Source organism: Acipenser ruthenus, chromosome 8, assembly GCF_902713425.1.
Source record: "Acipenser ruthenus chromosome 8, fAciRut3.2 maternal haplotype, whole genome shotgun sequence".
NCBI classification, from domain to species: Eukaryota; Metazoa; Chordata; class Actinopteri; order Acipenseriformes; family Acipenseridae; genus Acipenser; species Acipenser ruthenus.
Window position 1 is genome coordinate 15888158 of NC_081196.1, and position 144179 is coordinate 16032336.

Consider the following 144179-nt stretch of genomic DNA (forward strand, 5'->3'; position numbering starts at 1 on the left):
ATGTGTGCTGTAACGTGCGTTTCTTTTAATAGTGCACCTCTGAGAGATATGTAGTTACCGGCAGTGCACAATGCCGGAGATTTATGGAACTGCTTTATCAGCTGCAATTATTTTTACTGATGTGGATCTGTAGATGTAAAAAAGGGTGGATACCCAAGTACTTTTCTGAAAGGAATGTGAAATTTGTATTTCACAAAAATACTAACACTGGCGGTATATGACAAGGTTTGTCAAATGACATTCATAAAAAAAATGACACAAACAAAAATACATTTTGAAACTATAATTATCCAACCTCTTGGCATGGTTTTGTTTGCAAAGCTGATTGTTACAGAAACAGAATTTCACAAACATAAAGCAGCATTTACAGTAGAAAGCAGTAACATATGATATTTACTTTAAATAAATAATTTATAAAGAAATCAAGACATTTATTTATATAACAGTAAATACAAACCCAAGAACCAAGCAAAAATGTTATGTCTCCAGTATAAAGAAATCCCCAATGCTTAAATTACCAGAAATAATAAAATAATGTCATTTTACAGGAAAAGGGTAGTCACATTACTCTGCAACAGCTACACATTCTCTCTTGTTGCTGTGTTTCTCCATTTAATATTTCTTCAGCAAAAAGGTCCTTACAAATACAAAAACAGAAACTTAGGCATTATCTTTCACTTTCCAAAAGAAATTTCAGACCATGAACATGCCTACACCTGTGCAGTGGCATCATTAAACATCTTCAATTGGACAGCTGTGCAGTGGGACACCTGAAGTCATCTCTCCCACTTCAGTTATGCTTGAATGCCTGAATATAAAAAGATAATTGAATAGGTAATTTAACAGAATACTAAAATCAAGCAGCGTGATTCTTTGGAACTGTAAACCTGTTTTTATCCCACACTCCTTACAGTATGTACTGTTGCTGCCTCCTGTAATTTACATTTGCAATGTATTATAAGAACAGTTTTCTCCACATAGCTTCAGATTCTGGTACTTTGCATAACTTTGAATGTAGTAACCAAGTATCATAATTGGATAAGCATTTAAATGATGTAGTGCAACAGGTAACACTTCAGATTAGGTATCCGTTATAAGCAATTATAAACAATAGTAAAAAAAAAAAAAAGTAAATAATGGCAAAAGTGTTTAATAACTGTATTGCAAAAGCAAAGCAGCCCCACAACTGGTGAGACAGATATATAAAGACAGACAGACAGGTATATAAAGACAGACAGACAGGTATAGAAAGACAAACAGACTGACTATATCCATTATAATGGGCAAGAGAATAAAAAAAATTAATTGTGATTATCCTTACGATTAAAAATTGTAATCATCGTTAATCTTCATTTTAATCACATAGTTAATTGATACAATTACTGCGTCCATCTCATTCAAGTTTGTTTGATTACTAATGCTACTATTATTATTATTATTATTATTATTATTATTATTATTAGTTGTTGTTCTTATTATCTATAAGGCCTTACATGGTCTTGGACCTTCTTATCTTCAAGATCTGCTGACCCCATATGTCCCTAGTCGTTCCGAGATCAGAAAATGCTAATTTTTTGACAGTCCCTAAAATTCGTTTGAACGCTGTCGGAACCAGGGCATATATAATGCCCCTCGTCTTTGGAACTTGCTTCCGATTCATATCAGGAATGCCTACACAATTTAATCTTTTAAATCCTGTTTGAAAACATATTTGGGTCTGTTTATTTGTAGCTGGATTATATATTAGACACAGACTTTTTTATATTTCTTTTGTAAAGCGTCCTGAAATGCTTACATGACGAGCGCTATATAAGTGAAATTTGTATTGTATTGTTGAAGTTACATTCTCCTTAATTGTAAATACCATTATAGTATTATACTTTTAGTACTTTGCTCCATAATGCAGCTATGTAACTTTCTATGCAAACACAGACTGCACTCATTGCGTTGCATGCGCTCGAGTATATTATAAAATGGTGCCGCAGGGAATGAATTACGAAATGCTCGAAGTGGGTCAAAACAGATGAGAGCGATTAACGCATGTTAAAAAAATTAATCTCCAAAAAAAGTACGTGTTATAGCATGAGTTAACTGTGATTGACAGCCCTAGTTATAACGCATTATAAAACAATGGCAAGTGTAGAATAGTATTTCTAAGCATATTCTATAACATAATTAATAACATGTTTATAGATTGGTTTTAATCACTTATAACGGATACCTAAACTGAAGTGTTACCTTGTGACATACGTAATAGCACCTCCTTATACCCCCCCAAGTGTCCTGAACAAATTTCAATATCAAAAAATACAAAAAAATAGTACCATTTGAATTCAGTTCCTTGAGCAGACCTTGATAGTTCTGTACAGACTGGGTTGCCGCTATAACACTGCTCAAGTACACAGAAGTGTGTGTTCTCTTCTGGCAGGTGGCAGTTAGAACCAGCAGGAGAGGATCTGCCCGCACAAGACAGAGAGGGTAGCCAGGCCCCACCAAAAAGTGGCTCTTGTGAGTAAAGCATTGGAGGACCACAGGCATGGGAACTTTCCAGACACCCTGTTGGAATGTGTCTGGGCCTGAAGGAAGTGTACTGCAAGCAAGGCCCTGGATTTGGGAGCAATGGGGGATTGAAGGCAGTGTACTGCAAGCAAGGCCCTGGATTTGGGAGCAATGTGGGATTGAAGGCAGTGTACTGCAAGCAAGGCCCTGGATTCGGGAACAATGGGAGATGCTCTTTACCAGGTACAGGTATAGGGACATTTGCAGTGGTACAGAAGCTTTCAAAAGTGACATTTATTCCTTCAGGATACTGCTGTGCTGGGAAATCCTGGAATAGCACTTCAGCAGAGTTTGGGTTGGAATCAGGAATTATGACTGCAGGAGCAGCAGGCTGGCCAGTCGGCCTCAGTTTGGAGCTTCTGTCTACTGCAGGAAGTATGCATCTTCCCAAGGAGTTTGCTGCCAGGTAATCTGAAAAACAAGATTTTTTTGGCATTAAATGGAAAGAATGAGAAACTATTTCCAAGCAAAATGTTTAGAAGATGATGGTGTGTACCGGCTTTGGGTTTCTTTGCTTTAAATCTTCCAGCTTTGGGGTTTTTGTCTTTTTTGCATTTACTTTTCTTTATGTTACGTTCTTTCCTATAAAATAAAAAGGAAATGCAATCAAAATGAACTTAAATGCATCTTTATAGGTGACAAATGTTTGCAGAAGAATAATGACAAAGATTTCAGAAGAGTTTGTACCTTTGATTGATTTGCACGGTTTGAAGAATGTTGCATACAGTACAAAATTTGAATAAAATGTATTTAGTTCAGTATTATTTTCACTGACACCTTTCACCTGATGAAGGGAGATACATGTTCTTGATAGGTTTTTATGTAGTCAAAAAAGTTACATTACACTTCCTTCTAAAAAAAAAGGATAAAAGGGTGCTCTGTATTGCAGCAAAAAATAAAGCTGGGAGCATGTAATAAAATGCATGCCACATCTTGTGCACCATATTGGCTATTCTGGTTTCTGATACTGTCTTTTTACGGACTATAAGGTACTATCATCAAAAATGCTCTAAACAGATGTGTTTTATAAGCAAATAAGATATTGGAAATGTTGCATTGGTTTATTATATTGCAAGCAGGTAACAGTATTACATATCAGTCAATGACAGCAATACATGATATACAGAACTATATTTAACAAAAAAATGTGCATAATTTTTCAATAGCATTGACTAATATGCTGTCTAAGCAGACTAACAATGTCTAGTATATGGCACGAGTACTGTGTAAATGGCAGGTGCAGAAAAATGCTACTGTGGCAGAAATCCGACGTATACCGATGATCCAAACACACAAATAACTGCACAAAACTCAAATCAATTCTTACCCTTTCAGTTGGGGTTTAGTTGGTTGCAATGGGGTTTTAGTTTGTTTCCACCATCGTCCAGTCCGGTTTTCTCCCATTAATTTAGCCACCTGAAAAAGAGGTGCACACTGAATATAGAAATGTCGAGTGCTGTTATTATTTAAGGTGAATCAGCAACTTCATATCACTGTTTTCCAAATGCAGATAACCAGTACCAAAATTAGGTCTGTTTATGCAAAATATGCATTCGAAACATCATATATTCTGAAAAAGTATATATTGATTGCTGCTTGCTCTTGGAAGCCTTTGCAGTTCACTATCCCATGTAACCATCCTAAGCACCCAGGAATTAGAAATATTAAGATAAAAAAAAACAAGCACACCAGCTCCAATATTTTGGAAAGGGTGGCAACGCTGCTATCCTTCAACAAATCCCACAGGATCTCCCCTGGAACAACTGTGAATGAGATGCCCCCCAATTAACAAAAAATAATAAAATAAATGACACCCACAGGGAGAGCATTTGCTCCTTCAAAACGCACATTACCTCTCTTACACAAACACAGTGTGATTGTCTGAGCTTACATTCAGTATAACAGGGATTTAATAAACAATGTAATGTAAATGGATCCAGCAGTACCTGTGACAAAACTTCCTCTGGCACCTTGTTCTGAAGGTACCTCATATACTCCACAGTCATCTCAAGAACAGACGCAGTATCAATCCAGTTGTCCTTTATATTCGGAAGGAGAGCACGCAGGCGGTCACAACACTCTTTAATTTGCAGCCTATTTTAAATTTTAAAAATGTATTAATATAGGCAATAACACTAAAATGCCCTTTTATTATAAAGCTCAAAACTAGAAAATGATCAACAATTCAAATCATTTGCTCCAAGTAGCTACCTAATGTTTCCAATGGATTCTGGATAGGCAGAAAACAAAGACAGTACAGCACAGGAATACAGTCGCACCAGTAATGTTGATGTGAGCATCCCTGCCATAGAAGAGCAAGTTTATAAACCTACAGTCCAATGAGTGCCAAGACAACCTTGGCCTCCACAGGTGAAAGCCCAGTGCATTAACCCGCGCTGTGCCACCAAGACCCCATCTGGATTCCAAATGTATTTCTCTTACCTCCTTGTGTGCTCTTTTCTAGAATGAAGAAGAGCTTCTGACATGCAAGTAATCTCTTCAGAGAACGAAGGCTGACTTCCACAGACCATGCCAGTGTCTGGCCACTCGGAGCTACACATACACATTTCTTTGTTTTAAATTTACAATTTTGGGCCCAAAGAATTTCAATACATTGTGCATATTCGCATTTCTTAACATGACTGTATCATAACAATATGGGCATCGCTGAATAACACTGATAATATTTCTGTGAATATATAAGGGTCAGTCTATTTCAATTGGATGTTCCTGGCAGGGTATGTCGACCCCTGAGGTTACCTGTGTAACAATGTCCTTTATGACCTACAGAGCGAGAGTGAGGAACAGACAGCATCACACATTGTGTTGCAACAACATGTTGAAATAACATTTTACATGTAGACTATTTAAACGTTGATAGATTGTCTAATAGACCAGTCTTTATAGAACGGTAAAGTCCCTTTGTTTGGTATATAACACATTTTAAAATTGCACAGCTGTTTCAAAAAGTTTCTGATACAATTTGGCAGGAGATTTTTATTGATTTTTCTTTTTTTACTACAAATTGCAAGTTTCAGAATGCAAGCAGCTGCTGAAGCATATACCAAGCTAAAAAGTGCTTCACTATCAACTGAAAACAATCAATAGCACCAAACAAAGAAAGCACTGTTCAAATCAATATTTTCAGTCCAGAAGTAACAAATAAACTTGATATACTGGATAAAGACTCCATCGACTTACATTAAAATGATACACAGCTGAGGCGTCTATTTTAAGAACTTGAAATGCTTCTGAGCATAAAAAAGCAAATGGCAACTAGAAATGTGTTTTTGTGTCATTGGTAAGTTAAAGCAAAGAAATTGAGTGATTTGCTGTAACGGTCTGTGTTATTTAGTCACTAGCAAACTAACTTTACAGTTCATGGTCAACTAGTGAGAGAGTACCTAAAGGTGGTAAAAATGCCCATTATCGACTTTTTAACCTATTATTTTTTTCATGTGGGGTACGACCCATATTTTAAGAGCTGTTGGTCCACTAAAGCTGGAAGCACAGGATAGCTGATTCCAGGCTATTATGAAATATATCTAATAAATGGTGTCAGCACAAATACGTACATGTTAATTCATTTAATTTGGTTTATTATGTAGAAAGCAATTATGATTAACTGTAACCTAGCAAACATCAAGGCTTCTCATTGATGGGTGGGAGTGGGGCTAGAAAGTTTCACAGAAGGATCTCGAAAGAAGGAGGAGCAAGTGCTAAAACATTCCAGCCACACAAATCAAAGTTTACATCAACTGCTATTTTTCTTAAATTGGAAAACAGTGTTAAAACAATTCTCATTGTCAGTGTTTTATGACGTGATTCTTTGTCTCTTTTATTAGATATGATTGTTAGCTGGTAAGTTATCAAGCAACATGATATAATGATATGCTAGCAGGTGTCACTTCGTGTACCACTCATATTCATCATTTTTGTTGTACCATCACATTTATTACATTCTAAGGATAGTATATCACTGGCTGTCTCTGCAGACCAGGTAGGAAGAGTTTTAAACACTATTGGAATGTTCCCGTACACAAAAGCCAATAATCATGTAAATGGATTGCTTTTTCTGCAGCAGGCATTGCCAAAAACACAGTTTTCACAAAGTGGGACAGAAAAATAACCAGTAAGCACTGTCTATTGACATTACAATTTCAAAATACATAAAAGGGTCAGCAATTTAATGCAAACAGCACATGGTAGCAGAAAAATTTTAATAGAATGCAACATCTGAAAATGTTCTGCGCCTACAAATATACACTGCCCTCTAGAAGTGGGACAGATGAACGCATGCAGAATGACTGTGGGGAGGGCATTTACTGCCTGGGTTCTGAAACAGTGATCTCCAAAACTGGCACTGTACAATATTAATCATGTACTAGTTTTGGCAACTGTTATTCTTGGGGTTAAGTTGAAGAACACATTTTAAGTAAATAATTAATGCATGCAAAGCAGCTTGTGTGAAAGTTTCTAGCTGCCGCTGCCACCTTTATTATTCACAGAAACATAAGATGTTAATAACTAGAGCTGTTAAACCTTTACAACACCTATATTGCCATACATTTCTCATTTCTTGCCTGTTTAATATTGTGTATAATCTGTATAAATATTTATTGTTGTTCTACTTAGATCTTGACTTACCATGTTCCAACTAAAAATATGAAAAGATTCCCCAAGGCTGATGGAGGGGAAGCATATCAGTGTTGCACAATCCCCAGTCCACAATGCCTTGATATGGGCTTCAGTGCACAGCGCAACACTAATATGCTACCCCCACAGCATTGAGAAGTCTTTTCATAAGAATGTTTTTAATTAGTTAATATGCATGATAAATAATGACATAAGCAAAAACCAATATAAACTCACACAGAACATGCATTATACAGTATTAAATAGGTACACATTTTAATATTAGAACAATTAGAACAATACTTTAAAACAAGAGCTGAATTAACCATCACATAATAGGGGAAAGAAAGTGCAAGGAAACACCTCCAAGAGGTAAAACTAACCTTTTAAAGACAGATGACACAAGACCACCTTGGAAGCTGGGTAGTTCCAAACCTCTCTGCACTGGTTCAGCATAAGAAACCGGAGTTACATCCGAGTCACTTTGGCCTGTCAAAACAGAAAATTTAAATAAGTAATGAATACCTTACTTGGGTTCCCAACTTCTCATATTTGGGGTTTTAACCAAGATAACACATTTTTCTGTTTTATAAACACAGTTTCTACAGAAAGCTACAATAAAAAAAATGTATAGGCTATTACAAGTCAAGTTTGTGTATAAAATGATACTTCTTAATTTCCTGAGAGACAACAGGGAAGTATCAGCTGCACTGTGTCTGGGAGTAACTCCACAGTGTCTGTGGTTATTATAAGTCATTAAACAATATCTGAAAAGTTCATATGACAAAACAGCCCTCAGACAGGCATTAAAAATGTGACCAAAGATTGGCTAGGAAGAGAGACTGAACTACTCCCTCTCTCCCTAACAAGGCTGCTCTTTCTGGACAGGCTTGTGGGGAAACTTAGCTCCTGCCGGAACTAGCACTGTTCTGTAGATTAATATGCTGTCACTCCAGAACCATTTCTGCACATAAAAACGCAACTTTAATACAGGTTACATACCTCTGGTAAGAAACTGGCAGTCAATAAGGACTCTCGCCAGCTTATCCTGAGAGAGTGGCTCCATTAGGATAAACTCTGCTGTGTCGCTTGAGACATCCTCTAAAAGAGAGATCTTCAGTTAAAACCCACTGCCTGTTCGGTAAGTCTAGATAAATCTATGTTTAACACATTTTGCATTACCTACCTGCATACAATTCAGGAATAATAAGTATAGAAATCATTTTGTCAACATTCTGGCTGCTTTTTGTCCTGTGGGATATAACACAGCACTTAAATATGCACCCCCATTTTTGTATGTATTTGAATCATATTCAGCACATAATACTGTATATGGTTTAAACTAAATATCGATGTATTTTAAGCAAATATAGAATTACTCAAATACCATTTTATATCACTTAAAAGGTACTGAGCATAAATGGTGACAATAAGATGGGTTGATTTTTATCAGGAGTTCATCTAAAACCTGGGAAAATAAGCATTCAAATACTGTGGAACTAGTACTAGGCATTCTCAATGCTGCATAGCAACTTACTTACGTGTAAACCTTCTAATCTTAAGTGGCATGAAGTGAGCGTGAAACCAGTTGTATATTGTGATATACAAGTTCGTCCCCATTTACTCCCATTATATTCTGGCTGGGACATTTCAAGTTTTGATAATAAACATAGAGGGACACTAGCAGGGTTGATATTACACATGTTTGATTTGTTAAGGGCTAGTGGATTAACCTACCCAGTGCACCACCTTTCCCCACCTCAAACCTACATCAGATTCCCTCTCTTTCAACATATAGTGATGTTACTTGCATAGTAATAATATTAAACATAAGGTGTCAATGTGGGTGTAATGTTCTGTGAAAAAGGGGCCAAGCCTTTGAAACGGGAGTGTCTGTTCAGTACCAGTACTTGGAATTGCAATGAAGACAATTTTCTGGGCTTGCCAGTTACTGAGCAGAAAACACTTATTTTATAACATGTATACCTAATGAGTTTGAGGGTTTCTGCTTCTGCTGAAGACGGCGTTGAACCCAAGTGGAAAACAACCAAATGAAAACAATAGCTATTGAGATGCGTTGCAGCATGGCTCAAGTCACTTGTCATGATGGTTGCACGGCCGAATTTCAAAAGGCTTTCTTGAAGAATAGGGGCAGCGTCATGAACAGTATCCTCTTCACCAATAAGCAAGGCTGTAATTTCAACCTGAAAGAAATTGTACGTATCATTTCTTATTTAGGGTTGGACAAAAATGTGTAGATGCACACACTTTTGTATAAATGTGTCATCTTCACATTACCAATTAATTTGTTATGCGAATCTCGGGCATGTATTATCAATCAATCAATCGTCTCGTAATGAGAACAGAATTTTCTACAAACTTCCAATCCTACCCCCCAACTTAAACAATTCCCAGGTATTCCCCCTTATCGTGCGGAAAATGTATTTACAAAGTTTCACCACATAGGATAAGGTTCTCTGTCAAGTGCGTGTGATGTAGGTACTTATGGAAAGATGGGACACGCAACACTGCATATTAAATTATGTTGGTGTTAAATGCAAAATTGGGGAATCCTCCGAGATACATATTTTACTACTGCTATGAAAAACGTATGTATCATATGTTTTATAAAACAGCCTAGTTTCTTCCAAATACAAAAGGCATTGTTGAGATGCTTTTCATGCTGCTCATTCTTACAGTAATGGTGAATATTCTGAGAATTGGGTTTTAATAGAGAGAAAATGGTAAACATTAACCTGAACACAAACCCTCGGAAAGAAACAGCAGTGACTAAGAATGAACAGTTCCGATGTACAGAGAACTGGAACTTGCCTAAGCCTATGCACGTTAATATTTGTAAATAAAATGTTACATCACCATGCTTTGTTAAATACACTTCGTAAAGAAGACAAATTGGGTATTTATAAATAAGTCACAAATTAGCACGAAAAAAAAAACACGTGAAAGTTTGAAGTATTTAAAGTTCCTTACCATTTTTGGTGCTGTATTTTGAAACTGGTGGAACGAAGAAACAACGTAGTCCAACAATCCAAGTTGACATGTGTTTGCATGAGAATCCAAATCTCCATAGGAAAACCACGTGGAATTCCAATTAAACAATTTATATGTCAGTTTGAAATGACCTAATTAACGCGTTGCAAACGTAAGTCACCTGAATCGCCGACGCAGAGCAATCCAGAATCCATCAAAAGATGAGCGGCACCCAATTACTGGTGGACATTTTTGAACAGAGGTGTTTTTCAATTTAGCTTTGAACACGGTTAGTTGTTTTTGCAGTATATGTTATTTATGTAAACGTAGGGTAGTATAGTAACCTTATGAAAACTGTATAAACGCCACCACATACCCCCGCCCCCCGCCAAAGTTATTGTAATAATAATCGATCAAGCATACCTAATGACTTGTTGCGAATACACTATCGTTTTGCATGCAAACAATGTTCAGTAAGTATGAAAAGGAAAACGAATTGTAAACTATTTTTGGGACACAATGATGCCTGTCAAAATATGTTTATAAGGGGAGGGGAGATTGGGATACCAAAGTTAATTAATTGTATTTTAGGATAAAAAAAAGTAGGATTTACTAATTTGTTTTATATGACTGAGAATATTTGTTCACCTATGATATTGATTACTAGTATTATTCCAAACCCCCTAAGGCCCACTTGGTATGCATCTAGTTCCTACATGCTTCAACCTCCTTAAACCTGCTTGCACAGTATGCACAGCGCCTTGAAGTAATGATAATCCATACAGGCACTTCTCAATTAACACTGCCCCATTAAGACAGGGAGGCCCTGTCGTAGCTACAGTTTTTAGGAGTAAACTTATAGTTGTTAAGTTACATACTGTATACTTTTCAGTCGTTCAGAACAACCCCCACAAACTCAAAATTAGAAATAATTTTGCTGAATGTGTTATATTTAGCCTCAAACCAGGTTTGCTCGGAGGTTGGCAGTTTGAAAACGACAATTGAGGCCCCCTTTTGTTTTGGAGAATTACAGTTCTCCGAAGGGGTAGCTGCAAGGGCAGAGATAAATATAAATGAAGGCAGTAGCCAACTGTTTATGGGAAGAGTGATGTGTTGTGTGCCTGGGGCTGTGTCATAAAATTAAGAGGGAGTCATAATTATTATGGTGTCCTCTAATGCACATTTTAAATGTACTGTACTTCATTGCACTCTTGGTCACTTCCTGAAAGGTTCACTTGCTTGTGTTTATGTAAAGATTTTCTAGCTTTCTACCATTTTCATCCCTCTCCCAGTCACCCCCCTCCCAGTCATCCCTCTCTCACACCCCTCTCCCAGTCACCCCTCTCCCTGTCATCCCTCTCTCACACCCCTCTCCCAGTCATCCCTCTCTCACACCCCTCTCCCAGTAATCCCTCTCTCACACCCCTCTCCCAGTCATCCCTCTCTCACACCCCTCTCCCAGTCATCCCTCTCTCACACCCCTCTCCCTGTCACCCCTCTCCCAGTCATCCCTCTCTCACACCCCTCTCCCTGTCACCCCTCTCCCAGTAATCCCTCTCTCACACCCCTCTCCGAGTCACCCCTCTCCCAGTTATTGTGTATAACTGCAATATGAATGAGAGAGGATGAAAAACAGTAAATAAAAAAAAAAATCCAATTCAAAACAACACAATTACATCCTTACCTATCCTGTCTACTGAATGCAAGAAGCAAGGTCTGGCACATTTTCAGCAATGTTGTGAGGTTTAAAGCTGCTAGTTACTTCCTTGGTCCAGTCTGGAATCACTAGGTACCAGTAATCTAGCCTAGCCATTTGATAAGTACTTTCAGTTCTGAAACAGGAACACATCAGCCAGTCCAGTCAGTGCCAGTCTTCCTCAAAGAAAGAAAACTGGATGCTTGTTTCATGTTCAGTTTTCCTAATCTACTGTATCTTGGAATCCAAAAAGATTATATATAGAAATATATATATATATATATATATATATATATATATATATATATATATATATATATATATAATATAGTGTGTGTGTATGTTACATAAAACACGCTGTTCTTCCGAACAACCAAAGCATTAGTATGACATTTCCAAATAACAGTATTTTGGGCTGTAGAAATAATTCCTCATTTTGGATACTTACAGATGTATGTGCAGCTGCATATGTCCCTAGATTGAACTACAGTACAGACAGACAAATACACAGACAGACACCTGTAATATATCCCCCCATAATCTGACACTACCAACACTTTGTGATGAATAATGTTAATGCCAATGTTCACCCCAGTTTCATTTTCACATGTTTAGGAACACATGTTGTAATTGTGGCAAGGTCAAAACAAAATCCAAACCTACAAACTATAAAATCATGTGAAATAAAGCGTGTAAACAAAATCACTGTATGTTAACCCAAAATTTCACAAAATATACATTTATTGCATAAGGGTTTGTAAAAACCTGATTACACTCTTAACATTGCAGAAACAGAATTTAGGTGTGTTATAAAAAAACAAAAATCTCATACAATACAGAATTTAACATCCGGTATCCTGTAAATAATTGTATATAGCATATTAATATATATATATATATATGTACATTTATACTATAAGCAAAGAATACTTGGATATTTACCAACTATCAAAAAACATAATTTTCATCACGTAATACATGATCCTGTAATAATATTTAACAATGGTACCAGTTTGTCTTGAATCAACACTTTAACTTGGGAAGTCGTGTCACTGCAGCTGTCTTCTTAATCGGTCCTTTCTTGGGATGTAAAACTCTCCTTTTGTTTGCCACGTTGAAATTCCCTCTAGATAAATAAGTGAGTTAGTAAATACTGTAATAAACCCATATGACCATTTAAACAGCTTGATGCCACACTCCACTACTTCTGTGAATCATTTACACATCAAATAAAAGTACAGAATACGCCTTCTATGTCTTGTATAGAACCTGTGGTGATAATACAATCCCTTTGCTCATAATGTAAAGGTTGGCTTCTCTTGCGTGGTACTGTACTATTACTGAATGGTTAAATATACAAAATTGGATATATTAAAACATGTAGCTTAGTGATACAATAAATATTGTGTACAAAATGACTTAAGTCTCCATGTATTGAAAGTGAGACCAATAATAAAGTCTCTTACCTTGAGTATCACATAGATGATGCAAAAAGCCCTTGTGGAAAAGCATCTTGTAATGGTCTTTAGTGGAGAATATGTAAGCAGTAAGACACAACAGGGTGTATTGTGGGATATACTCCACACAATATCCACACGCCCTGGAGGCTTTAACTGCCCAGGATGTGTATATCCCACACCCTGAAGTGCCTTATTGTGCTTATAAAATGGGTCAACTAACTAAATAAAAAAAATTAAAAAATGTAAAAACATGTTTTAATTAACAAAAAAGTATTTTTTTATGAAATATCCTTCCGCCTAAGTCCCTTAACTTAAAAAAAAATAAAACCAAAAATGCATTAATTAAAATATTATTATTATTATTATTTTAATAAACATTGAACTGATTAAAAACAAGAAGCACCATTTATAGATGTTAAATTGAACACTGCCATTGAAATGGCAGCTTTGAAGACTTACAGGCCCTTTTTTTAGATGTTCATTCTGAACAGTAGGTGGCGCTGCAGCAAGCGATTTCGAGCAACATGGTGTTTGTTGTCCTTGTCGTTGTCTGAGGAAGTGCAGCAGGACAATCACGCGGACCTTCTTTGCCACGTCTGGCCATATTTAGTTGCACATCAAAACAAACATTTCTCACAAGACCTGCAGCAGTGTCAGGTGACAGTGTTGGGGAAGATTATTATTATTTTTTTAATTGTCCTTTGTGATCTGGGAGTAGTGACAGGAGGTATCCATGCCAGATTTGCGGTACCGTTTCACAGTGGCAACAAAGATGTTGTTTGCATTTTGAAATCCTCAGACAGTGGCATAAAAAGGACACCTGATGCCCAGAAAGTGGTGTATTCTGTGTATTTGTGCGTCAGTAAGTTTGATGCCTCGCAGTATTACTTTTTTTTCATCACTTGAATAAGTGTTGGTGTCTGATTCAGACTCATCCAAAATCTCATCTAAAGTTTGGTTTCCCGAAAGATCAAAATTGATATACCTCTTCAGTCATCTGTATTGTGAATTTAAATATGGCTACCGTTTTTTTCAAAATTATATATTAAATGTGGTTAGTCATGTTTAATAATATAAATTAAAATATGGATACCGTTTTTTTTTTTTTTTTTTCAAAATTCTACTGGCGTATGGATATCTACAAGTGATTCACCCCTTTTTGAAAAAAAGTTAGCCCATGGGAATATGCTGCAATATTCACACCCCCATTTGACCTGTTTTGACCAATCAGGATAGAACATTTAAAAGACCTACTTTATAAATCGCTATAAACTTTTTTTAAACAAATTTTGAAGGATGTGATAAAAAACAGAAACACGCAAGAATTGGAAACCAAATGACATGATACAAGGATTACTTAATTTTGTACACCCTATTTATTCTACTTTTAAAGAAAGGGTTTCTATATGTTTGAATGCCAAGAAACAGTATTTTAAAATACCACAATCCTCTCAAATAGTGTTCTGCTATAGCAGCTACATTGAGTTTGATTTAGAAATGTAAATACATACGTCATCATGTGATGTCCTTGTGTCCCTCGTGCCTGAACCACCTGCTGCTTTTTGGTTGCATCCATTACTGTCGATGCCTAAACAAAGACCAAGATTTTAAAATGCCCACTACAGCTGTTTCAAAAGAACACAAAGATCTAACAAGCGTCAATTGAAAAATAATTTGTGCCAAGTTTAAAAGTATGATCAGATTTTTTCAACCGGTTTAAAATGTTTGATTTATATTCCTGAACTCATGGAAAAATTCTCAACGTGGTTATAGCTAATGAAACAATTCCAGAAATGTTACCTCCTGTGTGCTATGTGTATCTCACATGTGCTGTTTTGAAAGAAGCTTTTACACTGACGAAAGTTGAGTGTATGTATGTGGTGTTTGTTTTCAAACTGGCTGTTTTTTTGTTTTTTTTTATCTGCCTGTTAAGACCAATTTAATACAGTTGTAGGCAAAAGAGTACATACCCCCATGGGAATTTATTTGTATAAATTTCTTGAAAACAAATAATTATAGGAAAAATCTTTTGTAAAATGCTTCACTATATCTGAAAGGAATAAGAATGCCACTGCATTATTGATGCCAGCATAATCTTTGAAAGGGGAGATGAAAATTTCAACAGCTAATATTTTTTCACACAATAACGTAATCTTTGCACTTCAGTGATTAAGAATAATAAAGAAAAGAAAAGCGTAAATTGCTATGTGTTAGGAACCGGAGATGTTAAAATATCAGTTTAATTAAGATTACAGAGATGCATACAGTCAGTATGTGCACAAATAAAAGAAGTTCAGAATATTGCACATTAGAAAGGCTGCCAACTCAACTGGAGTGATTTTTATCACTGTTGTAAAACTTCTAAAGTATAGTACTGAGAGCCCATTTACAATTGGGCATTGATACAGTATGTAAACTGTTGGAACATGACTGAAATTATATGCCTACCAGAAGAAGCAATTAATTGCATTAGTTAGTATTCAATATTTATTTATACTGAGAAACAGGCGTACTGAATTTTAATACAAAAGCAGCACAAACAAAACTGCAAAAGTAAAGTTCATGAATAAAAATAAGTAGGGCAGTTCAGCATGTTTTAGTGTGTAGTACCTGGACTCCATGGGGAGCAAATAGAATGGGTTGCCACAGGATGGCACCACCAATGCCTGCTAGGGTCACATGCATTGGTGGTGCCTCTCCTGTACCTGCCTGTAGTACTCTTTTGGTCCACACTTCAAATCATCACAAGGTCCCTCTGGATATACTATGAATAGGAGATTGTTATCCTTCTGGTAACCAAAAAGACAAATTGCCCTTCCACAAGATTGTACAGCTGAATGGGAGGTCAGGTATTTTAATTTCGCACCTGTGATATTTCTGTAAGGTATGCGCGGCGCTCATCATTTGCTTTATGGTATGCCTACAAAAAGAAATGAAACTTGTTAAATGAATAACTTGAAAATGTTACCCTTATTATCAATTAACCACAATATGTGTGACATACAAAGAGGCACCTGGACATACAGATATCCAGCCTCCAAAGATCGCCATATTATAATAAACTCATTACCTTGTTAAAAAGAAGGTCCTTAAACAGTTTTATCAAAATGGACAAACATTTACTTGCAAACTCTCAAGTGTGAACACCCCCTCCGCTTTATCCCATCGTCTTGAGAAATGCATCCCTAGCAGGGGGGGGGGGGGACGGACAACAGACCCCCCCACACACTGTTACAGTAAGGGTACAGAGTAAATAAATGATGACAAACACACACACACTGTCACAGTAAGGGTCCAGAGTAAATAAATGATGACAAACACACACACACTGTCACAGTAAGGGTCCAGAGTAAATAAATGATGACAAACACACACACACACTGTTACAGTAAGGGTACAGAGTAAATAAATGATGACAAACACACACACACTGTCACAGTAAGGGTACAGAGTAAATAAATGATGACAAACACACACACACTGTCACAGTAAGGGTACAGAGTAAATCAATGATGACAAACACACACACACACTGTTACAGTAAGGGTACAGAGTAAATAAATGATGACAAACACACACACACTGTCACAGTAAGGGTACAGAGTAAATAAATGATGACAAACACACACACACTGTCACAGTAAGGGTACAGAGTAAATAAATGATGACAAACACACACACACTCACAGTAAGGGTACAGAGTAAATAAATGATGACAAACACACACACACTGTCACAGTAAGGGTACAGAGTAAATAAATGATGACAAACACACACACACTGTCACAGTAAGGGTACAGAGTAAATAAATGATGACAAACACACACACACACTGTCACAGTAAGGGTACAGAGTAAATAAATGATGACAAACACACACACACTGTTACAGTAAGGGTACAGAGTAAATAAATGGTGACAAACCTTTGCCTCTTGCTCTATTCTCAGTGCATAGTCCTTCAGCTGGTTTTGTAGACTGTTCTTGTCCATTTCTAATTGTTTAAGAATCTGTTTTAGTGCACCCTGTCAAAAAATCAAATGTTAACATAACTTTTACTGTACCTGGTAAGGTCTTTCTAACTGTATACACACCTGGTAAAAGCTTACTTACTGTACTTATTGTAAACTTGCTGTACAGGGATCACACTGGTGTAAAATGTGTATACACTTATATGATACAGGGAACCCAATGCTGGATGAAAACCAAGCAAATATATTACAAATTGCTAAACTGGAGTTGAATACAAGCCTAGAGAAATCCCTTAGAGCTCATTAGGTGGTACATACAGTATGCAATAACGTCAGGGGCAGAGTCTACGAGGAGATAAGTCTTCCGGATGGTAAAAATCCCGGACAGTGTTAAAGTGTATACTAGGGAGATGGGTGTCTCTAAGTACACTGCATGTGCACTGTAGTGTTTGGTCTTTCTTTTTTAAAGGTCCTGGGTTTTTTTTTTTTTTTTAAAAAGGGCAGTTATGCGCTGCTTTTGCTCTGAGTCTGACTTCAACTGAATCAGTCATTCGGCTTGGCTAAGTTTTCAATGGGACCCTTTGTGACACTGTTGAAGAATCATAATGAAAGTGAATGGCAGAGAGATACCACTTGTCATAAAATGAGAGCTGCCCATTCATTCTTGCTCTCAAGAGGTGGTTAAGTGCTGCTAACCCCCCTGGAAATATCACTGCTAACTATTTTTTTAAATATACTGTATCAATACTTTTTATTCAAATCCATTAAAATCTATTGTTCATGCTTTTTCATTTTTCTGCAAAAAAAAAAAAACTTAAATGTGTACACCTTGTGAATGCAAAATATTTAAATTAAATGTATTATTTATTTAGCAGACGCCTTTATGTAAGTCAAACTATGGATCAGCGGCAGAGTCACAACAACGTCTCATCTGAAAAAGACAGAGCACAAAGAGGTGAAGTGACTTGCTCGGGGTCACACAGTGAGTCAGTACCTGAGCTGGGATTTGAACCAGGGACCTACTGGTTAGAAACCTTGTTCGTTAACCACTGGACCATAAGTTTTCATATTGAATTACTGAATCATTTAGCATTACACCAACTAGTTTAATGTGTGTATCTCTATCAGCAGCCATTGACTGCAACATGACCAGACTAACATTCAGAAATGCTGTGATACAAAAGTACTATATAAAGTATATTGGAGGAAGCATGCTTAGTACTGATACTGGTTAAGCACTGTGTGGGAAGAAACAGAATTAATCAAGTCAAGCCCTTTAAGAAAAGCAGTAATCCTGATTAAACACGATACTTAATGAAAAAAGAGGTGCATTACATAACCGGTTTAACAAGCTTTTATATGTAAAAGCTACATTTTAAGTGATTAAAAAAATGAATCAAAATTAATCTTGCGATTAATAAAATGTATCTTTCTATATTATTATTATTATTATTATTATTATTATTATTATTATTATTATTATTATTATTATTACCTATAATGCCTTAAATGGTCTTGGACCTTCTTATCTTCAAGATCTGCTGACCCCATATGTCCCCAGTCGTTCCCTGAGAAAATGCTAATCTTCTGACAGTCCCTAAAACTTGTTTGAACTCTGTCAGAGCCGTGGCATTTAGTTATAATGCGTCTCGTCTTTGGAACTTGCTCCCGCTTCATCTCAGGAACGCTAGCACAATTTAATCTTTTAAATCCTGTTTGAAAACAGAATGCTTGCATGAAGAGCGCTATATAAGTGAAATGTGTACTGTATTGTCATTGTATTATTATTATTATCACCCCCAAAACCACCCATCATAACCTGTTGTCCTATTTCTGGATTAATATTGTTGCCCCTTCTTTATAGTTTTATATTTATTTCCACAGAATTCTACAAAAAAATTCCAGCATTTGCTGTTAAATTGTTTGAACCAACTGCTAAATCACAATGGAGTTAGTTTATTACTCATCTTAATGCATTTCAAATTATTAGTTTTTTTACAATTACATTCAATTTACATAAAAAAAAAAATCCTGCATCAAAATGTTTATAGTCAAAAGTTCCACTTTTCTACAGTACTTTTTATAGCGATGCACATCCCCAGAGTTTAATTTGGTACCAATTGGAAACATTCATCCTCTCTATCGAAGCAATGAAACAAGTGGCATGTATAACTGATATGGTGCTTGATTTAACAGATCCAGTATGCAGTATTGGACTGTTAAAACTTTATTCTGTGGTATTAAGCATATCTGTACAGAAATCATGAACTGAAGTAAACAGCATTAGGCATCTGGTTCAGACTTGATCAGAAATGGTAAATGCATTCATTGGATAATAATCGTTTATTTTTAAACCGTTGTGCTTGAAAAATCTTCTTTGCCTTTTTATTTATTTATTTATTTATTTTACATCATATTAGACCCATTCTTTAAAGAAACTCACAAGTTAAGGCTTTGTGAATCGGGTCCATTATTTATATTAAAGCCTGAGAAAGCTGCAAACATTCTGTCAATATGATGCCACCTTGTGGTGCTTTTTAAAAACAAAACAAAAACATGTTCATGAGACTGGAAAATGTACCAGAGGGAGCTCATACAATAATCAGTCACACAAGCGTGTACATAGCTGTGAACCCACTATAATCCAGACTGCCAGATATAGCCTCCTTTTGTTATTTACACTTCCTTTTGTAAATACAAATTAACACATATCATGTGGGTGATTCCTGTTAAATGTTATCGGCTATAAGAGATTGAATATGTTATTTCGGTTTAGATTTAATAATAAAAAATAAATCTGGAAATATATTTGTGTTTCTAAAAAATAAATTAAAGGTGTGATTTCTGGGACATATTGGGGAACAGATGGAAAATCAGTTCATATGCTTTACTGTGAATGCTAATGCTAGTACATGAGGGGCAGTGTACATTTGGTGAAGCTAATGTGTATCAGCAATGCAGTACACTGAAGAGGCGGACTCTAATAGTACTATGATGACTATTATTTACATCCATATATCTACCAAATGTAAAGGCATGTATTTCTTGTAATAACAGTACAAAAAAAAAACATTTTGGAATGATCTATAGCTATTATTAACCTAGAAATGTTCTCGGTACAAAAACTGAAAATAAGGGACCTTGGTTATTTATTACTACCTATTGTTGCACATTATTATTTGTTTATTTAGCAGATGCCTTTATCCAAGGCGACTTACAGAGACTAGGTAAGGTGTGTGAACTATGCATCAGCTGCAGACTACGTTTCACCCGAAAGACGGAGTAAGTGACTTGCTCAGGGTCACACAATGAGTTAGTGGCTGAGGTGGGATTTGAACTGGGGACGTCCTGGTTACAAGCCCTTTTCTTTAACCACTGGACCACACAGCCTCCTATAAATAGTAGGAGGATTCATAGTTATAGCTTCATGAGAAGCACACAGGAGTTATACTGTCCATCTGATTCATATAAGGGCAACATTTCCCTGAAACAAAAACACTGTAGGTCAGTTTAAATTAAATTACTATAAGATTCGACAGCATATTATATATTTTTAAACTGTGATTTATTTGCTGTTTCTGCTTTCTTCATGCCTTGTGGACCAAATTAAAAGAAATATATTATAAATGTGCTGAGAATGCTGTCTAACTCCCCGCGATGCATCTTTATGGAAAGCTTATTCTTTTCACTTGCAGACACTGTACTCACCACAGGCATCTCATCATATGAACGTATAGAAGACAATCTGTCTGAAAGCAAATAAGAAATGGTAACAGTTTTTATTGCTCTTTGTTAGTGATTGAAAGCTATACTCCCGTAGGCAGCAATTGCATAACTGCATTGTTAAAGTGTAACTTTAGTTCCCTGATCTCTTTGTGCCTCTTAGCTTTGTTATGAATCAACACGGATATCATTCTTGACAAGCATTTTTTTTTTAAGAAGTTAATGAGAGCAGAGATTGATGGGCTTTAACCCCAAGCATAGACATTATAACACAGCAATCTGAAGATAAACATTGACAGTCATGCTGCAAATCATAGCTAAGTGGGGTTTTTTTTCTCAATTTCAACAGAAATAAAAAGATAGGTATTTAAAATAAATAATGATAGGGGTAATTATTATTAAACTCTGTAGATTAAGACACAGGAACTAATCTGTACTTTACCTGCAGGATTACCACAAATGTTTTCCATCTTGTCTTGCAGGAGGTTGACTTGCCTTTCCAGCTGCCTGTTCAGCTCCTGTTGTGTCTCAAACCTTGTTTTCCATTCATTACCTAGAATTTAAATGAAACTGAACATAACACAGCACAATGTTGAGCTGTATGCTCCTCTCTCTGTTAAATGGGTAGTCGGCTTCCCAATGTAAACGTTTCATTGTGATAGTTATTCTTAATTACGGAGTGTGAACTGCTGATATTACAAAAGTAACCCTTGTGTATGCGTCGGTTTAGGGTGATTAACAAATGAAAGACTGCTGCAGACATATAAGAGCTGTTGAGACACAGGGTGGTGGGCTGTGGGAAAAGCTGGTGGTATAAGGTATTCAAGCACTGTTACAAATGTCTGTTCCATTTATTTCTGGTTATTTAACTTTTTTTTTACAGACAAACTATTTTTTTTTTAAAGAAGACTGCAAAACAACACTTTATTTGACAAGGCAATTCAAATTCTAAGGAGTTGTTGTCATGTTTATAATGGCCTGTACTATTGTGTTTTCCAATAAAACCAGTTCATATGGGTTAGAGTTCGACTGTCTGCTGTCGCTATGCTGCAGAGAAATTGATTTTGAAGTTGTGAAAGCAGAGAAAAGAAAGATCTCATACAGTCATGGGAAGCTGTTAATGTGAGAGCCACCTGTTTTCACAGTTGCTCCAGGAACACAGCAAACACTTCTTTGTATTTCAGTTACAGTACTTTAGACATTTAGACATTTTCACTTCCTTTAACATTTGGATGTTAACAATTTGTGTGCACAATAGTACCAAGAGTTTAGACCAATTATGCATACTTTTTCTATCACATTTATATTTCTAAATGTTGGTAGAATTGAAAGGTGTGATATTGGCAGCACTGGAGATCATTGTAAATCAACAGGACAGGAAATGCACAAAAATGCCCAACCATTTTCCAGAGCCTCTATTTTTTAAGACTATCTGCAAGTGGCCACAGCCAAATGTGTCCAAATTGTGTGTAGACAACAGAGTCTATTCTCTTGTGTCCAGGTTAGATTTAAATCTGTGTCCCCAGAGGTTGTATACTGGTGAACTACTGCACTACCTAATGTAGCCTCCTCCCCAATTACCACCATGAAGTATGTTTCCAGTAAGTACCAGTATTAGAGCTGCACAAACTGGTTATTTGATTATTCAGATAAGCTCACCCCAAGCGAGGGTCATTAGTGTTGATTAGGCTAATTTACCATCACAACTACTGAAGAGCTGCTTGGAGTTGTGATGATTGCTGTTCTCCACAAAGTCTAAAGTTCAGCATGCACATGGAAATATGCTTCCTGCAACACGTTTCTTCAAAAACTGTCATAAAAAATATTGTGGGGAAACTTTTTCAAGCAGCACGTGATCATTCCTGCTGCACACTCCAAAAATGGAGGAAATCCTTATTGCACTGAGTGGTGCTGCACTTATAATTCCACTAAAACATTTTTAAAAGAATGGAAAGCACAGGAGCAGTCGTGTGGACAAGGGAGTGGATCCTAATCGTGAGTAGAGACCAACATATTTTAAATACTTAAGTTATCACAATTTTGTTCATATAGACCCAGACACATTTGAAGAACTGCTGAGGCTTGTAGGACCATGAATAACCTGAAATGACACTACAATGTGCCAGCATACTGTACATATCAATAAATAAAACGATTGATTTTAGCAGGATTCCAAACCATGTCATCTTCTGGAGAAGTTTGGCATAGTCACATGATCGATGACTCATGCAAACAGCGTCTCTCCTGATTGGCTAAAGGCAAAATTTTTCTTGAAAAAGTTTCTCAAAGTAGAACCCTGGTCTACGCCGGGAAACATGTTTGCTTGTGTTTGGAAACATTCTAGAAAATAAACACTTTCAAAAACACATAAATGTTGCCCTCAGGAAGACACCTTAAGCAGGGGACTCAGCAGTTATTTGGCTCAAGGAGCAATGCCCACAGTGCCAATACCTCTGTGCAACACAATACAACAGCTATTCCTACAACCATTCCACCTTGAAGGAGCATCCCATTCCTCCTTATATATTGGAACAATACTTTAATTTGTCAATTGACAGTCAATGAGTCAATAACTCCAACTGAAGCATCAAACTCCTAAGGATTTACTTAATTATCCTTCTGCATATTTACAGTGGGGGAGCTGATTCATACTTCACAACATGGACAAACTACACACACCACAGACATGGTAATGTGAGACAGGGAGCCACTGACCCTGTCACAGGGCATTTATGAGATTCAATTATTTCATATCCGTGAAACTTTTCTAGACCTTTGTTAAAGAAAACACCATGATCTAGAAAAGATTCAAGGCTCTGAATTTACAGTCCAATATCTCTAAGCACTACCACAAATAACATATACATTTTTTTATTTAAACTCTTGAATTCAATTTAATTTACCTTCATCTTCAACATTGTTCAATCTCTTTTCTAAGTCAGTCACAGTATTTTTCAGTTCAGAAGCTGACTGTTCTAGCATTTCCCTATAATAAATGTGAAAAAAATGTGAGATGCATAGTTTAAAATGATATCATATTATTTTACAGTGTAACAAGGTTTTTGTTACAGTAATAATAATACGTGTTAAACGACAATAACTGCATTTGCATGGTGGCAGATGTTAGCAGTTATGTATCAACGGGATGTAAATTTACTATAGGCTTTCCTACTGTTTTGTAGTCTGTGTATTTAACACTCACTTCATTTGCTTCTCCTGCTCAAGCTCGATCCTTAGGCGATCTGTATCATAATTTATAAAATCTGCATCCTCCATATTCACAGGCACGCTGTTGGAGCCGAGAACTTTGTTACTACTGTTTCCAAGGAGACAGACGATTCCACACGTGACACGGAAGTGACCAAATTGGACAGAGCGCGCCTGCGCTAACGATTGAGCCGCGGGTTTCTAATCGAGGAGAAAGCTGGAGAAATACAGCAAAGAAACACACAAGGGAAGCCAATTGTACAGAAGTTTCTATCAAACTTGGGGATTGTCTGCCGGCTGCATATGGCGTCCATATCTGCAGATGCGGTGGAGGGATATACAGCGATAACTTCTTTGATAGGTAACTTTATTAAATAGTATTTGGTTACACAAAATCATGCCCATAGATAGACTTAACTCTCATTATCTAAGGCGATACTCTTGTTTTAGTTTTTGTAACATATTGGCTGAATGTAGTGCCATACAGGTTTAAAAAGGTGAGGTAGCCAGTGCCCCCCGACTAAAATTTTAAAATAATTATTTGTTGGAGAGATCTGCTTTGTGGTTACGTAGAGAGCACACAAAGGAATTGTTTCAAAACATCGGAAACAGAAGGTTTCATATTGGCTGTGTAAGCCTGTTGTATATGCTGCAGTACTACAGGCCACATTCAATTAAGTTTTAGCAGGGAAAACGGGTTTTGGGAAAATACTAAATCATGCAGTGAACAACATAGCACATTATTTGTTAATCAAATTTAAATGAGAACAAATAGATATTTTCTGTTTTACATCTCCGTTTCATATCTCCCTAAAGCTACAATCTGTGGTGGACATTTGGGGACCTGTGAATTTCTTTTTTTTTTTTTTTTTTTTTTTTAGTAGCATCTGGAGTATGATTGATTTATATTTGTTTATTTGTTTGTGAGTCATTTTGTTTTTTTAGACTTAGGGGAGGTCGTTTATGCTGACCTGTAGGCTTTATGATCAGATAAATTGCCTTCACCTTAGATAACAATTTTAATAAAGTCTGGAAAATTAAAAAGGGACTTGAAGAATATTATGATAATACAGGATTATATCATCCAATAAAGTAAAACATAAATTAAATCACATTTATATTTTATTAAAAACAAAGGTGTGCCTTTTAGGATAAACATTAACTGTGGCCTCTAGATGGTGCAGTAAGCACCAGTAAAAAAAAAACACTGCTTCATAAATTCTATTGTCTTATTTTTAAATAAAATAAAAAAGGCCCTATTCACAAACCTTTTTGTGGCCTGTTTCCATTAACCAAATTAAGTTTAATATTTGCGAACTGTTCTAGAATGTTATTTAAAAAAAACAGGAACAGTCCAGTGAGTGCAAATGGGCATCCACTGGACATTTGAGTCATGCGAAACAATGCAAACACTACAGATGTGCTGATTACTATAAAATGGCTCTTACCACTGACATAAATATTGATAAAGAGCCACTTTATTATTTAAAAAAAAAATGGATTGTACCTTTTGGATAATGTGGGTTCTTTTTAGAGAGGAATTTCTCCTTCCAAATTACAAATTACAAATTACCTAATTAATATTAAAATACAGGAGGGTATATTTAAATGTTTGTCTGGGTTCCAATTTGGCCTTGCGTGACTAATGATATTGTGCAGTTTTCTTAAACAGGTGCAGCCTGCCAAAAAAATACAATAAAAAACAAAATGCCAGCATTCTATGAGAAAACACTGTATTGTATCAATGTATTATTTGCTAAATATTTTTTTACTGCATATATATTTATTATACAGCTATGGCCAAACGTTTTGCATTAGTCAAATAGCTTCATAAAGTTAAATGAAACCTGCTGAATAATGTTATGTTAATAGATTGAATTACTTATCATTTTGTAGTTTTCCATACTAAAAACTGACAATTTGAAAAAGTGACATGTTGAAATCTACTACTAATGACTTCCGGTAGACTGTTGCAATATAATTTAGTAGTTTCTTTGATTACATGATGTTGAATAAAATATCTCAATTATGTTCATATTTATTATTATTAATTTGAAAAAAGTCTCAATCTTAAAATTCTAGATAATGTAAAACTTTTAGCCATAGCTGTACATTTACATATATGATACATGTTTTCCTGCAGGAGACCACTGGCTTGAATTCCTAGCTATGCTAATTTTAATACATCTTGGAATACAAACGTGACTCTTTTTGTTTTTTTGTTCTTGGAAGGTACTCATGATAGATGCTACTTAAGGCTAGTGTACAATCATTTGCATCTTACTGCTAAGGGACAGAAAAGTCAAGGCTTAAAGCAATCTGATATCTGATGACCAAACACGAGGATAACAAAAGTGTAAAGGGTGAAAAAAAATTATTTCTGTGCTTTGCAAAGGGCTTCTATATGTATTTATTGATTGTAAAAGGCTGCAGTTTAAAAAAAAAAAAAAAAAAAATTACAAAATAAATAGTGAATGAAGAGGTCTTTAAACTCCTCCTATGCTTATTTCTTTCCTATTTGGTCACAGTAGCTTGCCAGGCCTATTTCCAGCAGATCTCAGTTGTTAATAAAGAATTGCTTGGTACAACCTTTAGTTACAGCAAATTGCGCAAGGTTATGTAACAAAGGGAATCTTCACTGCTGAAGTCTAGAGAACATAAGGTACGGCTTTTGGGCTTGTTTTCATGTAAAAAGTCCTGCCATGTTTTGGTCACACACTTCCTCACAATGTAGAGAGAATTTTGAGTTTCTAAGCTGCATGGAAGCCACGCCACAGTTCTAGCATACAATACAGGGGAACAGTGATCTCTTTATAATACAGTAAATATTTCACATTGAGTTTAAGATCTATTTCTGCAGCCTGGCCAACCCCATCCAATTATTTTTAAAGCATAAAAATGTTTTGCTATATTACCTTTTAATTTTCAATTCTACATAATTATATTTGGGATTCACTTCAGTATGGGCAGTATTTTTATTAAAATAAACTAACAATCCTCGTCGTCTAATCTTTTATATAATATATTCACTTTATTCATTTCAAATGCCTTTTTACAAACAATTTAAACTAAAACCCATCTTAACAATTTTTAATTTATTTTTATCCTTAATTGTCAGAACAGCAGTTAACCTTTTTACAAGATTATTCATTTAATGTTTGGAAACTTAAAGGATTCCTAAAACGGGGGTCAGTGATAATGTTTTTCAAGGTGTTGGGTTTTAAAGCCTTCATTAGTATGCCTTTTAAATTACAAACTTTATTATTTTTGTCTGCTTGGGCCGCTGTAGCATTAAAATATGATTTTGGTCAATATATCTAAGAGAAAGACCATATTTAATGATTGTAGACCATATCCATAAATTAAGCACAATACTTCTGGAATAAACCAATTTATCTTTATTAAATATTACAATTAGTAAAATGCTTTATTAGGCAATGCATCACAAAAAGGATATTCAGAATAAAAGGAAAAATTATCTCCCAAAATGTCTTCTCTAATCACTCAAAAGTATATTGGCTATAGTAAGCTTAAGTGTAAAATCAGAGTAACATGTCATTAAAACTAGAGTATGGTTATGTGTTGGTATAGGGGGGGGGAGGGGGAAACTTACAAAGTCTCATATTTGGTGTCTATTGCAAAAACAATGACAAACTTATGTTTCATTTGCAGGCTCAGGCAAGACTGGAGAAAGTAGCAGCAGTGAAATGTGGCAGTGAGCTTTTAAACCAATAATCCTTTGGAATGCAGTGAATACATTTGTATCAGGAATAACCATTCTGACTTCAGTGTAAATGCATATTTTGTTAATAAATTAAGCAATTTCAATGTTTCTCTTTTTCCTTGTCAAATAATGAAATGCTCTATCAGTGGTCCCAAAACATTAGACAAGTGTGGTTATTTTCCTGTGCCACGTATTTTAATTGTGTACTGTACCATTTAAAGGAACACTTGTTCTGAAGTAGTTCTTTTCTACAGAATGCAGGCTTATTTTGGTAAATTATGGTTATGGGCACTGGCTGCTATCTCAACACTACACTTGCAGTGACAGAAGAGAAACTGCATGGTCAAAATATATAAATATATATATTTTTTTGGTAGTTTTATCTTTGTTATAAATTCAGGTCAGCAGTGGTCTAACTTTGGAATAGGATGATAATTCCATTTACCTCAGGAAATCAAATCTGTGTTTTCATTTATACAAGTTATTGCACATCTTTTTCATAAATAACAGGAGTCCAATAACTACTGTCTTTTTGTTTCTTTTACATTGCTATCAAATAATACTGTATCAAACATGTTCTTGTATTGCTAGTATTCACACAAATTACATTTAAATACAATATAAATTACACTTTTACATTTACTGTATATATTAAAGCTCTGGGGGAAAAGAAAGAAGTACAAATTATTTGTCCTCTTTCTTCAATTGCTTCTCTTGCTTTTCCCGAATCTTGTAATCTTCCAGGATGGCGCTGGCAGTTTCCTTTCCTGTTTTTTTCACTACTGCTTTGATGCCCAGGTTGTCAATATTAAATGCTGCCACACCAACGTTGACGGCAGAGTTAACTGCGTTGTCTGTAGCTTGGCCAGCAGCAGCACCGTACCTTAAATCACAAATAATCAAGGAAACTTAGCGAACGTTATAGCAAGAGGGGGAACTGCAACATCTATGCAAACAATATGGGAGAGACAAGGGAGGAGGCGGTTATGGTGAAAGGGTTTCAGGGTTTAATTAATATAAGCAGCTTGCATTAGCTGTTTTAGATACTTGGAAATGTGTTAAGTCATTGAACAGTACAAAGGGTAGGGCTGCAGATGCACTGTTAAAGGGTTTTACATAAAGAAGTACCTAATATATAGTATTATGCCCTATGATTAATGGTATGATTTTCACAGTCATTTTATGTAAATTTCAAAAGGAGAGGTGCGAGTGAAAAACTAAGGAATTCACAGAAAGGTCACCGAATCATGGGGTTTTAGCTACATCAACATACATAAAAGCTTTTAGATAGTACACCAAAATCAATGATATAGAGAAGATTGATTTTGACTACTGACTGACAAGTTTAACTGGTGTGGTCTTTCCTACTGTAGATTCAATGGCTTGTAGCTTCCGTTTATGTAAAGCACTTTCAATATATTTGTCACAGTTGGCTTTTTTTCACTGTACAAACTTCCACTCCACTAACTGACATGCTTGCTCAGCTACAAATTGTATTGGCTTACCTACACAGCTACACCTAAATACTGTGTGCACACACAACCAAACAATTTACAGATACTCGCAGATTAGCATTTTCAGTGCATGACATATACTGTACGTGAGTGGAAATAAAGAAAGCACCTAATCAAATGTGTTTTTACAAGATTTCCCAGACTATTCAAATCCACAATTTCCGTGACAAAATTGTAGCCTTACTTATGATCATTATTTGTTTATTTATTTATTTAATCTGTTATAAAAGGTAGTGTAAAGTGTTATGTTACTAATGCCAGTTTGTTATAATATAATTAAATTTGGTCTATGATGAAACTAGCTTTATCCATTAGTCGTTGTATACAATATTGCTTATGAAGGGGGGGGGGCAATCAGGCCACTTTTACACCAGAGTATCTAGCTAACTATAAACATATTAGACACAAATTATGAAACTACACTAAACTGACAAATGTGTTAAATGTATTTGAATGTTGACTAATTGAGAAATTATTCAACTCCTCACACTGGGTGAATTACAACAAACCGAAGCAAACCTGAAAAAAATAAGTGTTTGCAAGTGAACCACGATTCGAATCACTTGCAAGTGAACTAGGTGTGAAAGTGCCCCAAGAGCTGCTCTAACTTGTTACTCATGAATAGAACCATTTGATTTGTATTTTCAACATAAAACAAAGTGGTTATTTTTTACATTAATAAAGCATTAAGTTAACAATGCTGAACATGTAAATAAGATAGATACAGTCCACTGTAACTGCTGATTAAAAATAATAATAATTATATATAATATATGTTACATGATTAAAAGGTTACACAGGGAGGGGTATAAAAAGATTTCAAAAGGCACTGAATATCCCTTGGAGCACAGTCAAGTCGATCATTAAAAAGGCACCACCCAGAATCTGCTTAGAGCAAGCCGTCCTCCCAAACTGAGCAGCCGGGTAAGAAGGGCGTTTGCCAGAGAAGCCAGCAAGAGGCCAATGACAACTCTGAAAGACCTACAGCATTCCATGGCTGAGATGGAAGAAACTGTCCATGTGTCAACAATAGCTCAGGTACTCCACAAATCTGCCCTGTATGAAAGAGTGGCAAGAAGGAAGCCATTTCTGAAAAATGCCCATGTAAAATCCCACTTGCAATCTGCAAAAAGGCATGTGGGAGACTCTGAAAAGATGTGGCAAAATGTGGTCCGATGAAACAAAAATGTAACTATTTGGCCTAAATGCAAAGCGTTATGTCTGGCGCAAACCCAACACAGCACAACACCCAGGTAACACCATCCCTACTGTGAAGCATGGTGGTGGAAGCATCATGCTATGGGGATGCTTTTCATCGGCAGGGACTGGGAAGCTTGTCAGGGTAGAGGGCAAAATGGATGGAGCTAAATACAGGCAAATCCTTGAGGAAAACCTGCTTCAGTCTGCAAAAGACTAAAGACTGGGACGGAAATTCACCTTTCAGCAGGACAATGACCCCAAGCACACAGCCAAAGCGACACTGGAGTGGCTTAAACAAGAAAGTCAATGTCCTAGAGTGGCCCAGTCAAAGCCCGGACTTGAATCTGATTGAGAATCTGTGGCAAGACTTGAAGATTGCTGTCCACCAAAGACCCCCATCCAACCTGACAGAGCATGAAGAATTTTGCCAAGAAGAATGGCCGAATATTGCACGATCCAGATGTGCAAACCTGGTAGAGACATACCCCAAAAGACTCACAGCTGTAACTGCCAAAGGTGGTTCTACCAAGTATTGACTCAGGGCGGTGAATACTTATCTAACCAGTTTTTTTATTTTTCATTAACTGTTTCACAATAAAAATTAATCTTGCCTCTTCAAAGTGTTGAGTAAGTTGTGTAAATCAAAAGGAAAAAAAATCCCATTTAAATGCATCAAAATTTCAGGTTGTAACACAACAAACTGAAAACGTCCAAGGGAGGTGCATACTTACTATAGGCACTGTATATCTCACCCAGTGCTGAAAGGGTAACTGAATATCATTTTTTTAAATGCTTTATTTGAAGATGTAAAATCTGCCTATTAATTCTCTTGAACTGTATTATAATTACACACAATTGAGAAACTGAAGAAAACACATAAAACAGAGCTTTATAATGATAGTTGAAATCTGCAGTACAAGAATACAGCCCTGCTCTTCCTCTCCTGTCCCCGCCCCACTCACTGTATATCCACACACCAAATAGAAGGGATCAGTTTAACCCAGATGTCTGTACTAATGTCTGTTTCCATTGCAGTTGATACTAAAATAGTGCAGAGCTTGGGGTGATCTGCAGATAGCATTGTACTAGCTAGAAATAAAAACTTAGTTGAGAACCAAGGACTACATTCTCGAGTTCGTTGCAATTGACCAAAGTCCTTTGGCCTGTTAATGCTGTGTTCACATTGGATCAGAAGTACAAAAGGCACAGCATATGCCATCTGAACAGTTTGAGGCAGCACAAGAGGAGAGGCAGCCCATTCTGTTGGTGGAATTTCCAGAACATGTTTTTCTGATGATGCTTTTAATTTTTTTTATTTACGAAATTAAATATTTGTTGAGTGTCTACACTGGCTGTTCGACCCCCTCCTACTTTGCATGTTGGTTTTTAAAATAATAAAACTACAGTAACGAGAAGCTTTGGTTAGTCCTGTAACTACTCGTGCACATGGTTAGTTTGACAGGCAATGAACTACAAGCATGTTTTCCTGAAGTGATTTATTTATTTGCATCCGTGTTGATACTGCCAGCTGGCATAACAACACACATTCAAGTCTGCAGACCCCTGTATCTGGGGGGGACAAAAAAAAAAAAAATTCCATTGAACATTTTATAAATCAGCTGAAATAAGGAATTATGGAGTTAACTCTTTTAAAAAAGTTACTCCTTAAACACATTTTTATTTTTTAAAGTTAAGCCAAAAAGTGAAATGGTTGCAGATATGTCAGTGTTTATATATGCACTGCTCTATTGTCATTTTGATATTTGTAAATACAAGTTACTGCCCCTTTGTTCTAGAGCCATGTTATAGACAGTATTTACAAATCAGTGACCACCACCGAATTCCACTTTAAAACAAAATCTTTGGAAACTGATACATTTCAACAGGAAGAAAAAGCGATGTGTCTTATTTTATATTTGATTTAAAAAAAAAAAAAAAAAGAAATTGTAAAAATTATAGTATAACAAACCTGACTAATTTTCTTTCAATCTTAAAAGGCAATGTTACATAATCCACTGCATATATTCAACATCTTATATTAGGATTATTGTATATAAATAGAAAAACAGTATAAATGCCGTACGAGGTGTTTCACAAATCCAAGAGCATAGAGACATCACTTAACAACATTCTAGGCATCTAGATTAACAACAGCTCTGACCTCAGCATCTATAAAAACTATTTCTAGGTGTTCATTAAAAATATTAATAAGGGCCACTGTGCCACAGTACAAGAGCTCAAGGCCAAGAATGCCAAAAGCCACAGAAATGTTGTATTCTTATTTATTTCTTAGCAGACGCACTTAACACCTCCCCCCCCCACCACTCCCAATGTTCTTGGAAATATGAAACATCCTGCACATGTAATTTAGCAAAGCAGAAGTATTAAAACTAGGGGGGCACCTGAAAAAAAGAAAATAAATCTAGCACCAATGCATGTACAAGCCCTTGTGCATGATTACAAGGCACGTTGAATATCTTGTGATCTAGACTTTTTGGAGCATACTACAGTGAATACTGGAGACATGTAATATACAAGGGATGTAACTCACAGCTTCTCAGCAATGCATGTTATACACAGGGCACTTGTCAAATTCAAAGAATTACAGTACTGTGGTTTTTGACATTTTTTTTGTTCCAATTCACTAGAAAATCAAGGTCATAGAAATGTTTTAATTGCATATAAAATGTAGTGTAGAAATACTAAAGAGACTGCCACTTACTTGTGTTTCACAGTATGTACAGTCTCTGATGCTACACTTTTAGCTATGCTCTTTGCTGCCACCTCCAAGCCTGTCCACACTGTTGCAAACCCTAGACATGAAATAAAAATAATATTTTGTTAATTTTTACAAACATACTTACAGAACTGCCAAACACAACTAAATGTTATGAGTAAACTGAACAGCTGTGAAGACGAACCCTGCATGCCACTGGCTGCCACCACCATGGCTCCACCCATATTCGACTTCCCGTCCTTGTCTCTCTTCATAGACTCTGGAATCAGTTTGCTGCCGTGTTTCTTCACATGAGGGGCCAGTTCCTTTCCCACACAGCTGGCCACAGAGCATACTCCATCAACTAGGAGAGAGTATCCCACCATGAGCCCAGGCCTCCGGGTGAAAACACATGCATTATTGCATTGCCCCGTCTGGAACAGCAAAGATAAAGCTTACCTAGAAACTGGCTGACCTTCACTGCCCCTCCGGTTGCTTGCTTTGCTACATGCAGGCTCTTGGCCATGGTAGGGCTGACATGGGCTGGTTTGTCTTCAGGGCTGATGTGTTCTCTCAGCTTCGAAGCACCTTTGTGGATGGCTTTTCCAGTGAACTCTGCACCTTTAACCAGACCCCAACTAAGCCACGAAGCACCTAAAACAGAAGACACACTATATTTTGATCCCTTTGTTATTCTGAGGTGGGAGGGATTCTAATCATTAAAGAATTGAAGCTATACTGAAATAGGGCTATAAGCTTGTGTTGGATGGTCCCAGCAGTATATCTTGTGGTATAATTTGCAAAGTCAAGGACTGTATATAGCGTACATCTCCATAGTAGGTGCATTTTATGCCAGCATCCATTGATTCACAGGGAGAGGGATTTCCTATATAAACACTACAGGATGATCTGTGATAAGTGGCTCCCAATGAAACAAGCTGAATTAAGATCTATGTTAGGTACAGTGATCATCATTCCTTTTTATACACAATCGGGCCAAAATCATAAAACAAGTTTTAGTCTTAGCCTTGTCTACATTCTGTTTTAAAAACTGAAAAATCTAATACATTTAATTTAATAGCAGGGCTTGTTAAAGTATTGCTTTACCTTCAGTCTCGTGTGACCTGCATTTGTACCTGGAAAATGTGTCCGCCAGTCCCTTTTAGCCAGACAAGCTTAACCTTACGAGTGTGCGATTTATTTTCTTCCCTGCCCCACGAGGAAGCGAAGGGGGACAGTGCTCGAACTGACAGGAGGAACGCAGGCAAATTGTTTGCCAACTGAAGTCACTAAATCTTACATGTTAATTAAAAGTCCAAATCGACACAAAGTCAATCAAAGCTTTTCAATTGAATCTCTCACCAGTGAGAATTCCATGGGCTACTTTTTCACTCCACTCTGGCAAGGCCTCTTTATCCTCAGTTTCCGCCTCAGGACCAGCAAGGGGAATCCTCTGGCTCAGGTTAATTGAGTCCGATGCTGCTTCTGCAGGCTTTTGAATGCAGGATATAGTTTACAAAAAATAAATAAAAAATACAAAATAAAAATGAAGAAATGGCTAGCATGAATACAGCTTTGTTAAGTCTCAATCAACATATTACATTACTTGAAGCGCAAAGGGTTTTCGGAAGGATTCAAATCAGGTTTATTTTAAAATTAGATTTGTCTGTAAAGCCACATATAACCAAAAACTGTTGGTATGCTGTAATCTGAGCTAGGCTTCTAAAGCTGGGTATGTACTGTAGGTAGGAGACAATACATTATTTTTCTTAACTTAATGTATCTGTTAAAACAGCTTGCTGGTAGGAAGAAAATGATTTCGGTTTTGAAAACTGTACCGGGAGAAACTGTCTTAATAGGTTGTAAAAAAAACACCTAGAGTTCATGAAAAAAATATTGGGGTAGGTGTGGATATTACAGTGAGGGAGGATTATAGCAAATTACAGGATATTAATGTATATTTTTTCAAATGGATATCATATGATGCAAAGTTGTTATGGTTTAAAAAAAAGAAAAAACATACTCTGAATACAAATGCAAAGAATTGCCCATGTCAACATAATGCTTCGGTATTGCAATTGAAACCCAGCTTTTGTTAAGATGAAGCAGGTATTTCCTTTCAACTACTGTTACATATTGATAACTGACACTTGGCTGCAGTCACACTGCTTTCTGGGCTGGACACTGGTCAAGTCACCCTTGATTAGCTGACAATGCTCGCCTTGTCTTGGACATTGGCAGCACAATGCTAGACTGTTCAGACAAATAACAAGCATGTCAGTGACAGTCATCTACCGCCATGGCTGTATATTCAAAATTAGAGCCATCAATCACATAAAAAACGAGATCGGCAAGACCCAGAGTATATCCACTGTACATACAAATGTAAGTTTGACAAAATGTACAGATGCCTTCATATACTGCACTTCCACATTCTGATACTCTCCTTAGCTTATGCTTAAGTATGTTCCACCACAATTAAACAAGTGCTGCTCTAGATACATTGGGATTTGAATTCTATCAAAATGTGGCAAAGGTTGTCTCAAAATAAATAAATAAAATAAAATAAATAAATACAAATAAAAAAGCGTGACAAAAAGACTGTCATGTGGTAGTTTAGCACCAATTTTCTAAGCAAGGTACATTCAGCCAAGTGGGGCAATCGGCATACAGGCTGTAAACCCATAGAAAGATATGTAAAAATACTTTATCATGCTAGCTTCAAGTTGATGACACCCAACACCAGTTTAAATTATTAAAGTGCAAAATACACAAATGCAGCACGTTCTGATGTGCCACTTCAGCACGGAGTCACTCATTTGATGTCATGCGATTACCAAGCTCATTAACACTCGGAGACAATGGATAGAACCCCTCCGCGTTTGTTTCGGAACCCTTTAAACATGCCAGAAATAAATGGTACAGAGCACCAGATGAAGTAGTTCTACTGTATTAACAGGAGGCTTTTGGGGGGTTTACTCTGACTTTCACACTGAAAAGGAACCACAATCCAGTTAATCCAATGATTAGGCGATCAATGTTGCCAGTAAATTGTACAACTATAAACTACACTTTTGCTGTATAAGCCCTTTACTAATTCACTGTTTTAAAATTGTGACTATGTGCATGCCAGGAATTACTTTATTGCCTTGTGTAAACAGCACTGGCCTTACTATGGGAAATGCAAACTGTGCATTGTCATCAAGCAGATTAAAAAACAAACAATGAGGTCAAAACAGACAAAAAAAAAATGCATCCAACCCAGTTCACACTTTGCTTAGTAGGCCAACACAAACCGACACCCAGGGGAAATGTTAATTGTTTAAAAATTAGGTCCTCAAAAAGGGCATTTTACCTCCTTCTATATACATTCTCACCAGAAGTTACACAAAGCTCTTTTGCAGGTACACAACACCTGTGCAGGAACCCTTTTCTCCATCACATGTAGTTTATGCATCAACCACAAACGGAGGACACACTTGCGTTAGATCTGGTACGTAGGTGTACTCCTATTCTCACAGTGCCCTCTGCTCTCCATTCTATCTGCTATCAGTTTGCATTCTTCACACGCAAAAAACAATATCTAAACATAATCTCCCCACCTCTGAAATATCAACCAGTATTTTTACTTGTACTTGGTAAGACCATTATCTTCCGATTGTCAGCACCCAGCTCTTGTAATCCTAAAGCGTGAGACGATTTAGCTGATAAGTAAGCTCACATGCAAATCTATGGCTGTGACAGGGGATTGGATTCAGTCAGACGACCGGTTTAGCACTGGTTCCAAACACAGAAACAAAAAGAAGTGGTCCAGTCTTGAGTACACTCAATTCCAGAACCATGTTTTGATACTGGAAAAATGTATTATTTCAGGGGTGTACCGAGTAACTGACATGCCAGGGCATGGGTATTAGCAATCAGCATCTAGGCTATGATGTTGCTTAGTTGGCTTGAAATATTTATACGCCTTTGAAAAAACAGTGGGTCATATTCATAAAGCATGTTTATGTAATGTTTCTTTAGATATGGCTAATAGCTACTGTACATGTGTCCAGTATTGATACAATTTCAATGAATTAAAACATTCATTTCACAAAACTCCTTAAACGCTTTTAGCTAGACAGCTGACTAAATGTGACAGGCACAGTTTCACTACAGTATCTTAATGCAAAAACAAGCATGGAGTCACCTGCTGCACTGGTCACGTTAATTACTGCTTTCCACTAACATCCAAGAAGAAAAAAATGGACAGCATATATGTGACTGAAATCTGACTTAAGACTAAGACTTATTTATATAATGTTTCAATATTTCAATTAGTCATCTACATTTTAAAAGACGTTTAGATACTTAAGCCAAAAAGCTTAATGAATACAAGACCAAAAAACAACCACAGGTTTTAACCGCTGTTAAAAGCTTGATAAACATGCTTTATAAAATACATAGATTTCTTTACAATACAATGAGGCTTTAACACCTCATTTTGTTAGCATTCAAAGTAACGTGTTACTGGTTTAGTTTAAAAGGGAGGATTCCTTCATGTGTTTTGCTGACCAACTTTTCCCTTCCTTGAATTTTGAAACTCTGCTGCTGCTTTTTGAGGGCTGCATTCTTCTGTCCAGTAAAGTCCCTATGGAGGTAGATTACTGTCCCACTACTGTGAAGAATAGCTGCTATTTAGCTTTGACAGAAAATATGACGCTGCATTTAAAACAATAAAATAGTAAACATGTTCAACTTTTTTTTCTTCAAAATGTTTTAAGTCTTCATTAGATGTAAACTGAAGTTTAAGTGAACAAATGTTTTAACAAATCATTTCTAACACAGGTAAGGGTGATTTGGTGAAAAATTAATTGTAAAATACTGGTGTTTATTTTTTTTGGCATATTATGCTGTGCATAAATATCTGCACACAGTTATAGTAATTGTTTTGGTACTTTTTTTAAAGCTGTTACAATAGCTTCACCCTAATTACAATTTAATTTAAATGCCAAATTTCAATGAATTAACACCCTAAAGGTTAAAATCCCTTTAAGTCAGATTCTAGCAGAATCTGAAAGTAAATTAGTACCCATGTGTCAGGTTTACTAAAACAAAGGTAAACTAATTTAGGTATGCAAAACATATTATTAGGAGTCCTTCCCTTTAAATAAAATTTAAAAAAATAATAAAATACAATTAAAACAATGAAGATGTGTTCCATTGCATTCAAGTACCTTTTTAACCATTCCTTTTAAACTTCCATCTGAAATCTACAAAGACACACAGATTAGTTACTTGGTGGATGAGATCTGGAGGAAAACACATTTTAATACAATGTTCTCTAGATAGCTGCACAGATTTACATGTGACATACAGGCAGCTGGACAGCCTCCATATACCCCTAGATTACAATACTCATTATGCAAAAGAATGCCCTGTGAAAGATTCAGCACTTTTGGATAAGCAGCTCTGTAGACAACAAAACTTCCAACACAATTGTGATGAACACTGGCAACCGAAACAGAACAAAAGAAACAAACACTCTTCCAATGGCTACCTGAACCCTCAAGTCTGTCAACTGTGACAACAGGTCCTGAAAGAGCGCTCTCTCTGTGTCTGGCAGTTCTGAGGACAGGACCACTCCAACGTAGGACCCTGGCGTCTGTGCCATCACGTCAGGGAACATATAGACTCCTGTGTTACACAGCAGGACCGGGGAGGCTGTAGACATCAGAGGGTAGAGCCAATCGCAAACCTGTTCAATGAAGAACAAACAGTTCAGGTCCCATCAGTATTAAAAGACTAAACACCACACTAACTCTAATCTGTATGATACACAGCTACTTTATCTCCAATTCTCTCAATAAGTTGACAGCATTGTGCTATGGGTGACAATATATAACAAAGGTTATTAAAGACCCAATAAACTAATAGACTGCACATTAGCAAATACAACTTTTACGTATGTATTTTAAATATTTGTTTTAAACTTTCTGGCGGTAAAAAGAGATGGTGTATTTGACTGCTGAGATAAACATGGGTTTTTCATGCAAGTATTTTCAAAATGTAACCAGTTATTCAAATACCCTTTACATTTTGAGCTGACTGTAAAACAAATTTCACGTGCAACTCAAAATGAAATTAAAGCAACATTAAAAGGCATACTACTGTTTTTTTTTTTGGTTTTTTTTTTAAATTGTATTTGGGTTATGATTGTTGCAATCATAAGGCCAATATAATGTGTTTCTTTGTCATCCACAGGATTTGCTTTTCCACTGAATTTGGACGAACTCTATGGGATCCAGCTCCAATAAAAGGAATGATGAATCTAGAGAATGGCAAGAAACACAATAGAGAAGGTTGATGTTTGCCAGAATAGTGTTTCACCAAACTGCACCACTGTATTTCAATATATTTAAAAAGGTTGCTTCCTTATACTATCAGCTCTGTAGGTACTTCCAACAAAACAGTAACCCCAGCAAAGTAGGGGAAAGAGCAAGCAACTGCGCAATCAAAAGGACATTTTGCCATGAACTATAAACAGACAAAGGTCCCAGGGGCATTATTGCAGCATAATACTGCTCCATAAATAGAGTGTCAATTACCAGGATGTAGTAAAGCTGGAGTTTACAGTTTTATTTTCTAATTATTTTATCATTTCTTCCGTATTCTTAAACATTTTTTTCCGTCTGTCTGTGGTTGACAGACCTTGTAAAAAACAAGGTTTACAATAAATGTTCCTATCCTTATTTACTCACTATATCTGCCTTCCCCTTTCCATGTTGGTCTGCAGGTATTACAGTGAAAATAATCGTGCCACTCAACTGTTCCAGTGCATTTTGTTTGAGGATGGAGAAGCATATCTTAAGTGGAATCTTTATTTTCTGGACAGAGTTATTTGTTTAGTATTGAGACCTGAATAGATACAGACTTGGATTATGCAGGAATGTGTATAAATACTATCAGCAGTCACAAAAACACTGCTGCAACATGGAAAAAATGAACCACATTAGTCCCAACAGAGCAGTGTTATATGCATTCTTCAGCTCACACAGCAGCTCCTGTTATGAACAAAAGTCCACTGATGTTTATCTAAATTGATTTACAACAGATCAAATTATTCTGGGCTGGGCTTGCAAGCCCCACCCCCCCTTATTTCAAGTAAATCGGGTACTAGGACAGTAAAAGCAACCATCAAGTTATACGGCAAAAGACTGCTGTAAGGTTACAGCTAATTACATAAATCCAGTTTTTAAAAAAGCACATCTTATAGCAAGTATGTATTTAAGACATCTGGTACTATATACTGTCAGTATGCATTTCAGACAGTGTGTTGCAATTGCACTTTCGAGGTCAAGAACAAGTCAGGCATTAATGAAAGCTGATTGGTTATCAAATGGAACGATAGCACTAAAAGTCTCTGGGTGAAATGACTTGGGAAGTTGAACAGACTACCTAAAAAGGAAGGCATTCAAATCTTTCTTTAACTTAGACTTTTTTTAATGAAAATGTGAATCTGCTATAAAATGGGTTTATTTAAGAACTGCAAAGCTGTACCATACTGAGTATAATACAAATAAATCAACAAAACAAAATCAGGAGGAGGGATCGCCTACCTGCAGGAAGGCCGGAGGCTGGTTGGCTGCTCGAACAGAGTCTGTGCTAGTGAACTTGATGATGCGGAGGTACCCTGGGTAGGAGGGGGCCGTCACATGCCCCTCAGAAGTCACAAAGAAGATCTGCACCCCCCTCTGGATCAGCAGCAGCTCCTCACCATCCGCCCCGAGATTCTCCATGGGCGGTGGCCGGTTGTTCTGGCTATAAAAATCACCCCCCACCATCGACAGCTCCCCACCGTCTGTCCCATAAGACAAGGTGTAATGGCCCTCAGCTGCTTGGGGCGAGTAGGCTGGCGGAAGCTCGCTGGGTACCTTGCTCCCTCCTGCACCGGGTGGATCACCTTCTGGAAAGAGAACCTTAGGGGGCACAGGTCTTGTGGGTTTTTCCTTTGAAGGCAGGGCTGGATACAAAATCTCAGAGCTGCTGCCGTTAGCAGCACAGGAACCTGGGATTCCATTAGATGAGCCAGCAGCTGCTGCGGCTTCTCCGGTCTCCAGGATTCGAAGCCGGGTGCTGATGTTGTTCAGGGTCTCCTGCATCTTCTCCTGCATCTCTCTTGCGGACTCCCAGGCAGGCCCTGTGTTTTCTGGCCCTTGGGAAGGGATGCTAACCCCCCTCAGCAATTGCTGCCGCCCCTGCCTGTACAGATCAATGGCCTGTTCCTTGCGACCAGCCTCATCCTCCGACAGCCCCTTGTTGATGAGCGTGAAGGCTTTCTTGTACACGTCTCTGATGGTGTGCCTTGCATCTTCAAATGCTTCAGGATTCACTTTTTCCATCTGTAACAACAACGTTTTTGATATTTCAAAATAGTTGCCTAAATGCAACTAGTAGTCCCAAGTACAGCATTCAGTTTATTTAGAAGAACATGTCAGAATTACGTTTCAGAAATAGTCATGCTGAAATAAACAGCTCTTCAGCCAAATCAAACTGTATTTAAGTGTGCTTACTGTGTTGACAAACTCACCAAAAAACATATATCATCATTATAGCACATGTATTAGGCTTTCTGTTTCTTCCCTCTCTAGTAACAATTGGGATGAAAAAACTATTGCATAGCAGTTTCATCCATTCCAGGTTTTGATTAGCCACAGTGTACAGGTAACAAGCTCAGGTGTGCTCTGCTAAAGTAAAAGCAGGAATCGACAAAGCTGCTATGCAATTGGAGTCTTATTTCCCCCTATACATCAAATTCCTGTCAGCTTCAGACACAGACGTCTATTAATCTCATTATCAAAATGTAAATAAACCTGTGGCACACGCTTGTGTAACGGGTCTGTCCATCACATGACTAATTCTTTTGTAATGGAGATCAGCCTTCACAAAGCAAATCGCCTCCAACTATTTATTTAAAAAGATACTTTTACAAGACGCATCTTGATTAGCCGGTGCACACAGAAGTTTCCCAAGGAAATCAAAACCAAAATTCCACCTGGAGAAAACATAAGGCTAACGATTACCATCCCAAACTTCTCTTAAGTAATTCTAATTAGTGATCACAGTCAGTTATGCCTTTATTTATTTTTTTAAGATAAACTCCCCTTATAAATGTCTTACTGGGTCAAAGGACAAACCGTTTCACCGTCTTCTCATGTCGCATGTGATTTATGTATAACTCAAAATCTAAATCAAAAGCAAATAACTAGTTCCACTGCACCATATGGTCGATTTGTAGCTATAAAAATGAGAAATTTCACGCTGTTTAAAAACAGCTTCAACAACTCTGGTAAACTTTAGAACTGAAAAATCCTACCAATTCTCACAACGTTGCAACTAAACAGATGAACGGACATGGATTATATATCAGTAATAATTATTAGAACACTGTGGACAGTTTAAAAACACAACACAATCCAAATCCTTGTATTAGGGCCTACAATTTAGTGCAAAGTAGCTCTAGACAACAGAGTCTGGACATGTCTGCAGTATCTTAAATACGTATGCTGCATACCCAGCAATATAGCTATATGCTTGCATATTCCAGTGATAAATCCTAAAGTTAGTTTATTTAAAAAAAAATAAAAAAGTCTCGGTGTTTATCTGCAAAAGTCATCAGCAAAAAAATGGTTACCATCAAATCAACAGCGAAAAAAAATGGTTTTCTTTCTGAATTCAAATAATTCACTATTCTTGGATGCAGAACCGACAACATACTGAAATAGTCCACAATCTCCATCATATGCAGAACCCGGTTCTCTTACCTTAATAAGATATGTAGTTGATTGTGTGGATGAATCTTTAATGAATCCAGATACCTGTTGATATTGCTGTTAGTTTACCAAATGAAAGTGAAAAGTAAACTGTCACGTGTCCTGACTGTCCCAACTCCAGTTTGCAATGCTTTAATCAATATAACCCAACATTACACCGCTTTAAAGCAGGGCTTTTAAATAGTGAAACTAATTATCTTTCGTGCTCCTACGCTCTAATTACATGAGAGTGCTTATCCTGGCAGTCTGTACATCATGTGTCCAGATCACCTGCTCGTTTTTCAGAAGCTTCGAGCAGTACGGCAAGTTCAAAGTGCCAGAATGCTTTGGAATTACATTCCTCCTATTGAACACTAGAGGTCACTGTTTCCAACTAAATAAACAACTGCAGAACTTCAATATTTAATTGCCCAGGAAATAAATGATAGCGTCCCATAATCAGTTAAAGCCACACAGTAAGTGCAAGTACTTGATCAGTCTAACTTTACTGACAGGTTCTTGCGAGGTCTACAATAAAATTAACCTCAACCTCTCTAAATCTGGCCTCCTTTTCTTTCCCTCCTCTGATCTCTCTATCTCTGTTCCTCTGGAATCTACCACACTCTCTCCCTCCTCCTCAGCTAAGAACCTCGGAGTCACCCTGGACCCCTGCCTCTCTTATTCCCAGCACATCTCCACTCTGGCACGCACCTGCCGATTCTTCCTGAGCAACATACGAAGAATCCGACCCTTCCTCACCAACTACGCCACCCAGCTCCTGGTCCAGGCCCTGGTACTCTCCCGCCTAGACTACTGCAACTCCCTCCTGGCTGGCCTCCCTGCATCCGCCACCCGTCCGCTCCAGCTGACCCAGAACTCCGCTGCTCACCTGGTGTTCTCTATGCCTCGCTTCTCCCACGCAACTCCACTGCTCCGCTCACTCCACTGGCTCCTGATCACCGCTCGCATCCAGTTCAAGACTCTTGTACTAGCCTACAGATGCCTTGACCAGACTGCACCCAGCTACCTGCAGACCCTCATCTCTCCCTACACCCCCACTCGACCTCTCCGCTCCTCCTGCTCTAGAAGACTGGCTATACCTTCTTTACGCTCCCCTGCCTCCAGAGCCCACTCCTTCTCCACCCTCGCCCCGCAGTGGTGGAATGACCTTCCCACAGATTTCAGGACTGCCCAGTCTCTGACCACCTTTCGGCGCCTCCTCAAGACTCACCTCTTCAGACAGCACCTGTAGAACTCCTCTTTTTTCCCCCTGGACACTTATCACTCTTCCTTAAATGCGCTTTACTTGCTCTTATCTGCCCCCTATTTTTACTGCATTTAATCCTGTACTTTAGAATACTGTAATCTGTCAAGTGTTATTTAATCTGTAGTATTTTGTATTTAATTATATCCTGATGTAACTATCACTGACACTGTTATCTGCTCCGTTATTGAATCGTATTTTGTCATACTTGTACTTGCTAGAACCAAAGTCATTGTATTTATCTTGCTCTTAATTGTATTAATACTTGTACTGTGATCCTTGAAATGTATTTTTGTTTACGACTGTAAGTCTCCCTGGATAAGGGCGTCTGCTAAGAAATAAATAATAATAATAATAATAATTTGATGGGTTTGATAGCTTGACATAAAGCGCCAATTATATGCCTTCCATTTCATTTGAAAAGGAAATAGAAAAACACTTAACTTGAGTTGATGTTGTTTCACAAATTGGCATAGTATGCTTTGATCTGCTGTTTTTTCCCGCAAGGTTAAAAGGGACTCAGATTCTGGTCACAGTGGTTCCCTTGTTATCAAGCAGTTCTCCTCCTATGCTTCCCTAAAGCCATCCAAGTCCCCTTATATGCTTTCAGTCTCCACCTTCCCAATCAGTGATACACCTATCACAAGTTGGCAGATGTAGCTCTTTAGAAGGGATGGTTGAAAGCATCTATGTGGCTGACCTTATCAAGATGGCCACCATAAACCGGCCATAGACACTGATCTGTTCCATCTTGGCAAGGGAAGGAAGTTAATGGCTTTAGCGCCTCCGTCTGTTGGGAGGCTGAACTGCAAAACTAAATGTCCCTCACCCTGTTATAGGGGTTATAAAAGCGTAGCCTGTGAGCTAACTGGGGTGAGGAGTTGGCATTGGCGTTGATGTGAAGGCGAAGCTGCAGTCTGAGGAGGTGCTAAATCTGGGAACTGCAGCGACACCTGTGGCTACACCCAGACATTACAAGCCCCACTTTGCTTGGTACAGGAGTGGGAAGAGGTGGCAATGGAGGAGAGGCCAGCGAGAAGCCGACCAGCAGTTCCCCAAGCACAGCTCTGCGAGAGCAGCACCGAAAGCGGGAGAGCTAGTGTGGGTCTTAGGGTTAGGGTTAACAGACTGTTTTCTAACAATTTCAGTTTGTTTTTACATTGGGCTGAGCTTCAAAAGGCAAAACATCCCAGAAAACTGGAATTTTTTAATAAAGTGAATGCCTCACAAAGTTGGCTTTTCATCATAATTTATACATTTACAGTTAATCTGAAAAGTATCTATTTGTTTCCTGTTTAGTTTTCAGTGTGAAAGACTACTTCAAATTGCAGACACTTCCTCTCTGCAGAAAAAGTTCTATTGATTACAAAACATTATTGGAACTTTTGGCTCTGACCCTTGACAAGACGGGGAAAAAAATAAAAGCAGTTAAACTTAAAAGCAATTACAATGTGTCATTTTATCCAAAATAACTTCTGCGATTAATATTGAAAGAATTAGACCCACACAAACTCAGTATAGTGTTATGTCCTGGAATTAGTAAATAAGTCAAATTATAAAACATGTATGAAATTCAAACACCTTTTGAATAAATGTCATGCTATCCAGATATGTATTTGTACTCTGGTCATAAGAAAAGTGATTCATGTAGTTACAGTAATAAATTAAATTCAACTTAACATAACAGATCTCTTGTATATGTAAATACAAACAGCTTCTTAAAGCCACAGTGCTTGTGGTTATTGTTGCTTGGAGTAGAGTGATTCCTTTCTTTTATGTTACCACGTATCACAAACGATAGGTTTGTATACAGCCATCTGATACGTAATGTTAGACAAATATATCAACCTGTTACAAATGGTCCAGGGGCAGCAACCAACTGACGCCAGCAAACAAACAAATGATGCGCATAAACAAACAGTTGTACTGTGATCACCACCCTCAGTTTGGGTATGACGTCATAGGGCTTAGTAATGCTTGTATATTGAGCTGCTGCATGTGCTGTATGCATATTACAACATGATATCTCAGCCCTTGTTTGCCTTCCCTTTAAGCTGATTAATCATGAATTGGTTTCAGTTTGAGAATGTGTGTAAGTAGAACTCCTAATTGATCCACAATTGAATCTTAGAATAACTGCATCTTCATAAGATTTGTAATTATAATTAGGGTTTCTGGTTTAAAATACATGTATATAGAGAACCTATCACTATAGGTCCTACACTTGATTTAAGCAGTTTAAAATAAGTTTAAAGACGTATTTTTTTTATTATGGCTTTTAATGTATAATTTTGTAGTTGCTTGGTTGATGTTCTGTGTGGTATTTATGTATTATCATGTGTTTTTGTGTGTATCCTTGTACAGCACTTTGAGATTCTTGAAAAGAGCTTATAAATAAAATGTATTATTATTATTATTATTATTATTATTATTATTATTATTATTATTATTATTATTATTAATAATAATACTAATACTAATAATAATAATAATAATAATAATAATAATAATAATAATAATAATAATAATAATAATAATAATAATAAAACAAACATTTTGGGTTTGGTGAGTGGATAATATGCAGATTTCCAGTTATATACAACTGGAATCTCTGCACTGCAACTACATAATGTTGTTTCAACACAAATGTATGCTAAGAAAAGTGGGTGGCATATAAAAAGTTTGCGTACCACTGGACCAGAGAACCAGTGATGTTTTACTTTCATAATTTCTTTTTATGAATGTTTCAAATAACAAAGGGTGAGCTTTCAAGTCACATACAGTATCGTCCTTATAAAAGATTTTCCGATGTTTATACTATGCATTTAATAATTGACCCTGGTTTGCCATGTTTATTAATGTTTATCTGGCCTGTCTAAAGGCTAACTAGCTTGTTGTGTGTAAACATTTAGGAGTGCTTCCCAGCTGATTAGGTCCTCCCAAGCCTGACCCAAGAGTCACCAAGCAAGTCATGGATACCAGATACATTATCTAAATATACAGTACTCTGTGAACTGAAGCCAATGTTTGGTAAAGAAAAAAAGTCTGCAGTGTCCATGTCTTACCTTGATTATCCAAAGTTTCATTTTCCAATCACTTCTGTTATCTGAGCAGCTCCCTTGCAACCTGTCCAGCTATATGCAGTGCTATTCTGCACTAATCAGACCTTAATCTCTACAGTTTTGAATTGTATATTAGATATTTAAAGGTAAATGGCCTGTAATAATACTTTTTAAGGAGGTTTCTTAATTGGGAGTCATATAAACATTGTTGCGGTTATAAATTCAATTATCCGAACAATTCAATTCTATGGTCACCCTCCGGTCCTATTGAGTTCAGACAATAGAGGATTGACTGTATCAGATATTAACCTTAACTTAATTACAGTAAGTGATAACTACAAGGTGCATTGAGAGTACAAAGTAACAGTCTTCCGAGTTCATAACAATAGACAGAATCAAGGATTATTTTAGGGAGGCTGTTGTCTCCATGTGCATTATTATTATTATTATTATTATTATTATTATTATTATTATTATTATTATTATTATTATTATTATTATTATTATTATCCACTAGATTAGTTATAGCTATTATATGACAAGTGCTTTGGTCTTTCCTTATTTTTTTATAGTAAAAAAGTCTCTCTGTGTCTGACTTCAACTGAATCAGTTATTTGGCTCATCAATAGCTGCTCTTGATGTGCTTTTAATGTACCCTTTATTAAGTTTATTTATTCAAACTGTACCACGTTGTGTTATCGCAGGATAAAGGGATTTGGAATCCCAATAAAAGCGAATAGCAGAGAGATTCCACCAGTTTGTATAATCATCATTAACAGTTATTACTATGAAATACTGAATACCTTATTAATTAGCATTGAATACTGAACCCAATCTTAATGTCAGTATTCCTAATAAAATGCCCACTCCCTCCATCCTGATAAATCCGTCCTGTATATCTCCTGTACGTGTCCCTACAGCTTGCTCACTAACTTGCAGATATGAATGATCTTCTTGTACTGATTGATACCCTTCAAATGTCACCACCAGTGCTCCCCTATTATTAAAGTCAGCTTGGTCTGTTTCCTTTGACAGATAACAGACATCCTTGCAGTTAATTCAAAACCCTTCTTCAAAAGCAGGAGCTGATGAGATAGTTAACAGATAACAACAGGTCATTTTATCATGGCAACCGACAGAGATCCATATCAGACACAGTCAATGTGTTTTACTTTTATTGCTATTAATAAATAAAAGGTACAGTAAACTCGCTCATACAAAACAGTTGGGTCGTTCAGAACAGATATTTGTAGTAAATACAATTTTAACAAGCATGTCAGAGACACACACATGGACAGACAAACATCCTTGAAGACCTGTGACAAAATCAAGTCTGATGAATTGACCTGGCACCCAGCAGTGTGATCATTATGTATATTTTATTCAGCGGGTTTAATCTGCATTTTCCAAATAGCCTACTACAGATGAAGGCCCATCTAGTAATTATTTTCATGCTTCCTGAAATAATGTCACACCTGGGATAACAGCCTAACCACATTTTTGGCCAAACCACACATCATGCGTGACATCATGTGAACATAATTGTCACACCTCCATTGCTTAATGTAATATTCAACAAAGACGTGACAGTATTTGAAGGTTGGAGTGCCAAAGAAAATGGAAAGCAAGCATAATCTAACCTGCTGAGCATCTTTCAGCCAATCCAAGTGCGAGTTTTGTTAGCTACGTCACCTCAACCATACCATATTGAGTTTCTACCATATTTTATTCACACTAATGGCACAGTTGACATCACCTGCTTGAAAAATAATTTACCCTAGGAACCTCTTAACTGCAAAAACATTCATCACAAAAAATCACCATAAGAAGCCATGTAACTCCTCCGCTTAATGTAATTCATCGTTCAGCTTTTTCCATCTTGATGTGATATCTTGCAACAATTGTAAGTCGCCCTGGATAAGGGCGTCTGCTAAGAAATAAATAATAATATACAATCCAGTGACTGAATAAAGCATTAACTACAATGATTTCTTTTCACTGTAACTAAACATTGAAAAGTGTGGTAGGGGGGTGGGACCATGGGAGTTCATGTAGTCAAACAACTATTACTGATTTCATGTTTATTATTATTATTTAAATGCTGCTGTACTGTCTTTATCACAGGCTGACAATATTATGAGTTTGAGGTGAACTGAAAGCAATTATTATGAGCATTTCTAATTTACCTAGTATACGTGTGTACTGGTAAAATATTTTTCAGTGTCCTGAACTGGTAAAATTCAAAGAATTCCAGATAAAAAATGGGACACGAGCAGCTTGAATGAATCAGTGCGGTTCTTCTGAAGAGCTGTAAAATGATCACTTCATTTGTTTTGTCGCTGGAAAACAAACATGCATACCGAGAGACACTACCTAATCCCCTGATTGTTGTCAGGTTTAAGGTATGCCCCTGTGCCTAAGTGGCGAAGCACGTCATCAACAGTCTGTCTTTCAGTCATTGTTATTGCAGTCGAAGAGGGTTACTCTGTATTTGACAGGAAGTACCTGTGCCACACAATCACAGTGGGTTGCTAGGCATGCTGGTGCCGATGAAGTGCTGATGCCGCACATCTGTTACGCATTTTATGTTTTTTGTATGGATTGTTCAGTTCATGTTATTTGACACTGATAATGGTTGACTTGTCTTGAGTAACCAGAATTGTAACCACACTATTAACCAGTGCCCAGATACAAGTCAAGACCCCTTCATTTCCCCATATGGATTTTGTCACTGATAGATGAAAAACACCCAGCTGAAGCAAAATGTTCAAACGGTTTCTTTATGGGAGCACCAAAGGAAGTTTGTTTTTGGCACTAAGTCAATGATTGGATTGAAGAGTCTATTACTAATTTAGGTTCATAAGGTTCATACGTGTGGTACTATTATATGTAGGGTTACTGATTTTAGGTTTTAACTGTTATGCATAAATAAAACACTCTTGAAACAAAATAAGTAAAACCTGTGTCAATCCTAAACTCTTAAAGACTACCAAAGATGACTACTTACAGTATTTTGTGTTCACGTTCCCTATTTCAGAGGAAGTATACTGTTTTTTGTTATAATGAAAGTACCACGCTCACTGTGATTCTCATCATGCTGTCATTTGATTTCTACAGTTCTTGAACCAGTTCATTCACTTTTTGAGCAATATAAATAATAAAAGCAAGAAAAAAGGCTGAACATTTCTATAGATAAACAAGAAAAAGTGATTTTATTGCCAGCTTTTTTCTTTCCTGGGGAACAGCTTTCAGAATCTAGCCTTCTGTTTTCAAAGTGCAAAATGCTGGTTTTCAAGCATGCGTTTCTCTTATTAAATCTGTTGAAGTCAGACTCAAGCTTGCCCTACAATTTAATTACCTGTTTTTGAGTGAATGACATTAACACCAAGCTATCTTATGAAAGCTCCCACAAGCGAAAAGACAACCGTAAAATCCCCTGGTTTTAAATTTAATCACAGCAAAGCCAATGTTTCATTAACTGCCAGTCTAAGAGACAGAAGGCCAAGGCCAAGCTGTGTATCAGATCCTAGGAATCAGCTCTCCAATCATAAAGAAATATGTCTCACATACCATATGCAATTAAAAGGTCTATTGGTATAAATAATAGCAGTGTAAAAAAGCTGCAATTTAACGTAGCTTTGCTGCACTAAACTGCGCAGTAAATTAAATTACAATACTGAATATAATAATGAATGTGTTCTACTTATCGCCGAAAGATGCTCACACTGGCACATGGATGTGTTTTATATGGATTGCTCACATGCACATATGTTCACATGTTATTTTGAGTTGTTTGTCATTACTTGGGTTATGATTGGACATTACTGTGAATTAAAGGTGTTTGCCACCATATGGTTATAACATCATTTTTACGAATTGCCCAAGTGCATTTTGAAAACAGAATAATCCTTCTTCATTTGTTTGTTTAATGTGTATACTAATGGAGTTCAATTCATAATACTATGTTACATTTTTTTTTTAAAAAGCTGTTATAGTGGCATCAGAATTAAAAAGTAATCCTAGTGTGTGTTTGCACTTCATTACTTATTATGAAATGCAGGCTGATAGCAGCTGTAGACACCAAACTCATAGACTTAAACAAAGCATTTTCAAAAATGCACAGATTACAATCAGTTATATGAACAAATCACTATTATGAGCAGGGTCTCAGATTAACAAGTCTACTATATAACAATTAATGTGTTAAAAAAAAGCTTTGCATTGCAATTATAAATCTGGTAGTACTCAAGTGCCAAACACCCTCCCACAGACTGAGGCTGAGGTGGAGGCAGGGAGGTACAATCTTCCATGATAATTAGTTGTGTAATTATACTGAACCAAGGTTCACACAGCTGGTGGATGGGAGGAGTCTCCTTTCATAAACTTCTGTTGCTTGTATTTTTAATTGTCTGAAATCAGCCAGCCATTCACAACTTTTGAAAGTGCTCTTTTATTTGCCTGTTCACGCCTCAGCACTTGGCTGATTATAAAAATCCTGGGAGTTGTTTGTTCATGTTTGCAGGTAGACATTCAACCCTACAACTTGATCAAACTGCAATTCATGGGGAATCTATCACTTTGTTTAATTATGAATTAATTGAAAATGTGTAACTATGCTACATTATCCATCCAATCCTGCATCGAGAGCCTCATAGCTGATGTTTTTGGTATTTCTGTCATCAGTTTCTACAAGGGTTAAACAAAAATAGAATCACCTCCACTATGTAGCAAATGGGTTGTTCCTAACATTACTGATTCATTTCATATGCATTACTGTCCCTAACATTACTGATTCATTTCATACGAATTATCTCAACATTGATGACATTATGGGGTTATGACATTCTGGTCTTAACTGGAAATATACATGCCTGTTTTGCTGATGGAATTGAGTTATGGTCACGTATTCCTTCAAACAATATTACAGGCTTATTTGCTAACCATGGCCATACACTCTGGCATACTCTCCATTTACAGTACATGCTAAAATAATTTCCAATTCAACAACAGGCCTGTTTATTTGTTCTGATTGTATCAGTGCCAATTGTGGCTCTGTTTGACAAGCAGAAAAACAATGAATAGTATGAAACGAACCCGAAACAACGGTGAACATGTATGCAATTGCTTCTACCTGAACTCAAGTGGTTTCTTATTAGTTTTATAATATTGCATTTTTTTTCTCCAAGTTAAAAACATGTCAGACTTCTTGTACTGTGCAGTTCCCCATGCAGTATATATTTTTTAAATAGTTGTTAACATATTAAAGAAGGCTATTTCCTAATAAGCTAATTTTAATAGCACACAGATAGTAGTTTTATACTATTAGGATTAACACAAGAGCAGCTATATAATGATACACGTCATTGTTGAATAAACGAATCTCTGCTGTGCAGTGCTGAATCATCAGTACCAATTGTGCTATCCATGAAGACCTGCACAGTATCCATTTTGCTGCTATTGCTAGCTGTGTTTTACTAAAGGTTCTGCTTGTGTTTCTACAGGGTAATGTGCATGTGTTATGATAGCACTTCAGTGTATTTATCTAATCTATTCTGTTCAGATGCTTTGAGAGCTGTTGTGTGTGTGCTGGAAAGCAGTGCTGATGTAAAATAAATATGTATCCACTGGTTCCTGAGCACTTGACAGAAACGTGGCTATGAATGGGAACTAAAACGGTTAATGTTGCAACTGTTAATGCTAAATTAGTGACTCAGATGTGCTTAAATTGTTTGGAAACACATCTGACCTGTACGTAAATTGACTTTGAAAACGGTACAGTGGACGGTACTTCCCAGATGCATGAGTACACTTTAGTACTTTACATTCTTTACGTTAATGATAGTAAATAAGTGGTTAAGCAATGTACATTAACCTTTCCAAACTCAACTGAAAAGAAGTGCATTTCAAACAAGGATTCATCCACAGCATTTTGTAATCAACTTGTCACCATAGAGAAAAACAAAAGCCTGTAATTAGATTGTGTCCGACAAAGCAAGAGACGCAGACCCAGGACGCAGCAGCACGCAGCGATCTAAGCTTTTCTATTTCCATGGTTTCGGCTGCACGTGCACCGGTCGTTGGATGTGATTGGCTGTATCTCCCAGAGGCGGGTTGATTGAAAATAATTATTGGTATTGTGGGATTGATGAATCCACAACAGCTGATTTCACTATTTACCTACGAGAAAGAGCTGATTAAACCACACGGATTTAATTGGAAGTAATTTCCCCAGGAATAAAAGTACGGAGCAGAAAGCCGTAATTAGTACAGGTTTTGAGAATTGTAAATTTTTTTGTGGCTAAAGAGGGCGTGCATTATCTTAGTCGCACACAACAGGTTTGAATTTGTAATTGTTTTGGTTTGAATTTATAATTTTGTTTTGTTCGTTTTAATGTGATTCGTTGTCTTTTAAATGCAGTGCTTTTAAGTATGTTTGCTTAAACGTGAGATGTGGTGGGATTTTAATAGGTAACAGAGACTGCTCAGAAACGTGTGTTTGCTACGATCAACCATTACTATGGGGAATGAATAATATTTGTCATCCTAAATAAAATCCTGCATATGTTGTCTAGCTTTATGGGTAGAACGGAGCTATATTTGAGTTGTTAAATTATTGTTGGGGTCAGTACAGCTACATGTCAGTAGTGCAAGCACTCGTACAATAAGACGTACCTGTAAGATTTGGCGTTCTAGCTAAGGAGTTTTCAAATATGAATGCGCATCATTTTGGTTGTACGCACAGCCACTTTTCAGTACAACCATGGTCGACTCTACCTTTTTTAAGACGACCGATTTGATACCAGGCTAAACGTTTGTTTTATTTTCTTTTAAAGCTGATCATTTGAAAATGAGCCTTAATAGCTTCACCAACCAAGAAAACATAAATGCAGCGGCTTTCTATAGGAGGGAAGCTGCTCTGCCACAAGTGGCTCCAAAACCTCAACAAAGGAATGTACTGGGGGTTCTGAGTGAAAATGATCAGCACAAGAGATCATTTGCTCAGGTAAGAACCGAAATCTGTACTGTTGTCGGCCTCGTTTAGGCTTTATTGTAGTGTGTGGGTTTTTTTGTTTTTTAACTCCTGTTCTACTGTCTTGATAGACCCATCAACTTAAAGCACTTTAGAATGGAACACTTATTTTAATAAGAACAATGGCCTGAATTTCTTGGTTACTATCAGTCACGTGTCTGAGCTTTTTCATTGGCTCAGGCACTTGGATTTAAAGTGGCTGCTTTTTTTTTTTTTTTTTTTTTTTTTTTTTTCCCCATTAGTTTGGGGGGTGGGGGTGAATCAAATGCAGCAAACATGTAACATTACCCCTTGGCCATTCCAAAATAAAGTAATGCACATGCAGGAAAAACTTGTGTACCTTCAAACATTTCTTCTATCTTAACCAGACTGACTCTGCCCTCAACTGTTCTATTAATACAGTTCTATTAACTGTAACTATTAATATATTTTTAGGGGGCATCTTATCCCAAGAATGGCTCTGACTTGGATAATACATTACCTTCAGCTGCAAATTTTCCTGCCTGTATACCCACCTATTCCTCTTCTGCTGGCTTTGAGATCTACGTGGATGACCATGAGGAGAGTATGAAGTCTATCCCCAGCTTAAAAGGGGACACCCATACCAGGTGGTATGGAGACACCTTTGAAATGCAGCACAAAGACTTTAACTTATTCTTGGAGTATAGTGCAGGTAAACATGGGTTGCTCTCTTGCAAAATTCAAAGAGCTTGGATATTATTTTTTTTTTTTACAATCTAGGTTAGTTCTGCTTTCTTATTGCATGCTTGTATCTCTATCTCCAGTACAGCATACTGTACAAAATAACCTGGATTCTATTGGCACCTGACTTTTTTTTAAAAAATATAATATGGATGTAACTTAATCTGTTCGTAGAGTGATTTGCTGCTGTGTGTATGTAGCCTGACTTCCACTGTACTATCATGTCTGCACTACTTGTACACAATTGACACTTTGCACTAAATTTCTCATTAGCTGGTTCTTGTATGGATGCTTCCATGCACTCCCAACCTGATTGCAGTGCTCCTGCTGACCTCCTGGCAGTAGTGGAATATTCTGGGGACATTCATCAGTATCTACGTGAAAGCGAAGTATGTACCGCTTCAAAGGCTCTCGATCTGTTATAGCAAAACAACGTGGTATGTAAAATGTTGTCCTTTTTTAGGTGAGATTTAGACCAAAGATCAGTTACATGAAGAAACAGCCAGACATCACAAACAGCATGCGTATAATCTTGGTGGACTGGCTTGTGGAGGTTGGTGAGGAGTACAAACTACATTCAGAGACGCTGTATCTGGCAGTAAATTACCTGGACAGATTCCTATCCTGCATGGCTGTTCTCAGAGGAAAGCTGCAGCTAGTTGGGACGGCAGCAGTCCTTCTGGCTTCGTAAGTAAACATTCATATAATGCAGAACCTGGATGTTTTTTGACCTGCTCATAAAAGGGCATTGCAGTCAATGTAACAAGAATGCAATGTCCTCTCAAGGCCTGGTCACACAGGCAACTTTTGTTGATGGCAACAAGAGGCGCACATTTTGTAGCCTTGCCACTTGCGGTGGTCACACAGGTGACAAGCCTGCTGGCAACAACGTAATACAACCCAATTGCACTGCACTTTCGTCATGAGACGTAAACATGCTGTGAAGGAAGACTACAAAAAATATACAAATTACATTAAACTTGTAGTTGCTTTTAAATAAGCTGTACATTAGTAGAATTTTAGGTCTACATATTTAATATGCCAAACATACTAAATATCGGTATTTGTTATCCTAAACAATGTAATACTGTACTTGATTCCAGGCTTTCAAGAGCAAGAAGGCAAATATATCGTATATAATTAAAACAAATTTTCACTTTGTTTACTATTGAAGTGAAAGATGTTATGATTTGGGGTTGATGTAGGAATAACCGGCATACTGCACACAGCAAAATTGTATCTAAAAATAAATATAATACACTACATGTAGAATTTCTATCCATAACTCCAATATTGTAATTGGACAATGTTTGGTTATATACAGACTATATTGCATATCTATAGACTAAATATAATTAATCGGATGAAATGCAGGAATCGTAATATGTCCTAGACACTGTCTGATGTTATGATCTAGCCTTATCGTCCTGTGACACTGTCAAATTTGATTGGCTGGTATTAAATAAAACCTCGTCTTAAGTGGGAGAAGTATTGCCCAGGGTGGTCTCGCGAGGCGACAAGCTGGCAACATCTGTTGCCCTTTACACTGTAGAAGCACCAATTTGATCCAACCGCTTGCTGACCATGTCTTCCATAAAGCTTAACTACAGACTAGATATATTTTATTTGTGCTCCAGGAAATATGAAGAGATCTATCCACCAGAGGTTGATGAGTTTGTTTACATCACAGATGACACTTACACAAAGAAACAAGTCCTGCGTATGGAGCACTTGCTCTTGAAGGTTCTAGCTTTTGACTTGACTGTGCCTACAATCAACCAGTTTTTAAACTCTTTTCTGAAGATGACAGATGTCTGTAGCAAGACTGAAAACCTAGCTTTGGTAAGAAACTTGTTTTGTAGACTTTGTCATGGGTCCAGGATGTGTCAGCCATAGTGTAGTTTTTAAAACTGACTGTATAATGTATTAAAAGGCTCCAATACAAAAATGGCTTGTTTGCTGTAACGTGTCATACCAGGAAACTTGTATGGCAAGCCAAAGTTTTATCACGTTGAGATCTCAAATTCATTTTATAGGTACCTCATTTCTAGATATCAAAAGTTTTGAAGATCTCTAGAATACATTGTAGAGCTCTGAATGATTTCCTGAAGTCTTTTTAAATGAGATCTAAAATGCATTTTCAGATATCTGTAATTCAGTTTAAGATCAATTACTTGCTGTTCATAGGTATTTAATGGTTTAGCTATATCCGAGTTTGGCCTACAATGCTAGCAAAACATATCCAGTCAATTGAGATGCCTCGATTTCATTCACGTATCTATGAATTTGAGGTCTCTTCAGGCTAGTTTTTCAAGATTTCTTAATGCCGTTTGAGATCTATATAATCATTGCTGTATGTATATTGGAGCCAGAACACAGGACCTTTTTAAACACTTCTCCTAAAGTAAGCAAACTTAGTTCTCCATCAAATGGGTAAAACTACATGTTTTGAGCTATGAAACCAATTCACTTTCTTCCTTTTCCAGTACGTGGCGGAACTAAGTTTGATGGAAGTTGATCCCTTCCTGAAGTATCTTCCATCCCAGATAGCTGCAGCTGCATACTGTCTTGCAAACTACACAATTAACAGGAAATTCTGGGTAAGTTAATTTGTAAGTTGAGCCAGCCCTTGGAAACCAAACCAGCATTAAGGACACATTTGAATGTTTAATCTGTATAAAGGACATCTGTACTCGACTGGTTATTATATATTTTTTGTATGTTCTAAATTTTACATGTGTTTTTATACCAAGACTATTTCTCCTCTTTCATCACCCCCTCCCCAACAGCCTGAATCCTTGACTTCTTTTACTGGTTACACTGTGGTCGAAGTTGTGCCTTGTCTGAGTGATCTGCACAAGATGTATCTTGGTGCTGAAAGTCGGCCACAGCAAGCAATAAGAGAGAAATACAAGAGCTCAAAGTAAGTTTCCAGTGCTTTTAATTGGATTGTGTTTTACTTGGTCACAAAGTGACCAACCCAGTAGCAGTTCCCAAATGCTGGTGATACTGTCATTTTCTAGTAATGGGTGTTTTTTTTTTTTTTTTTTTTTTAACTGCAGGTATCTGAGTGTATCCCTAATAACTCCACCAGAAGTTCTACCTCTCCAATAAGATATGTCTTGGTGTCAATCTGGATAACTAACAAATTCAGCACTTGCCTCCTTTCTCGATCACATCGGTGGATCGTATTGGATTATTTGAGACTAATGCAGGTCAAATGTCTCAACTTGTTGTTTTTATATAATGTATCTGACTTTTTAAATGCTTTTTTTTTTTTTTTTTTTTTTTTTTTTTTTATAAAAAGAGTGCAATTTTATCTCCTGTATTCCTGTACATCGTTTGCGATTTGTATAAAAAGGTCAGAAGTTTAAACTGGATTGCCATCATGGATGACTTCTCTAGTAAACAATAAAAATTTTAATCTAGAAAGTGTGGTGGCTTCATTGGAAGAGTTGGCAGTGGGTTACTTTGAGCCCAATTATTCCAAGTATAACAGGCTGCTATTGAAACTAATCATGCCATCAAACATGTTTGCACCCCTTTCCATCTAGTTTAGTTTTTTTGGCGTTGGTTAGCCACTACATTTTTGTAAGTGTGGTTCTAATTATTCTGTTATTCAATTTACTATTTACTATATCTTTTAGGGAACTAAAAATGTATTTCTGTATTGCACAATGTTACTAATTGCATCTTTTTAATGTCTGCCTGGGGGGATAGATACAATGGCAAGGTCAAATGAATCTGTTACTGTACAACAATACATGTGCACAGCACACTTGCTGGAGTGTGGCTTCCTGAACTCCTAACCAGTGACGATAATCTAAATGCTGTTTTCATTTGGTGGAAGAGCAAAGGGTAAGACTTAAATGGGTTTTGTAAGTTAATGTATCCTGTTTTGCAGTGTTAGCAAAATACTGTACTCGTTCTGTCTTTTTAAAACTGACATTCCTTATCGACTTTGCTCCCTTTTTTATTTCATGATTGGTTGATTTCACGCTTGGCTCACGTGTAGTTAAGCCATGACAGTAAACTGCACCAATACTGTAAGACTCCTTCACTAATTCACTATTTCTCACTTTAGGTGAAATAAACAGGGAGTACTAACTGGATGCTCTACATAACTTTGCAATTTTGTTTTATATAGTAAATACTCAGGCAGTATATATTGCTCCTAATTCTGTCTACAATGAATTTGTCAATTTATTTTAATCATGTTGGGTATTGTATCAATGTAGCCTGATTTGCATACATGGTCAACTTTTAGATAGTGTTTATACATTTGTATAAACACTATCTAAAGCCTATCTTATTTTAATTAACTTGCTTTTAAACTCCCCTGTGGTCAGTGAGCTCTGTTGCTGACTAGTCCTGTTTAGTGTGGGCAACATATTGCTCATTAGGGAAGGGTGATGGGTCATGATATTGTTTGTCTACAGTGTTACTTTGACACACTGAAGTGTTGGATTTTATAGATATTAGATGTTCATGTGTCTGTATTTAAATGACTAGGTGCAAAAAGTTCAGAATTCCGTTTTATATATGAATGCGATGTCTAATAAAATGTACATTCCTACAGTTAGTTGTGTGTTTATTTAAACTACAGCACTATGTTTTAAAAGGTTGGGGTCTGTTGCCCTCTACGTGATTTGGCCAGTAGGTATTAGAACTTTAACATAGGAGGGGTTGCTAAATACTACTATGAAATATTTAGGATAATGCTGTTGACCTACAAATGATAAAGACTCTCGCATTATTTAAATATAAGCAATCAGTTTCAGACTTGTTAATTTAGTGAGAATGCCCCACACTTTAAATATCCAATACACAGCATTAATTAAGCCTTTTTGTCTTGTTAGTAACTTTTAAGAGTATCAAATTGTTATGCAACTGTATTGTAACCCCAACAACTGGAAACTAGGTATTTATCTGTTGCAGAATAAACAAATGTATATAACATTAAATGAATGAACATAAATTTATTATTAAAACGACTTCCCTGCATAAAAATAGTATACTCCAAAATCTGTTAAATGTGTATGATTAATTGTCAGTGAATACAAGTGATAACAACTTCATTGGACAAACTCAATGTGTTGCAAAAAGGAACTCGCAGTAATTTTTGATTGTGATGAATGAAATGTAAGAGCAGAATGTTTGCCTAATACCTTTAAATTGATTTACTGAAATGGTCCTGTAACACACTTATCAGGTTCTTTTAGTAGCTGCAGATTCCACTGCTACTAACTCTGTACAAAGTGTGCTTTGATAAAACCATTAGGTATATTTTATACCATTTAATATGAAATTACTTTCAATGTTTAATATCCTGTAATGTGGAGTTCATATAGTTCTGTATTGTGTTTCTGCCAAGGCTTGTACTTTTTAAAGCAGGGAAGTTGTGCACCTGATTATTTATATATATATGTAAATAATGTAAAAATAAATATAAAGAATTTACCAAAAGTGCAATTTCTGTCTCTGAGATATAATGGAAAAATGTATACTTATACAATATCAGTTTCAGATGAGGCAAATCAAATTACAACTGCCCCCTAGTGGACAGTTTGTTTTTATTTTCACTTTACAATTTCAGCTTTTAGGAGCAGAATCAATGGTTGAAAACTAACATTTTTACTGGAAGAGTCAGTCAGGAAGCATAAACACCAACAGAGAATAATAAAAAACAAACATAATAGGAACATAAATAGGTAAGAAATGTAATATAATATATACTTTTAAAAGCACATTGTGTCAGACCTTACAGCCCTCTTTGTATGGGCTGTCTTATCGTTGCGCTTTAATTTCATTGACTCAAGTATAAATAATGTGTGTTATGGGTACTAAACGACAATCAAAACATTTAATTAATTTTGTATTTCCGTTTTGTGAGGTTGTGGTTATCCTATGTGTAATTCTAACGGACACAGTAAAATATTTACTGGTGATTTCAATGCAACTGCCTTCGAGTATATTTGCAGAAATTAACTAGTCTATTGCCACCTATCCATGTGCATTGAAACCTACAATGTGTAAGCGCACTTTTGCAAATTTTAAGGTAAGTTTTACATTTTGTAATGTGAATGCCCTCCTTGAACAATCATCTTTTTTATAATATTGATTACATCTCATTATGCTTAACAACATACAAGACTAAAGATGTTTTGAGATGGCGTTCACATTAAAAATGGATGTAAGAGAAAATATCTTAAAATGAGCAAAAATCGTCAAGCAGGCCTATTTGGGAAAAATAAGAATGACAATAGACAAGTTTGTTTCTGAAAATGTATTTCTGCAAGTATTTTTATTTGAAGGTAAGGGAGTTCACATTTAAGATGGAAAAAGAAATAACATTCTCTATACAGAAGATGCTATTCAAAGATGCTGTCTGTGCGATTAGTGGTATGATTTGATAACCATCAATAAACGTTACTATATATATTTTAATGTTATGAATAACTGACAACACTTACTTGAAATGGGCTTGCCCATAAAAAACATATATTCTAACTGAAAGTCTAAAAGTTTAATAATAATAAAAAAAAAACTTCTATACAATATCAATTGTTGGTTTCACTGAGCGGTCTAAAAGCCAGTAAAATTACCTTTCGTCTTACAAAGGAGTGCTGCACTTAATAAAGCCAATGGCATTCCTATTCGCTGACCTTGTTATAATGAAACTCATTTTACAGTGCTTCCCATCTCTTCAGTCAGCTCTGAGCCATGGCAGAATGGTTCAATCAAAACAACGTTCAATGTGGCAGGTCATTCAAAAGCATGAAATTAGATTGCCTTTGGAGCCCCCAGAATAGCATAATCAATTTGTAACCATTGGGCACAGCGTAAATCTAAAGTCTAATTAGGTTCTTGAACACCTAATTTTTCCCTGGAAGTGTCACACCATTTATTTAGATTATACAGAAAGACATTTTCAAATGAATGCATAAAATGATTGTACTGTAGCTAACAAAATACTTTCATAAATGTTTCCTGTCTTGCACTTCCATTCACTTTATAGGTATCAAATGTGCAGTTTGGAAAGAAACATATGATATCGGAAACATGCATTTCATTTTACAACATGACATCTGGTGCTACGCTTCATAGAAGAAGGTTCTCACTTTGCTTGCCTACTTGGCAAATGAGGTCACATGACCAAAAATGGCACAAAACCGGTCAATAGTGCCCCCTGACGCAACACCCAACTCCAGCAAAGTCAAAATGGTTAACGATGCAGGTGAGTTTTGTTTTTCTGTTCTTTTTTAAAGGTTTTTAAAAAAATAGATATTGACATTATAATGAAAACAATTTGCCCCTTTTGGTTGAAAATGTGACCAAAACGTAGTTATAATGCCTGCAAGCCGCAGGCTGCCATACATTTCCACTGAGTTTCATCACCTGTCACTCTATGTATACTGTTGTATAAAGTAATATAAAAACGTTGTTTTTTTCCAATCCCTTTTCGAATAAATTGTTATTTATGGCCTCCAAGTTTCTGCAGTAGGTTGGTGTGAAGTTCTTATTGTGTCTGCTGTCCCAGAAAGGCTGTCTTCATGCACCCACACAGCATTTCCTGTGATTAAGTGCTTACAGCAAGTGGAGCCCTCAGGCTGTTTTCTAAAAAAAAATACGTATTTTTGATTAAGAAAAGCCTCTAGGTATTTGCAAACAGACATTGCCGAAGTCTAGAAGAGAGTTACAGTTATTACCAATGATTTCTTAATACACTTAGTAAATTGAGAAGTATATAATTCCGTGAAATGAGGTAACACTTTCCAAAATTTATATCAACCTCCTCTGCCTTAGCTGTTACTTGCCAAAAAGTGTTCTTTAAACCATTCAAGAAGATAAGTTAAAGAGTAGCGCAGGGCTCTAAATTCACAACAAAAAGGGCAAGGCCAAAATGACCTTCGGTTCAATAAATTTGTAGAGGACACCAAGGCCACTAAGCTTAAGTCAAGGCCAAAGTGTAGGCTGTTATGCATTTTTGCTTAGGATTCATATATAAAGCTAATTATAGATCACATAAAGAAACACAGTTTAACGTAATAACCACTATTTATTTATTCAGGAATTTATTTATTTAGTTATTTATTTATTTATTTATTCATTCATTCAACCAGCAGCCTAGATTTGAGCCTGCGAGGTCATAGCTCCCTGCGTTAAGTCAGACATTGGCTTTTATCGCTAATGTACAGGACCGTTTTTGTTCATTTTAATAAGTCCCCACGGAAATCTGCAATAAAATGTCCAAAAATCTGCAAAGAGAAAATATATATTTTCTGCAGCAATGGCTTTAATGAGTATTAATAAATCAGAACAATAACATTTCACCTTTAAATGAAGCTTTATGTAATGTATCATTCAGCAAGTAAAAAAATCAGTATTACTGCTGAGTAATTTTTTCCTTTTTTTTTTTGCCATGCTGTCCCTTCGTTGATAAGATCCAACGCAACTGATCTCCACTCCGATTTTAGATTAAACTCCAGGGCTTTATAGGAACGATCGCCTTTGCCAAAGAGACACATTTTTAGATTTTAAAGAAAATAAAGCCACGAAATTGATTGTTCTACAGAGGTGATTTACCCTACCATGCAGAAGCAAATTGTTACTGGAAGATCATGTGATCTTGTTTAGCCAATAACGTCGTTTAATTTATTCAAGACAATTGTACTTATTTGCATATTATTGCTTCACGCTGATGCTTGCACTAAATCCCGCCACACTTCTCATTGCACTACAGATAGTGTGTATGCACTGAATAGAAATTCACAACTTTTTCGTTTTTTGCTATCCATTAAAAAAATCTGCAAGTATTTTTCGCGCAATTGCGAGGGACTATTTAATAGCAGATATAACTAAACTCACTCAGAAATCTCGTTAGCGAGTATAACGTACAAAAAAATGACTGCTGTGTTACATTTATTGTTGAAAAAACAAAAAACGAGTCTTTATCATAAGATGGACAAATAATAATAATAATAATAATAATAATAATAATAATAATAATAATAATAATAATAATAAACAACACTGTTGTACAATGTAGAATAGTTTTTCATATCGTTTTAGTTGCGGTAAAAAATAAATACATTAAAATAAGTGGATAACGGCAATTGAAACATTCAAGTTAGTTACAGTAAAAAAATAAAAAAATAAATAAATAAAAAAAACTGACCTGGCTTTTTAATTTATTTATTTATTTGTTTTCTGAGATGGCATTATTATTTTTATGCACGGTAGAAATCCATCTGCTTGAAAGGGTCGAGTTCGTTATTTTTTTTTTGTTTGTTTTTTTTTTCCGCTGATACAATTTAACACGTACGTATCATGTTATTGTTTCGATCCAAACATCTAATATTGTTGACTCTAGTTGCTGCAGCTGAAAGGGCACTACTGGCCATCAATACACATATATTTTGAGAGTCATCCCGGCCGCATGGCCGGTGTTACAGGCTAATTCCCTCACCCCCATGAAAATGATCCTAGTCTAATTCTCACCCAGGGTGAGTTCTGTCCAAGGTTAATCCTCACCCTGTCAGGATAATTCTCACGCCCAGGGCTGTGAAGGTTTTTTTTGGTCAGTCTTTTTTCCTGTATCTTTTACAGTGCATTCACAAATATGTCCTACAGCTGATTAGCTTAGATTAGTTATCCTACAATGAAAACAATTATGCTATGTACAGAGTACTGGGGTGAGAATTGTCCCAGGCTAATGTTCACTCTCCCAGAAGAGTACTGGGGTGATAATTGGCCTGACAGGGTGAGGATTAGCCTAGGACAGAACTCACCCGGGGTGAGAATTAGCACCAGGTAATTTCGAGCCCTGTTATTGTAATAACTAAAATACTATTTTGTATTTAAGTCAAGTCTGTTGTAAAGTGCTTTCAAAGTTTCAAGTGAGTTCAGGAGCTCTTCTTCAGTTGTAGTTGCCTGTCATAGATATACTGTTTGTAAAATAGGCTTGATCAATCTTTAAGAGTCTTTATAGAATCAAGAGCCATCTACTGATTGATATTTGGACAAAGATCATTTTTTTGTTTTATGGGCAATATACTGCTGTGCACTAGATGGTGCTGTTTCTTACTAATTTAAAGACATTTTGTCACACTTTACATATGTCTATAGCAGTCAACTAGAACTGAAGAGCAGCTCCTCAACTCAGTCAAAGTACCTTTACACAGACTTATAAAAACCTAAACAGACCGTATTTAAGTAAATGCAATAAGAATATTACATTGGAAAATAACTGGTGAGTATTGTATCAGAAAAACATTATTAATTAATAGAAATAATAATAATAATCTACAGTATTTTTTAGAGGATAAACATTTAAGGACTTAAATAACCTATATTAATTGTTGAAATCTAATTGCTGGAGCCATACAGTTTCTGGTTTAAGTTGGGGAGTCTGACATGTTTCAAGGAATCTTAACGAGTGACAACTGAATCTTATAAGAGGCGTCCAAGACAGAGCCTTGGCAGTTACACAGTCTGGTGACAGGAAACAATAATTGCTGTATGAATATGGCAAGCCAAATGATCATTTCCAGATATCTCAAAATATTTAAAGATATCTCATATATATACATATATATATATCTATATATATATGGTGCATACAGTACCCAGTGCACGCGGTGTACATGGTGCTCGGTGCGCATAGCGCCTCGGTGCACACGGTGCGCGGTGCTCGGTGCATAGCGCCTCGGTGTACACAATATCTGGTGCACGTGGTGCTCGTTGTACTCATTGCGCATGGTGCTTGGTGCAATCGGCGTGCATGGCGCCTCGGTGCTTGGTGCACTCAGTGCACATAGTGCTCTGGTGCACACGCTACTCGGTTCAAGGTGCTCGGTGCATTTCGCATGCACAGCGCTTGGTGCACGCATAGCTTTTCCTGTGTATGCGGTGCTTGGTGCACTCGGTGCAAACGACACGGTGCACGCCACGCTTGGTGCACTCGGTGTGCACGGTGCTTAGTGCACTCGTTGCACGCGGTGCTCGGTGCATAGCGCCCCGATGCATAGCGTGCATAGTGCCCCGATGCATACAGTGCTCGGTGCATAGCGCCCCGATGCATACAATACCTGGTGCACACGGTGCTCAGTGCACTCGTTGCACGTGGTTCTCGATGCACTCGGCGCGCATAGCGCCTTGGCACGTACATTGCCCAGTGCACTCAGTGCGCATTGCGCTCCGGTGCACACGCTAATCGGTGTAAGGCGCTCAATGTGTTTCGCACGCACGGCGCTCAGTGCACGCTTAGCGTTTCCCATGTATACGATGCTCGGTGCAATCGGTGAGCACAATGCTTGTTGCACTCGGTATCCAACCATGATGAGCCTTCTGTGGGTCCATGCCTGCACATCCTGCAAGGCAAACATGCCGCACAATGATGGGCACTCTATCTGCGTGAGGTGCCTAGGGGTCCAACATGCCACCGAGGCCATTGGGAACGAGGACTTTTGCGACATCTGCACGGCTTTTCAGCCCAGTCTGTCACAATAGGCTGAAGAGGGCCATGGGGATAGATGTTCCATCCCCCATGGGGGAGCCTTCAGCAGCCCTCACAAGGACGGTCCCGGTGGGCTATTCAGGGTTGCCTCTCCCTGTTTCAACAGGGATCGCTAGTCTCTTTGGTACGGTACCAAAAACCGTTGGGTCTGATGGCCGCAGCTGTATCAGCCATCGAGCTGGGTTTATTACTCATGCGCTCTCTTGAGTCCAACCTACTGAGACGAGCGGAACAGTGTTGACAATTAGAGAGAGAGAGACTGGACTATAGAGCGTGGCTGCAGCTGATAGCAGTCAATTAGCTGCATAGGGGAAAAGGGACTTTTGTGCGTGCCTGCAGATTATAGCAGCCGAAGAGTTATTGAACAGCGCAGTGCCTGGTTGCCTGTTTAACTAGTTCTAAGCTTGTTAAATAAAATTCGAGTTCAGCCCCTAAATTCCTGTCTCGCTTCCCTCATTTCTGAGATTGCTACATTATTATTACTGAACTCAGTATGGCTACTTAAACTAATTAGCCACACATTATACACCCAGGAGTGTACTGAAATTAGCTAGCTACTTAAAAAAAAAGATAATACTAAGAGTGAGAGGATGGCTATTTATATAACCATTAAAATAGCCAATATTTAAATGGTTTAATTAATCTTATCACTTATTTAACAATGTGTCCTGGTTTTGAGCTTTAACAATCTGGTCACCCTAAATATATAATTTAATTTAAAAGAAAAAGAAAAATGCACAAAACTTACCAAATCAAGTTAATTTCCTTCTATGACCAGTCAGAAAAGAAATAAGCAAGAGTCCAGAAGATATTTACTATCAATGCAGGCCTTTCACCTCTGGGTTTAAATATGGATCACCAGCGAAAGCTTTTAGCTTAGCTCCCAGTATCCCAGTGGACATTGGTTCTCATCACAAAAAAACAGCACAGTGAAATAGCAGGGGGTGTTCAAGTCAAAACTGAAATGTTCTTGCAGTCCTATGAGGGTAAGCTTTTATGGCACATGTCAACACATTGTGTTTGACTGTAGCCCTGAGTGCCACTGTCTCTCACCTTTCATAAGCAATTCATAAGCACAAGAAAAAATGCTGCTTTGGAGGCCTGATGATAACTGTGGATAGTTTTTAGGGTGTGAATTTTGGTTGTAGTTCATTCATCTTAAGCTGAAGACATGCACAGCTTTCAAACTTATTATAATACTGTTACCAGTTTTCATATTATAAAAACAATTATACTTATTATTGTACAGTATTTATTATACTTACATTATTAATATTGTCTGTAGTGATGAGTGTTATTCAGTTGTTTTGGTTCTATCGCAGAACTTGCATTTCCAGTCAAGTCCACTAAACTATTACAAATAATTCCAAACTGCATATAACCAAAATATGTATACACTTGCTATTTAATTGAAAATATTTGTTTAAATACTTGACTGTCTTAATGATTTTATTTTTATTTTATTTTAACAGCAGACAAAGCAAAATCTTTGAGAACTACAAATAAATACAAAAACCTACATACTTTAGAATAGAATGTATATATCTGTATTAAAACTAAAGCAGACTAGAGCAGAGGCTGGATAGTGTCTTTCTCAAACCCCTTGTGATGATTAAAAAATGAGGAGAGCTTGATTCATCACACTGGGGAAATATCTATTGTGTAAAGCACAGAAGGGTTATCTTACTGCTTAACATTTTTGTTATGCCTCCAAGGTCGCTAAACCAGCTGGTGTCTGTTTGTTCTGAATTACTTCAACGCCTCTTGGGACAGTAATCATTGCCAGGGCTTCACTCTTGTACAGCTATGAGTCAAGCTCTATTACCTTGAACATAGATTATTGTTAGTACAACGACTTTCTACAGTTTACTGAAGGGCTATATTGCTTTTATTGCAATGAAAGCTCTGGATGCTAAGCAATGTGAAGTCGTACCGCTAAAACTCACCCCATCAAGAGGTTTGAAATTGAATTTGTCTTCTCCTCCTCAATCCTATATGTCATTGTGGCATGTGATAATTGACTCGAGTGTAATAGCCTTTGTTGGTAGAGGGGGCAGTGCTCTAGACACCTATCTATTCTGGAGGTGACCAAGGGAAAGGTCGCTGTTGAGGCCTAACAGTTACAAAAGTCTTTATGAATAAAGAACGGCAGTTAATTTCAGTCGACACCTGGCCCTGTGGTACTACTGTACCTTCTAGCAGAGCCAGAAAATAGGGCAGAGATCTGGGTATGACTGAACCATAACCAAAGGCATTTAATCAATATACTGTCACACAACTGTCCTTCAAAAAGAAAGATGCCACTTGCCATTAAGGTGGATACAATCAGCAAGACATGTAATACACCCATTTTTTTGTGTGCTAGTGTGTGTGTGTTCAAAATTGTTACTTTGATCATCTCCTGTTTCAGACTAGGCTTGTCATGAATCCTTTCACAAACATAAATGGCTTTGTTTTCCTTTTAGGACAGATGTTAGTTCTACAAGCAACATCAATAAATTCAGTTATCAGATTAGCACATTATAGTATAATCCTGTCTTTATCTCTGAAGGCTGTTGTAACTTTGTTTTGCAAACTTTTCCCTGCTTGTCCCAGTTTATCTCACTACAGCCTTATCTTTCCTGATTAATTTTCAAAAAGTTTACAGATTCAATTTTACCTTTTCAAACAGCTTACAGATCAACATCAGCTGAGCACTGGCCACAAACAAAAACATATAAGATTTTCAGAACCAAAGATGATTTGTAATTGAACTTGTTTTCCTCCTGGCTGTTAGGTCACAGATTCTAATCTTTCTTCTGCTTTGCTTTGTGAATTGTGGTTTTGCTGAGAGGAATAAAGTCTGCATAAATAAGACTATTAAACTCAAGGACCAGATGTGGTACTCACTGTCGTGGAAGATGGAATATGAGGACAAGCATAGCAACTATATCAACTATAATAGTCATACCTTATTTTTGAATGAGTTAGAGATAAAGAAGGAAGTAGATCTTGGGTTGTCCTTCTCAATATTTATTGAGTAAATTTCATTGTATGGCAAAAGACTTTGAGGGTCCCCAACAGTACCATCATCTGAGTCATTCACTAGCACAAACTTTGTGGGGTTTATTTGGAAGAGCATTTGGAAGTCTGCCAGAAAACCTTTTATGGCTGATACCCACATTTTAATACAACATAAGGTTCTTCCTGTAAAACTGCACAAAATGGGGGTGAAATGGGGGTCCTAATAATTTGTGTCACAGATGCAACCTAACACCTGGCACTTCTTCATATGCTTTGGTCATTGCGCTCCCGGGAGTTAGTGTGGTTAGAGTGTCACCAGGTGCTCAAGGGGACACCTGCAGGGCGTTTGTCCTCCCAGGGCCAGTAACTCACCGACATCCACTGTTGAGCTCCTGGGTGTGACTAGTAGTGGTGGGATCGAAGGACACCCGCTGACCTTCAGGTCCGGTGCACTGTTGTGGGGAGCTGCTGCAGTGACGGACCGTAATTGTGCCTTTTTAATTGGAGAGGGGTACAAGGGTAAAGTACTTGGGCACTAAATGAAAAAAAAAAATAGATATGTATGCTGCCTTCTTCAAAATAATTGAGTTTTAGAATTCTGGCATTGAATTTCAATGACAGTTGGCAATGAGATTAAATGTGGCCCTTCTGGGGTGATTGAAAGTACTTGGGTTTATATTGTACTTCACAATTCACCCGAGGCATCCATATAATCAGCATAGCCAGACACTCCATTGTGGCTTATTATTTACACACAATGTTGTAGTTAACATGAGGGTACAGTATGTATGGCATTATAATTGATTTATGACAGCAATAAATATAAATATACAAAAGCCCAGTGTAAAATCATTTACATAAAGCAAAAATGTTTTTCATATTTATATTTTGTATCATGAATTATTTATCAATATTTTGAGTTTAAAATTTGCTCTGTAGTTAATACATTTATATAATTCCTTAAGCTTGAATAAAGTGTTAAAATGGTCACATTACACCTTGTGGGAGAGACTGTGGACCTCACAGTCTAAAAATGAACTGCACTGCAGCAAAGTGTATTTTTGAAATGCCTGATATACACTGATATGTGAACCACCACATTTGCCAAACAATCATTGACATACAATTGTAGTCTCTGTATTGGACTGAAGATTAATGGTAGACCTATATTCACGCTATCAAGCCTATCGCCTTTTTTCACCAGCCGAACCCAAAACAGCAGATATTACTAAGCTACTGAACCCTGGAGTAAGGCTCCACCATGACTTGTAGGCCACCTGACCAGTAAAGGCTGCTGAAGTGCAATGAGGTGAACTTTCTTCAGTCAAGGCAGCACTACCAGTGGGACCCCAGCCAAGATCAGCAACTCAGCATGATCAGGATTTGAACCAGCAAGCTCCTGATTGTATGACTCACCCTGCTCTCTTTGCGTACTGGATGAGCCATTGGGAACCCTATTTTATTTTATTAATATTGTAACAAAGGGGCTGGCGGCGGGACTGTGTTATTGTGTTTGCATTCTGCAAAGCTGTGTGCAGGACTGGGTTGCATGACCCTGGGTTCAATCCCAGGTGGGGGATACTGCTGCTGTACCCTTGAGCAAATTACTTTACCAAAATAACTCCAGTAAAAACCCAACTGTATAAATGGGTAATTATATGTAAAAATAATGTGTTACAGGCTATTTAGCTTAATTTACTTTAGAGCTTGTTTGGGGAATTCGTGTTTGTTGGCAATTGTCTGTTCTACCTGATTATAGAAAGAAAATGTCACAATGAACTTTCAACTCTGTAGGCCCAAACTTCTTTATGGCAATTATTAAAATGTTATTTGGCTGTACCAGTATACCCTTCAGGATATCTTTAAAAAGGTTTACAGAGTTTCCCAAGATTGCTTTTTTAACAGCACAACTGCCATGGAATACAAGTTAGTGTAATGAGAAAGATGACTGCACCTCTTCTCAGCAATACTCCGAGCTTACTACAATTGTTCATTTCATCTTTGCGATATGATCTTTCGTTTCCTTTGCTTTCATTTTTTTCTGAAATGGGGAACACTCTGATATTTGTGACTGAGTGTCTGTGGAAGAAACATGAGCTTTTCAATTTAGAAGTTAGATTGTTTGGTTTAAGAGGCAGTTCCACACATCAAACCCTGATGTTGAATCTGTGGCATATCTCTTTATAAGCCTGGAAGAGAAGGGAATCTTGCAGGATTAAGAACCAATAAAATTGTATTCTCAAAGTGGAGTTGCTTATTATTTTTCTATGTGGCAGAACGTCTCTAAAGAGCAACGGCTTAGTTTACGCATTACTTTGACAGGAAATAAAAATTGTTTGGCACTCCTGGATGTACAATGTATTTAATTACAAGGCAGGTTTGAATTTTTCTTTTATTAATACCTGCTATTCTAGTTCAGTGTACCAGCATGGAAGAAGGAATATATGTGGTGCTTTGGAGAGGTAGATCCAATGCCTGAGGCACGGTATCTTCTCGTATTTGAAAACTAGACTTAAGGGGGCAGAAGTGTGTTAAAATGTGATGTATTTTCATGGTGCCCAAATACATTTCAAGATGCAGTTGCTGGTTCCAACTGATAGGGACAATAACAACAGTAACTTTATTTGACCGGTTATGATGGCCAGATACATCTCTTGTCAACTCTTTTTGGGCTTTGTGCTCATCTTCTATAATGATTTGGAGGTGGTAAATCAATGATGTCACAAAGGTTGCCCAGACTTCGTTGTACTGTGCTAATCTTTCTAGGTATGTCTAGGGTGATGTTCCTCGCACAAGGACCACAGCCATTATGATAATACATTTTAAACATTCATAATAATCACTAAAATTATTTTAATTGATTTAAAATGTATTTTTTCTCTGTGCACAATATATAGAATTGCCTTTGAAATGAATGTCTGCAAAAAATCTTCTGTCTAGAAAGCAAATGCCAACAACCTGTCTGGATTTGTGTAGGCTTTAATAATATCTGTAAATGGTGTGCCAAAACTCTGCAGCACCCCTGCTTCAAAGTATCAGAGATTCAATACTGTTAATACTCAAGAAATGTTATCAGTTCACACAGTCTTCTCATTGGCAAGTATTTGTTCACAATAGCAGGTGAGTTTTTACATTCTCTTCGTGGAATTTATTCTGCAAGCAGGTACAAGTAGAACACATTTCCAATAATCAAAAACTGTCAATCACGGGTCTTACAAAATACAATTGCTCTACAGTCCAGACTTTTTTTTAATTATATAAAACAGTAAATAAAGTATGGGTAAAGTGGACCTCCTATTCTGGAGATCAAGTCAGGATCCTGTACACGTCACTTGGCTGGTGTAGCACCTTGGAGAGCAACCAGAAAGAACACTTGTTTGTGGAAATTCAGCACCAGTTACTGGAAGTCAGAGCGGAACAGTGCTCAAGTGTCTGGCCTGGAGCAAACTACCTGTCTCTGAAAGAGGAGTCACTGAATAGGGAGCCCTTTTCGAGATCATTGTTTGTGCCACATCTTGCTTAAATGTTGAATGCGACAGAACCAACTTGCTGCAAGGAGCTCCCCATTAAACAGAAATAAACACAGACAGGCTCTCCCTGTCACATCATTGCCATTGTGTCCATTTATGATCATTTTGTAACTATTCAATACTTCAGAGGAACATTCACACAGAATGTCTTACTTTACAACCACCAATAGAAAAAAGCCTGACATTTTTTATTTCAATTTATGAAAATTCATTTTTATGTTTGATTTCTATGCAGTATATATACACTTTTACGCAACTTAAAAATAGCAGCTTATCTACCAAAGCAGTAAGACTCTCATGCATGTATTCTTATCAGTTCCAACCAGTGTGCTTTGGCTGTCACATCTCAATTGGAGGCTGCCACAGGACATGTATGGCTTGAGCTGGAATCACAGAAATTAAAACAGAGCCCAAAGACAGCTTTAAAAATTTGAAAATGTAAAGTCGATGAACATGTATCTCAAAACAAAGTAATGTAAACATGTGTTGCATTAATTATGTGTCTGATGCCTCAGTAAAGTGATGAATGTATAAGTCTCTAGTAATTGTGGCAAATAATGTAAAACATGTCAGAAATATTATGTTCAGGACAAAATATAATTTTTTTCTGGTTTGTCCCTGTCCTCTTTTAGGAATAATTAAGCATAGTGAAAGCCTGTTAAAGCCCTGATATGTATGGTAAGGTGTTTTACAAACCATGGCAAGTGCTTTTTAAACAGAAATAAACACAGACAGGCTCTCCCTGTCACATCATTGCCATTGTGTCCGTTTATGATCATTTCGTAACTATTCAATACTTAAGAGGAACATTCACACAGAATGTCTAGCTTTAACAAAACCAACTGAAGAAAAGCAAAACATTATTGAGAAAGTAAACTGTCAACTATAATTGAAACATTTAAATGTTTAAAATATAATTACAGACACTGGTTTCTAATAGCAACAAACCCCAGAATGTCCTTGTTAGTTTACTTTGTACGATATCTCCAAAACCCGGTCAAATTCCAGATAGCAATGCCTTATATGATCAAGGTTTTAGTGGTTAATTATGACTAGCTAATAGAAGATGACAAACCATGGCAACAGTAAAAGTGACTAAATGAAATCTGCATTAGCGTTACAAGATCAATGAAAGGTTTATTAAGAGAGGACTTGCTGGATGTTAGTCTTAATGGGGGTCGGCACATTTGAGAAGAACTCCTCTCGAATATGAAGTCAGTTTAAAGAGCATGGTTTTGAGAGTAGGCTTTGGATTTAAGTGGATGCAGTCGTCAGCCCAGTCATTGGTTAGTGTGGCTACACCTAGGAGTGCAGATACAGTAGATAGGCACCTTTAACAAAAGATTTGCAATGACAATGTAGGGACACTAAGTACTTCAGTAGTAAGGCTTCCTACACTGTATAGTGAGGTTTTACTGTGTTGTATTCATGTTTCTGGTGCAATTCTGGTTGAGGTCATTTGAAGAATTATATCTCATGTTGCTTTCCAAATGTATAATCACTTCTAATAACTGTTTTCATTTACATTTTTAACATAACATTCTACGTTTCACTTCCAGCATGTCAGAGTAAAATATATATGTATCTCCCCAAGTCTATGGGACATGATGTGATGGAAATTGACTGAATATAATAAATGACATTTACCAATTTTGCTTGTCACAATGCCACAAAATTAACTAAACATGTTCCTGCAACTACTTTCAGTAGCAGGTTATGAATGTCAACTGATAGATCCACTGTAGCTCAGAAAAAAGAAACAAAAGTGGGACAAAAAAAATACAAAATGTAAAAAATGTCTTATTTATCGCTGTAGTTTATATGTTTTAATGTCTCTAATGTAACTTCGCAATGATGCCGAAAAAACAAAACAAAAACAAAACAAATATATATATATATATATATATATATATATATATATATATATATATATATATATATATATATATATATATTCACTACAGGGTGGTCAATATTTTTTTAATGTCTTCGTGGTCGCGGACTTGTGGGGGCTGACAGGCAGGCAGGCAGTAGCAGGTAATGTCATCTCAATCTGTCTGTAGCGGGGCTGTGCACCAGAGATGCTCTGAGCTAGAGCGAAGCAACGAGATAAGGGTTTGTAGTGTAATTACACAGCTAAATCTATGGTAGGTACTTGACGAGCTGCAGATTTAAAACTGACACTACTGGGTGCACTTGAATCAAATCCTGGATTTCATAGACGGGATTGTTTTTAACAAAGTGAAGATTCTTTGAAATAAATTACCACCGCATGAATATTAATTACGATGGACTGTTGGACAGATTTCAAATGAGAAAGAGAACCGTCAAGATCTAAAAAGATTAAAGAACACATAAAAAAAACACCATTTGAAAAGACAGGGAAAGGCAGCTCCAGTGAAATGTAAGTGTCCTTTTTGTAACTATAACATTGTTTTAGTAGGAGAGATGTATTTATTTATTTGAAATATTGCTACTGTGAATGATCATTTTAAACTTAAAATGAAGTATTAAAATTAATTATTGATAGATAATTGTAAGCGTGTTCCTGTTAAGAAAAAATCAGGTTTAGACAAACTTATCCGTTTATTAGACCGATTGATATACAAACCTATCTTTAAAAAAAACAAAACAAACAAAACCAAAACACATAGTTCTGGCAAAAAGTCCAGTCTGGTATGCAACAAGATTTTGATATGGGTTTCTTCAGACAACTTGTGCATCTAACTAACGTTATTTCCTTAAAGTTTAATGGTTGGGTTATTATGAGCTCTCTTCCTTCAAGTTAAAGACGTATCAACCTATTAGGCTCGTCATACATCAGACTTATAATACATTCAAAATTAAGCAGTAACTTAATAACCAAGATCAAAATGAAACCCAAAGCACGGAAGATACCGTTTAGTAGCTCATTAGCAATTCTATAATAATGTATTCCAATAGTTTATAACATGCTTCTAAGGTGCACACTGCACACCATATCGCGTTGTGTAGGAACTGTGTATTGAGCTGCTGTTGCCAGGTTGTGAATCGTGGTGGTTCAATGGTACCACATACAAAAACAGATTGCATTGAGTCATGAAAACTGTAATAAAACAGTTATCTAGACTTCGTAAACAGGATTTTTTTGCTCAGCTGGTATTTAAATAGCTACTTTAAAAACTAAAATTAAATAAATCAGACATTTATTTAAAAAAATAATTTAAAAACCCCCTTAATCTTTGTCTTTTTTTAAATTGACAAAGGGAGCAAATATGAACTGTAATATGATATGCATAATCCGGCAAACCTTGGTTTCTTTACCTGCCCTGTTACCTGCGCTGTTTCTAATTCGCTATAGATCTGTGTAAGTCTGTGTTTGCCTTTCACAGCACTCTGTTTGTTAATAAGGGGGTTTCATAATTGCATCTGAGATATTCCAGATATGTCTGCTTTGTAACCTTTATTTCCCATACACCATCTGTCATTAATATGGAGAAGGTCATAATGTATTTAGAGACAGTTGCTATTGTAAAATGTGTATGGTAGGTTACTGTTTGCTTTGCTGCTTTGGTTATGATCTTTCCCTCAAGTTCTGTGGTCTAAAGCAACCATAGCATACATAGGAAATCTTTTTTTTTTTTTTATCTTGTTAAAAAGATGTCCTTGAAAAATTGCTTTTGTCATTATGCCGAAAAATAAGCTTTCCTTTGTATTCTTTTTAGCATTCACCTCCATCTGCTACTAAATTGAGTCACCACCTAATTGTATTTGCTGTGTATGCTCTAATCTTTTCATTTCCAGTACCAATGTTTCCAGCAGGTATGCAGGTGGGGTTTGATAATTTAGCACCAATAGGCTCTCTGGTGCTAAAGTTTCAAAACAGTTTAGCACCCATTTTGAAAATGAATTTATTCAAAATAAAGTACTGTAATCATTTTAAAAGTGTACACCTTGTACAAAGATGGTTCGTAAACACAGAACTGCAAAGACATGTAAACAATTACACCTTAAGGTATGTTCAGAGACCTATGAGTTTCCCACAGTGCCAAAAAATTGTAGACTACAATTGCGAAGTACACAACAGATTCTGTATTACTCACCCTGGAGCTACACACGAGCTTGCACATCCACATAGCCCAGCCTCAGAAAGCTTCAGGCCTCATCAACCAGTTGGATAAAAAACATGTGTCTTGCAATCTAGCAAACATGAGTAGCCTATCACACAGAGAACATACTAAAATTCAGAAATACAGAACTGAAAGTACTTCTGCAAAACCATAAAGAGGTTTTAAATTACTCGGATGCCCATTGAAGGGACTTCTTTAAAGTTGCTTGGCTTAGGGTATTTCCATACAGATTGTGGCTCCAATGTGGCTGCTGTTAAAGCATATCAAATTGTCAATTATATGTGAGCTTCTATAAGGCTGTGTGTTTGAGGCCTCAGCTCATTTATTCAGCATTGTAACACTTGGTGCTATGAGTCTCCAACTTGCCCCCTATGGGCATTTTTTGTATTGCGTAACCGTGTGCCCCATGGCTTGTTCTGTATCAGTTCCAGAAATCAGTACACTATGGCGTCTAGATAAGCTACAGCCTGTGCAGATAAACCTCAAGTGCCCAGCCCTGTACAATGAAGATGGAGCAGTTGTCTCTTAATTCAGAGACACACTGTCTGATATTCCAAAAGGTTCCATTTGCTAAACAGATTTGTCTTTATATTACTCATCTCAGTGAACTACATTCTCATTTACTCTGCTAACACTCATCTGTGTTAGGCTTTCATGCACGTCAGCTGCACTCTCCAGCAATTTGTCAAATTTGAATGTCCTCCCACTGCATTTTACATAGGGTTCTTTTTCATAAATGTACAGTGTATATATCAACATTTACGTGCGGAGGTGTGTGTTTCAAGGGAGTTTCTTTATCAGTGGTGAATAAGTAATCTCCAGCAAAGTGAGTGCAGGAATGAATGAGATAGTGAATTTCAGATGGTTTATTGAAATAAAAACTTAATAACACAAAAACAGAAGTCAATGATTACTCAGTTGTGGCTAACAGTAAAAATTATGTAGGTTGGAGAGGGTGGTATTTTGTTCTGTACATGGAGTAAAGTGGGCGCTGATAGATGTGAACCATAATCCTAAGCGATTCAGTTTCTGGGTAATGAAGCTTTTAATCTTGGCTAATTTGAAACTGTATGAGACAGGTTCTGACTAGATGTATTTGCTCGATTTTTTCCCCCACTTTTTATATCTTTTTTTTCTGGGATTTTTTTTCTTTTGTGTGGGAGTTCGTCATACTTGTGGCATTCTGTTGGATATTGCTTCTTTATTGAGCTGACATGGCATCAACTTTAATGTGATTTAGTGCTGTATAGCAAGTTGGTATTTTAAGGTAACACACTACTGATTGAATTGCTTCCTTTTCTAAGCATTTTTAAATGGTGCTGCTTTTTGTTTAATGCTCTGTCCCTATTTATACTGTCTTGTAATGATAAGACATTAATTATTTGGTTTAGTGAGGTCAACAAAATGGATGCAAATCATGGAACATTCTGAAAACAGTACAGCATATGAAGAGTGGGTGCTTCTGAACTCATAACTTTTAGAATTTGAATCATACATAGTGTACAACATTACACTGAAAGTATGATTTATTAACTTTATCTAATGCCCCTTTGACACTGGCATGCTCTACCCGGGACGTGACCTGGTGCCATGCGGGTCAGCTATGTGATTTCACACTGCTTTTTGAAGAAGCAGGGTCGACCTGGGTGACAGGAGCAAGTACACAATGCGCATACGCAATGTTCTGAAAGCAGCAATGTTCACATGACCACCCTTTCTCTTCAGGCTTTCAAGATGAATCGTTGACCCAAATGTTGATCAGAGCAAATGTTTCTGCATCCCTGATGCAATCTGGCTCATGGTGTGTCTCAATCAACAGAAATATGGCTAAACAGAATAAGCAGAAATGTTTCTTGCAGAAGTGAAACCTTCTGTTTGTTACTTTGTCAGCTTACGAACAACGATCTTGCATTTTGTCTTGCTTGACCTGGGTCAAAGCGTGTTGACCCACATCCTAAGGTGACCCGGATATGACCCTGGTACGTGGTTTCACACTACGCATGATTGTCACCCGGGTAGCCAGTGCCTGGGTAGGAGCGTTAGTGTGAAAGGGGCTTAATGCTGTTAAATGGACAATAAACAAAGTGCATGTTTTGAACAAAGTTACTGATCATTTTACTTTGGGATCTTCAAAGGTCAATGTGGGTCTTTAGACCCGCAACCCCCCATTATTTACATCCTTTGTGAAAGGATATTTAAAGAACAAATAGCTTCAAATGTTATTTGATTTATTTGTTCCTTGTTCTTTTGTGATGTTTGCGATCATTGACAGTGGCTCTGGATTCTACGCTTTGATCTTTTCTAGAGAATTCTAGCAATGAACAGACTTCATCAATATATTTAAGTCTTGTGACAATATGACCTTTCAACTCTGCTGGCCCAACCTACTCTACATACATAGAAAGGGTTAGTAGGTTGGACCAGGCAGTTGCAAGGCAGTTTGGTTACATAATTTAAATGGAGTGTCTGATCAGCCTTAGGCAGTTAGACTTTTCCAGACAGGCTCACATACAGGTAAAGACAGACATATTGGATCAACAGATCACAGAAGCACTCAACATAATTCATAACATCATAAAAAGGCATGAGAAAGGTGAAAAATACATATAATGACATTTAAAGCTTGGCTTGTCTTATTTCCACACAGGTACTGATTTTTGGAACAGGACAAGCTCTGGAGAACAATATAAAAAAATGCCCATAGGGGGCACGGTAGAGACCCATATCACTGAGTGATACGATGCTGAATGAAAGAACTGAGGACTCAAAGACACAGCGTTATAGAAGCTCATATATTATTGATGATTTGATATGCTTCAAGTGCCCCCTTTCTACATTTTTTTTTAAACCATTGTGTCCCATGGCTTGTTTTGTACCTCTATGAAAATTCAGTACTCAGCATATGTCCGCTACACACTGTAAGCCATAGTGTGTGTAGATATGCTGACTTTATTCCAGTCCTGTACAATGACGATTGAACCCTTGTCTCCTGATTCAGAAACACATGGTCCCCTATTCCAAAGGGGTCCGGCTCCATTTGATGAACAGATAGTTGTGTCTTCATATTACTTATCTCAGTCAACTACATTTAATCTCTGCTAACCCTCCTCTTCAGCTAGACTCTGCAGCAATTTGTCATATTTGAATATCCTCGTACTGCATTTTACATTTGCTTTTTAACATGTTTTCCCACAAATGAAAAAAGCTGAATAACTCTTAAGAAAAAGGAAACCCTGAAACAATGTTTTTATAAAACTGAAGACTGAAAAAAATCAATGTTCAGGTTATATGGAGGTCATATAATTTGTTTATTTAGCAGACACCTTTATCCAAGGCAACTTACAGAGACAAGGGTGTGTGAACTATGCATCAGCTGCAGAGTCACTTACAACAACATCTCACCCGAAAGACAGAGTACAAGAAGGTTAAGTGACTTGCTCAGAGTCACACAGTTAGTGAGCGGGATTTGAACTGGGGCCCTCCTAGTTACAAGCCCTTTTCTTTGATTTCAACTTGGCAAGATATCATGAGCAATATCAGGTCAAGCAATATGGGCACCTGTGGCAAGCTGGCCTGATCGGTGACGTCAGACCCGGAAGAAACACACACAGCGAGTGAAATGGTGAATGCGCTTGCTGGCGCCGGTTTATTGTAAAAAAAAAAAGGTTTAAACAAAACAAATTACTCAAAATAAACAGCGCAATGGCCAAACGAACAGACAAAACAGTGGACCAACTGTACCATGCTGGTGCTTCCAGCAAGCCGTAGCAACTGTTATTTCTTATTTATAATTACTTTCTCCTCTCCACACCCATTCTCCACTCCACTCACACACAAACCCGAGTGAGTGAAACACTGCATCCTTTATGCAGGTGTACCAAGACTCGATTACTAATCAATCATTCAATTTGGAATCTCGGTACATCTGCACGTGAACTAATTTGTGCACTTCCCCGAGCTCACATACTATTACATACTTTATCTGAACGTGAAGTGATTGTGCAATCCCTGTGCCTAAATACAACTATATATTTTAAATCACTTGTGCTACACAGACCAATTTATATTCCGTGCATCAATAACTATACACCAACATTAACACACCACACGCAACATATAACACAAAAATACGCATAGGGGCAGGGCACTTTGCCACAGTACCCCATTTAATCCTGCAAATACAGGGACTGGAAAATGCAATTATTACCTGTGAATGAGGACCTCCAAGTAAGTTCAGGGCATAAGCTTGCTTTGATTAGGTCTCTACACACCTCTCCTCCCTTCTTACAATTGTGGGATTTAGTGAGGTCCTCAGCAGGATTAGACTGTAATCATTTTTTTCTACCTGACAGTTTTTCAATCAGTTAGGTTGGCTCTTTTGACACCTTAGGATTTTCTGGGGTGTTTTTAGTCCTGTTTTTCCAATAATGTTTTTTTGGAATGCGTATGCGCAATGTTTTTCCAATTTTTTTTTTTCATTCACATTTTTTATTGGCAGTTTACTCAAGATGGCACCTGAAGTTCTGTTGTATCACTGTGAGCCTGTGTATCCACAGCTATACACAGACCAATGACCTGATCCCACAAGTTTACTACAGTATTTGTATGATATTGTTGCCTAAGCTTTCCAATGAATTTGCAGCAATAAATATATTATACATTTCTGTTCATCTGATCTAAAGTATATTAATCCTAATAATCATACATGAAACATGTCTGCCCCAGCACTAAAATCAACCATTAAAACTGGCACAGTCGACTGTGCTTAATAACCCTCCTGTTAATATCCCCCTCCGATTACAATAATGAGATTGAAATGTCATGGCTGTAATATAGTAAGTAAGTAAAGTAAAGTACAGTAAATTAGCCTGTACTGACTAAAAGGTATATGTGTTGAATTAGAGCTTCTTCTGTGCTGTGCAGTTTGGACTTATTTTGACAGGTTATTAACGAACTCCTGAAAGTCAGTTCTGCTTATTGTCACCATTTCTGCTCTGTTCCTTTGACTGTCCTAAAAAAGAAGATAAAGAAATAATAACACAACAGGACTGTGCTTAAATGTAATGCCCTTGTGTAATCATATTAAAAAAATCAGGGCACTTATTATTGTCTCAGCAATAACATGCACCTATTCTCTTTCTGAATGGCTGACAGATAAAATGCTGGAAGCAATTAGATCATAATTTTACATCCAGCTGTGCAACCAATGGGAAGAGCACAGCTGACAGTCAACTCCAGGTTAGTAACTCTCCTTTTCATTTGAAGACTTTACTGCGTCTTTATTGAATCCTCTATATAGCTAGAGGCCATTTGACATTCTGTAACACTGAAGTTCATGGTCATTCTCTGCTGCTTGCATACAGTTAAAAAAACCTTCAGAGCCACTGACAGCACAGGTAAGATTTTATTTCAATGAATTTTGTTCTGGCAGCCTGTTACTTTGCTTCATATCACAGGTGTCCTTGGCTACTGAAATCGGAAGCATTTAGAATGCTAGAGGTGTTCTGTGAGGGGATCAGTGTGTACCCTATTCACGCTACCTAAATAATGTGCAATAAACATGTGTTGAAACAGGATTGCTATTACAATGCATTGGGCATTCATTATTTAGATTGTGTAAAGAGGTGTGTAAAGTCTGTTTTTGCTAGAGTTGTGTAAAATGTCTGACTTAGTTGCTAATTATGGACACTGCTGTCCTTTTTCCAAAAGTATTATACTAAACCAGGATCGGCAACAATGAATGAATCAATGAATGAAGAGTATTTGTTAAATAAAATTATTTATTGTTGTTGTCAATGTAAGACTGACGCAGACAAAGAGTAATTACCATAACACAAGCTGACTCTAATAAACTGCCTGTTTATTATATGCTAAGTGCCAAGTTAAGAAAAAAATTACTGGGAATTGCTTGTTGTCGTGTCTGTATTTCACTTTTTTTAGTTTTTGTTTTTTTGCAGCCCCATAATTGCAGAACATTGCAAATCAGAAAGCAGGAAAAGACTAGGGCTGTGCAGATTGCCTGAGTAATTCCCTTTAAGATGTTTTCGTTGGCAGGTATTTAATGAAACTGAACAAGCCTATTATTTATTGTGTTCATTTCACGACAAGAAAAGTTGAGTGGTATTTTACTTCTGAATGTTGGAAAAGCACAGTTCTGCTATCTACATATACAAATTATGTTGAGTACACTTTATAGAAAAACGATTATTATTCTACTGACACAGTCTAGGTGAACACTGCATTACTTATGCAATGTTGGCACGGCACTTTATTGGGAAAAGATCTTTACAATAACCTGTTTTCTGTTTTTATCCGGCTTGGATGTTTGGTAAGTCTTGATATGAAGTCTTTAGAGTGCATAGAGATGTACTATACCCAGAATCTCATTTTTACTCATTACTATGGTGTTAGTATGTGGAATGAGATAAAAAGGTCTCCTATTTAAACAGTTATTGTGTAACGCTTTTGTAAAAGCACAGCAAAAGCATTAAAACCTCAGACAAGTAAAGTACACCATATATAAGTACGTTATAGCATGGGGAGAACAGTGGTTAACCACTATTTAACACATACCCTGCAATGTATCATTGTATGGAAAACTACAAAATTACCATGCATATTTAACTTTAAAAGGATGGATTTTAGAGTCACTCTGATCATAAATGATCATTGTCACTTTTATTTTCATTTCACAACAATGGTGCAAATTGTGCACTGTAGTGGTATATATTTTATTTAGTAACCTGTATTGTTTCTTTATTGGTAACGGACAACCATAATGTGTAGGCAATTTGTCACAATGAACATTTGTATTAATAATCCCTACACCTCTTTCTCTCACAGTATTTGGCAAGTTCCTCTGTTTCTTGTTCTTGGTTAGATAGTGCTATAAATATAACTTCTATGAATGAAAGTTTGTCCGCGCTATGGTTTAGAAATGCTGGCATAATGTGTTTTCATACATGGATCAGCTTTTATAGGACATTTGTTAAGGTGAAACCTCAGTAGCTTCACAGCAAGTTTGTTAAATACCTTATTTGTGTCAACACATTTTAAATGTAATCATAAATACATTTCAGTATCTAAAAGTAATCATTTATTTTCTCTTTTTGTTTTTACAGCATTTGACACACAATACATTTGGTTTATTGTGGGTTTGTCCAAGGTTCTCATGGAAACCCTTTCTGTCAAGCATTTTTTCTTGTCTGCCTAAGAAAGTAATTCTATGAAATTCTGAAAATGTCTGGAACTGATTTTCCTCTAGAAAAAAATGGCAGCCTACTTTTTGAAAATGGAACATTCCTCAGAATCGTCCCAACGTCCATATCAACCGCTGTGGACTCCTCTGAACATTTGGAAAATATCTACGTATATGTTTCTATCTTTTTAAGCCTGTTGGCGTTTCTCCTTCTGCTGCTTGTCATTGCCCTCCATAGACTCAAGAACATCATTACTTCCAGCTCGACTCACCCAGAATGCACCAACGAAGGAGGAAGCTCCTTTACCAACCTGGAGATTTGTAGCCTGTCCTCTCAGAGATCTGTTGTGTCTTCCCTCTCCCAGTGAACACACTCATTGAATATTAATGTTTTGCACTGTATATACGCATTCTTATCAGTAAAGTTTAAAGAAGTTGAGGTGTGTTGAGATGCTTGTCCTTGCGTTAAACCACAGGTAAACACACTTAACCATGTGTCAGCTCTATCAGAAAGTGATCTGCACTGATTCTGTACAGTAAATAGCTTCTGGTAACATTTTGAGGTTTTTTTTTGTTGTTTGTTTGTTTTACATCCCTTTACCTTTTCTAGGAATCATTCTGTGTGTGTTGTTCAAATGTCGAGTTTTATTCAAAGGTACATGAGCTACCTTAACTACTCTGTATTTACAGTACAGTATAGTGCTTCCTCATCATTTAACTGATTTGCACAACAAAAACAGGGAAATAGTAAAAACCATGAATTAATGAAGAGAACGTATACAGTAAAATGCGGTACTTGTACCATTTCCTGTCAACATGGCCCAGCCGTTCATTAACTAAATTTGTGAATGATCAAATTGTGATATACCTGGGAGCACTTGAGTTACTATCCCTCAAAATGACTTGAGAGGATAACAAACCTATGGAACAACACCAATTAATAACAAGCATGTAACTCTTTCAATACTGCATACCTGTGAAGAGGTGAGGAACAAGAACTCCACTCAACACACTTCAGCAGTTAATCAGTCCCAGTCTTGGGTATACCCCAATATCATTTGTGAATGAATTATTTCCAAACAAGGAACTGAAACTATTTAGTTAGTCTGATGTCATTTTGCAAAGTTACTGAACATGCAGAAAAAAAGTAACATACTTCTTATCCTGCTGTGCTGTCTGCATGCAGTAAGTAATGTAACCATCAGTGCATCTACAGTATCATGAATGTACATGTATTTTGAAGTGTATTTAATTTTTTATATAGTGTTACAGTTCTTTGGGCTAAATTCATAGCTGGTTGTATGTTGAAGCTTTATTCAGAGCAGCTGTACAGCAGGCAGATGGTGCTGGCTCTTATCACTCAACAGACCCTTTGGTTGATATGTCACCTTCATTTTATGTTAATGGTATCTACCAAGCCTAAAGTCAGCTCAAATTAAGAACTCAGCATTTGAGAAACCAAAATATGGCCGGGGGACGGTAAGAAAAAAATGTAATTGTAAGCTATGTGTTGTGTAATGCAGCCTTATAAATGTGGGATTTTATTGTGTAAGTTGATGTGTGTTCAGAAGTGTATTAAAGTAAATGTCTTATTTCTATCTGTTTTTACTGTATTACTTTTTTTTGATTACTGACAACCCCAGAAGGAATCAGCTAAGCCGAATGTGATGTGTTTAGGAATTTTTTTGCATTCCAAAATAACACTGATGTTGGATGAACTTTCAAAGGGGTAAAACTGCTGGAAATGTCCTGTCCAACCAGTTGTCAGAAAAAATAGTTGAATTGGCTTTTAGATATAACTAGGGCTTCTGTTTTTCGGGTTTTATAAATTGTTTTTTTCGGTGCTTATTTTTAGCTATTTTCGAGTTTTATGTAAATCTTTTTTTTTTCTGTGCTTTCGTTTTTGATATACTGTATGAAATTAGTGTTTTCGGTTACTTTCCAAAATGCTTGAGCGTTTTTGTTTTTTTTGTGTTTGTGTCATAATATGTATAGTAACTCGACAGTACTTGCACACTTAAGTTGTACCTACTTTCCTTTGCTGTCTTCCATAACAAAATCCCTATGGTCACGGGCACATTCTTCTGGGGTTTTTGTGTGCAGGCATTTTTGTGCATTTCACCACAATTCTGTTTTAAGTCCTCCATGTCTTAACCGTAATACAGCTTTAAATGCCGCTAACAAGCATCCATTCCTGATTGTAATCTTGTTTTAAATCTCGCAAGCAGAGTCTCCAATAGAAATGTAGGAATGTGCTGTCACTCAGTAGTTGGGGCGGGTTTAAAGTATTCAGAACTAATCAATGATAGATACAAGTCAGGAAGGCGGGACATTGCCCAGCAGCACAGGGAAATGTATTTATTATTATTTTTGTAGTAGGTTTTATTTTTTTAAATGTGAAAAGGGTAAAGTTAACGTAAATAGATTAACCATTTCCACAGTTTTTCCGGTGTTTATTAGCTATCCTCCGATTTAATTTTTTTTTGTATCGGGGGTGTTTTATTGGGTTTTAACGGTTAAAACCGAAAGTCAGAAGCCCTAGATATAACACAATGGCAAATAATACATCAAACCAATTGTATATAAATACCAGGGTGTACCATGCCTGGAACAGAAGCTAGTACTGTACTTACCACCCGAAACAGCCAGCCTCCCACACATTAAAATGCAATGCTTACTGCTTACTCATTGAGAAATCACTGACACCTGGAGGAAGTGCCACTCTACCTGAAAGAGATTTCTGTAACCTGGCATAAAAACAGATATGTTTAAAAATGAAAATACATGTTTGCTGTAACATGTGCTCCTTTCTAAATTACACATTTGAGACTTACTGTATCTTAACTGGAAGTGCACAACAGGTAAGATTCATGGAATTATTTTATTCGCTACAACCACTTTATGTTAAATAAATCAATATTGCGCGATCAATTAACATGACCAAGGACAGCAAAAGGTGTCCTAGCAACAGATACAGTAACCATTGAACAAAAGTGTTCAAATTAAAAAGCATGTTAATGAAAGACTTGTCATGATAACAATCTGGGTCTTAAGAGACTCTCAAAGACTCTCTTCAGTGACTTTTATTTTCATGAAGATTACAAGTTGATCAAAGTAGGTATTTAGAACATTTAATGGTTAAAATCACAAACTACTTATAGAAAAGGGCCTTTAAATGTAAATACATTTTTTGAACCAGTATAAATAGTTCTTGAACTACTGGGTCTTCCCTTCTTCACGATGCTGTGTTGTTATTTCACTGCCCACAGCTTCATTTAATCTAGTTTATGTAAATTTGAAATTGAACCTCTGCACCCCAAGTGGAGATGATTGAGTTTGATGGCACAAATTTATCATTTTAGTTCAGGATTTAAATTTATGTGCACATTTAATCCAACCCTTCGACTGCTGCATCAATAACAATGTGTATCTTTTCTCCAAAATCATTTTTACAGAAGTTAATAGCTATGCATGATTTAAAGAAAAAAGAAAACCAATATACTGAACTTTAATAGCCTTTATAAAAAGAGAGAATTACACAGGGGAATGGATTTTGGGGTTACTAGTATTAGAATCTATAGAAATACAATTTTCAAAGCAACATATTGTAATGAGTTTAGTAAATCAGTTTAGTAAATCTTAACTGTTTTTTTTTAGCTTTCCTTCTCAAAAACCTTTGGTTAGGAAAGAACCATTCTTTGGGGGAAAAGTTTTATATTATTTTAAAAGGAAGTGTTTTGATATTACACCAAAAACTTGTGAGAAACCCAAACTCCACAGATGTAGATATGTGGTAAATGAGCAAATTGTTGACAAGAAGGCATGTCATTATTGGAGGCCTATTGTATGGATACATTTAGGGGCAATGTTTAGTGTTATGATTAATATATCAAAGGCAAGGCAGCTTTTGCAGCGCTTACTTATTAAGTCATACACATAAGCTAATTAGCATATTAATGTTGCACAATACATCTGATTAGCATATTAATGAGACACTGCTGATGCTTTGCATAGTAACGATTATCATATTCATAAGACTATTAAGCATTGTGTTTTGTAAGACAGAAGCACATACTGTACAAATAGTTAATTAGGAATTAAATTGTTTCTTATGCATACACTGTCTAATAAACACCATTGTTTGTATATAGCAAACTTTGCTATCCCCCTTTTTGGGCATCAGTAAATCCAGTAAAATTCCACTTATCACCAGCTAATCCTCAGCTAGTACTTTAGGTAACTGCCCAAAGTAGACAAATATTTTCTATAATTTGTAATAATAATTTCTCTTAATGGACTGAGAGTGCTTCTTTTCAAGTGTAATTTGTGTGATCTTCCCAATGGCAAAACCAATGGTTCTTTACTAAGGTCCATTGATCGAGCATGGTAACATATCCGTACCTGTGTGCTACCATACCAGTACCACTGTATATATATGTTCTACATCCATAGTGCTGTGATTGCTGCTGATGCAGTCGTCTGCAAATACAGCCACTAAGGTTTCTTCAGGGTGTACACTGGTGTAAGCAAAGGTCCTCTAATGCTTCTTTTACTTTGTTATGCAGTTGTGTTTTTGGATTTAGATCATCCTTTTCTTCAATCGGGCTATAAACTCCCAATTCGAACAAAGCTGTTTCCATGGGATTATAACAACTCTGTGAAAAACCTGGGGCCACCTCACTTCACTACATTTTCAGTTTTTATGTTAGTGTGAATATCATTATTAAGGAACAAAGCATATCATTTTATGATTGGACTATTGATGCAATCCATAATCAATTATTTATAATTGTACAATTCTATTTCAGTTTAAAAGAATCCAATACCATTCCACCACATTCATTATTTAACTTTGCAGAGATAACTCATCCACAACTATTAAACACTCAATACTGCAGAATTCAGAAATCGTAAAAAGAAACTTCAATTCAATGACAAACATTTTGACTAGAAGTCTTTCTTCAATGACATTGAAAAAGACTTTGATTGAAATCTGTCATTGAAGTTTATTTTGTTAAATGTCATCTTTCAAACCTTTCATCTCTGCCATTTACAACGAATGCCAGTTCTGAAAGCTTAGGCAGAAATATAGATATGCACAATGCCTTTTTGACAGGAAGCATTCATATTTAATTCGAACCAAAGCCTGGGGTTGTTTGTATTATTAAGGGTAGCGCCAACCAGATCCACCAGCCAATCCAACACAGAAAACATTTATTTAATTGTTTTAAAATAACAAAATATACTTCATGCCAATGACCTTTTAAAGTAGATAATCCATATTCAACCTATCAGGATGTGTTAACCTACAAACGCACAGGCAAGAGCACACGTATACACACACACACACACACACACACACACACACACACACACACACACACGCCCTTCCTTTTAAACTATGGGTCATAACCTTAAAAACCTTGTGAAGTCCTTAATCTTGAATTTAACAAAATGTATTCAGCCATGATTCAAGTTATGCATGAGTGTATATGTGTGAATAGAAATTATTTCTCAAGTTTTTTTTCTGTATAAATAATAACTATACATAACTGTATAGAGGATACTGAATGATCGTTCGTGGTTTACAGTTTTTATTCGCCGCAGGAGGATATCCCAGTAAATAAAAAACGTATAAATATTGTGGTAACGGTCAAGGCTGGCCTGTGGCAGAAACAGCAATCCAGACACAGTAACTGCAGTTAAGTGTTTTTCTGCACAGATACAAAATCAAAACACATACAGGAACAAAATAACAGTTTGAACAAAACCCTACACACAGAACTCTTCAAATTAAACAAAACAGCACCCACGCATAGCTATCATGGTACCTTTCACACACAGCATTCTCTCTTACTCCACAACCCACACCAAACATTCATTCTTTGTTCCTTTATATAGGGTGTCACCAGGGGTAATTGGCAACCAATCATTCCATTACCACCTGGCCACATTCCATATATAGATATATAATTACTTTAAAGAACCAAGGCCAATTTTCTGAATGAAGAATGAAAAAGTTTCAGAATGAAAGTGTTGTTATATATTTTAAATGCCTTGCTGCTTATATAAAAAAGCAATATAGTACCACCCAGAAACACTTGAGTTTCCTATACTGCTGTTCTGTACTATATTATACTATAGAAAGTACTATAGATTTTTTATGTAATCGAGATTTATGTTAACCAAACTGCCCCACACCTCAACCATGGGTTAGGTACTAGACAATAAGGACAAGACAACATCTAACCTCTTGACTTTCCATAGCCTGGTAGCAGTTTTGGATTTGAGGCTGGAACTACAAGTCTGAGGCCGAGGTTCGGAGCCTTTTATGTCAAGGCCGTTGTTAAGGCCTGGATCCTCTAGGCCAGAGCTTCCCAAGTGTCTTCTGGTTTTCATTCCAACTGAGCGCTCAATAACTTAAATAGACATTACTTATACAATGTTGTTGCAAACTTGAAATCCGCAACTGTTTAAGAGCTGAAAACAAGTAAAAAAGGTCTAATCAAGCAAATTATTAATTAAATTAAGGGTTTAGTTAAGTAATTGAGAGCTAAGTTGGAATGAAAAACAGAAGACACATGGGGGTCCCCAGGACGCCCTGCTCTAGGCCAAAGTCACTTTCAAGGCTGGAAGCCTCTAAGGTGAGGTCAATGTCAAGAACTTATATTTCACTGAGGTTAATTGTTTTCAGGTTGTGTTAAAATGCTGAGGGGTAGATGATGTACTTAAGCCCCTTTCACACTGGCATACTCTACCCAGGTCGGAACCTACGCAGGTCAGGACCTGGTGTCATGAGGGTCAGCTACGCGATCTACACACTACTTTTGATAAAGTAGAATTTACCAACTTTATCAAACCTACTATTGTCCATACAAGATCAACAGAATGTGACTAGACACCTCAGCACAGCAAACCGAATGACGAATGTGAGAGAATGTCTGCAGCAAGCCCTGGTGGTGACCATTCTTTCGAGGAAGAATGTGATCACACACCTCAGCACAGCACACCAAACGATGAATGCAAGAGACGGACTTGTGATGAAACCCCACAGCATGATATGCTGCCCAGCATTCATCAGTCATCACCGCTGCCAGTTGAAATTATAAGAAAAATGATGCAGTATTGTATATCGGAAGACCTATCTGCACTGCAATGACTTGGGTGTGTGAACAGAACCTTCCTATGCCAACAATATATTTCAACCCAGGAATAGAAAACAGAATAGTGGATCCCTTGGAATCAGTAAATAGATTACTCAGGGTAGCAGGAAGGAACAGTGGAGTTGTTTTGAGTTTAGGAGCAATGTTAAAACACCCAACGTGGTGCAGGGTGTGGCTCTAGTGGAGGAGGAATCTGAATATCTATCCCAGTTGGTACAACATTGATTTAATGGGTTTATCAAGTGTGGCTGACCAAGTATAACTGCATTGTAGTAGGTTTTTTACATTTAGGGTGATTTTACATATTTAGGTTGTACAAAAAAAAAAATGCTATGTGTAAAATATCTACCCCGATATATAATAACCTCCCACTAAATGTAAATAACTCACAATGTGTAAAACGTCTCCCCCTATATGTACAAAGTTACTCCTATATGTAAAACGTTACTCCTATACGTAAAATACCGTCCAATATGTAAAAAGTTACCCCTATATGTAAAACACCCCAATAAGTAAAAAAATGACCCCTATAAGTAAAAGTTATTTTAAGTTGAGAGTTCTTCATAGTTTTGAATGGTTTTACATTTAGGGGGAGATATTTTACATTTAGGGGGAAGCAAGATTTTACATTTAGGGGCAGATGGTTTTACATTTAGGGAATTGTTTTTTACATTGGGGGGGTGGGGGGGGGGGTTACATTTAGGGGTGATTTTACATATAGGGGTTGAACAAGAGAGAAAGTGATGACTTTCTAAGCTGCTTCTTATATTTGGTCCCAAGTTACATTATACCTATTAGCCAGATCCTGTAGGAAATATCTTACCGATTGTTTTTTGACACAGAAATGCTAATATGTGCCCTTTTGCATGGGAGACATATGTAAAGCTATCATTTCATTAGGGAGTTCATGTCTAAAAATAAAGATGCATTTGGACTGATGTCAGGAGAACTTTACAGAATGGGCCTGTTTATCTTAAGTGAATAAAGTTCCTTGTTAGATGAATGTAGCTCCATTTCACATTGTCAGCAGACTCACATCTCATACACCTTTCTGTTCTCTATAAAAAAGACAACTTTCCGAGATTTGCAAAATAGAAATAAAACATGCACACATGGATATTAGCGTAATTAAAATCACATCGAAAGGGAAAGGGGATATTGATTTAGCTAACATTCTGTTTATGTAAGCATAAGAAACTACAGGGCACATTGAATGAGGTAATAGCAGTCTTCTGAGTGGTTAGAACCCAGGACAGCACTGAGGTTTTTATACCAGCAAGGTAATCCGAGACTGGGGTCAAGAACTTTATACTAGCGAGAAAGACGGTTGTCTCCAAGAATGCTAGATGTGGGCAACAGTTCTAGCTAGTATATGACAAGTGTTTTGGTGCATGGGTTTATGTTAAAGAGCACTGAACTGAGGCAAGACATACGTATTATGTTGTTATAAATCATTATGGTGCATCCAATAAAATGTATTTTACAAGCTTCCTTGGCTAATGTAAGTTTTTTTTTTTCTACCACACCTGCAGTGTAAACCAATGGAATGCAATTTGCTTTAGCATGTTATAATAGGGTTTGGTATTGAATATACCTTTATATTAGCCCCAGGGAAGTAGTAAAACTTGTAGAAATTATATTTTATATAATTGTGTATGTGTGTGCTGGAAAGGTAACCAGACAAAGATGTAGCTAATGCGCGGCGTAATTCAGTTCTCTAGTTAATTGTTTTTATCTTCATGGCAACGCATAAAGTTCTCCTCACGATATTCAGAGTCGTTCTTTTCCTACTTAGTAAGCAGACACAGACATTTAAATATCACCTCCCCTAAATGACTTCGAATTGAGTAATCTGCATTGGTATGGCCGATTTATTTTCCTAAATCAGAACTGCATAGCAACGCATTTCCTGAAAAGTACGCTAAATAGGTTGTGAGGAAAACTGTAGTGACTTGTGCATGTAAACATCGCAATGAAATTGGATTAATAGTTTCTTAGTATGTTACTATATATTACCTAACCATTGACAAACTATACACATTTATTAAGATGTTAGTAATCAAGCTAATAGGGCAGCAGTGTGGAGGGTTGTGCGTTCAATCCCAGGTGGGGGAAACTACTGCTGTACCCTTGAGCAAGGTTCTTTACCTAGATTGCTCCAGTAAAAACCCAACTGTATAAATGGGTAATTTTATGTAAAAATAATGTGATATCTTGTAACAATTGTAAGACGCCCTGGATAAGGGCGTCTGCTAAGAAATAAATAATAATAATAACAGTTTATAAACTATGTATGTGCTATTTTTTTGGTTTCTGAAAGTAATTAAAACACTTTAACTTCACAATCAAGAAATAACAACTAACTTAGATGATATTATTTGGTTTATTGTATCTTTCATAATTTTTTTTTAAAAAAAATCGGACAACTGTGAAAAACAGGCCTCAAATAGATAAGTGACTTCCACTGGGAGCCTGCAAGGAAGATGCTGTTTGTGTTTTAATTGCAATCGAATAGCTTTTCTGTTATGCAGGACTTAATTATCTCTATTGCAGGGATCCTAAGTGACATGAATTGTAATTTATATTAGATAGACTGAAAGGAATGCAATCACAATGCATGCACTTATTAGGGGGGAATAGAACCAGAGTTTCCACTCCAGAATGTTCAAGTTAAATGCTGGCCAGGGTAGACATTTATTATTCATTCCAACTCCTCTGAGATAGTCTTGTAAATAATAGAGATTTGTTGACGTGGGGCATCTAAAACTGCTCTCATTGGCATTCATAAAGGATTACTGCACTGAAGGGCAATCAAATAGGGATCATAATATATATAATTTAAGGGCAATCAAATAGGGATCATAATATCTATAATTTATGTACCACCTTGGGTTACACGATGTTGGGCTGTAGTCTCAATAATGCAGAATGTCAGCATTGCACAGAACAAAATCTTCCCACAACTTGCTAGTCTAACTCCTTCTTGATAAGGCATCATTTACTAATAGGAAGATATAAGACATTGATTTGCTTACAGAATGATGATTTAAAATGAAAAAAACAAACAAACAGTTTTTTTATCATGTTAGTCGGTTTGTGAAAAATAACATTTATAGGATTTTAGACAAGTCACTTCAAGTCACTTTAAAGGGCTTAATAAATCAAAAAAGATAATTAATTTAGTCAGTATTATCTTAATATAAATGCAGGGCTATGCATTTATATCGCTATGCTTGTCAGACTTTTTTGGTTAAGAAAAAACCCAGTTAATGGGAAACCTGTATTTGTTTTTTTTTAAAGTAATATTCTTTTATGAGAAATGATATCACGTTGGGGGGTTGCTGAGAGGCTCCCCTGGTTGGTAAAAGACACGTACTGGCTGTGCCAAGTTGACGATCTTCAGTTGGGTATTCCACAGGGAGCATTGCACTGTCATACACTATCAAGCTCTGTGGCGTAAAGATTGCTTTGGCGGTGTGATCAGAGGATGTCCATTGGCATCAGTTTTCTTGAGCTGTTGTGAGGAGCTGATGCTTTGAGGGAACATAATTGGACATTCTAAATTGAGGAGGAAAACTATTGGAAAGGTATGTCAAGTGTCCTTAACAGGGAAGGAGGGTTTAATTACATCTCCTACTTTCAAACGCTTTGTCTCACCGTGTAATTATGAGATTCTGTTACGATTCCAAGCAACAATGATTCCAAAAATATACATTTAAACGGAGATGAAGGATTGAGGTAGTATTCAAGGACATGTTTAGGATAACGGGAACATGTTTATTTGTGTTCCACGTCTCAATTATGTGTAATCAGGAGATCATGCAAGCAAAGTTCCATTTAGACTAAGTTTCCAGTCTTAGCTGAGTCCCACAAGGAGCATTGCGTATCCTTTACATTACTGTGGTTTAGTGAATAACTGTTGATCTTCAGTACATTTCATTCGTAAGAGAGTTAAATTTGGCATTTCAAATTGGATACAAAAATAAACAAGTTAAATTGATAAAAAAAAAAAAAACCCTGTCCACACTATACCTTTAAACTGTATTAGTTGCTTTTAAACCGGCTTAAAAGTGCTAAATACGGTTAGTGTCCACACTACGCAGTGTTTAATACCGTACCCGAGACCACATCGGGTATTGAGGTTTGTCACAAGTGTGGACGCTGTAATACTGAACTACATGTTTTGTGTATTTTCCAATATCCCAAAATGCTTTCTGATATTTCTTGGCATGTGGACATTCAAATACAGTTCTCAGAACAGGCGCCTGAAGTAGTTGAGAACGACTATCAATACTGCTGTACCGTATACAATTTCTGAGGCTTGTTGTAAAATGGTGGATCATGGAGCAACGGGATCAGACGCCGAAATCAAGAACACATTGATATCTGGAATGATGAAACTGGTCAAGGAGAACTTAAGAGTTCAAAATGAAACGCACAGATTATGATAACATGTACCTTGTGTTTAAGAAACAAAGTAATAACGTCCATGCTAAGAAGTGCTTTGTCTTCCATGGGCACGGGCTCCATATCTGCCAGGTTGCAAACATAAAATACAGTGCATGGTGGGATAATGTCATGTTAAGTCCCACAATCCATTGCACTGCTAGGAACTGTAACCAGACTATTTTAATAGTGTTTTTACGCATTAAGAAACGAGTAATCATGAAACAGTACTTTAGTGTGGATGCATTGAGTTGGATTAATTAAAACGTTTTTAAGTATGGTTCTCGAGGTCGGTTATGTAGTTCACCATGGCAGTTTCTACGTTACCAAGTTATCAAGCAACATGACTAACTGAGAAGATTTCTCATACACCCTGTCTGCTAGCAGCTCTGGGGCTCAGCCTTCTGTTCTGACGGACTTGCTAGTGGCATGGCTTGATCTCAATTCAGCGCCTTGTCACTAAACTACCCCAGAGGATGTCTCAGATATGCGGCATAGACAAGCAGTCTGTCAGCTCCTGACAGTTTGCTGGAACCAGCTGAAAGCCAGACAAACTTGCCCCTAGAGGCTCCTACTGCAATTCAACATTGTGCAGTGCTTTCAGAATCTTAAATGAGTTTGTGAGTAAAAAAAAAAAAAAAAGTTTAGCATTTCAAACGGTCATGTGACTTCTTGTTTGTTAATTGGCTAAAAAATGGGTTGAGCATCTTGTATCCTGGATTGCAGCTGCAACCAGGAAATCAACAAAACCATGTCACTAGAGTGACCACCCATCCCTAATTGGACGGGACAGTCCCTAAATGTAAAGATCAAGTCCAGGCTAAATGCCTTCGGGACAGAATTTGTCCTGGATTCCTAGACACAGTGCAATCTTACAGTTTAGCATCACAGTCAAACCATAGCATATCTGTTTGGAGCAAAGCCGTGCCCCTGACTCTTCATTTTGCAATGCTTTACACAGCCCCAGAATGATTGACACATTGGATAGCCAGTCTAAGACATAAAACTATATAATCCCACTATCATGTGACTTTTTACACTTACATCACAGGTTCCCCCACAGCCTGACACTAATCTGCTTTGGCGACAGCAAACAAAATACAATTCATAGAATATTTTAATTTCGGTGTTCTTTGTTCATGTGAAATGGCTGACTAAAAGTTGAAGTGACACATAGTGATACGCTGGTAAAGGAAGGAGTATCCTATAAGGCCTACTCCACCAGAGAAAAAAAGTAAGCACCTGTGCAAATTCAGAGAGGAAAAGGTTATAACGGTCATACACGTGAATTAGGAAAAGTGCAAATCAATCAACAATGTGTACATTATGTAGAAAAGATTTTAGAATTGGATACTGAGGTGAAAACGTTGTTAAGAAGCATTCAAAGTTGATATTTAATTTTGAAATACTGTTTTTAAATATATAATACCCCCCCCCCCCCCCCCCCATAAAATATGCCAGGTGTCTTATTTTTGCATTTTGAAAAGGTGGTCACCCTATACAGTGCAAACTATTTTGTATTATTTATAATGACTTTGCCAAATAGAAAGCGAATAAGAGTTTCTAAAGAGATTCCCAAATACTGTCTTTTAATGCTGTGCGTTGTTTACTCCTGCAATCCCCTTGCTGGAGTCCAAAAAACATGGCCGACTTCCTGTGCACCCTTGTTCTCGTTCCTGGTCGACTTCCTGTGCACCCTTGTACTCATTCCTGCCCAATTCAAGTCCTCTCTGTATTTTTGGTTCCGGTTTTATCGCAGTCTGTCAATTGATGCAGAATGGCACGCACCTGTTGCAATTAAAGTCTGGATCCTAGGAAAGGTGTGTGACTGATTGTGCTTAATTATTAATTAGTGAAACAAACAAAATAATAAACAATACATACACACATATTCAAAACAGTACAGTAATCAAAATAAATCACACAGCAAAATTCAAGCAATATCTTAAGTGATAATAACAATGTACACAAAAGAACACACACCTGCACACAATAATTATAAATTATATATATATATATATATATATATATATATATATATATATATATATATATATATATATATATATATCATTTAATCGTACTTTCTCTTGCTTTACCATTCTAATGGTCCAGCTCTTTTGAGAAAATAAAATAAAATATTGAAGTGCATTTCATAACTGGAATGTTTTTTTTTTTTTTTATATGTAAAAGGGTTAGAATACAGTATTGTGTCATTTTACAAGTGTATCTTATGTAAACATTTATTTTATTAATTTGAGTGTTGTAGTGACAAGTGCATTCATTTTTAGATCACAGAATTAATGTCAAGCTTGTTTCTATGGGGGAGCTCGTGTCCCTACAACTAAACAACACTGCCTCGGGTGTATACTGCACTGCCATGATGATCTGCTTTATGAAAAAAAAGGAAGTTTCACATAGGCTACACAAAACAGTCACCTGCAATTCTAATGATCTGTGCTTGGATGCAGGTCATCACACGTATGTTCAGAAGGTGGCACTATAATAATACGAAACGATTTTGAAGCTCAGTCGTTGTTTCTTTTTTCAGTGGTTCCGGAAGTTGTAATGAACAAGGAAAGTCAAGCAGGATGTATTTGTGTTTACTCTTTTGTGTAAGCACGGGAACGCTGTTTGGATTTGAAACTTGTTTTTGTATTTAAAAACGTCAAGTGTAATACAAAATATTACAATCTTAAATTCATATATATCGATATTACTCTAGGCAGCTGAGCGATATCGTAGCCTTTTTGTATTTCCATTACACAAATAATGCATAGTATGTAGTAGTTTACATACATCCATTTTGTTTGAACCTGGAATACATATATATTTAGTAATAACTGTTTACTTGTTTTATTAACAGTATGAGTGAAGAAGGTAATACTAAAAACATGAACACTGAAACAAACATTTCGGTCGTAGTCACACAAGATGTGAATACGTATTACGCTGGTAATAGTACACCTATTGAAACCAGGGCGAATATCACCACCCCTCAAGAACCTGAAAATATGGTGCTCTATGAAATTGGGGACGACCCCGGCGAAGAGAGCGATGTTCTAGACACTTCCGACCCCAGAGACAGCACCGCAAGCCCCGAGGAGTTGAATGACGACGAGGCTTTTGGTGACGAGACAGTGACCAAGCCTTGCACTTACGAGGGCTGCACAGAGACCACTACTCAAGTGGCCAAACAGAGAAAACCTTGGATGTGCAAGAAACACAGAAATAAAATGTACAAGGACAAGTACAAGAAAAAGAAGAACGACCAGGCTATAACCAGTACAGGCAAACTAGATGTAAGGAACTTCATTGTCTTTTTTGCATGGTTTTCTTTTCTCAATGGTGTTTGATTTACATAGTAGATAAGGTAATGATAGGCTTGAATCTATATTCAACCCCGCCCCCCCCAAAGCCTCAATTAACAAACCAAATGTTACAGTGAGGTAGTGGCAGCAAAAAAGTGGCACACAAGGTGAAAATGTTTCTCTGATTGTGGGGGCTGACTTAAACAAATATCATTTTAAAGCTTATTTACAAGCAGTAAATAAGTAATAGACACAAGTCCTTGAGAATAGGGTTCAAGCAGATGTATAAAAAGGATCCTTGTGAAAGTACAGTTTAGGACATATTCTTTTTTTGTACTTGTATGATTTGCGTGTTTTTAATATTTGATTCCCTTGTGAAGTGTGAAAGCCACAGTGAAGGAGTTGTCTTCTCCTTTGAACAGGATAGTGCAGATGAGAGGCCTGTTTCAGTTACTAAGCAACACCTTGGCACTATAGGAGACCGCCCAGCAAGGCCGTCGCTATTGGAGCAAGTATTAAACCAAAAAAGGCTGGTAAGTACGAACCCCTCCCCTCCCCTCCCCTGCCTACATGAAATTGCTTTAAAATCAACAGTATGTTCCATTACGTCCAGCAAGCTCAACATTTAATTTGGTGGTCGAGATTTTTCTGCATTAAAACTACCAGCAAGTGGTGTCTGTATGTATGTATGTATGTATGTATGTGTGTGTGTATATACAGTGCCTTGAAAAAGTCTTCACACCCTTGAACATTTTTCACATTCTGCTGCCTAAAAAATACATTTCAAAATGCATTAAAGTAGGAGTTTGTTTCCCTGATCTACACAACATCATCTACACTTTCAACGTAAAAGAACAATTATAGAAATGTTCAAAAAGTAGTTAAAAATAAAAAAACAAAAAGTCTTGATTATTATTATTATTATTATTATTATTACATTTCTTAGCAGACGCCCTTATCCAGGGCGACTTACAATTATTACAAGATATCACATTATTTTTACATACAATTACCCATTTATACAGTTGGGTTTTTACTGGAGCAATCTAGGTAAAGTACCTTGCTCAAGGGTACAGCAGCAGTGTCCCCACCTGGGATTGAACACACAACTCTCCGGTCAGGAGTCCAGAGCCCTAACCACTACTCCCAACTTGAAAGAGCTTGAGCTATTCTGCCAAGAAGAATGGGCAAAAACTGCATCATCCCGCTGCTAAGTTGGTAGACACTTATCCAAAACGACTCATGGCTGTTATTGCTGCAAAAGGGGCTTGCACCAAGTATTGACTCAAGGGGTGTAAAGACTTATGCAATCAAGACTTTTTGGTCTTTTTATTTAATTACGTTTTGAATATTTCTATAACTGTTCTTTCACATTGAAAGTCAGTGAACCAAACTCCTACTTTAATGCATTTTGAATTGTATTTTTTAGGCAGCAGAATGTGAAAAATGTTCAAGGGTGTGAAGACTTTTGCAAGGCACTGTATATATATATATATATATTATACAGTGCCTTGCAAAAGTATTCAGACCTCTGACCAATTCTCTCATATTACTGAATTACAAATGGTACATTGAAATTTCATTCTGTTTGATATTTTATTTTAAAACACTGCTGCATAAGTCTTCACACCCTTTGTTATAGTAAACCCAAATTAGCTCAGGTACAACAAATTGCCTTAACAAGGCACATCATAAGTTAAATAGAGCCCACCTGTGTTCAATCACAGTAGTTCAACTGATTAGAATACTCCTGGATGAAGAATCAAGCTGTTTCTGTTGTATGAAGTGAATTTGAAGCAAATGGCAAAACATGCCGAACAAGGCGCTGCCAAAAGAACTCCGGGATAAAGTTATAGTTATAATTGAATATCCCTTGGGGCACTGTCAGGTCCATCATTGTAAAGTGGAAACAGTTTGGCACCACCAAGACACTGCCTCGATCAAGAGCTTGAGCTATTCTGCCAAGAAGAATGGGCAAAAACTGCACCATCCCGCTGCTAAGTTGGTAGACACTTATCCAAAACGACTCATGGCTGTTATTGCTGCAAAAGGGGCTTGCACCAAGTATTGACTCAAGGGGTGTGAAGACTTATGCAATCAAGACTTTTTGGTTTTTTTATTTAATTACTTTTTGAATATTTCTATAACTGTTCTTTCACGTTGAAAGTGTAGATGATGTTGTGTAGATCAGTGAACCAAACTCCTACTTTAATGCATTTTGAATTGTATTTTTTAGGCAGCAGAATGTGAAAAATGTTCAAGGGTGTGAAGACTTTAAGGCACTGTGTATGTATATATATATAATATATATAGTACTGTGCAAAAGTTTTAGGCAGGTGTGAAAAAATGCTGTAAAGTAAGAATGCTTTAAAAAAATAGACATGTTAATAGATTGCATTTAATTAATTGATAAATATAAAGTGAGTGAACAGAAGAAAAATCTAAATCAAATCCATATTTGCTGTGACCACCCTTTGCCTTCAAAACAGCATCAATTCTTCTAGGTACACTTGCACAAAGTCAGGGATTTTGTAGGCATATAGTCAGGTGTATGATTAAACAATTATACCAAACAGGTGCTAATAAGCATCAATTCAATATGTAGGTTGAAACACAATCATTAACTGAAACAGAAACAGCTGTGTAGGAGGAATAAAACTGGGTGAGGAACAGCCAAACTCAGCTAACAAGGTGAGGTTGCTGAAGACGGTTTACTGTCAAAAGTCATACACCATGGCAAGACTGAGCACAGCAACAAGACACAAGGTAGTTATACTGCATCAGCAAGGTCTCTCCCAGGCAGAAATTTCAAGGCAGACAGGGGTTTCCAGATGTGCTGTCCAAGGTCTTTTGAAGAAGCACAAAGAAACGGGCAACGTTGAGGACCGTAGACGCAGTGGTCGGCCAAGGAAACTTACTGCAGCAGATGAAAGACACATCATGCTTACTTCCCTTCACAATCGGAAGATGTCCAGCAGTACCATCAGCTCAGAATTGGCAGAAAACAGTGGGACCCAGGTACACCCATCTACTGTCCGGAGAAGTCTGGTCATAAGTGGCCTTCATGGAAGACTTGCGGCCAAAAAGCCATACCTCCGACGTGGAAACAAGGCCAAGCGACTCAACTATACACGAAAACACAGGAACTGGGGTGCAGAAAAATGGCAGCAGGTGCTCTGGACTGATTAGTCAAAATTTGAAATATTTGGCTGTAGCAGAAGGCAGTTTGTTCGCCGAAGGGCTGGAGAGCGGTACACGAATGAGTGTCTGCAGGCAACAGTGAAGCATGGTGGAGGTTCCTTGCAAGTTTGGGGCTGCATTTCTGCAAATGGAGTTGGGGATTTGGTCAGAATTAATGGTCTCCTCAATGCTGAGAAATACAGGCAGATACTTATCCATCATGCAATACCATCAGGGAGGCATCTGATTGGCCCCAAATTTATTCTGCAGCATGACAACGACCCCAAACATACAGCGAAAGTTATTAAGAACTATCTTCAGCGTAAAGAAGAACAAGGAGTCCTGGAAGTGATGGTATGGCCCCCACAGAGCCCTGATCTCAACATCATCGAGTCTGTCTGGGATTACATGAAGAGAGAGAAGCAACTGAGGCTGCCTAAATCCACAGAAGAACTGTGGTTAGTTCTCCAAGATGTTTGGGCCAACCTACCTGTCGAGTTCCTTCAAAAACTGTGTGCAAGTGTACCTAGAAGAATTGATGCTGTTTTGAAGGCAAAGGGTGGTCACACCAAATATTGATTTGATGTAGATTTTTCTTCTGTTCACTCACTTTGCATTTTGTTAATTGATAAATATAAACTATTAACATGTCTATTTTTGAAAGCATTCTTACTTTACAGCATTTTTTCACACCTGCCTAAAACTTTTGCACAGTACTGTATATATATATATATATATATATATATATATATATATATATATATATATATATATATATATAATATATATATATATACACATACAGTGCCTTGCAAAAGTATTCAGACCCCTGACCAGTTCTCTCATATTACTGAATTACAAATGGTACATTGAAATTTCGTTCTCCTTGATATTTTATTTTAAAACACTGAAACTCAAAATCAATTATTGTAAGGTGACATTGGTTTTATGTTGGGAAATATTTTTAAGAAAATTAAAAAACTGAAATATCTTTCTTGCATAAGTATTCAACCCCCACACATTAATATTTGGTAGAGCCACCTTTCGCTGCAATAACAGCTTTAAGTCTTTTGGGGTAAGTATGTACCAGCTTTGCACACAGTGTCGGAGTGATTTTGGCCCATTCTTCTTGGCAGATTTGCTCCAGGTTGTTCAGGTTGATTGGACGACGCTTGTGGACCGCAATTTTCAAATAGTGCCACAGATTCTCAATGGGATTGAGATCAGGACTTTGACTGGGCCGCTGTAGGACATTCACCTTTTTGTTCTTGAGCCACTCCAATGTTGCTTTGGCCTTGGGATCATGGTCCTGCTGAAAGGTGAATTTCCTCCCAAGCTTCAGTTTTTTTAGTGGACTGAAGCAGGTTCTCTTGCAGTATTTCCCTGTATTTTGCTCCATCCATTCTTCCTTCAATTTTAACAAGATGCCCAGTCCCTGCTGATGAGAAGCATCCCCACAGCATGATGCTGCCACCAACATACTTCACTGTAGGGATGGTGTGTCTTGAGGCATGGGCAGTGTTAGGTTTGCGCCACACATAGCGCTTTTCTCACATCACAGCTGGGTCACTCTCATGCTTTCTGGCAAACTCCAGACGTGCTTTCAGATGGTACTTTCTTGAGTAACGGCTTCTTTCTTGCCACCCCCCCATACAGGCCAGTGTTACACAGAGCTCTTGATATGGTTGACTGGTGCACCATTACTCCACTCCCAACCACTGAACTCTGTAGCTCCTTCAAAGTGATTGTTGGCCTCTCTGTGGCTTCTCTCACAAGTTTCCTTCTTGTTTGAGAGCTGAGTTTTGAGGGACGGCCTTTTCTTGGCAGTGCCTGGGTGGTGTGATGCATCTTCCACTTCCTGATTATTGATCCAACTGTGCTCACTGGGATTTCCAAACACTTGGATATTATGTTGTACCCTTTCCCTAATCTATGCATTTGTATTACTTTATCTCTAACTTTTGTAGAATGCTCTTTGGTCTTCATTTTCCTTCAGATTCACAGCCTGACCAATGATCCTTCAACAGTGGGGTTTTTATCCAGAAAATGTGACAGCAACTTTAATGGTTCACAGGTGGAGGCCAATGGTAAGGTAATTGTGTCCTCGTTAGGGCAATTTCTTTCATCGGTGTAAACTGGGAGCTTCCACAGCACAGGGGTTGAATACTTATGCAAGCAAGATATTTTAGTTTTTTATTTTTCTTAAAAATATTTCCCAACATAAAACCAATGTCACTTTACAAAAATTGATTTTGAGTTTCAGTGTTTTAAAATAAAATATCAAACAGAATGAAATTTCAATGTACCATTTGTAATTCAGTAATATGAGAGAATTGGTCACGGGTCTGAATACTTTTGCAAGGCACTGTCTATATATATATATATATATATATATAATCAAGACAGGGATTTGGACCCATCACAAAATATGTTTTCTGTTTTTGTTTTCAGTCATTACTACGAAGTCCAGAGGTTATGAGTTTCTTGCAGCAGCAACAGCGGTTACTAACTAACCAGGCACAAGGCCAGAGACAACAAGAGTTTTAAGAACGGCAGCTGTGACTGACAAGAGCTGTTATACATGACCGAGAACCACGTCTGAAACATCTATTTATGCTGTTCTTGGCAGACAATTTCCTGGAAAATTATGTGAAAAAGATTGGACTTCTATCACAGTTCTTCCATCGATGAACTGCAGTCTGAATGCTGATATTGCTTAGAATTTTGCATCATTTAAGAAGTGAAGCTTGAGACACTTAAGCAATTCATATCGGTGCAACAGAGAATACTACATTTTCATTTTCTAACCTAGTACTGTCTAGATGTTTTATGCATGGTACTGTTTATTCATGTGATGCCTTTTTTTGCATAAAATGTTTTATTGTCCCCAAAAAAGTAATGTGCATACACCATCCCCATTCAAAACCACTTTATAGCATTTGTTCAGTCAGAACTGCTTGCTTAAAGAAGTAGAAAATTGGAATAAATACAAATATGCTGGACCACACTGTGTTTGTGTTTTAAAAATTGCTCAATTATAAGTGTCCATTTTTAAACTAACTGTGCAGTACCACAGAGGGCACCAATTCTGTAAAGATAAAGAACTGATATATATATTTATATTTTCAAATCTCAATTTTAGGGACATCCCGCTGACAGCAGAGTTGCAACATTAGTGGACAAACTTGTCTCATTCAAGCATGTCACTACCAGGGCCCTATTCAAATCTGTCCCAGAAGGATAGAGCATTTGTCAATATCGGTATAATCAACCTGGCCACAATGTCTCATTAGCATAGCCACAAAAAATAAAACAACAGGTTCTTTTGTATGACAATAATTATTTAAATGTTATAATATGCTGAAAACCTTTTATCTATTTCTATCTATTGTTTACAGTATAATTACAGTATGGATTCTAAAGAACACGTAAAAGGTTATTGCCAGCATGTTGTGAGAGAAGGCATCACCAGGTAGACACAGAAGTTCAAACTAATCATATGCAGTGTTCCTGACTAATACTACAGAAATGAACAGGTTCTGATTATAGACCATACATACTGCTCTGAGGGGTTTAATACTTTGACTCATGAAACCACCTATATGGCTACTGGTTGAGTTACTACTTGAAATAACATGTACTTGATGGCAAAATCTCTGCTTCGGCTCATTCTTCCCTCTAGCTAAGGAAGTGTTCAGACCAGAAGCAGAACCTTCAGAAAAAAAATGGCTTGACACTCTCTAAAGATGTGTTTACATCTAAGGCATCACTAGGTAGTTAGGTAGGGGATTCAAATTGTGAAATCCCCATTCTAGGTCAGATCAATATGAATGGGAAGTGGCTTGCAATAATGTCTAAAGATGGATGCAATGCAATTACAACTAGATTTATTAATTATTTTACCAAAAGCATCCCCAGTTGAGTAATGCAGTGGGAATGGCATCTCTGTGAATAGAAAAAAACATGTGATCTGTATCACAAGGCCAGAGGTTAAAAGAATGGGGCAGTGAAACGGTTAATTATTGGACACTTGTTCTGGAACTTGATTGAGAGAATCACTAAATAAAGTGGTACATGAAGACACTACCTCGAAGCATGTGGTCTGTAGAATTGATATGACCAGAGGTTAAAAGCATGTCAGGGAGAAATGTGATAAATAGGAAAGGCAAATCATTTTTAGAAATAAAAGAGAATTACACATTTTAGACAGAGATTCAAGATTTTAAAGACAGGCAAAAAATTATATTAAACAAAAATTAGAAACAACAGCAACACATTAACAAGAAAAAAAATATTAATTTACAAGTTTTAAAAAACAAAGGTATGGTAAAATGAAACAAACCTTCACAGCAATGTATTGCATAGTTGAGTTATTGTACATTACGGTATCAGATACTCAGAAAATGTAAATTTTCATATACAGCATTAGAAAAGTACATTATTTATTATATAAGGTAACACACAAGACTACAAAAAATAACAACTGTTCTAGACACCAAAATAAAAAAAAATGCATCAACATGAAAACATTATCTGGAATTAAACCTCTCATAGAAGACTACATATACATTGTTTAGTTATTGTCCTATAAGCCACTGCCCGCAATAGCATATTATAGAGGAGTGCTGTGCTGCATGTTAAGAGACTGAAGAGATGGCATTATCAGGTGACCCCATTTGAGTCAGGACTTTGTCTAGCCATTGCAGGGGTCCATGCAAGTGGATCTCAATCCAGCAGGGAGTGCTAGTGACATCCTGGCGATGGTACTCTGCACCCCAACCCTGGAAATACATTGAAAATTCCGTTTTTAGGAACTGGTCATTTTCCTTGAATTAATAAAACAACAAATACAAGCAAGGGTTCTTTTTTTTTTGGGGGGGTTTTCAGAGGTTCCTCATTTGACTTCTGATGTGATGGTTGTCCTTGGACACATTTCTTTCACTATATTTTACCAGACAAACTGCGCACCAAGGTTTAAAGAGACTTGTGTATTTAAAATATTCTGTAATAACAGGTTATGGATAGTATTGTGAAGCTATATATATATATATATATATATATATATATATATATATATATATATACACACACACACACACTGCTGTGCAAAGTCTTAGACATGTTGCATTTTTCTACTCTGATGCATTATGAGCATCAACAATTTACTCAAAGCCTCCACTAGTGTTTTCTACTATTATAACAACCTTGACTTGCAATAGCTTGCATCGCTCGATTTTCAAGGTGTGGTATCTGAAGCATAATCAACAAGTGCAGAGAAACATCATCTGTAATTGACAAACCCAGGACTGGAAGACCCAAAAAGCTGTCTAACAAGGATGAACAATACTTGAAGATAATATCCTTAAGGAATAGAAAGAAGACAAGCGTTGAATTGATAGCAGAACTGGGAGAAGGCACAGGTGTCGTTGCTCATCCATCAACAGTCCAAACCACCTTTGGCTTTGACCATTGTTCCATAGTGCAATTTCTGTGCTCTTGTGCATATTTTAGCCTTTTAGTCTTGTTCCCCTTTCTTAACAGCGGTATTCTTACTTCAACACATCCTTTAAGTCCTGATTTCAAAAGTGACCTTCGTACTGTTGATCTGATGGATAACGACAGCTGTGCCTTCTGCCAGTTGTTGTCAATTCAACGCATGCACAACAGAAAGGAAATGCGGTAAGCTATCGACATGCATGCCCTCTGCTGGTTATTCATGAGAGAAGTCCAGGGGTCAGAGTTATAGTAGTTTTGGAAGAAGATAGCAACTGTGATCATGAAATGGACTGCTCTGTTACAGTTGGAAATTAGATGTTTTTTGTTTTCCAGCTGGATTGCTCCAGGGTGTTTATCTGGTTAAAGAAGACTATGTAAAATATGTAGTAGCTTTTGAACTCTCGCCTCAAAGTGGGACATACTTTGGAAAAAAAACATACTTTATTCAATTCTAGTTAACAGAGTGTCATGTTACTCAAGGCTACAACAGAATTAGATTTTATTCAATCAACTTTTAATTTTCAACCAGAAAACTACAGTATGTATAAACAACACAACTAAGAAGCTGCTTTAGCTTAGTGTTGCATACAATACAAGTAAGTCTGACAAGCATGCTAGTTGCTAACAGTAGTCTTGGCCTATTTTCTTTAAGGCTTATTCATTTTATGAACCATTGTATTAAACAATCTCTTTAAACTTGCATCTAGTTTAAGTTACCACAAGGAAATATACCTATTGTCAAAACAGTATTTTTATAGTCATTAGAATGTGAAAAAATGTCATATTAGGTACAATGGTTTGTAAACATGAAGTACAAATCTCCAGAGACTAAAACAATGTGGTAATTAAATGGTTAAAGACTGTTGGCCACCAACTGTAATGGTAATTTACTGGGAGAATCACCTGAATACAGCACTGCAGAAGCTGTAAAGCCACTGTCTGAAAAGGAGTGGTGTGTATCATTAATATGGCCAGAATAGGACAGTGAAAAGGTTACGTATCAAACATCCATTCAAAGAGTATTGTCTCTGTAGGAATACAAAGGGTCTTGTAATAATGCCATTCTTACCTTCACAAAGCTCATCCTGATAGTGCACATTTTTGTCAGCTCGTAGACTACCTCAAAGCCATGGCTGACAGACTGGGCGAGAAGCTGAGCAAACAGCTGGTTGTTGAAGATCTTGAGGCTGCAGCCACTTGGGATTTTACAGACTGTGGTGGCATGAAAGCCGTGCTGGTAGTTGCAGTTGCGGCTCTGCACAAAAATGCTGCTGTCGCTCAGGCATTCCGCATACACCTCCCCACCAACATAATACAGATGGACGCCTAAGAAAAGCATTTAAAAACATTGGCTTATACCTCGCACTGTTAGAACTCTGTTAATGTCACTTTGAACGTATCCTACTCAAAAACCTCAAATGATTTAGGAAATAATGAATACACATGGTAAGTTTAACATAAAACTGCAGTTGTAATATGGTTCCTACTTTGGGCCTAATTTTTTAAACTTTGCAACTTTTGTGGAGTGAATCTCCCATTGATAAAGATCTAAGACATACAAAAGTGAATCACATTCTTACACCTTTACTTCAAAAACATAAGAATTCATCAGAAAAACAGCATTACATTTAAGTTCAAAAGTAAAAACAAAGCAGATTTACACTGCTTTATACATTTTGAAAATCTGGTGTACAGTATCTTGAACACCACTGTGTTCTAATACTGCTCACAAAAAGGTGTGCAACACAGGAAAAGTACAGGGTGGCACACATCCAGATGCCTCCATTATGTCCCCATTGCTGAAGCTATGCATCAGTGAGCAGTTCTGCACATACCTTTCCCAATGTGTCTTCTGGTGTGTTCAATAGTAGAGTTCCGATTGACATTAGACAGGAGCCCGAGACAAAACCGATTTGTCTTGTTTGAGGGATCTGTGAAGCCATCAATAAGCATATTCCGAGAGGATGCGTGGTAGGTCTCTCCTACCCTGTTGTTTAGTTCGTAGTAAGCAACAGAGCACCAGTACTCTGGCTCTTCATAACACACAGGCCGCAGTTCTGTATGACAGCAGATAAACAGCAAACAGGAACAATGTATGTGGTTAAATACTTACTGTTACATCATGTTTAGAGCAATCATATTGATCTTTTTCAGGTAAATCATTCCATCATACTACAGCACCATTGTACTTTATAAATATAAGGAATCTTTTGGGAAACATTCAAATACTTCCAGGATTTTAGGGATCACTTATACACAATGTAGTTTTTTTTTTAAGGCATATATATATATATATATATATATATATATATATATATATATATATAATTTTTTTTTATAATCTGTAATAGAAAAAAAATATTTCAAAAGTGCATTGTAATTCAGTGCTATAATTTTGGTCAATTTGGTCACTTTGATAATAGCAAAATTAATAACATGCTTGGAGATTTTATATAGCCATAAAATAAGAATTCAGCTATTAGAGGTTCATAAAAATATCAAGTTTTTATATCAGCCCCACAGTCATAGCCGCCACCTAGTGGATAGTGTAGTTTCTTATAAATGCAAGTTCTGTAATTTGTATGTGTTTATATTAGACCGGTACCATTACATTAATCCACAAAAACCAAGAAACATGTTCTGACTTGTTTATCATTTTCAGTTGAAGTCCAGCCCCCTAGTTAATTGTTTAATATGTGACACACTGTTTCTTTTCTCTTATAAGAGCTAATCAGTACTGCTTGGGATTAAAATTACAGCCTTATTCAGGTATAGTTGAAGTTAAAGATGTACCTCTTTGAGGAGCCGACAGTATTAGCATATTTTGGTTTGATGAGTCCATGGGCTTCACGTCATCATTGGTTACTGCTTCTGCCATGCTATATGGAGGAGGTGGGGTCTCAGCTGTTACGAGACAAGTCAGCCGTTAGTCCTGCACACTACTATAGCAACCAATGCAGCATTCTCATCCTCGTTCTCTCATAACTGACCCAACCTTGTTCGATAACCCTGTTAGAAAAACTTAAACTGCAAAATTCAATAATTGTGTCAACTGTACGCTAGTATTATGTGAATGCTACTGACAATTCTATAATTTAGTATTTAAGTTCGTCAAGAATCTATACGTAGTTTAACAGCTAGTCTGAGATAAAGTAGTGTGTTAAACTCAAGAACACTCAGCCAGAATTTCACCATATGTTTAATATTATCAAAACGCTTCAAAAAGGTATACAATGCCCTGTACCTGCACTAGCTAGTACCCTGAGTAACTGTGATTCTAACTACTGTAGGCACTAATATATAAATATATAATTATATTGATTTGCACATCACTTGTCATATTTGTTAAAAACAGACTAAAGTAAGACTGCTGTAGTAGATTAACAAGAGCTGTGTAGGGTTAAAATGGTGTTAAAATGGCCAAGTGTATATGATTCAGTTTCCTACCTGTCAGCTGGTATGGGCTCCCGGGCTCAGTGGAGCTTCCTGGAGAGCTGGGATAACTGATGGTGCAGGGGGACTGGCTGAAAGTCCTGTTTGGTGACAATGAGAAAACATTGCAGGGTGGCTGCTGGAAGGAGTCTGGGTAGGTTGCGTTGTGTGGCATGAGCGGTTCACTCTGCAGAGAGGCGTTGCGAAACTTGGCCAGCAAGCTGTGTTGAGGGTTGAACTCGCTGTGCCGTGGAACCAACACAGGAGGCAATACTGAAACAGGAATTAGAGGTCATGTTGATTTCTCATCCATAATTATTACACACGCAACAGTGCTGAATTTAGAACTACTAAAAGAAATGTAATAAATGACAAACACTTTGCTTTAAAAAGAGCAATTAGTAAAAATAAACAACAAAGGTGTGAGAATTAGAAAAGTTTATCTTTAAAAACCCAACTGAGACTGAACCTTATATTTTTGCCATAAAATGTAATACTAACCCATTTAATAATGGCAGTCAGTCCTATGTGATGAAGTGGTCTATAGGCATGATAACTCAAGTCACAAAACTGCACTTTCGCTTTGAGGCTGATCTGTGCAAACGTACAGTTTGTAAATGTGCTGGTTTCATGCTGTACAGGACTACAGCCTGCTTTGACTTGTTTGCCTATATTCTAGTAAACTTCGCTAAGCTCATTCTGCAGTAAAGTTCATGAGGGTAGTTTCTTTCAAAATTCAAATACATTTTTGTATATTCTTTCATTGTTAATGATTAGCCTGGTACTACATCAAATTAGTTCATAAACAAAACAAAGTACATTAGAATATTTGTCACAGCGCTAATTTTAACAGTGCATATATGTGTATGCAAAAACATAAGATAAAAAACTAATTGACAATGTCTTGTGCTACATGCATTCAATACATACCTGGTGTTTCGACCCGCCGGTAATGATAGGGGTTAATGCAGATGTCCTTTTGCTTTGCTCCGAAAGGAAACTCACAGCACTCCATGGCTTTCAGCTCGTGATGAGACTGTAGATCAGGCCACCTCCACACCCTGCAGTAAATGACATGGGGCAAGCCTTTCCTGTGCGACACCTGCAGCCTTCCGTCCAGCGACCGAGGGATTGTCACACATTTGCTGGGCTGGCCCGGACTGCTCAGGGCCCTTTCTAAGTCCTCCATAGCTCCCTTTTTCTTCTTCAGCTTCTTAACGAGGGAATCAACGGCTTTCTCTGCCCATTTTTCCTCCTCATCCCCTTGTTTCCAGCCAAGTAGCTTTTTCACTGCTGGGCTTGTGAAGGAGAAGAGTGAAGTGATGGCCGTGCTGGCATGCATTGGGAGACTGGTGGGGTAAATAAATTGGAGTTGAGGCTGCCTGTAAGGCCTATTAAACCGCTTGTATGCTGCTAACCTTGTATTCAGGGTAAGGTTGCAGTGTAATTTGGAAGCTTGCCACACTAAAGCAAATATGTTCAGTGCTACTCAGGCTCTGGTATCTGCAAGGAGAATTTGAGATTCAAGCTGTGAATGTTGTTTTTACGCAGCCAGATGCCAAGATAGTATTGCTTTCATCTGTGGGAACAGAAAAGAAAGAACCACAGTCAGCGTCAAATGAAAAGGTTGACCTGCAATGATAAATCCGGTGTTAAGGTGTCTCATGTTTCAATGCTGATCTCTTTTTTTCATGCAGAATCCAATAACAGGTTTTGTTTTTGTAAACAGCAGTCCGTTGCTTTAGGCCTGGCGAATTTTAAGCATATCCCCCAAATTGACTTATTACTCAATTTTAACCCACTATCAGTCCTCTGCATCCAGAGAAGCCACATACTGTAATGCAATCACAATAAAGGCACAACCTGGTGGCTTTTTTTAAAACCAAAAAAATGTAAAGCAACCCTGAGGCCTCCACATCTGGATCACCAAAGTGTAACCATTAACCTGTCCCCTGCAACAGACTCTCTAGATGTACTACATGTAATAAATACAACAATTGCTTTATTTGGTATTTCTGACTGATGTATTTCATACATCCACTAAGAGAAGAGGCTGAAGGGCAGGATAATGGTGGCACTCTGATGTTTCAGATGTTCTTTGAAGTTAGACATGATTCTGAGAGCTCTACTAGGGCCATAGGTCACAATGATGTAATTGACTCAAACAGAAAATGATATAGGCCTAGTGAATCTAAAAAACAACTCTGTAACCTCACATCCATACCAAGTTGCCCTTCAACTTATAAAAGCAGACCACACCAAAAGTTTAATATGTTTATAATACAAAATGTATTTACCATTGTTAACCAGGTATAGGTGTGCTTTACCATCCGTTTACTATATTTTAGTACAATTTGTTTTGCTTTTACCATGATACACCACAGAAACAGGAAATGTTAATAGTCTCCTTATCTTAAAAGCATTACCATTTCTTATGCTTTCCTTGTTCAACCTTCTGTTTCTAATCGATCATAGAGATGTTTTATTTTGTGCCTGGCTGCTACTACCCCCTTGAACTTCTGACACATGAATTTAAACAGCTGTTAAATACTTTATGATTCACTGCACATACTGAGGTATACTTTCCACAATTCAATTATAAACCTCTAATTGCCTGTTATATAAACATGAACTATCCAGTCATGTTTTAATTATCATTTCTATATTTAAAACCAATATAAACATTTCATATTCTAATGCAAGCACATACATTTTTAAATATTAGAATGAACCCTTAGGTGTGGTGTCTTCAGTCAGCCTGCAGAAAAAAGAGAAACTGCCAATAAACACTTTATTTATCCAACAGCAGGCTGGAAGTCCTAACTCTGTATAACTCTTGGTTACCACCCAAATCTCTTCAGTCCTTAACCCATCTGAACTCTAGCCACAAAGCAGAAGTTATATGGCTTCAACTTTTAGAAGGGATTACATTATTTTATACACAGGTGAGTTTGTGTAACCTTTGAGCAACAGAAAACTCTTCAGAAGGAGAAGAATCCAGGTATGCTGAGCTGCTGCATTGTGACTAGAGGCTGCTAGATGTGGGAGCCGCATTTTGCTTTTAAAAGTCTTTTCATTACACTGTTACTGCTAGTGTGGCAAAACATCGCTGCAACTCAGTGGCCATCCCAAGGCAAAGACTGTTTGGCAACATCTGTACCTGATATTACAGGACCATTGACAAACTCTGCAGTCATCCAGGATGTTTTCATGTGTATCAGCTAGATAGGATCTACTTCACCATATTAGATACAAGTTGTCACAAGACCCCATCATGCCCCCATGCCTGGAACTGTGTACTGGCCTCCATAATGAGTGGTGTGGACATAAATAGAGACATGAATATTATTGATTGGGTGGTGTGCATAGGAGGTTTTACATTGAAAGGATCTACAGCAGTATAATGTAAATCTCTGGGGGTTGATTCAATTGTTCAGCCTTGTTCTCTTACCATCTTCTGACTTAACCCCGATCAAGAATTCCTGGGATACGTTCCAACCACTCCCTGAGGACCATTCCACTGCTCCTCAAACCTGCTCGGATATGGTGCTTCAAAGAGTAATACTCCCTAAGAAGTACTGAATGACTTTACACCAGACTTCAGAGTGATGTGTACCATATGTGACATACTTTTACCCCAGTACTTAATAAGCATTTACATAAATAAGTGTGTGTGTACCAAACCATTTATAACTTTAACCCTCTTATAAATGTTGCATGTTTTGGCTATCCTGGAAGGTAAAGTCTGTACAAAAATTTACTTGGACTTGCATCTCATCTAATCCTCATACTTCTGCTGGTATTTTGACATTAGTGCAGAACGCCAATACCAATAACAGTACCAGTATCAAACACTTTAGCAAATAGTGCAGAATGCCAGTGCCAGTACCAGTACCAAACACTTTAGCAACTAGCGCACAATGCATACATGGGTTACTATGTGTTCATAGTAACCATGGCCCGATCTGCACCCTACAAGGAGTTATTAGCCAGTTTTGTAAGTTGATGATGTCATCTAACGTGGCCGCCATGTTTTTTTATTGTAGCAATTTCCCTTGAAAGACAACCACACTAGGATCATGTGTGCCATTTTTTTGTTTATTATTATTATTATTAATAATAATAATAATAATAATAATAATAATAATAATAATAATAATAATAATAATAATAATAATAATAATAATAACAATAAACATGTCAGTAAACATGCCCTTTCGCATACACTAGTATTTTTAAACTCTTAAAAAGAACACAGCTGGATTTATTCTGTTACCGCATTTTAAAGCACTTTTAAATGGTGCTATACATTATCAATTATCTACAATTACTACTAGCAGCAGAACAGCGACAACAGTACAACATACACACGGCACTACACCAATAAGCACACATAGTGTATGTACTACAGTATTTACACAACACGCTTGTAACATGTGGAGAACTCTTCAGTGATATAAAGTACAGAAACAGAAGTAAATATGCTATGGTGGGTTATTATTATTATTATTATTATTATTATTATTATTATTATTATTATTATTATTACGGAATGGGTTTGTTCTGTTCAGGCTGAATTGTTCAATGGATATAGTTCGTTCTCTCTCTCTCTCTCTCTCTCTCTCTCTCTCTCTCTCTCTCTCTCTCTCTCATAAAAAAAGAAAAGAAAACTGGCGTCACTCTGTCTCCTCCTGACTGGGATTTATCTAATTACCTTAACAGTTTATCATCTGGGCAATTCATAAAGTAAATAACGACTTCCTATGACTAACCCAAAGTGTACACCTTGTTTAATGTCATAACACAACAAATAAGCTATAATGTTGCCGCAGAACACCTTGAAACCAATGTCAGCATGACAGGTAAAAGAACCACGACCCAACATAGCAGGGCTCCTTGTCAACAGATTCGAATAAAATAAGCACACAAGTGAATCATTAATGAATACTATCGAAGTCATGATCGCTCCTTCTATTATTAAGCAAAACATTTACCTGAATAGGCCATTTATTGTGATTTTTAAAACAAATAAAAAAGCAAATGAATTGTAAAAATATATATCACATTAATAACCATCTTTTATATTTCATGTACAAAAACGTACATTAACACATATTAACTTTACTGTAATTATAATTGCTACCTGGTCCAAAATACAAGTAAACAAAACACCTGTATAATAAATGATAAAGCACTTGGAAGTGATGCAAAATTTAGAATACACATTTTTATAAAAAGCAGCATTCATACCTTTTGTTCGCGTGTATGTTGTTTCGTGGGAGTTATCAGTACAGTGCAGCTCTTCCCTGTCTGTGCGCCCTGGAGGTGTGGAACACATATTAGCAGCAGCACTGCCCCGGCGTCAGTCAGGCTGGAGCCTCAGCGCCCCAGTGCTGGATCCATCCGCAGAGCTGGAACTTTCCCAGGCAGTCTGACTGAGCCACACAAGTGGATCCAAAAATGATAAGACAGGAGCCTTTGCTAATTACGATCTGGTAAGAGAGCCCGAATGAAGCTTATTACTAAAATGGAATGAAAACGTCAGCTGTAAATCCATCTGAAACTGGACTGTGGCATCTCTGGTGCAGACGGTGAAGGGTTAATTTAAACTGTACCACGGGGAACTCAAATCAAGAGTACTGTTACTGGTGCATATAAACGTGACGTAAACTACAGACAGTATTTTGTTTGCGCTTTAGGCCACGTATTTAAAATGTGTTGAAAATGAATCGTTGTTACATGTAAGTAACACGACCGGCAAATGAGTTTACCTGTGTGTCAAATGCCAATTGAGGGATTGAACTGAAACGGTAATGCTGTGGAATAATACTTTATATTTATTTATTTTTTTATTATCATTTATGAAATTGTCACCAAAAAGCAATCGACTACATTACAGGCAACACGTGTTTATACAGTTTTTTTACACATCTTATGTTTACAGAGTAAGATAAGATACATGGTACAACCTGCAGGCACTTGTTCACCCGTTAAAACCAAGCTGTTACTAAATTCACCACCCATTCATGCAACCTCTGATAAGACCCCAGTTAGGTCTATTGATTTTTTATTGTTAGGACTGGAGAGTTTCCTTTCTTGCGGATGAACACGGTTTGATTCCCCGAGCAGTGACGAGTTGAGCTAATGACGCAACCGTGTCTGGCGACAGAAAGTCTAGGAGTTTGACATTTTTAGAGTTTACAGCAACTGCAGTCTTAATGCCAATGCAATTGACTTTAGCAATACACTCAATGTGTACAGTGTGTTCTTTGCGGAGCTCAGATATGCTCTTCATCAAAACGGACTGCTGCTAAAACGAGAAGCCAATTCAGAGCGAACTGTTTCCACTCAAACCCACATTCAAGAAGTAGGCTTACACCCACTGCAGTATATGAACTGAAATGAGAAATGTCTAAATACATTACATACAATTTAAATCAGAGGAACATTAGCGAGAAAAGTAGCAGGCATTCACATTCAAAGGATCTAACACTAACAGCAGCTATTGAGATCAGGTTTACATTTATGTTATAAATGCTGTATTAGCATTTAGCAAAGAAAGTAAAAAGTTAGAGATCCTACAATTAACACACACATATATATATATATATATATATATATATATATATATATATATATATATATATATATATATATATATATATATATATATAATCAAGGCACAGCTCATCAGCCATTGCAAATTAAAGGCTGTTTTGATAAAAGAAAAAAATGTCAGTAAATGCTTAGCCTTGATGTACTAAAGGAGTAACTCTTTCTATTTACAGTAGGTAATAAGTGACATAAGAACATAAGAAAGTTTACAAATGAGAGGAGGTCATTCGGCCCATCATGCTCGTTTGGTTGTTAGTAGCTTATTGATCCCAGAATCTCATCAAGCAGCTTCTTGAAGGATCTCAGGGTGTAAGCTTCAACAACATTACTGGGGAGTTAGTTCCACACCCTCGCAATTCTCTGTAAAAAAGTGTCTCCTGTTTTCTGTTCTGAATGCCCCTTTATCTAATCTCCATTTGTGACTCCTGGTCCTTGTTTCTTTTTTCAGGTCGAAAAAGTCCCTTGGGTCGACATTGTCAAAACCTTTTAGAATTTTGAATGCTTGAATCAGATCGCCTCGTAGTCTTCTTTGTTCAAGACTGAATATATTTAATTCTTGGTAGCGAGGTGACCAGAACTGAACACAATATTCTAGATGAGGTCTTACTAATGCATTGTAAAGTTTTAACATTACTTCCCTTGATTTAAATTCAACACTTTTCACTATATATCCAAGCATCTTGTTGGCCTTTTTTTATAGCTTCCCCACATTTCTGAGTCAACATAAACTCCTAGGTCTTTTTCATAGATTCCTTCTTCAATTTCAATATCTCCCATATGATATTTATAATGCACATTTTTATTGCCTGCGTGCTGTACCTTACACTTTTCTCTATTAAATGTAATTTGCCATGTGTCTGCCCAGTTCTGAATGCTGTCTAGATCATTTTGAATGACCTTTGCTGCTGCAACAGTGTTTGCCACTCCTCCTATTTTTGTGTTGTCTGCAAATTTAACAAGTTTGCTTACTATACCAGAATCTAAGTCATTAATGTCGATTAGGAATAGCAGAGGACCTGATACTGATCCCTGTGGTACTCCACTGGTTACCTCGCTCCATTTTGAGGTCTCTCCTCTAATCAGTACTTTCTGTTTTCGATATGTTAACCACTCCCTAATCCATGTGCATGCATTTCTTTGAATCCCTACTGCATTCAGTTTGAGAATTAATCTTATATGCGGGACTTTGTCAAAAGCTTTCTGGAAATCTAAATAAACCATATCATATGCTTTGCAGATATCCATTGTCGATGTTGCAGCCTCAAAGAAATCAAGCCGGCTAGTTAGACACAATATCCCTTCCTTAAAACCATGCTGACTGTCTCCCAGGATACTGTTACCATATAGGTAATTTTCCATTTTGGATCTTATTATAGTTTACATTTAATAGAAGTCAGGCTTATTGACTTTTTGAGTACTATTGGGAGGATCTCACCCAGCCCAGGGGATTTGTTTATTTTAAAAGCTCCTAGCTCCTTTAACACTTCTGCCTCTGTTATGCTAAAGTTATTTAAAACTTGACAGGAACAGGTCGACATGTGGGATATGTTGCCCGTATCCTCCTTTGTAAAAACTTGTGAAAAGTAATAATTTAACATATCTGCTATTTTTTTCTCTTTGTCTAGATTTTGCCATTTGTATCTCTTAGACATTTTACCAACATTCATGTCAGCAGCTAAGGATACAGAACAAGAAATGTCAGTAACAGAAATACAAATCAGACAAGCAGTTAACAGCCTTTACCCTCAACCAATCAAGTGACAGTGCCTTAAAACACAAGGTCACCAGGAACCAATCACAGTATGTCTAAGACATCAATGTAAAGGTTAATCGAACTCCAGTTCGTAAGATACAGCTTTCAATAGCTTGAAAAAGTAGGTTACCATGACAAAGATCATAATATCCCCCAGAATCGGCAGGGATAACATTTCACACCACATTATGTGATGTGAATGTAACTAATGAAAAGTAAACTCCAAAGAGGCAGTTTATAAAAGTGTATTTTTTCCCCCCTAATGTTTGTATCCAAAAAAAAAAAAGTCAATTTAAGATGTTAGTAAATGCCAAGCTATACATTTGTGCATCCATATTTTTAAGTAAAGGAATGATCTAGAAATAATTTTCAGTAAAACAGTGCGACCCAAGGTTTCTAATTATGCACCAAACCAGGACACACAACATTGTATTAACAGTAACAGTGGATGTCCAGGAACACAAATCCAACCTTCCACTATTATGATGCAGACATAATGGATATTCCTTAACAACGAATAACAAAACAAATGTGTGCTTTATGCTACAGGAAACATGGAAAGGAATTAAACATCACTATATTTATTATACTGTTACTGGGTAAAGAAATACAATGATAAACAGATTAAACAGGTGTATTTTTGTCTTGATTCCTTGGAGGAAAACTATGAATACATGGTGTCTTTTGATCCAGATTACACACATTATTTTCCAAGGAATACTTTTTTTTTTCTCCTTTCAGTTTTCTTCATGAATAGACTATTAAAATCACTCAGACTCCTTCAGATATTTTATTTGGTTCAAGTTGTCCAGCTTTATTTCAGTCGACATAAAGAAGAAAAAAAAATGATACCACTTAAACCATTTAAAAAAAAAAAAAACTAATCTAAAATGGCAATTTAGATACACATAAACAAAACCTTAATTACAAATTATGTTCCCTTGATACAGTATTATTTTTAATATTGATATAGTTCTTTGACACAGTATAAAAAGGGTAACAGTGTGTGTTTTCTTATTGAGAACAGCATAATTGGATGTATATAAACCAACAAATGGTTTACATACACTATATAATTGTTAAGATGCATGTAGTGCTTTTAGTCAACTTTTCTTGGGGACTCCAGTCTCCAGGCACCAGTGAGATATCTTAGTCTGATAAAAAGCAGGTCCCTGCCCATCTGCAGCCAGCTCCAAAAAGGAACCAACTTAGAACCTAAGAATAAAACAAACAGAAAGATTATGTACAGTCCACAACTGTATATAAATAACAAATACAGCAATCAGTATAATGAAAAGGTAGATAACCATGACCTACATCCACTACATGCAGGGACGAACAGGGACCTAATTTATCATTTATCAATACATTGTGGAATGACTTGTTCCCAAGATCGCTCACAAATCAATGTGGTTTTTGCTGGGGTGATGTGCAGTGGAAAGGAACAAGGGGACTTTGGTTATTACCACACTGGTATCACTGACAGTTATCAGTCGTACAACCGATTTCCCTTCTACTTAACATCACTTTTGAAAATAAGTCACATCTGAAGTAATATTAAAAAAAAAGTTTGACTGTAGTTGCTTCTACTATCCTTCAATTGGATGACCTTTGCCAAAACCGTGGCCATAAAATGAATAAATAACTTTAGGAAGAAATATTTAAAAAGTACATCTTCCATTTTCCTTTGTTGATTCTAAACTGTTACCCACCTTCAATTTCTGTCCAATTAACAGCGACTTCTGCTATAGGTATGTTCAAGCACTGAGCTATGTACAGAAGTTCCACATCAAATGCCCTATAAAAATAATCTTTTATTAAAAAAAAAAATATATATATATATAGCATATTGACAATCAGATTTTTTAAGCATTCACCCAAAACAAACATACCGAAATGCAGACATACTGCAGTATGCAGGATGTCCCAATACCAACATAGTTTGTTTTTGTATTGTTTAAATGTTGTTTTCAATAGTGTTCTTGATATGCCATAATATAGATGTTCCAACCAGCAGGATCTACATTCTGTTCATTGCTGTTTGCATTACTGTCCACAAATGCATTGTGAGACTCGCGAGGTTGGCTCACTATGCAGGAAACGTGCTTGCGACATCAGTCCTTAAATCCAGGGAGGTTTAAATGTCAGCAGCGGAGCTGCCGGTAAGGGCTCAAATAAAATCCATGATGAATGGGGTCTAACATTTAATGTATTGACCATCCGGGAGAAGCTGATCCACACTCCACCGTCCTGATGCAGATTCAGCACTCATTAGAGAACTTCATTCAAGTCCCTCTGGGGACTGCAGCTGACCTTGTCAGTACTCGCATAATTATCACCCAAGAACCCAATTAGCCCTTTGACATAGTGAAAACAAAAGTATTCAGGGACCAGGACTATACAGCCTAGATATACAGGTTTGTTTACAATACTGTATAGACATCTGCATTTCTGTTTCAACTCATCTGTAGCAAATCAAACGATTTAATACATACCAACGCTCAACATGCAAACTAGAAAAGGTCCTTAAGGCTGCCTCTCTGGTAAAAAGTTTGAAGCCACACTGTGTGTCTTTGATTCCCCTCACACAGAAGAACCACACCAGAAAGTGGAACCCATACATCAGAATCGTTCGGAACCCAGAACGCTGAAAAACACAAAAAATCCTGAACATTTCAGAAAACAAGTGAAAAAAAAACCAAACATACTCCCTTACAAAGGTTTACCAAAGATATTTTGCAGTTTTCACCCATGCTTTACACATGGTTATGCTTTGCATTTACCATAGCCAAGCAGGCAATTGGGCACTGCTGTATTCTTAGTATTTTGGTAGGACTCTGACCATGCTGTAATCCCAGTACAAAACTAGGCATTCCTCTCCAAACCGTCATTGAGAGGAATGGTAGTTCCTCGCACAAAGTTATCAGCGAAGCGCGAGAACTGCCAGACTCTCTGTACAGCAAGGATAGTTTACGTGTGTTCAGGGTATTGGCGCAGCAAAAATAAATGAGCCAAAAGCACCACTTCACTTTTAATTTGTAGTTCCCGACACTCTTGGGTGAAATGTTGAACAAAAACGTCAATGCCTGTCATACAGCAAGAGAAATAAGTTGCCAAGGTAAGGTAAACATATCCTCTTCCTTTTTCTCCCAACTTATATTTTTTTGAAGACCCCAGGGAGTTTTATCCACACATATGTATATTACAGGAGGAAATCCGAGTTTAATGGCAATTAACTTGTTTTGTCATCATGGAAATATACTAGGGAATGCACTTATTGTGACATCTATATCATTTATATTAAATGATTTATTTCTGTTTTAAAATGGAACATTTGCATGCTTTTTTTTTATTTATATAATATAAATATAAAAAACCTTCAGTTTGCAAGCGTGTTGTGTTATACGGTCAGTGCTATTACACGATTAGTTGAGAAAACAAGCACTATTTTGGAAGACGAAGTCAGCCAGCTAAGAATTCTCGGGACTTATATTTTGGAGAGTTTATGAGTCATCATTCATCTTCATCATCATTCTGAGATTCTGATCTTGATGTCTGAAAAATGTTGGTTTCCTGTCAGTGTAACACTCATTGTGGTCTCTATTGGCACAAGGAAGTACGATTCCTCCTCTCGATACTGGTTGATGAGAGTAACGCTATTTGTGGTTCCCACTGGACAAAACGGAACATCAATTTTTCTGAGAATTAGCTATGCTTAAGGATAGCATATGTATTTGGTAAAAGTAAAACATAAATAAATGCATTAATAAATACTGAAAAATGAATACATAGACATTTATTTCTTTATCTTGATATTTATTTCCTTTTCACTATCATAAATACTGCCATTTAATACTGTATGAAAGGAAAATCAATAAACAGTTCTTGTTCAGTTGTATATTAGTTAAGATTTTTGAACATAAAGGTCGTCATGCTTTCATATAGTTTTACTTTCAAATTAAATCTATTGGAACGACCCGGACAATTGGTTTGTTGAGGTACTTGTTGTCTGTTCAGTTTGTCTCGTCTGTCTTATGTTACATGTATTGTAAGGTGAGCGGGTCATGCTGTTGCTTGGCATGGGAAGGGGGAGTGAGTGAATGAGTGGGGAGAATGTGTGTTGCTGTTTTCATGAGACGGACAGTGGCAGGAAACGACGGGAGGTTATATAAGGGGGTGCATGAGCCTGGGGACTAGAGACAGTCCAGCACTGAACTTGAATTAGAAACTGTGGATTTGACTGAGCGAGCAAGTGAGCTGTGATCGGAGATAATATGCAGTGAAAGTGTCAAGACTAAAACATAGGGTTTCAGGACACCTCTATACGATTTATTTTATTTATTTAGGGCACCACACACATGGACAGGACCACCTATGAATGAACACTTACCGTAGCTACAGACTCTTTCTCTAAATGAGCTCGAGACCCACAAGCAATAGCCATGTTCTCCTGTAAAAATAAATAAATAAATAAGTCAATTTGACTGAGTTTCCAGACAGGGTAAAAACCAATTACCTCCAGTGCTATAGTATTATATATATATTCCTCACGTACAAAACGAGTATCACTGTCTTTGGGGAGTAGGCAATTAAATAACTGGTAAACAAAAAAAAAAATCAATAATAGGAATCAATTTAAATTACATACTGTAAACAAATAAATGTGTCCTCCATTAGCATTAACAAACAAATCCTAAAAACGTTTCATACAGATTACTAATGAAGTCATAGTTTTATAAAGCCACATTCATCTAAGCCAGTTGACATGTTTAGATCACTGGTCATGAGTGCAGTCACTTATATTCTGTAAATAAGAAAAGGAAAGGTGCATTTTCCCTCTCCCGTTTCACATCTTGTAACAAACTGTCCATGCATGTTTCTGAAAACATTTTCCAAGGTGTATCCCAATTCATGCACATGTACATATACTCAGACCCTCAAACTGCATGAAAGGTTTTAAAATATATATAAAAAAGCAAGTGTGACATATGTGCACTTACAAAATATACCTGATACTAGCGCACAGAGGATGATAAAAAAATTAAATAATAAAATTGTATTGGCAGAGCACTGAATTAAAAGTAAAATGTAGCTTACCGGCTTTGGCTGAAGATCTTTAAGGCCAGACTCCATCTTCTCAATGTCTGCAAACTTTGTGGCACCATCGGCATCCGCCATGAGGATGAGCTTCCCTCGACACCTTTGGGTACCCTGTGGTAAAGAGTTTTCTCAGTTGGATATATAGCCATATACAATCCTCAACATACTGTACATGAACACACACAGGCTTAATTACATTTCTCAAGTTCCTAGCTTGGAATAGCTGTGTACCAAACATTAAGACAGTAACTTCAAGTTTCTATGCAGCTGTAACATGAAAAGTCACATGACCACAATATGGCAGCCATATAAGGTCAGAGGTCAATGTCACCAACACTTTAAGTGTACATGGTTTGCATAACCATGAAAATATATAATAAATTACCAAGATGGTTTTCTGAGATATGAGGCTGTGGAGGGGGCAGTGGCACGAAAGAGGCCTTGAAAACCACAGGGTACATATGTCTGGCGATAATGAAGCAAATATTTTGAAGCATTACATATTTGGCAGCCATATTTATCACACGTCAAAGTGAAGGGTGCTGGTAGTTTTTACCCAAGGAGTTTCCACAGCACAATTTAAAATGCCAGCTTTAGTTTGAGATATTAACAGAAGTAGATTTGCAAGCACATACAACTCCCTTTACGGGAATGCTTAAATGTAACTGAAAAAATGACTGTTTGCTAAGAATGAAGTGACCACCACTGCCGTATTCCTTCAAAAAACAAACACTTACCATCTTTACAGCACCACCTTTGCCCCGATTATTCACTTGTGTCAACACTCTCACTTTATCAGCACCATACTTCTTTGTATATTTCAATGCAACCTGAAAGAGAGGACAGGCAGGTTTCCATATTGAAGCAATACTGAATATGAAGGTTTTATTCATAATATATTCATTGCTTACTGTTAATATCTTAAGCGTCCTATGTTTTCAAATAAACTTGTCATTGTTCAGTAGTAAAAGCAGTGGTTTATTTTATGAATAGGTCTGCTAAGACATAAGCTGGAGTACATTGTCTAAACTATAATTGCCAGCGAGACTCCCATAGAAAAGTTACCAGGCTGACCTTTCGAAAGCTGGGCACGGATAAGTAATATTGACACAGCAGTTGCCACTCATTTATCATAACTGCTCTGCGAACAATAAACTGATCCTCGGGAGCCACGGTGTTATAAAGAAAAGCATACAGAGCGATACATTTCTCATGGCTGAGTGGACATATGTTGGGTTCCCAAGTGTGATGAAGCAGGTACGCATAGTGTTTTGGTGGCACTGGACACTGAAGTTCTTTCCAAATCTACAGATCAGAGATAGAACAAATAAAACTTTTCCACATTGCCCTGCATGATGGTCAGGGAACCACCACACTTATGAGTATTGCAGTGCCGTCTCCAGGCACTCTTTTTTTAAGTTGCTAGCAAATGTGGCTAGTTGAGTGGTGGATCTGATGTGCAGACTACTGTCAACAAAGGCTAAGCTGACCATACTCATTTCACTTGGTATTCAAAACCAAGCCTTCCAAGGTGAGAGGGAATGTCTAATATAGGGGTTAATATCCTTTCAAAGCTATTTTGAGATTATATAATTGTGTTTCCTCACCTCTGTGGTTTTGTCTTTGCTGCCATCGTCAACAACAATTACCTCATAGGTAAAATAAGATTGCTGCTTCTTAAAGAAAAAAAAAAAGAATTGTATTAACTTCTGTGCACACCTCTAATGTTTCTCTCAGCAACATGATATTCAACATTTGCTTTTGGTGCCACCTACTGGTTCACTGTGAGCAAACAGTAGCTGTGTAAAGTTTCTCTATAGGGCTTGATTCCACATCTACACTTCCAATCATCCTCTTATTATGTGATAATTGAATTGCATTTATAAACACAGGTAAAAGCAAAAGGTTGGAGAAACATTTCAACAGGCCATGATAATTAATCCGAGACAGTACTTAGCGTAACATTTAAGTTTTAATAAAAGAAGCTTGTTCTGTGAGCAGGGAAATTGGGTCATTTCACAGTATCCAATAATTCCCATAATTGTTCATATAATACAATAATTTAGAATATAAAATGTAAACACTTAATACCTGTCTGTTTTCCAAATATTCAAGAGCCTCGTCCATCATGACAGGTACTAAAAAACAACAATGTAACGTGAAAGACTCAACAATACATAGCATACGCTGAGGTCACCTTTTACACAACATTTCACATCTGTAATCCAATATAATTAAATGAATCTACATCATGCTAGAATACAAACTGCATCTATATCTACATTGTTTTTTTTTTTTTTACTGTCAGCTTACCTTTTCATACTCAAGCTATATTTATTCTGTGATTTTTATATGTGGTTCTTACTGCAATGACACAAAAATACTGTTAAACAAAGGTGCTCTTGAGTTGAGGTTGCCAGCCACTGACATTTGCTAGATCAGCCTGAGTGTCTTTCTGTTAGAACGCACCAGCAAGCATCTAGTGAACACCGGCTATTATGTTTTCTTTTGAAAGGATGTGTTCACTGTACGGTGCGATTGCACTTACTAATATGAAGACACTTTTTGGGTGATGCCTACAGCTGGCAAGTAAAACAAAAGAGCAACTTCAGAACTTGGGTCAAAGCACCTTTAACACAGCCAGACAAACACAGTATGTGCACAATTGCATTAAGAAACTACTCAGAAGGGCTGTAAACATCATTAACAGGTATACCAAGTACAACAAACAATGAAAGTGTCATTTGAAACCTCTTATTTTTTAATCCTGTAAAATCCTAGTCTAAATGAGTTCAAGATTGGATTGCAATGGACCACAAGTTATCAAAGGATGTGGGTGCAGAACAAGACGACTTTCCACTGAGGAATTCTGAGAAGAAAGTCAGGGTGTTATTTTCAAGAGATTGCTTTTGTTAAAATTGCAAGTCTAAACTGGAGAAGTGATTTCTTGTTTGTGAACACTAGACCTACAATGACATGTAGTTGAATGCAATACTGACCCAGTTCTTGCATGGTTCACGGATCCATATCACAACATTGTTTAGGTCAGACAATGAACAGCTAATAGTCAAGCAGCTAGGTTTCCCCAGGTACCAGTTTTAAAAAGAAAAAACTAAATAAAATGTAAGAAGCAGAACTTGCATGTTCTTTCTTGTGTGGAGGTTTCGGTATAGCTTTGCTAATGTATCAAAACATTCACATTATATTAGTTTATTCATATGCTATAGAAGTATAAGCTCAGCATAAAAACACACTCACATCTTAGCTCTTCATTATATGACGGGACTACCACAGAGAGCTCCTTGGTTGGCGGGTCGTGGATGCTGGAAAAGGGTTCTCTTTTGCCTTCTGCGTTTAGGAAACCTCTCTCTTTCTCATGACATTGTAAATGAACCATTTTAGATGCACTTGCATGTGCAATTATTATAACCTGGGATGGAAGAGAGAGGTGAAACATTATATTAGTTAGCTCCAGTCTAGGTTTTTCCCATATTAACCAATATATATATATGGTACTTTTATTAACAGGCTGTAAAGTGTTAACTGGTACTATAGATTAACCTTGAATTCTACAAGCACCAAACAAAGCCAGCTACAACTGGTTTGGAATAAGCTTATGTACTTAGATTCAGTTACATGTTATCAGCCCAAAAATGAACAAGGCAAGACTTTACAATTACTGCACATTTGGCCACACACGACTTGCAGCACATTTATTTAAATTGCGGGCAGGTGTGGTGTGGAAGCACCGGGTACACTCGTAATGGCGCTGTCATCACATTGCAAACGTCAGGTCACACTGTGTAAAATGAATCTACACATGAACGCGTTAGGTTAGAGTATTGGATGATCAATGGCTTTTCATTGACAATATCAAAACGACAATGCCTCGGTTTATTATTTACATCATTTTAATAGAACAGCATAAACATGTCTGGGTTCTGCTGCTCATTATTTTGGTTGAGTTTACCCCAGCATTACAAAATGTATCGTAAGCTGGAAACACTGGAAAAAGTGATTTACCACCATTTATTAATTGTGAATTTATAAATACTCACCAAAACTATAACCACAATCGCTAAGGCAGCCAAAGTTTGAATGATCTCACACAGTCCACAATCCATTATCCATTACGTGTGCGAGTACCTGTTTCTAAAAACTCCACTACATATGCAGTCAATGTGTATCTAAACTATGTACAACTACAGTGAGCTCCAGCGCTATTGCACCTGGGAGTTTGGAACAGGAACTTAAATTCACGTTCTCAAATGATTTTGTACAAGCTGCACTTCAATAAATACACCTATGCGGAAGTGTTTTCACTCTGCACAATTGAACAGCACCAAAGACATCTGCAATAGAACGCTTGTAGTTATCCGGCAGCGACCTCTGCTGGGAGATTCTAGTTTTAATTGTACAAAATAGACTGAAAATGGATGTAATATTAATCCCATATCAATTTAATGCTTTTTAGCGGGTCCATCATATCCATAAACAAGCCAGAAATTAAACTAACCAGCAAGTCATTTTATCTTATTCCTCAATGATGGCTTTTTTTTTTTTTCTTGTGTGCATTTATTTTATACATTAACATTTTGGGTGGTCTTGTTACAAAAGCTTTAGTGAGTCAAATGTAAATTACTGTTGCTAAAACAGTGCTAGGAAAAGTAAATAAAACAACACAAAACTGTGTACGTATTTGGTTGGTGTTACTGTATGTAATGTAAATTATTTCAATAGACAGCACTGGTACCTGTCACTGCACTGTAAAGACATCCACAAGCAATGTGGCGCCAGGTGGCGCTATAGAAAGATTAAGGGCAATTCTTATAGTTTTCGTCATCCTTCGTGCAAGCTTTTTTCAGATTGTAGATTCCATTTTTTCTATTTTAGAAAACTACAAACAATCAATTTTTCTAAATAGAACACATGTCTGTGTATATATAAAGCACACCCTACAACAGCATTCGTTTTGTCTTTCTTTCAAGTTGGATATATATATAAAAAAGCCGAATCTAATTCTGTAAACCGTTAGATTGACAATTCTCAGTTTCACGTGGTTTTTACAAAGCGGCATGGCGGCTGGTTTCAAGTAAGTGAAACAGAGAGAAAAGGCAGAACTGTAGTAAATTGCGTGTTTGTAGTATTGGTTTGAAATGTCTGTTTTTTTAAACGGTTCGCTGTAATACTTAGTTCTACAATTGTAACATTGAGACCTTTCCACTTGCTATTGATCATAAACAAAAAAATAGTAATGCTATTTACTAAACACTGCTCTGCCTGATTTTTTATATGGATATTCCAGTAATCCCAGTTCTTAAAGTGTACTCTGCTGCACCATGCCCATTATTAAGCAATTGTGACATGATCTCTGTGAAACAATTGACACATAAATAACGGATTAAAAAAACAAACAAACAAAAAAAATAGTTTTCTATTTAAAGTCGCTATTTATTATAATCACATTACATTTCAACATATTTATATTCCACAATTGTATGGACTGTAAACGTAAATACACTATAGCAAGTGTTTATCGTATTATAAATTCCCACTGTACTATTCACATATCAAGTCCTGACCAGATGTGTTTGCACAGTGCAGTAATGTAAGTAATGGAACAAAACAATGCAGGAATTGTCAATGCCAGAACACGTTTGAATAATAATAATAATATATAAAAACAAAGATACATATGATTTTTTCTTCTTTCCTCAGGACGGTAGAACCTCTGGACTATCACAGGCGTTTTTTGGTATGTCATTGTCTCATATACAGTTAACAAGTTCATAATGCATATTTGTACTCCCAGTCACACCTCCGTTTTCAAAATAGATGATCTGGATTAAAACAAATAAAATCAATAAAAAATAAAATCAATACATAATACAAATCAGAATGACAGATTACATTATTCTTTTGCCGTTTTTGTAACAGGAGAAAGATCTCGTGACAGGCCAAAAAATGAAAACAAAACCAAAAATTACAGTTGAGCCGTGTTTTCCTTATGCAAACTGGGTCAGAGAAATGCGCAGCTCTTTGCAGTTCTCCTGCCCAATCTATGTTCATTAGAAGACACTTTTACCGCAAGGCGGTTCATTTCTCGCTTGTATAAATGTTAAAGCTATGTGCTGAGCTTGCATGGAAATACAAATCACATTTGTTCAGCGGTGTGTGTTCCGAAGTCCCTCTTGGTGATGGTAGTAATAGAGGTTTGTATTGTGATACATGACCAAAAGCTTATAGCTATTTATAGTCCATCTAATGGTTCTTAAAGTAGGTAGAGTAGATATTCTCCTCTCTTTAAACTATGTAGTCCATCTTTATTGATCATTTTACACATCACAAACAGCATTCCATCAAGACTATCACAAGCATTTTGATACATATGGTATGGTGGTGACCTTAGTGTATCATGACACACCCCTTAACAGGGAGCTGGTTTGTGATGTGGACCTTTGATCACTGTTGCTCGGATGTAATCCCCTTTATTAAATTTAACATGAGATTCTTCTACTTGATAGAAAGAAAACTGCAGGCCAGATGGAAGGGAGCTGGGAGAATTCCGAACCACCACATTGAACATTGGTAAACGTTCAGATTTATTTATGAAACCTAAGGAAAAAATGATAAGTGTACATCAGAGGAGTCACAATAAGCAGATGGCCTTAAACACAGGTTTGATTGTATTCATATCTTCAGGTTCTATTACAACTGCTGATGGTTCAGCGTTGGTGAAGCTGGGGAACACCACCATCATTTGTGGCATTAAAGGAGTAAGTGCTTTTTTTGATTACCTGCATGTTATTCTCAAAGATGTGGAATAAGTAAGCAATAACCCATGACAGGGGTTGCAGTAAGACATATCTTACACACACCTGGGTGTGTTTCGAGGCACAAGGCGACGGTAAAGCCCACTTCTTCAGGTTCTATTGCTTCAGTAATACAGTACTAAAACTGCAAGATCATCTGTGCCAGATGTGCAGGTAGCTGCTTTATGATGTAATAAACCCCAAGAACTTTCAAAGTCTGCGCTGCAAAAAAATGCATTCATTATAGAGACTGTATCTTGCAGTTCCAGCAATTATTCAAAAATTTCCTCTGAAAAGTTTGTTTTCTGTTGCAGGAACTTGCAGCTCCACCAGTAGATGCAGCTAATAAGGGCTATATAGGTGAGTTTTAAACTATAAATATATTATATAGTGTAAAGAATTGGAAGTGCACTGTACATCCTTTTAATAATAAGGTGAAAATGAGCTGTGTTGGTTCACAAAGTACAGAGTAGCTCCCCGTAGGTTTTGTAGAACAGGATTTCAGGTTATTGTGCAGTGTTGAGGTGGCGTATAGCTTAAAACAACTCAAATATATATTTGTATCCTTTATATGAGATGAATTTGACATTCATTCTACCATGTTAGAAATATTGGCAATTATCCCGAGACAGGAATGTAGTGGCGATGCCAGTGAGTTACACTCTACAGTATACAATTGGTTCTGCAGCACAAGTTAAAGAGAATCTGAATCTTCTGCCTGTCCGTATATCATTATTACATGGAATACGGTGGATATGTCATGTTGATCTTTTTCATGATACTGACGGCTCTAGTTTTGTATTTACAGCTGAGAAAGGGGAATGTGTGTTGCTAAGATGCTTGTTGTTTTCGTGCTACAGTTCCTAACGTGGATCTGCCACCCCTGTGCTCGTCGAGGTTTCGCCCTGGTCCTCCGGGAGAACAGGCCCAAGCCGCCAGTCAGTTCATTGCTGATGTCATTGAAAAGTAAGGGTCCCTTACTACCATAATGGTTCCGAGTCACCACTGATGGACTATGGGTTTAGCCTTGACAAGGTTTAAGCTCAGCTACAAAGGTTGAAGAGTCATTTGTAGGGATGCAATTCGGTTATTATTATTATTTATTTCTTAGCAGACGCCCTTATACAGGGCGACTTACAATTGTTACAAGATATTACATTATACAGATATCACATTATTTTACATACAATTACCCATTCATACAGTTGGGTTTTTTACTGGAGCAATCTAGGTAAAGTACCTTGCTCAAGGGTACAGCAGCAGTGCCCCCACCGGGGATTGAACCCACGACCTTCCGGTCAAGAGTCCAGAGCCCTAACCACTACTCCACACTGCTGCCCATAAATCGGTTCAGTTTTTTTTCAACTCCTTCAGCTGTTTTTGGTAAAACTGAAATGAAAGTTTAAAACCAATAAAAAATCTGCATTTGTGCAGGTAAGGGAACAGAGCATACAGTTATTAGACACTTATTTTTTGAAACTGTAACAAATAAGATCAATACAGTGTTATTGCATAGCAATGTATTAATAGACATTAAACTTTAGTACTTCAGACACCCCCATTGTTGCCACAGTGTAGTGGCAAATCACGTCTGAATAGAACTGCAGCTGATGTGATACATGTACTTATGACCAGGGATCCTAGGAATCCATTTGCTGCGGAAAAACATACGTTCTATATGCTGTCTGGGAATTTTTTGTTTTACACCTGGGGCGGGGCAAAAAACATGCAAGGCTTTTTGTTTGTTTGTTTGATAACCAAATCAATACATTTATCATGTATAATCATCAACACAGGCAATTTTGCTTTACATTTACGTAAACATTCTTGTTGAATAAAACTGTGTCTGGTGTACAGAGGTCAAGGTTGAACGAGGCGCACTGTCACATTCAAGTTGAGAAGTGGCTCGCCGTTTACTTCAGTATCCAGACGGGTGTTGTTGTTACTGAACAAGCTGTTTAAAGATGCCCAAAACAATAAAAATCACCCCAAAAGATCGGGTCAATGAGTCTGGCAATAGCCATCCAGATGACAAAGACTAGCTCGGACATAAACTAATGTGAATACGATTTTTTGGTTTTTTATTACTACACAGAAGTGTTTGTAACGTTTAAAGTAAAATGGTAAGTTTGTTTATATTATTGATTGAAGGCACTGTTTGTGTATCTTATAATGTGAGGGACACACACACACAATCAATTTTAGCCTTTTATTTTACGGAATAACGCAGATTTTAATTTTTAACTGAGAATTTCGTTTTTTTGACTGTGGAAAACTAGGATCCCTGACTATGGATAAGGGCCTTTACACTTGATGTGCCGATCAAATGTGACAACAAAGTAATCAGACAAACAAAACCAATTTCAATACATGCACAGTAAATGCAGCTACCTTAATAAAACTAAATGGACCTGCCCACAAAAGCATTTAATTTAAAGCACCTACCAGATATATGTTAGCATAATCCTTTTTGCATTTGCAGCATGGCTGACTTTACTGCTTATTCCAGTTTCACAATGGTTCGGGACTTAATATTTTATTTTCTTTAAGTGTTTTTGCATTTGGGTGTTTGTCAATTTAGCATCATTATTTATTTTTTTATTAGGTCTACTCAGAGTAATTAACAGACGTGACAGACTCAAACTTCCAGCATCAGCTTTTCACTTAGGATGATTTTTTTTTTTTTTTTTTTTAACAAAGGTTTAAGTTAGGGTATGCAAGTTGAGTGTTTGAGTATGCCTCCTAGCACCAGCACCTTTCATCAACAAACCTAAAATGAAAACAGCCCTTGACACCTGAATACCCAGACTAAATACAGTTTGAAGCTGTAGTTATCCCTACTCGGGGCTGTCACAATCAATCTACTTGCAGAAAAGTGCACATCGAGCACTCAAAACTGTTGCAGGCTTAGTGCTGAGAGTACCAACGCTTTTTCTTTGTACAAAAAATTGAGGTCTCGGTTTGGTTTTCTCTTTTGTCGGTATTGGTTGGTTTGGACTTTTATGCAAATGTTGACTTTGGTTCGGGTCCAGTCTGGGAAAATCATAACTGTTGCATCCTCAGCCATTTGGTGTGGTTGTAATGTGACTGTTGATTAGGACCACTTGTTAACAAGTAATGAGGCTCTCTCCAGGTAAAATAAATACTCAAAGATTAGAATTGATAATACTGTGTACTTTCTTTGTAGTTCAGATGTGATACAAAAAGAAGATCTTTGCATTGTAAAAGGCAAGGTAAGTGATTTCCTGATTTTTAGTTTTGATTATTATATATACATTATTATTATTATTATTATTATTATTATTATAACCTGTTGGAATATATACATCTAGTTGCCTGAATTCCCTATAAGGCCTGTAGCTACTACTACAGCCTGTTTTAATAATGGTCACGCACTGGTTTAAAACCTGTGTAACAGTTAAGCCTGTCTGTACTAAGATTTATAACAGTACCACAAGGTTCTGCTTTGTGGCTGATACCTCCCGTTTGTATTGAATTAATAATGCCTAATGCTTGGAAAAGCAGGGTTTATAATATGGTATGTGGGGTTCATGCATCTCAGATCAGTTGACAGCAGGTTTATTTGTACAACTACAAGACCTGTAGTTTTTTTAGTTGTCACCTACAGTGCACATAGATTGCTGTTCTGCCTTTATCAGTGGAATGTTGACTTAGTGTCAGCCTGTGTTATATCTGGCCAGTGTAGTTTTGGATAATGGTGGTGGGGGGTTTGATTGTAATATTTTTTAGCCTTACTTGTGATCTTAAATATGTTCTGTATTTTAGCTGTCTTGGGTCCTGTATTGCGATATAATGTGCCTCGATTATGATGGAAATATTCTGGATGCCTGCACAATAGCTTTACTGGGAGCTTTGAAAAATGGTAAGGTTTGTATTGTTTGAGTGTTAAATGTGGCAGCAGTGTGGAGTGGTGGTTAGGGCTCTGGACTCTTGACCGGAGGGTCATGGGTTCAATCCCAGGTGGGGACACTGCTGCCGTACCCTTGAGCAAGGTACTTTATCTAGATTGCTCCAGTAAAAACCCAACTGTATAAATGGGTAATTGTATGTACAAATAATGTGTAAAAAATAATGTAATCGTATGTAAAAATAATGTGATATCGTGTAACAATTGTAAGTCGCCCTGGCTAAGGGCGTCTGCTAAGAAATAAATAAAAACTGTACAGCTAATCTTTCAGGTGTGCATTCTGTCATACAATGCAGTGAATACTGTAAAGTGGATTACCTTTAACATTTTATGTAGTAAACAAGGTATCTTGTTAGATGTGGATACTGTATTTTAGGATTGATTCACAAATTATACTTCTGACTACCCAAAATGGTATTTAATTTTTAAAATAAAATTATCTTATGCAGAATCTTTTCAAATATCTTTTTATAGTCCGGTTACCAGAAGTTCACATAAATGAAGAAACTGACCTTGCAGAAGTGAATATGAAGCAGAAGAACCCATTAAATATCACAAAACATCCAGTTGCTTGTTCATTTGCCATATTTGATGAGTAAGTAATAACAGTGATTTGTTCATCTTATTCCCTGCAACATGGATACAATGGAGGCCCAAGTACATAAGTCACACTTGTATCTTTAAGCATGTCCGTTTGAAGCAGATTGCACTGGAGTTAAGCAACACTGTTTTAATTAATATAATTTTTCTCAATGTCTTTTAGTATTATACCATATTCTATTTTATTTATTTATTTTTATTGTAACTTAAAATAACCATGATATTAATTTGGAGAATGGAAAAAAAAAAAAAATCATTTTTTACAAACCAAATATGGTGGCATGGGGCTCTGATCCCTGGTGTTACAGTAGAATAAACCACATGTAGCATCCTAGGCTGTACCTTGGTGTTTCTTTATAGGTACAGTATTTAAAGAATTGCACATCTCTTTACATATCTTTTTTTCTTAATAGCACAATTATCATAGTTGATCCAACTGTTGAGGAGGAAAACCTGTCAACAGGAATGATTACAGTAGTAACAGATGAAGATGAGAAACTTTGTGCAGTCCACAAACCAGGTAGGTACACTGTTACCACCTTAGGGTTAACATGCTGTTATTGTTTTAAACCATCCATATACTGCTTTTCAAGTTTTAACACTACAGTATCCGTTTTGAAACTCTACCCTTTGGCCCAGGGGTTTGGAGTGGTATTTCTAGACCATAATTTAGGGCCAAGAAGCTTACAAACACTGACAGAAATCCTTTCCATGATGTACCTGATAACTTAATGGCCTGTTCAACAAAGCAGAGGTTGAGTGTGAACCAGCAAGCAAGCAGTTCTGGAGCCAGCATCTTAACCAAACGATTCCACTGGCAGGGGTCAGAATCTGGAACAGAAGTGCCTGTAACAACTGCTCATAGCCATGTTTCCATCTTTCCAAAAAAAATAAAAGAGACTGAAATGACTGCATCAGTCTTCAATAAACTGACTCAACGATGCAGTTCCAAACAAACAAGACAGCACGTACAGTAATGAAAGCTGTGGCCCAACCTTCTCTTTTATGTCATTTGTTGCCATATTGCTTCATGCCAAAAAACGGACCAAACATATTTATATCTTATCTTTAACCCTTTCAGGACAAAGCAATTTTCAGTGGGATGCTCCCCCTGGACCAGGTGTTTTTGTTACTCTCTTTCTATAAAAATTGACTAAAAATCAATTTTTCACAGTAGCATCTTTGAAATGGTGTCCTTTTTTTCAGAACACTCTGGGGAACATTATAAAGTACTTCAGAAGCCATACAAACTTTGCTTAAAATATATGTAATATATATTTTTTTTATCCAAAATATTTATGTATTCTGCGTCAGGATATATGTGTAAAACATATTATTCTATGACCTGAGGGACCTTGCAATACTTCCTGAAAGTTTTGTTGAAAAATATTGATGTTTGGGCAAATTACATGTTTCACCTGAGTGATTGAAATGACATAATACACATTTATTCTCAGGGTCTTTATAAGCAATAATGGACACTCGATTATTTTCTTAAAATAAATATTTAGAAATAAAAGAAAAGTTATTCATTCCACATAAAAACAAAAAACCTACCTGATCTTTTGTTCATGAAATAGTATCTGCTTATATCCACTCGTTTCTTGATACTTATAAATATTGTAAAAAGATAGATAGATAGATAGATTGATTTATTAAAACACATGAGACAGAGCATAAATGTTCTAATATAACTGTCAAATACATCAGATTTACAGCGCTTTTCCATGTCTTTCTTACCTTTCTTAGAAGTTTCTCTGAAGCAGGCTGTGATGTCTTTTTTCTCCACCCTTTAGACACTAAATGCCCCTCTCAGTGACATCGCAAAACAAAAACTATGAGGAAGCGACTGTCAGTCCAACCCATATACAATGATATGTGTTTCAAGCCTGTACTGCAAGGTACAGTGGCCCTGTAAGTCATCAAAACATGACCGCGAGCCTAGAAGCCCACTTAAGTAATTGTGCTATGATGCTGGAACATAGATTTCAGTTTAGCTGGTTCTGGTGAACAGAGTATAGAGTTGTCGTCTCAAGACTACACAATTGTATTTTAGTGTATGAAATGATAGCTAGCTCTGTAATTATGTCATCATTTACATCATTTATTGCTTTGTTTATACCACTGTACAGGAGGAACTGCCTTATCAGGTGAAAAACTCCAAGACTGCATCAGTCGAGCAATAACAAGAAACAAAGAAGTGAACAAACTGCTAAACGAAGTTTTAATCAGCGTGAAACCAAAATAAGGACACCAGGGGATAGATTCTTTTCCAATGATTTTGTAAAAGTTATATTTGTAATCAGATTTTTTTTTTTTTTTTTTTACCTCAATAAACATATTACAAAACACGTGCATTCTTTGCTAGAAATTTCCTACAGCACGGGTAATACACACAATCTGAATCATAACATGATATGCATTTAAAAAAAGGTTGAGTAAAATACAATGAGGCTTCTTATACCTTCCCTTGAACAGGCAAAAGCAAAGAAGATTTAGTTACCTTTTTAAACCTCCAGCTGGGTGTTAAAAAATAGATTTGTTACAGGAATGCAAAAGGATAGCATGCCTACTTTCCAGGAAAAGAAAGCCTGGCAAATTCTTTAAATGTACGTAACATAATGCACACTTTGAGTGTTTACTGGGTCTTAATCATTACAGAGAAATAATGCAGATACACGATCCTATCATATTCCCGCGACAATCTACTGTATATTTGAGACTGGAATTCAGACTCTTATAAAAACTGATTTAACAGCTGCACATCACAAATGCCATCCCTTTGTAATGGAGCACTCATGACTTCGGTGGGGTCGGCGCACCACGTTTCCTTTTACTTTTTGGTTGGCTGCCTGAATGTTGCCGAAGTTGAGCTGCTTGGGCCGCTGCTGCCGCCATAGCCATTTGCTGCTGCATTTGATGCTGTAAGTATCGCAACTAAATAGGGGAAAAGAAAAAAGGAACAAGTTATAGTCCCCTTGTCTTAAGATAAACAGGCATCTATGCAGAATAAATCAAAGCATGACTGCAAACAAATGAATTAGTGAATGCTAGAATGAAACTCAAAATAAAAAGCAGTAATTGGGTTTAAGAAAAACAAAATTCACACTCAAGACCATGAATACAGTCAAGCAGCACCAGTGGCACAGAAATCTGCAAAGGGCATTTTAGAACACTTTTGCAGTTCTGCTATGTAGATAGATATGAACAAATCTGCTTCATTGCCCTTACATTTGAATGCAGAGATTGCAGTAAGTCAGCAACTTCAACCCTTTGCTTTGGATTTATTCATGGACTTCTTACTTTGATAAACAATTTTAATTTGGATTCCAGCTTTAAATAAATAAAAATCAGCTGAAATATTACCAGGTTGTGTCGAATAGACACTACTGCCTTCTACTCAATGTTTGACGCCACTTGGAAACTAGAATTGGCCTTTTTAACAACCTACAAATAAACCTGCTGTCATCTGAGATTTGAGTCTCATTGTGGATTCTATCTGTGGAAATTATTAAATGCACTACTTTGTTCTTATAAAACGCAATATGAAAGGTCTTGTCAGTATGTTAATAAATGTGCCACAAGCACTCCTTGAATGCTGGTAAAAAACAAAGACATGATGGCATGGCTTAAATGTAATTAAGAAATTCAGTGCTCCAAATTTGGGATAGTTCTTGCCTTAATGGTGATCATCAAAAGATTACAGCCTCGCCTATTATGTAAAAAAATATAGGCAATATATAAAACTTTTTTTTTTTTTTTTTTTTAGACATTGGAGCTTTTTTGGGGGGGCGACTGTCTCATCTGTTTGGAGCCTAGAATTGATGTATTTGATGAAATGATAGCGAAGTTGCTGGTTTACTTGTATCTGTTGCTGCTGCTGCTGCTGTAAGGCGTGTTGCTGTTGCAAGGCAGAGGAGAGCTGGAGTCTCTGCTGCGGCAGGCTTTGCCCAGGTCTGTTCATGGCAGAGCCTAGCTGAGACAGCACTACGAGGGGGTAGGAGGGAGAAGGGGGAGGTAGGAGGGTGGGTGCCAGAGTAAGGGGAAATAAAATAAAAAAAATACACCACAAGGAAAGAGTGTAGTAGAAAGGGGAGGGAGGGGAGGTCAGTAGAATTCACCTATTAGTTTAGTTTAAATCAATACAACTACGAAGATATCTAAGTTAATAACTACAATTATTAAATTAGTAAAAGAAACTATGAAACCATGAAGTACCAAGACAGAAACATTTGAAATAATTTCATCCTTCAAATACTTTTTTACAGCCAAGTAATGGGTACGTGCAAAAGGCTGAATTTGTAAAATTGTTTTATTTTCATTTACTGCGCTTGTAAATGCTGGGTTTTGTGGAAACTGTTTTCTCTTAAATTATTTATACTGTGACAGCACACAATACCAACAAACCCTCAATTTAAATTAAGGCTTCCTTTGTTCCCTATGGGAAGACTCTAAGTACTTAGTACTTCATGGCTAATGTTGGTTTCTAATGAAAAATAAATGACAATGATTATATACATGCATATATGCAAGGTTTTGTAGTTCCAATGTAAGATTAAGACACTAGAGCTTCTTTCAATTCTACAGATAAATGCCAATCAAAGCAGAATGTGTAGGTAGGGATGCATACCTGCTGCTTGCGGGGACATGAAACCTCCTACTCCTGCTAGGTTTATAACAGCAGTCTGTTGACCACTAAGAGTTTGATCCTGACTAGAAGATCCTTGATCCAAAGCCTGACGGGAAGAAAGGTCTTGATTGCATTAACAGCAGGGCCACTGGCCATAATTACTGAAACTTTAAACTCACACTGGTACAGCCCAGCTTCTGTCCAAAGCATTCAAACTACCCCCAAAACAATTTCTAATCTCTAGAATTCTCCTGGTGGTGTGAACTTTCAGGGGTGATTTCCTACCCCTCCCTTATTAAAAGGAACACTACATTATCTGCATTTTCCTATTTATTTGTTGTCTGTTTAATATCCTATTATGTATATTCCAGATCATTCTCTATTGTTTTGTTTTTTAATTAGATTTGGTATGATCTAAGCAGAAACAGCGAAAATACATAATGGAATAATAACAGGGCAGCAGTGTGGAGTAGTGGTTAGGGCTCTGGACTCTTGACCGGAGGTTCGTGGGTTCAATCCCCGGTGGGGACACTGCTGCTGTACCCTTGAGCAAATAATAATAAAACATAATGTGATATCTTGTAACAATTGTAAGTTGCCCTGGATAAGGGCGTCAGCTAAGAAATAAATAATAATAATAATAATACAAAGAAATACATATTTTAAGGGATTTACTGCTTATTCATTCCAACACTCCTGCGAGGAAGCCATGGCATTGTGAAGTGTAGTTTTCTTCCCGAGAACTGACTGGGGTTTACTGATGTGGGGTTATCTTATGTTGTTTTTTTTTTTATTTGTTTTTTTTATAATGAAATCGAAATATTTAAAAATTGCATCGTACAGTTCTGAAGATTATTCTTTTGAACAGTTCTAAAATGATATGATTAAAAGACAGTAGCCTAGAGTGTTAGCAGTGAAACAAGCCCTGGCTGTAAAACTTACTTTACACAGTTTTCAGTTGTATAAAGTTATTTAGTACAAAACAATGTTTAATTTTATTAATACAATGTGGTACGTACATGCTGATGCCCAGTTTCAGCTTGGTACACAGATGTCAAGCTCTGATAATCTTTGCATACAACAATAGACAATTATTATTGCCAATTAACAACTAACTGACCTTAGTCTCTATAGCTTTGTCGATAACTTGTAGTTTTAAACTCTCTAGGGATCTGTTTGTATTTAGAGGTACCAGCTTAATTTTACCCTTTCAGTAAATCAAATGCTTCCATCTTTCTTACCATTACTGTGGAAGCTAACCCTCAAACCATGCTCCCAATTTATGTTTTTGGCAACAATGTGAAATCCCACCTGCTCTCCCTGCTGTTGAGGGCTAGGTGTGGCAGACTGTGTGGACTGCTGCTGCTGAGGAGAGAACTGGGACAACTGCTGCTGCTGCAGAGAATTGAAGATGATTGGGCCGGTAGGCAGCTGGGAGATGAAAAAAAAAAAAGCGCATATTATATTTTGGTCTTTTGAAATTAACAACGCATGCCAGGGAAACTAAATATGCAAACTACCTTCAACTGATACTTCATGAATGTACTTGATCTATTTTCCCCCGATACAAAAGAAAGTATTTATAATGCAAAAAGTGGTAATCAAGGCTTCACAGCACAGGAAAGCGCCACCTTTAATGTTCTTAATATTCTATAGCATGGTACTTGAGAAATCTGCATTACCCAAATGAAATAAACAAACAAACAAAAAACTTCAGCATAACAATAACTTCTTGATTATTACTCCCTTAAATCAACTTAGAAAGTTTAATCAAACTTTTGCCAACATTAGGTCACAGTGGAATTACTTCACAGATGTCAACGCACAGTCTAATCAAATTTGTCAAGCAGTTCTGAAGTTACAGTTAGTTAAACTTTTGTAATTGGCAAGCACTTTGAACATAGGGCCTATAAAACTGAAACCAAATGTATAGTATTATACTGTTACATATAGACAACTGAATAATGGTTTCTTACCTGAAGAAGATTCAAGGGTCGTAGAGCTGAGGGATTTTTTAAACCAAAAGAACCACCTGGTTATGAAAAGGTTTATGAAAACGACAATTTATTTTGACAATTATGCCGTCTACTTCAAATCCAAAGCAAATTATAAGAATACATTTAATAAAACAGTAAAAAAAAGGCATTACAAACAAGCAGAACTGGAACATTTGTAATATGTGATCAGAAATAAAAAGTGCCACATGTTTTACAAGAACATTCTCAATTTCATTTGTAAATAACCAATTTTCAAAACTGATAATATTTATAAAGATGATGAAACGGAAAAGACTAGTTCAATTATGGAGAATCAGATTGATAATGAAGTTTAAGACACATCACTTTTAAAACAATTTGTCATTTACTAAGTGCTGCAGCAAAATAATTAAACACACTTTAAGCACATTAGGAAAAGCTTCAATATAGTCCTGATTCACTGTCAGGACTACAGCTTTGTGTTGTTGTTTCCATCTACAATAATCTATTTTATAAAATCAACATGTATAAAACAAACAAAATAAACTAAAGTAACTTTTTCTTATAGGTGTCACATAGGTAAAAAGTGTAATATTAACCTGCTTGTGCTGCAGACTGCATGGCAGCTGGCAGGGTGCCGTGTACAAGTCCCCCAGAAGGTAAGATCCCACTCAGATTGATGCCACCAGTGTTACAGCCCAGCATGGAGTTTGATCCACTCATGAGTGTCTGAGGTCCACTGTCAACAGATCAAAACAAATAAATAATATATAAAGTTATATTTAAACTAAGATAAAGTAACTTAAAAATCAATGGCCAGGAGAATTAGCTAACAGTATTTCTTGTCAGAGATTGCATCAGAATTCAGTGTTTAGTGGTCATATATTAAAACTACACTTTATTTGTAAGACAACGTCTAAATATAGAAAAAGGCACTATTAAATATTACAAAACAGCTTAACGTTACTCAAGAGCCCTTGAATTACATTTCTGAGTTAAATGCATCTGCATACAGATTTTTGCATTGATATGCCTTCACTGAGATTCCTGTCCGTTTGCCAGGATTATCCCAGCCCAGGACAGAATATTCTTCAATTTGAATGCTCACAAGGGGATTTCTGCACTACAATTTGAAGG

The 144179-nt window shown here is 36.9% G+C and overlaps 10 protein-coding genes and 1 long non-coding RNA gene across 23 annotated transcripts in view; 5 read left to right on the forward strand and 6 right to left on the reverse strand.

The window, feature by feature from the left end:
* Positions 1 to 267: 267 nt before the first annotated feature.
* Positions 268 to 10294, reverse strand: LOC117972746 (uncharacterized). Its single transcript, XM_034922761.2, has 11 exons — positions 10186 to 10294; positions 9181 to 9398; positions 8381 to 8445; positions 8197 to 8295; positions 7578 to 7683; positions 5002 to 5112; positions 4506 to 4653; positions 3887 to 3975; positions 3056 to 3141; positions 2325 to 2970; positions 268 to 808 (listed from the first exon to the last, which is right to left on the reverse strand). The coding sequence occupies exons 1-11, from the start codon at positions 10186 to 10188 to the stop codon at positions 733 to 735; spliced, it is 1647 nt and encodes a 548-aa protein (XP_034778652.2). The 5' UTR covers positions 10189 to 10294; the 3' UTR covers positions 268 to 732.
* A 2325-nt stretch (positions 10295 to 12619) lies between these two features.
* Positions 12620 to 24353, reverse strand: LOC117407091 (coiled-coil domain-containing protein 169-like). The gene is made up of 8 exons (XM_034011720.3): positions 24235 to 24353; positions 23936 to 24018; positions 21475 to 21585; positions 21018 to 21058; positions 17265 to 17363; positions 16208 to 16261; positions 14853 to 14929; positions 12620 to 13007 (listed from the first exon to the last, which is right to left on the reverse strand). The coding sequence occupies exons 1-8, from the start codon at positions 24306 to 24308 to the stop codon at positions 12905 to 12907; spliced, it is 642 nt and encodes a 213-aa protein (XP_033867611.2). The 5' UTR covers positions 24309 to 24353; the 3' UTR covers positions 12620 to 12904.
* Positions 24337 to 28071, forward strand: LOC131737728 (uncharacterized). The gene is made up of 2 exons (XR_009329333.1): positions 24337 to 24600; positions 27912 to 28071. It is a non-coding gene; the product is annotated as an uncharacterized LOC131737728 (long non-coding RNA).
* On the reverse strand, positions 27623 to 43509 carry LOC131696619 (spartin-like). 4 transcript variants are annotated; one of them, XM_059028600.1, is made up of 9 exons: positions 43197 to 43509; positions 40992 to 41774; positions 38933 to 39130; positions 38610 to 38645; positions 34756 to 34885; positions 33853 to 34047; positions 33599 to 33757; positions 33400 to 33490; positions 27623 to 28846 (listed from the first exon to the last, which is right to left on the reverse strand). In XM_059028600.1, the coding sequence occupies exons 2-9, from the start codon at positions 41772 to 41774 to the stop codon at positions 28648 to 28650; spliced, it is 1791 nt and encodes a 596-aa protein (XP_058884583.1). In that variant the 5' UTR covers positions 43197 to 43509; the 3' UTR covers positions 27623 to 28647. The 4 variants fall into 4 exon arrangements, with proteins under 4 accessions (XP_058884583.1, XP_058884581.1, XP_058884582.1 ...); XM_059028598.1 differs by lacking the exon at positions 43197 to 43509 and adding an exon at positions 43067 to 43156; XM_059028601.1 differs by lacking the exons at positions 27623 to 28846; positions 43197 to 43509 and adding exons at positions 32159 to 32246; positions 43067 to 43156.
* Positions 43510 to 53733: 10224 nt separating this feature from the next.
* Positions 53734 to 59820, forward strand: LOC117407197 (cyclin-A1-like). The gene is made up of 9 exons (XM_034011900.3): positions 53734 to 53846; positions 54344 to 54513; positions 54976 to 55213; positions 55516 to 55631; positions 55706 to 55929; positions 56880 to 57084; positions 57729 to 57842; positions 58032 to 58165; positions 58305 to 59820. The coding sequence occupies exons 2-9, from the start codon at positions 54358 to 54360 to the stop codon at positions 58354 to 58356; spliced, it is 1239 nt and encodes a 412-aa protein (XP_033867791.3). The 5' UTR covers positions 53734 to 53846; positions 54344 to 54357; the 3' UTR covers positions 58357 to 59820.
* A 15544-nt stretch (positions 59821 to 75364) lies between these two features.
* On the forward strand, positions 75365 to 86153 carry LOC131737729 (serine-rich and transmembrane domain-containing protein 1-like). 2 transcript variants are annotated; one of them, XM_059028602.1, is made up of 3 exons: positions 75365 to 75697; positions 82557 to 82640; positions 84524 to 86153. In XM_059028602.1, exon 3 carries the CDS (start codon positions 84642 to 84644, stop codon positions 84966 to 84968), a length of 327 nt encoding a protein of 108 aa, XP_058884585.1. In that variant the 5' UTR covers positions 75365 to 75697; positions 82557 to 82640; positions 84524 to 84641; the 3' UTR covers positions 84969 to 86153. The 2 variants fall into 2 exon arrangements, with proteins under 2 accessions (XP_058884585.1, XP_058884586.1); XM_059028603.1 differs by lacking the exons at positions 75365 to 75697; positions 82557 to 82640 and adding an exon at positions 82691 to 82798.
* A 12618-nt stretch (positions 86154 to 98771) lies between these two features.
* Positions 98772 to 106353, forward strand: LOC117406921 (regulatory factor X-associated protein-like). 5 transcript variants are annotated; one of them, XM_059028605.1, is made up of 4 exons: positions 98772 to 99511; positions 99901 to 100053; positions 104697 to 104792; positions 105152 to 106353. In XM_059028605.1, the coding sequence occupies exons 1-4, from the start codon at positions 99077 to 99079 to the stop codon at positions 105245 to 105247; spliced, it is 780 nt and encodes a 259-aa protein (XP_058884588.1). In that variant the 5' UTR covers positions 98772 to 99076; the 3' UTR covers positions 105248 to 106353. The 5 variants fall into 5 exon arrangements, with proteins under 5 accessions (XP_058884588.1, XP_058884589.1, XP_058884590.1 ...); XM_059028606.1 differs by having other exon boundaries at positions 104697 to 104787; XM_059028607.1 differs by having other exon boundaries at positions 99943 to 100053.
* Positions 106354 to 106900: 547 nt separating this feature from the next.
* LOC131737730 (mothers against decapentaplegic homolog 9-like) lies at positions 106901 to 117737 on the reverse strand. The gene is made up of 8 exons (XM_059028604.1): positions 117598 to 117737; positions 116879 to 117120; positions 112559 to 113207; positions 111644 to 111901; positions 110990 to 111100; positions 110032 to 110253; positions 109266 to 109522; positions 106901 to 107481 (listed from the first exon to the last, which is right to left on the reverse strand). Exons 3-8 carry the CDS (start codon positions 112968 to 112970, stop codon positions 107338 to 107340), a joined length of 1404 nt encoding a protein of 467 aa, XP_058884587.1. The 5' UTR covers positions 112971 to 113207; positions 116879 to 117120; positions 117598 to 117737; the 3' UTR covers positions 106901 to 107337.
* A 2824-nt stretch (positions 117738 to 120561) lies between these two features.
* Positions 120562 to 129415, reverse strand: LOC117972681 (dolichyl-phosphate beta-glucosyltransferase-like). Of its 2 annotated transcripts, none has more exons than XM_034922563.2 (10): positions 129155 to 129415; positions 128355 to 128526; positions 127188 to 127234; positions 126704 to 126769; positions 125834 to 125926; positions 125094 to 125207; positions 124387 to 124446; positions 122492 to 122643; positions 121709 to 121794; positions 120562 to 121211 (listed from the first exon to the last, which is right to left on the reverse strand). In XM_034922563.2, the coding sequence occupies exons 1-10, from the start codon at positions 129218 to 129220 to the stop codon at positions 121096 to 121098; spliced, it is 972 nt and encodes a 323-aa protein (XP_034778454.1). In that variant the 5' UTR covers positions 129221 to 129415; the 3' UTR covers positions 120562 to 121095. The 2 variants fall into 2 exon arrangements, with proteins under 2 accessions (XP_034778454.1, XP_034778453.1); XM_034922562.2 differs by having other exon boundaries at positions 126704 to 126772; positions 129155 to 129414.
* A 535-nt stretch (positions 129416 to 129950) lies between these two features.
* LOC117407095 (exosome complex component RRP43-like) lies at positions 129951 to 138764 on the forward strand. The gene is made up of 11 exons (XM_034922641.2): positions 129951 to 130188; positions 130815 to 130851; positions 131621 to 131684; positions 131799 to 131872; positions 132223 to 132268; positions 132769 to 132874; positions 135096 to 135141; positions 135695 to 135791; positions 136311 to 136431; positions 136850 to 136956; positions 138569 to 138764. The coding sequence occupies exons 1-11, from the start codon at positions 130172 to 130174 to the stop codon at positions 138682 to 138684; spliced, it is 831 nt and encodes a 276-aa protein (XP_034778532.1). The 5' UTR covers positions 129951 to 130171; the 3' UTR covers positions 138685 to 138764.
* The window catches only part of LOC117407094 (transcription factor SPT20 homolog), a 32902-nt gene continuing 27366 nt past the window's right edge, over positions 138644 to 144179 (reverse strand). The window contains exons 20-25 of one of the 4 annotated variants that reach the window (XM_059028609.1): positions 143642 to 143781; positions 143043 to 143068; positions 142378 to 142497; positions 141067 to 141172; positions 140299 to 140423; positions 138644 to 139373 (exon numbers count right to left, since the gene is read on the reverse strand). In XM_059028609.1, the coding sequence (XP_058884592.1) occupies positions 139233 to 139373; positions 140299 to 140423; positions 141067 to 141172; positions 142378 to 142497; positions 143043 to 143068; positions 143642 to 143781 (658 nt within the window). In that variant the 3' untranslated portion in view covers positions 138644 to 139232. Of the gene's footprint in view, positions 139374 to 140298; positions 140424 to 141066; positions 141173 to 142377; positions 142498 to 143042; positions 143099 to 143641; positions 143782 to 144179 lie in introns of all 4 variants that reach the window. The other 3 variants (XM_059028608.1, XM_059028610.1, XM_059028611.1) reach the window with 3 other exon arrangements.

Excerpts from the sequence above, each read along its gene's own strand:
- LOC131737729 (XM_059028602.1), top strand. The coding sequence starts at position 84,642 with ATGTCTGGAACTGATTTTCCTCTAGAAAAAAATGGCAGCCTACTTTTT.
- LOC117407095 (XM_034922641.2), top strand. Across the intron at positions 130,852-131,620 it reads ACTATCACAGGCGTTTTTTG|AAAGAAAACTGCAGGCCAGA; the intron begins GTATGTCATTGT and ends TCTACTTGATAG. Across the intron at positions 132,269-132,768 it reads AGCTAATAAGGGCTATATAG|TTCCTAACGTGGATCTGCCA; the intron begins GTGAGTTTTAAA and ends TTCGTGCTACAG.
- LOC131696619 (XM_059028598.1), bottom strand. The coding sequence starts at position 43,147 with ATGTTGTCGGTTCTGCATCCAAGAATAGTGAATTATTTGAATTCAGAA. Across the intron at positions 33,758-33,852 it reads GAAGGTCAGCCAGTTTCTAG|TTGATGGAGTATGCTCTGTG; the intron begins GTAAGCTTTATC and ends ACTCTCTCCTAG. Across the intron at positions 28,847-33,399 it reads GTACATACTGTGAAACACAA|GTACGGTGCTGCTGCTGGCC; the intron begins GTAAGTGGCAGT and ends TTGTGATTTAAG.
- LOC117972681 (XM_034922562.2), bottom strand. The coding sequence starts at position 129,220 with ATGGATTGTGGACTGTGTGAGATCATTCAAACTTTGGCTGCCTTAGCG. Across the intron at positions 126,773-127,187 it reads AATATTTGGAAAACAGACAG|AAGCAGCAATCTTATTTTAC; the intron begins GTATTAAGTGTT and ends TTTTTCTTTAAG. Across the intron at positions 121,795-122,491 it reads AGTTTGCATGTTGAGCGTTG|GGCATTTGATGTGGAACTTC; the intron begins GTATGTATTAAA and ends TTATTTTTATAG.
- LOC131737730 (XM_059028604.1), bottom strand. The coding sequence starts at position 112,970 with ATGCATGCCAGCACGGCCATCACTTCACTCTTCTCCTTCACAAGCCCA. Across the intron at positions 111,101-111,643 it reads GAGCCCATACCAGCTGACAG|CTGAGACCCCACCTCCTCCA; the intron begins GTAGGAAACTGA and ends GTCTCGTAACAG. Across the intron at positions 107,482-109,265 it reads TCAGGATGAGCTTTGTGAAG|GGTTGGGGTGCAGAGTACCA; the intron begins GTAAGAATGGCA and ends ATGTATTTCCAG.
- LOC117972746 (XM_034922761.2), bottom strand. Across the intron at positions 8,296-8,380 it reads TATTCCTGAATTGTATGCAG|AGGATGTCTCAAGCGACACA; the intron begins GTAGGTAATGCA and ends TCTCTCTTTTAG. Across the intron at positions 3,976-4,505 it reads CAGAGGAAGTTTTGTCACAG|GTGGCTAAATTAATGGGAGA; the intron begins GTACTGCTGGAT and ends CCTCTTTTTCAG.
- LOC117407197 (XM_034011900.3), top strand. The coding sequence starts at position 54,358 with ATGAGCCTTAATAGCTTCACCAACCAAGAAAACATAAATGCAGCGGCT. Across the intron at positions 57,085-57,728 it reads AGACTGAAAACCTAGCTTTG|TACGTGGCGGAACTAAGTTT; the intron begins GTAAGAAACTTG and ends TTCCTTTTCCAG. Across the intron at positions 58,166-58,304 it reads GAGAAATACAAGAGCTCAAA|GTATCTGAGTGTATCCCTAA; the intron begins GTAAGTTTCCAG and ends TTTTAACTGCAG.
- LOC117406921 (XM_059028605.1), top strand. The coding sequence starts at position 99,077 with ATGAGTGAAGAAGGTAATACTAAAAACATGAACACTGAAACAAACATT. Across the intron at positions 99,512-99,900 it reads CCAGTACAGGCAAACTAGAT|TGTGAAAGCCACAGTGAAGG; the intron begins GTAAGGAACTTC and ends TCCCTTGTGAAG. Across the intron at positions 104,793-105,151 it reads AGGTGGAGGCCAATGGTAAG|TCATTACTACGAAGTCCAGA; the intron begins GTAATTGTGTCC and ends TTTTGTTTTCAG.
- LOC117407091 (XM_034011720.3), bottom strand. The coding sequence starts at position 24,308 with ATGGAGGATGCAGATTTTATAAATTATGATACAGATCGCCTAAGGATC. Across the intron at positions 24,019-24,234 it reads GAGCAGGAGAAGCAAATGAA|GGAAATGCTAGAACAGTCAG; the intron begins GTGAGTGTTAAA and ends CATTTATTATAG. Across the intron at positions 13,008-14,852 it reads CAAGGACATCACATGATGAC|AGGGAATTTCAACGTGGCAA; the intron begins GTATGTATTTAC and ends TTATTTATCTAG.